This window comes from Capricornis sumatraensis, chromosome 1, assembly GCF_032405125.1.
Source record: "Capricornis sumatraensis isolate serow.1 chromosome 1, serow.2, whole genome shotgun sequence".
NCBI lineage: Eukaryota > Metazoa > Chordata > Mammalia > Artiodactyla > Bovidae > Capricornis > Capricornis sumatraensis.
This window is the reverse complement of record NC_091069.1, coordinates 108,872,369-109,016,547: the sequence shown is the minus strand read 5'-3', so window position 1 is coordinate 109,016,547 and position 144,179 is coordinate 108,872,369. Positions and strand designations below refer to the sequence as shown.

Sequence of the window (144,179 nt, the reverse complement as noted above, 5' to 3'; positions counted from 1 at the left end):
ACAGAGGACTCCACGGTGCAGATTGGGTGGAGGGGGGGGGTGTCCCTGTCGCAGTCTCAGCTTCCTACACCCACTCCCAAGGCTTGGCAGGTGCAGGCGGGGCTGCCAGAGGGAGCAGTGTATCCGTAGAGGGGCAATTGTTGAGAGAAATCAATTCACCCACCCTTCCCGTCCCCCATGTCCAAGCTCTCGGTTTGTGTCTAGCCACCAGTCAGACTAGACCTCGGCCCCCAAGGAAGGAGGGCCTGAATCCAGCCAGGCTCCGGGCGCTCCCCAGAGCCATCCGCCTAAACTTTGCACCCAGCCAGGAATCTGGGCCACCACGTGTGAGAGCCCAGCGCACTCCGACGCCGCGGAGGAGGCGCACACTGGAGCAGGACCACTCTGGGCAGATGGCTCCTTGCAGAAACTGGCCCTGGCGTGGCGAGGGGCCTGGGTGAGGGACTCAGACCAGCGGTTGGGCTTCGGAGTAGAGCGAGAAAGGAAGTTAGGCTCCCACGCTGAGGTCCAAGGACAACCTCCCCACCCCCGCCCCTACACACCAAGAGAGGAGGGCAGGGAGAAGGCGGTGCCCAAACAGATGGACACTGGGCAGTGACTCGGTTCTCGGGGCACTGATTTCTAGGACCCCCTTCCCAGCTGCATTAGGTTCTCTAGGACGCTGGTCCACAGCTCAGCTTCCCCATGCCCGCATGCGGCCCTGGAAGTGTCTCAGCGCTCAGCCTGGGCGCCCAGAGGCTTCCACTTCCGTCACCAGCTCCCAAGGTCTTCCAGATTCTCCCCCACCCTCTCCCCTCCCTAAAAATGGACTGATTTGAGGCTGAGGGTGCCTCCTCCATGGTCTCTGCCCTCCAGGGCACGGTCCTCCCTCCCCTCTCACTTGCTGGGCAGGAGACAGAGAAATGAGGAATCCCTGGTTTGATCCCGTGTTGGAGGGCACTTGGGAACCTCTGCAGGGGCGGGGGGTGGCGGGTGGGGGGAACGTGTTCCTTGCCTCCAGCGCCCATAAAGTTCAAACTGAATTCTGGCAACTGGAAGTGAGCCAAGGGGCAAAGCAAACCCTCACATCTAAAGGGCATCTCAATTGGAGAATGTGTTGCTGAGATCTCAGCAAGGATGGCTGGTTGAAGACTTAAGTACCAGGGATATGCATGCAGGCTGGGGCTGGGGCAACCCAGCAAGCGAGACCCATCCTCCTCCATCCCAGATGGGAAGGCAGGGGAAGGGAAGGAGCTCCCAGGCCAGGACATTGGATTTTAACAGCCCCCTAGACACTCTCAGTGCTGGAGAGCCATCTGTCTGCCTCCCTTTAGGATAGAACCCAGCTAACAACGAGTCTGAACTCCTTCTATCAAGTAAATACCTTGATGCTCCCTAGAAGTTCATTGAAGGCAAAAGATACCCGCCTTACAGGCCTTCCTCTCATTTTAAGTTCCTCTTTTAGCACAGACTTTGGGCCAAACCTGGGCCTCCACACAAGGGCCTCACAGTGCCGGTAAGACTCTTGGGGGTCTCTGACATCGGCCCTACACCCAAAGTCTCTTGACAGGCCCCCTAAGTCTCTGCACAGCTGAAAGGGAGGCCAGAATCAGGCCTGGCTGTTCTCAGGGTAAGTGGTTGCCACATTGAGTCCTACCCTGCCTGGGGAGAGGTGGCTGTGGAATAGTGGGGCCAGCATCCCATGGCTCAGTTTGGAGGGGGCAGGCACTGCAACCCCTGGGGCTAAACCCTCCAATCCTGGTCAGAGTAATGGGCCAGCAGGGCAGAGACGGGGCTCACCCCTCATCACTTCCTCCTACCTCAGGGGCTGCCTTTTTGCTACAGGGCCACACGCACTGTGCAGTAGCCAACAGTTGTGGCAGATCCGGGAGCCTGGAGGCATTGCCCAGCTGCACCCTGGAAGTTCAGGATGCCAATAATAGGCAGAAGAGGCTGGAAGGGGAGGCACCAACATTTACAGAAAGCTAGTCTATATAGGGCATCGCCCTGACAGCTTTGGTTGTAATTCATTCATTCAACTCTCCTGGTAACCCTTTGAGGATGGTGCTATTATTTATTATTATATTTGTTTAATTATTATTTTACAGGTGAGGAAATTAAGGCTCAGCGCGGGTAAATGGCTTGCTCAGGGGAAGACACAGTAAATGGAGGCAGTAACGTTTTGATCCGGGGGTCTGGCTCCAGATCCCACCTTGGGGAAGTCGCCCCATCCATACCCAGGCCTCCCTAGCCATCTCTCCTCCGCTCCAATCTAGTCTCTAGATTCTGACCTCTTGGGGAATCCTTGGAGCTCCCACACTGCTGCTCACCACCCCACCCCCACCCCAGGCCCCAGTCCCCAGCCCCCTTAGGTGACACTCCTAGCGCTCTCCCTGCGCGCCTGGACCCCATCTGGCCCCGATGCCCCCATCTGGGCAGCGGGCGGTGCCCAAAGGCTTTAGCAATTAGCCGGCTCGGGTGGGTGCGCGCGGCGCAGGCGGCCGCTAATGAGGCGGCCGGCGACGCTGAGATGGACTGGCGTTCGAGGCGGGACAGCTGCCGCCCCTCGCCGGCCCGCGGACTGCATCTCCTGCCTAGTGGCGAGGTCCACACCGCGCGCCGCAACAACTTGGAAAGGAATCGCAAACTGAAATGCCTGCAGGGGCCAGCAGGACACGCGCGCAGTCGGGACGCGGGCCGTCCGTGAAAACCGTCGGGGGCGCGCGAGCTGGGAGAGCGCAGTGTCTTCCCCAGGGACCTCGGGTCCCTCTTTATCACACGCTAAGGGCCCCCCCCCTCCCCGGACACCGGGGATGGGGTGTGTATGGCACGAATTGGCCAGCGGGTTTCCAGTCTACAACCCCTGAAAGTGATGCGGCTGATCAGGACGGCAAATTCGGGTCGTTGGCACCGCTGGGGTCCTCGGGCCTCGAAGCCTACGGGAACCGAGTTCCTGCGTGATCTCGTGCCGAGCTGTGCGCCGCGGCCCCTTGGCTTCCCAGATCGCGAGCAGGCGGAACGCAGCCGGCGGAGGCCCCGGCCTCGCAGGCACGCCCCTCCGCCCGCCCCCCCCCGGAGCCCCAGGGCGTCCCGCTCGGGCTCGGGTAGAAGCAGCTGCCTGACGCGGCGCGCGGCTTTCCTTTGGAGAGCTTTGAGTCCGGCGGCCGCAGGGCCTCTGAGTCCACTAGCTGTGGGAGGGATTGAGAGTACCCCTCTTCCATCCCGCCCCGAGAGAGAAACAAGCGGATTTCTCCAGAAGCGCCTAAGTTCATGTGGAGACCAAATAGCATCCCTGACCCCAGCCGGGGTCAGACACCCTGATCCGTGCTTACGCACAAGGACTCAGGCTCCCCAGCGCGCCTCCCGGGGAGGTGGGGGTGGAGGGTGTCAGGGACACTGGCGAGTCTGGAACCTCGAAGCCTTGGCCTTGGTCTGGAAGCCCTTGAGGCCCCGTGAGACAGCGATGGTTGGCCGGGGACAGCTCGGTTTATCTTCCCCTTCCTCGACTATCCTCGGGAGTCTGGGAATCTGTCCTCAACCTGGTCCTTCTAGGCCTTGTGGGCTGGCCCACTGCCCTTCCCTCTGGAACCCCCCAGTCCAAATCCGCTCTCTGAGCCCTCAGCGTTCCAGGCTAAAGTCTTGGATCTGCAGCAAGAGCCCGTGGAAGAATAGGACAATGAGCAATTGGCTCCCTCTTCATCCTCAGATCTTCTGGGCAGTAGAGGCTGGCCTTGCAGAGCAGAGCTGGAGTGGCCCCTCAGAAGCCCAGTGGGCACTCTCTGACCTCAGTTTCCTCACCTGTAGAATGGAGCCAGGTTGGGTGATCACCAAAGCTCTGTGGGAGGATGAGGCTCGGCTCTGGGTGCCCTGGTCCACGTCTGGCAGAGGTTCCCGGAGCCCCTGGCTGGGAGGGAGAGTGTGATGGGTGAAAACAGTTCCCCTTAGCGTCCTGTGTAGGCAGGGACCAGTGCTTCCCAGGTGGCAGCAGGAGACTCAAGCGATGCAGATTTGATGCCTGCATGGGGAAGATCTCCTGGAGGAGGAAATGGCAACCCACTCCAGTATCCTTGCCTGGAGAATCCCATGGACAGAGGAGCCTGGTGGGCTACAGTCTGTGGGGGTGGCCTAGAGTCGGACAGGATGGTGCCACCCGAGCACAGAAACACAAAGGGGCTGATGAAATTCACAGCCTCCACTGAAATGGGAGTGTAGACAGTTCTAGAAACAACTACTATTTGTCCTTGACTTTTTGGCTCCCCAGGTAGAAACTGGCTTAGATACCTTTGTATTTAGACTTCTATCTGGACCTGCCTGCTCGATGTAAATGAATGAATGTGGATGGTAAATGGAGGACTCAGGGGAGGGAGAGGTTCCCAGAGTGTGGGGGAAACACGAGTGTGAGAGGCCAGGAAATCATGCACGGATAGCTGCCACTGGGGCCCAGGGGCTGGAGGGCAACTTAGATTCTACCCAGACAGACCTCCCATGTGACAGACAGCCAGGCTATCAGACCTCCCAGCGTGCCTGTTTCTTTTTATGTAAACAGAATAGTTAATAGTAGCACCTCACAATTGTGTTAGTGTCAAGAATAAATGAAATGGCTTCCTGCCTGGTTCTAGCTGTGAATGGATGCCCTGAGCCCAGGCGTCCGGCCAGGGTGCCACTTCTGGACCCTCACTCATGAGCCTGGGCCCCCAGGCTGCAGCCACCAATATGTAGGTCATGTGGTGGGACAGGCAGGAGTGGGTGGGGGTTGGGGGGGTCTTGATCGAGCACCATGAAGACCATGTTTGGGCAGTTGGGTGTGGGGCTGTGGTATGCTGCCTTGGCCGGGCTCCACCAGCTGTGTGACCTGGAACGAGAGGCCTGGGCTTTTTGAACCTCAGCTTGCTTATCTGTAAAATGGGCGTGGTACTAATACCATTTCCACAGGGCGTCAGGATTGAAAGGGACAACTGGGCCCTGGGCCTGGCATACAGGGCAGGTCCAATAAGCAGAAGAGTCTACCCACCTGGTGGGGTGTCATCTCACTGAAACTTCTGGGAGGTCCTGTGAGGTAGGGTCCCTGTTACTCTGTCACATGACCTGCCCTGCAGCATCTGTAGGGAGCCTGTTTGACCCAGGACCCCAGGAGAGGCCCAGAAGTCCCCTGAGCGTGATATACAGAGTCCAGTCACCCCCGCCCTATGCAGGGCAAAGCGCCTTGCCTCACCTCTGCATGCCTCAGGGTGGCTGGTACAGGCCTGTTATGCAGACCTTGCATTGCCTAATTGCCTTGCACTGGAGCAGGCCCCACATGCTGCATAGAAAACAGAATGTGTGTGTGTGCTAAGTCACTTCAGGTTATGTCTGACTTTGTGTGACCCTATGGACTGGAGCCCAGCAGGCTTCTCTGTCCATGGGATTTCCCAGGCAAGAGTACTGCAGTCGGTTGCCACACCCTCCTCCAAGATCGAATCCATGTCTCTTGCGTCTCCTACACTGACAGGCAGGTTCTTTACCACTAGTATCACCTGGGATGCCCAGAAACCAGAATAGAGTCCTTGTAAGGGCAGGAGACCTGGGTTCGATCCCTGGGTCGGGAAGATGGGAAAGGCTACCCACTCCAGTATTCTGGCCTGGAGAATTCCATGGACTGTATGGTCCATGGGGTTACAAAGAGTGGGACACGACTGAGTCAATTTCACAAGGGCAGGAGCTAGGATCAGGGAGGACTAATTGAAGGGAAATTTACCTGTGAAGCTGAGGCCCCACCTTCGAAGTTCTCTGCCCCACCCCCCCACCCAGGGCCCGGCCTCTATCCATGCCCCTGGGATGTCCAGTGCAAGGGGTCAGCTGGACAGTGGAGGATCTTCCCTCTCTAGGATTGCAGCTGGGACCCACAGGGAGAGCTGTGGTGGCCCCTCTGGAGAGTGGGATGAAGAGCTCCCCATCACCCCACTTCTGAGCTCGCCCTGCTGTTCAAGCCGGTCCACCTAGTGAAGTCACACTAGGTCACTTCCTAGTGCAGCCCGGACGCTGGTAAAGGTTGCAGCAGAGGCAGGAAACTCAGAGAACTGTTGATCCAAAAAGCCTGGAAGACACCTCCATCCCCGGGCTTAGGCTGTCGGCCCCTCTCCTTCCCAGTCTCTCTTGCATCAGGCCCCTCCCACCCACAGGCAGATCTGCCGTCTTTACCTCACGTTTGGTGTTTAACTCAGTTCCTCTTACTCAGATACTTCTTTTTTTTTATTAAAAAAATTTTTATTGAGAGATAATTGATTTACAATGTATTAGTTCCAAATGTACAGCAAAGTGATTCAGTTATATATATATATATATATATATATATATATATTATTTTTTAGATGCTTTTCCATTGTAGCTTATCACAAGATATTGAGTTCCCTGGGCTACACAGCAGGTCCTTGTTGGTTTCAGTCACTTCTTTTTGTTTGTTTTAATTGAAGTGAAATTTCCATAACATGAAATGAGCCATTTTCAACTGAGCAATTCAGGGGCATTACAATGTTATACACTCACCACTTCTCTCCAGTGCCAAAACATTTTTTTTTTTTTTATCACCGCCAGAGTAAAATCGTTCTCTTTAACCACTTCCTTTCCCTCCAGCCTCTGGGTACCAGTAATCTGCTTTCTGTCTCTATGGAGTTACCCACTCAGGACATTTCATGTAAATGGAAACATGCAGTCGGTCACTTTTGCATCTGTTTTGTTTTTCCCGCAGCGTAATGATTTTGAGGTTTTTCCATCCTATTGCACATGCTTCACGCCTTTTCAAAGTTGAATAATATTCCACTGTGGGCTTCCCTGGTGGCTCAGCAGTAAAGAAACCGCCTGCCATTGCAGGAGACATGGGTTCAATCCCCGGGTTGGAAAGGTCCCCTGGAGAAGGAAATGGCAACCCACTCCAGCACTCTTGCCTGGAAAATCCCATGGATGGAGGAGCCTGGCAGGCTACAGGCTCCCTGGGGTTGCAAAGAGTTGGACACAACTGAGTGACTTCACTTTCACTCTTCTTTCTTTTTCATTCATCTGTTAATAGTCTCATTTACTATTGCACGTGACCTTCCATGGTGAAAAGAAGCCTGGGCTGGCAGTTAAAAGTCTAGAGCAGGCTGGGCGTCCTAAGGCAAGTTGCTTGACCTTTCTGGGCTTCAAGCTACTCATCTATTACATAACAGAAATTGAAAAGTTTGGCAAGGCCCATTCCAAGTTAAGGTCCTCTGTGACTTTCCACAGCTCTGACATTCTCCCTGCCAGTTGTAGAAAGAAGCCCCATGTCTTTCCTGCCAGCCACAACCCTGTGTCAAGGAACCCATGCAAAAGAAGCCCTGGGAATTGACAGGCACCCGCAGTGGATCAGGTCCCTCTAACAAGTCTGTACCTTTGGGTCTTAGAGAGGCCAAATCTTACTGAGAAGCCTGGCTGAAGTGGGCAGTGTTTCGTGAGTTATTCCCTTAGTAAACATCCAGCCAGACTCTCATCAGTTTACCTACTCAGGACATTTCGTACAAATGGAAATATGCAATATGTCACTTTTGCATCTGTTTGGCTTTTCACTTAGTGTAATGATTCTGAGGTTTATCCATCCCATTGCACGTGTCAATTCACCCAGTGCAAGTTGTCACTTGGTGATGAGACGGCCAGCTTACTTGTCGCATGTACAGGACCTCGTTGTGATATAGATGAGAGTCACATTTTAAGAAGTGGACATCGAACTAGATCATGAGGATCCAACATAAATCAGGGGAGTGTACAAACTGATATCCTGACTCCTGTAATCCCCATCTTTCATTCAACACACATTCACTACCCTTCACCCCATCTCCTGCTTTGGGTAAGTAGGAAATAGACGGAAACAAGAGTTAAGAAACATGGTCTTTCTTAGCATTTCAGAGCTTTGAGACCTACTTAATTGGAGTTGATTGATTCCAATTGGTTGGTCAACTGAGTTTTTCTAATTAGAACTGAACTTGGAGGAGCAGGGGGCTATAATGTAGGGGAGGTACCATTATCCAAGGATGTTCTACATTCTCTTGGGAATATGGAAGCTCTGTCAATTGAGATAGTAATATCACTTCCTTCCTTTTAATACCCCAGCCTTCCCTGGGCACTTTCAATCCCCTTACTTGGCTTACTTTTCTTTCCTTCTTGCTATATTTTAAAAAATTTCTTAGTTTTGTTGTTTATTGTCTGTCTTCCCCAGCACAACATAAGCTCCGCAAGGCCAGGATGCTTTCCATCCCGATCACTGATATAGAACAGTGCCCAGCACATGGTAAGAGGTCAATGAACAGTGGTTGAATGAATGAATGAGTGAATGCATGGAATGGATACACACGGAGGATTTTGGCCACCAAGCCCTTACCTAACTAGAGCAGAAACTTCACTGGGACTCCCACACAAGAAAACACCAGCAGAACCCGATGCTGTGAAGAGTGCATGGTTGAACTCTGCCGTCCCCAAAGTGTTTTTTAAAACATCAACCAAGTCCTGGAGGCTAGTCTTGCATTGGTCTTGGGATGAGAGGTAAATTAGGAGTTTCCTGAAGTAACCTATTAGTCAGGATCAACAAATAAAGCTGCTGCTGCTAAGTTGCTTCAGTCGTGTCCGACTCTTGCGACCCCATAGACGGCAGCCCACCAGGCTCCCCCGTCCCTGGGATTCTCTAGGCAAGAACACTGGAGTGGGTTGCCATTGCCTTCTCCAATGCATGAAAGTGAAAAGTCAAAGGGAAGTCGCTCAGTCGTGTCCGACTCTTCACGACCCCGTGGACTGCAGCCCACCAGGCTCCTCTGTCCATGGGATTTTCCAGGCAAGAATACCGGAGTGGGGTGCCATTGCCTTCTCCGACAAATAAAGCTATAACATCTTAAAAACTTACTAAAGCTGTAACACTTAACAAACTTACTAACACTGTACCATTCTCCACTTCTTCCTTGAGTCCCTTGGTTAGTTTTTGAGCATAATTAGGATCCAGACTGTGAGGCCTCAGCTGTGCTGTGCTCAGTGGCTCAGTGATGTCCGACTCTTTGTGACCCCACGGGCTGTAGCCTGCCAGGCTCCTCTGTCCACAGGCATTCTCCAGGCAAGGATACTGGAGCAGGTTGCCATTTCCTCCTCCAGGAGAACTTCCCAACCCAGGGATCGAATCCATTGCAACTGCATTGCAAGCAGATTCTTTACCAACTGAGCCACCAGGGAAGACCATGAATACTGGAGTGGGTAGCCTGTCCCTTCTCTAGGAAACCTTCCTGACCCAGGAGTCAAACCGGGGTCTCCTGCATTGCAGGCGGATTCTTAACCAGCCCTGAAGCCTCAGACTGACCTTTAAATTAAGTGGATTCATAGTTAGACAGTTGGTCCTAATCCTCTGGGAGACAAACTCCTTGGGTTAAAAAGAAGTAAAAAAAAAAAGCCAAAGATTGAGTTTGATGCATCTGTCCAATGGGAGCATATCTGAAAGAGGAAAAAGATTTCCTGGTACCTTAGCAGCTCCCGAAACCATCCACATCCAAGGGTGGGAGGGGTGGCCGCAGCTTTTCAATTCAGTCAGTGTAAACCTTCACATTACATGTCCCAAGGGGGGAAAACAAAACAAAACAAAACTTCTCAGTGGTTGTATTTATCCCGAATGCAAAAACCGTCCCCTTTGTTGAGGTCGGCTGAACCAACTCTCCCGGAGAACAATGTCCAGTCTGCTGGCGGGCCGTGTGCTAATGTGCTCATACATTACAGGCCGCAGCAGATGGCTGTGAGCGCACCCGGGCGGCGCCTGCCCGGGTCAGGACGCCGCACCCAGAGCCTGCTTCCCAGTTCTGTCCAGTTACAAAACACCGCTCCTCTTTGGAGAGATGATGGCTGTCCACGGGAGCCAAGCTGGGCCCCTTCTGCAATGCAGGGCTTGATGGGAGGGCAAAGGTGCAAAGGAATCATGGTTGGGGGGCGAGGTGTTGTTGGTTTGTGTGAACCATGTTTAGATTGGAAAAGTATTTTCGTACAATTGACAGAAGAAGGGAGACACATGCTGTATTGTTCCAACACATTAGCTCATGGGTACTACTCACATTTCTCATCTTATACAGCCAGGATTTGGCATTTGAGGTATAGTTCTAATTTTTCTCCCCTTCCCTCTGAGAAGTCTGTCTTCCCTCCTTCCCCACATCTCAGTGAACCACTGAAGAGAGAGAGTAACCTACTTTCTAAAACAAAAACAAAAGCCAGTTCAGTCGCTCATTCTTGTCCGACTCTTTGCAGCACACCAGGCCTTCCTGTCCATCAACAACTCCTGGAGCTTGCTCAAACCCATGTCCATTGAGTCAGTGATGCATCCAAGCATTCATCCTCTGTCATCCTCTTCTCCTCCTGCCTTCAATCTTTCCCAGGGTCTTTTCCAATGAGTCAGTTCTTTGCATCAGGTGGCCAAAGTATTGGAGCTTCAAATTCAGCAGACAAACCCAGCTTTCTTGCAACTGGGCTTCCCTGGCGGCTCAGATGGTGAAGAATCTGCCTGCAATACAGGAGACCTGGGTTCGACCCCTGGGTTGGGAAGACCCTCTGGAGAAGGGAATGGCAACCCACTCCAGTACTCTTGCCTGGAGAATTCCATGGCGAGAGGAGCCTGATGCGTTACAGTCCATGGGGTCGCAAAGAGTCAGACATGACTGAGCGACTAACACTTTCACTTTTCTTGCAACTACACAGAAGAGTCCAAAGAAATCCCTCTGGAAACAGCTAAGTGGGGTGCACCTGGCCTCCTCTAATTCCATACCTGCCTCTCTGTCATTGAGAAGGAAACCCACAGAAGCCACCACGCTCACTCTTTCCACCCTTACCTTGAAGTGAAGGCTTGAGCAGTTTGGGTCTTGAGGCTCTTGGTTTCCAGGAGAGGAGGCAGGACCCTCATTGACTGTTTTTGTCTCCCTACCCGTGGAGCCAGGCCAAGCGGTCCAGCCAGCACTGCCCTCTTCTCCTGCCCGTGTCCCCAGGGCTGGGCACCAGGACTCACCCTGGGCCAAGCCTCCCGAGATGAAGGCAGTACAGTGCTAAGTCGCTTCAGTCATGTTCAACTCTTTGCAACCCCATAGACTGTAGCCTGCCAAGCTCCTCTGTCCATGGGATTCTCCAGGCTAGAATACTGGAGTGGGTTGCCATTTCCTTCTCCAAGGGATCTTCCTGACCCAGGGATCGAACCCGCACCTCTTATGTCTCTGGCATGGGCAGGTGGGTTCTTTATCACTAAGCCACGTGGGAAGCCTGAAAGAAGCCCATGCGGGCAGTAGCTCAGATTCACCCCAGCTCTACACAGGGGGAGAGAAGCACCCACAGGCACAGAAAGAGCCAGAAAGTTCTCCAAACCGCTCTTCTCCGACTCTCTGAAAGAGACAGGCAGGCTTACCCTTGCTATTTGGTCTTCAGTCAGCCTAAGCTTCATGGTGTTCATGGGGGGAGACCCGGGGAGCTGGCAAGCACCCCAGCCTCTCCCCACCAGCTGCCGGTGGCGCTCAGCATTCCTCCTGCTACTGCCAATGTCTGGGAAAGTGTGTGTCTCTGGGAAGCCCTATAAAAATGCCCATTGCCTGGAGGAAAGACAGGGCAAGATGTGAGCAGAGGTCAGTCAGATGAACCTATTTGCAAGGCAGGAACGGAGACACAGACACGCGTGGAGGACACGGGAGGCGGGAAGGAGAGGGCGGGGCGTGTTGAGAGAGCAGCACTGCCGTACATACACGAGCACGCGTGACATGGACAGCCAGTGGGAGGCTGGCTCAGGGAGCTCAGCTCAGAGCTCTGTGATGACCTAGAGGGCTGGGATGGGGGGATACGGGAGGAGGTCCAAGAGGGAGGGGACACAGGTATGCATATAGCTGGTCCACTTCGTTGTACAGCAGAAACTAACGCGGCGTTTCAAAGCAACTATGCAAGTGTGCTAAGTCTTTGCTTTCCTGTTGTTTCTTTTCTCTCTTTCTTCTCACCATATTTAAAAATGTCCGTTTTCAAATTAACTTTTCACTTTGGAATGTGCTTTATGCCACAGAAACGTTGCCATGATATGCAAGTGAGAGAAGTGAAAGGGTTAGTCTCAGTTGTGTCCAGCTCTCTGCGACCCCACACGCTACTGTTGTCTACCAGGCTCCTCTGGCCATGGGATTCTCCAGGCAAGAATACTGGAGTGGGTTGCTATTTCCTTCTCCAGGGCATCTTCCCGATGCAGGGATCGAACCTGGGTCTCCTGCATTGCAGGAGGATTCTTTACCGACCGAGCCGCCTGGGAAGCCGCCATGATGTAGCACAGAGGACTCCCATATACCCTTCTGGCAGCTTCCCCTATAATATCTGACATAACCTTGGAGCATTTGGCACAACCACAAAATTAACACTGTTACCTCGATATTAGCTGAACTACAGATTCTGGTTCGATTTTACCAGTTTTTCCATTAGCATCTCTTGTTGATTCCAGAGAAGAGTGGAGGGTATACAATCTATGCTAACACATTGCATTGAGTTCGTCTTTATATTTAACAGTGTTGAACAAAGACTTGCTCAATGAAATTCTAGATATTGCTCCTATAGAACATGTGATACAAAAAATCCACTGTTGTGAAAAATGGACACAGAGAAAGCTAATGATCTCTGGATTAAGTTTTGGTGGAAGGAGATTTATGAGATTAAGGGGAAATCAGGTGAGCATGGTATGCTGGGAGGAAGTATTAGAATCACTGAGAGTGGAAAGGACCACATAATTAGAGCACGACAGATAACGATTCCCCTGAAAAAAAAAAAAGGTGCAAGGAAGAAGTGCCACAAGGACTGCTCAGAGCCGCGGAGGATCTGTTTGGCAAAGTGACGATAGACTCTCCCTCTTTTTTTAAAAAAAACAACTTCTTGTTTCATAGTGGAGTACAGTTGATTAACAATGTTGTGATGATTTAAGTGGTACAGCAAAGAGATTCAGTTATACATATACATGTATGATTCTTTTTCAAATTCTTTTCCCATTTAGGATACTACAGAGTATTGAGTGATGTTTCCTGTTCTATAACCTTGTTGGTTTCCCATTTTTTAAACTGGGATATCGTTGCAACCATGGGGTCACAGAGAGTCATACGTGGCTGAGCAACTGAACTGAATTGAACTGATGGCTGCTTTTGGGCCTCCACGGTGGCTCAGATGGTAAAGAATCTGCCTGCAGTGCGGGAGACCCAGGTTCCATCCCTGGGTCGGGAAGACCCCCTGGAGAAGGGAAGGGCATCCCATTCCAGTATTCTTGCCTGGAGATAGAGAAGCCTGGCGGGCTACAGTCCGTGGGGTCACAGAGAGTTGGACATGACTGGGTGACTAACACCCTGATAGTGGCTTTACCATGTTGTGTTGGTTTCTGCTGTATAACCAAGTGCAGCAGTCATATGTACACCTATGTTCCCTGCCCTTGGCCTTCCCTCACCCTTCTAGGTCATCACACAGCACCAGCCTGAGCCCCCTGTGCTATGCTGCCGTGTGTGCAAGCCAACCCCAGAGGATCTCCCTCCTAAAATCTTCTGAGCAGGAGTCTGATTTCCACTGTGACTTACGCTGCTGAGTGATGAAGAGTTTACCATGGGAAACGCGAGAGGAGAAAGCAGAGATAGGAGTTTATGTGCGGATGTGTCTAGATGCCACAGAAGAATCACGCCTATTTCAGAGCTGCCATCAAAGCCTCACTTCTGTAATTAGAGGGAGGCTGGTTGCTTTAACACCAAATCTGCGCCCTAAACACCCAGACCCCACTTTATCAGAATCACTGGATAAGGACCCTTTACTTAAAGGCACCACCAGCACACCTAGCTAAGTCATTGAGGAGTTCAGTGCGATTTCTGCTAGAAAATAAGGAACAAGCCCTGGATTTAGGCGCACGCAAGAGGGCACGCAGCTTAGGTCTCTCTGCACACCTCTCAAGCAGGCACCCACCTGTCCCCACCACGGCAGCATTAAACTAGCATTGCTGTGATTGTTTTAAAGGACATGAAACGATATCGGAGAAGAGGAGGGAGGTCAGGAGACGGAAAGACAAGGAAACATGATCCACTGGAAGCAGCCTTTCTCCATCTGGCGTATGGCGCTGCTCTGCCCCCAGCCCCCGCCCTCGATTCCTCCCCTCACCCCCAACACTCCCAACTCTCTCTCTGCCCTGCTCCATATGTAAGTTCCTAATTTGGAGTATTCATGCCTTTTTCTCTCTTCCTTTTTTGTTTTCTGAGACGGAAGAGTCTACTTAACAATGGGCAAGAAAAGCATGCCTCTTACCAGGAGAACGGATCAGGGCAGAGAGGTGCCAAGAACACATATCACTGGAGAAATTTAAGAAGCTGTGGAACAAACGTGACCCTTTAGGCTAGTGGAAATCACAAGGAATAAATGTACAGGAGATTTGCATGAAGGTGACTAAAATGAATAAACTCGAACACACCCCACTGGAAAGATCAAAGAGCAGATGCTAACTTAGCTGAACTGACAATAAGCAAAGCGGTGATTAGCTGCGCTGTGATGGCTCGCTGACCCAGCCGACACATCTGAGAGCGGTCCAGCTGAAGTCAGTAACCGTGGTGTCAGGGCGGCTTGGGAGACAAGGATCACCCAGTGAGGAGCACACCCTTCCAGGATGCAGCTAGAGGGAGAATGGGCTGTGCGACTGCACCAAGTCACGTTGTTCTACTGATGCATCACGGTAATTGAGGAGGTGGAGAAAGCAAGAACAGACCAGGGATCTGAAAGGTGGGGAAGACTTCAGGAAGGATGGGGCACTTAAACTGGCCCTGAAAGACGGATCCAACTTGAGCATGGGATTGGAGGACGTTAAAAGTTAGTCCACCCTTGGGTTTATTCTGCCAAGAGAACTCTGGCATCTTTCCAACTATGGAGGGAGAGGCATCAACTTGTAGTCATGAGTAAGACCTCCACCCTTGGGTCATGGCTCACAAACTAGGTGTAGAGCAAAACCAAGTGGGTGTTTTGTTTGTTCATTCTTAAAACATCCACCGTGGGCTTCCCCAGTGTCTAAGTAGTAAAGAATCTGCCTGCAATACCAGAGGGGCAAGTTCCATCCCTGAGTTAGGAAGATCCCATGGAGGCGGGCATGGTGACCCACTCCAGTACTCTTGCCTGAAGAATCCCATGGACAGAGGAGCCTGGTGGGCTACAGTCCATAGGGTGGCAAAGAGTCGGCTATGACTGAAATGACTTAGCATGCAAGCACGCAACATCCACAGCAGGCTTTGATCCCAAACCTACTGAGTCAGCATCCTTGGGGGCGAGGGCCAGGGATGTGTGTGTTTGTAATCATCAGGTGATTCTGACTCAGTGAGCTATTCCAATGAGCCCACCTCAAAGACAAGAAACTGAAGCCCAGACAAAGGAGGGAATTGGCCCACAGGACCCACAGAGTGAATTGCTTTGAGAGGTGAATTTCCTAGCATTCTCCTCTAGCCCTTCTGCCCTAATGCTGTGCTTGAAAACCCCACTACAGTGGCAAGCAAGTGTGATCCTAACATCTCCTGGGCCAGGTCCTGACTCCCCACTAGTTGCCAGAGGGTCTGTGTATTGAAGCTTCCGTACCTTGCAGTTGCTTCTTTGCTAACAACCCCCTGACCTGGAGGAAAAAGAAGCAGCTTCTTGAGCCACATTTGGAATTGGACCACTTGTCCCTAGAGAGCTGGAGGAGGGTAAAAACAAAATTTCTGATGTTTCTTTTTTTTTTTGCTTTGCCTTTGACCTCAATCTCAGATGCTGCCCCAGCTGCAGACACACCATCTCTGAGTAAGTAAGTGCACTCCCTGGCCCCTAAGCCCAAACCTCATTCCCTCCAGACTCATCCTGGACATTCCTTGCAAAGGCTTTTAGGCTTTTTTCTTATTAAAAAAAAAAAAAGATGTGAATGAGCATGCAAGTCCTGCTCTGTCTTAGACAAAACAAATAGGTTCATGTTCTTAAATAACCGTGCGTCTCCCCACTTCTCTCATAGTTTGCCATCTGACCCCCACTCCAGATTTCCTCCCAGATGTCTCTGAATCCCTAAGCCAGACCACTGTCAGGTTCTGTCCTCCTGCAACACTTCCTCCCCTGAGGCTTTGCAGCTCCTGCCAGCCCTGTCCGCCCTGTTGCTCAACCATCTTCCTCATCTAGCACCCTAGTGAGCAGCACTCAGATCAACCCTCAGCTCCTTTTAAACCACTCTGACGTTTTTGCTGGATGCCCCACCCTCCAGCTCAGTCCTCCCTGGGTTTTCCTCTTTTCCCAGCAGTCTTTTAGCTCTCCTTTCAAAGGTGGATCCTCCCAGGCCAGGCGTTTCTGGCCACCTGGCCCTGTGCACACCCCCGTACCTCCCCTCCTCATCCTCTGCACACTGCCCCGACACCCCATCAGCTTTGCTTTGAAGGATGCTCTCTGGCAGGGGGCTGAGGCCACTGGCATAAGTGGGGTTTAGGGATACATGATTTCATTTATTTTTTCCCCTCCTCGTTAATACTGAAAAGCCTTTTGGTGACTCATTTGTTCACCAAATATTTACGAAGCACCTGCTGTATATCAGGCACCAAACTAAGCTCTGGGATAGCTGAGAGATTGCAAAGACACTGTTCAATGTGAAGGCTTAGGGATTATTTAGCAATCAAATCCAGAGTTGCCTTTCCCTGGTCGTCCAGTGATTTAAGACTCTACTCTCACTGTAGGGGGCATGGGTTCAATTCCTGTTTGGCAAATAAAGATCCCACATGTGCTAGCAAAAAAAAAAAAAAAAAAAAGAAGAAGAAGAAATGGATCAAAGAGTCCAAGTGATTCAAAAGTCTTCCCCCCCTGCCCCCCACACACACCATTTTTTTTTTTTGGTAAATGGATAGTTATCAGGAGACAGCAAAAACATGTCACAAAATTTGTATGGGGCCCAGGGACTTGGTTGGGTCATACACAAGGTCTTAGTTACACAGCTTAGTGTGGTCCCATTCATTTAAGGACATTTATTAAGGGCCTCCTGAGTTTGACAATCTTTCCTTTTCAGATGCCCGCAACCATGGCTGTGGAGTTGTGGTTGCAGCTGTGGTTCAGTCGCTAGGTCCCATTCAACTCTTTGCAACCCCACAGACTGCAGCACGCCAGGCTTCCCTGTGCTTCACCATCTCCTGGAGTTTGCTCAGATTCAAGTCCACTGAGTCAGCGACGTCTCATCCTCTGCTGCCAGTTTCTCCTTTTGCCTTTGCTGAACAGGCGCAAAAATGTTCTGGCAATCAGTTGTACAACAATATATATATCATTAATGCCACTAAACTGTACACCTAAAAGTGGTTTAGATCTTATGTTTGGTATTTTTTTAGCACAATTTAAAAAGAAAGCCTGACAGATCTCTTGCAATATCCTGCCCCTGAGGAAAATCAGCCATTTCCCCATGGACAGTGGTTCATGGGCAGGACCAGATGGGACCATGGGCCTGCAGGAGAAACTCATGGTGGGTGTGGGGGCAGACCAGGGTCCAGGGATGAGGAGGCATCTTCATCTGTGTTGGGTTGTAGGGACACAGCAAATGAGGGACAGACAAGCCACAAGTCGCCACACCCCACCTGTTCCACCGGGCAGAACCCAACGGCAGCCAGGGCTCTCAACAACTGGACGAATGCTACTCAAGGCTTCTATTTCTCGTTTTTCTGGAGAAGGCAGGAATTTTCCATCTCTGCTTTCTCTCCAGAATTCTGGCCAGTTCATCAAATGCATAGTTCTTTACAGAGCTCATTCTCTGAACTGATAGAATCATGAATGAAAAAGGAAAGAAAAAAGCAGCTTTACACTTGGAAAGACAAAAGCACAAAAACGCCTTTAGAACCCAACTGCTAGTGTTGGAGGCCTGCTCTGCTCTTTAAACGGGCTTCCCAGGTGGCTCAGTGGTAAAGAATCCACCTGCCAATGCAGGAGACTCGAGTTCAATCCCTGGGTTGGTAGGGTCCCCTGGAGAAGGAAACGGCAACCCACTCCAGTACTCTTGCCTGGAGAATTCCATGGACAGAGGAGCCTGGCAGACTTCAATCCGTAGGGTCCATAAAAAAGTCGGACTGAATAACTGAGCATGCACGTTCTCTTCAAGTTCATCTGGCCAGGATGAACAGAATAAATTTGAAATCGGTTTTCACTCATTTCATCTTGATTGAGTGTCTCTGGGCTCATGGGCTGTATAAAATTTGGATTTAAGGTCACTTCTCTCCTTGTCCTCTTTTCCTCTCTTCCTGATAGAGGACAAAAAGGGTTCTTGGCAGGGCCAGTTTCATGGGTGTGGGACCCCTGCAGTCTGTCACCCAAGTTCCGATGCTCAGTAGAGCTCTGTGGTTGGTTTAATGTTCTGCTGTCACCCTCTAGAAATCCCTAGTGATTTTTAAATGAGAGAACCCATATTTTCATTTTGCACTGGGCCCTGCAACTTAGGCAGCCAGTCCTTCTCTTGATGAAAAACTCTTTGACGTGGTTTTCACAGTTTCTCATACTCCAGCCAAGCAACTTCGTGCAGTGTCCCCACTTCCATCAGAGTTCCTTCTTGGCCATGACCGTAGAAGGAAAGGTAATTTCTTAGGTCTGAAACCAAGATAAGGGGCTTCCTAGGTGGCTCAGCAATAAAGAGTCCACACGCCAATGCAGGAGACATGGGTTCCATCCCTGGGTTGGGAAGATCCCCTGGAGGAGGAAACAGCAACCCAGTCCAGTATTCTTGCCTGGAAAATCCCATGGACAGAGGAGCCTGGTGGGCTACAGTCCATGGGGTCACAAAGAGTCGGACACGACTAAACAGCAAAAACAAAACCAAGACAAGGGCTTTTTTCCCTGTTAAAAATTACAGTCCATTTTAAAGTAGCAACACAAGTCCTAAGCAGGGGATATAGGACTTCGGTTTGAGGTACTAAAATGATTTGACTTCAAAGAAAAGAAAATTTCCTTGTGGGTCCCACATATACTAAAGTAATGGAAGGGAAGACCAACTTAAGAAAAACATATTCACTCCTTTAGCTCAAAGATTTTGGCTTTCATGGAACACATGCAAACATTTCTGTTAATATTGAGCAAAATACAACTCCCACCCTTAAAGTCCTAACTTATTCATGAAAAACAATCATTGCAAGTTACACTGAACATTGTAATTAACCAACAAATATATACCAACAGCTTTCTACCGTGCCCCACCCCCAGCCCACGATCTTCTTCCCAGTTAAAATAGGAGTTAAAATATTTAAAAATAAATATTTAAATGGGATCTACACTATTCTTGTGAAAACGGCATTTGCTGTGTTTCTTTAAGGAGTGTGGGATCTAAATAAATTCTAATGTATGTCGAATATATTCATTACCGTGCCCTGAAAGCGAATTCCCATTTTGTGGTTCTCAGCAGAGAGTGACAGAGCCTTGTTTGTGACAGCCCCGGGGATAAGCAATCATTGTGTAGCTTAATTAGATATTCCCTGTGCTGGTGTGAGGGGCATATGTCTATTCACTGTAACAAACACTGAGAACGGCCGGGCGCTTCCAGGCTCCTGCTATATGCAGATAAAGGCAGCACAAGTGTGAGCTCTCCCAAGGACCCGCGGGCCCAGCCGGCCCCTGCTCGCCTGGCCCGCATTCACCGATTGGTTCCAGTTTATTAACAGCCTATGAACTTCTCATCGGCTCCCGGACCGGTCAGGACTGTCACCTGCAACTGCCAGACCCAGAGCCGCCTCTCTGCTCCTGGGAAACTGGGCGGGTCTGGGTGTGCCGTGCCAGACACACCGTGGTTTGCCGCACAATGAACGATGTGCAAACACCGTTCATTTTTCACGTCAAACGTGAAAAAGCAGATCCACCAGGAGGCAGTTCCAGCTGCAAAGGCCGCTCCACAGGGAACCAGCAAGTCTGAGCTCTCCTAGACTTGGCGAATTTTAAAGCAACTTAAGTGCTTACATAGAATTAAAAAGCAGAGACATTACTTTGCCGTCAAAGCTATGGCTTCTCCAGTAGTCAGGTATGGGTGTGAGAGTTCGACTGTAAATAAGGCTGAGTGCTGAAGAATTGATGCTTTTGAATTATGGTGTTGGAGAAGACTCTTGAGAGTCTCTTGGACTGCAAGGAGATCCAACCAGTCCATCCTAAAGGAAATCAGTCCTGAATATGCACTGGAAAGACTGATGCTGAAGCTGAAACTCCAATGCTTTGGCCATCTGATGCAAAGAGCTGACTCATTTGAAAAGACCCTGATGCTGGGAAGGGTTGAAGGCATGAGGAGAAGGGGACGACAGAGAATGAGATGGTTGGCTGGCATCATTGACTCAGTGGGCCTGAGTCTGAGCAGGCTCTAGGAGATGGTGAAGGACAGGGATGCCGGTAGGATACGACTGAACGATTAAACAACAATCACGTTTAAATATCACCACAAAATTGGACCTAGAGATGATCGTGCTAAGTGAAGAAAGTCAGGCTGAGAGAGACAAGTAGGACATGCTATCACTTAGATGTGGAGCCTAAAAAACATTGGAAGTGAACCTATTTATAAACTAGAAATAGACTCACTGATACAAAAAACAAACTTACTGTTAGCAAAGGGGAAACGGGAGGGTGAGGAATACATTAGGAGTCCTGGATTCACAGATATACACTGCTGCTGTGCTAAGTCGCTTCAGTCGTGTCCGACTCTGTGCGACCCCAGAGATGGCAGCCCACCAGGCTCCCCTGTCCCTGGAATTCTCTAGGCAAGAACACTGGAATGGGTTGCCATCTCCTTCTCCAATGCATGAAAGTGAAAAGTGAAAGTGAAGTCGCTCAGTCGTATCTGACTCTTAGCAACCCCATGGGCTGCAGCCCACCAGGCTCCTCCGTCCATGGGATTTTCTAGGCAAGAGTACTGGAGTAGGGTGCCATGTCCTTCTCCAATGCATGAAAGTGAAAGGTGAAAGTGAAGTTGCTCAGTCATGTCCAACCTTCAGCGACCCCATGGACTGCAGCCTACCAGGCTCCTCCATCCATGGGATTTTCCAGGCAAGAGTACTGGAGTGGGGTGCCATTGCCTCCTCCAAGATACACACTACAATATATTAAATGGATAAGCAATAAGGATCTACTATATATCAAAGGGAACGATGTTCAATAGCTTATAATAATCAATAATGGAAAAGAATATATATATCCTGAATGTATTATAATATGTAACTGAATCAGTTTGCTGTACACCTGATTAACACAATACTGTAAACCAACTATGGTTCCAAAAAATAAGAAAAAAGGTATATATCACTTCAAAGAAGAAATATATATATATCCCTTCAAACTAACGTGGCTAGGGGACAGTACTATGTGGAGGAAAGTCAGCCCATGTCTCACCTTCTCTTTGGAAAAGGTGGAAAAGGGCAATGAGGGACAGAGCCGGAATGTCCCTGGGTCCCCAGTGGCATTTGTCTCCTGTTTCCATCATGGGACACTGGGCCCTTATCCCCCTTCTCAGAACCAAGTCCAGTTTCTTTCAGCTGGAAAGCCATCTTACGCTGCACATCGGTTTCCTAGGGCTTCCAGACTGAAGTACCACAAACTGAGTGGCTTAAACAACTCAGAGAAATTTGCTTTCTCACAGACCTGGGGGCTGGAGGTCTGAGACCAAGGTGTCTGCAGGGTTCTGAGGCTGTGTGGGAGCATCTGATTGGAGACGGTCGTCTCCTCCCTGTATCTGCACATCGTCTTCCCTCTGTGTTTGTCTCTGAGTCCCCCTTCCTCTGAGGACACCGTCACATAGAACTGGGCCCATTGTAATGACCCTGTTTCAACATGATTACCTCTGTAAAATGCTTAAGAATCTGCTTGCAATGCAGGAGACCTTGGTTCCATCCCTGGGTGGGGAAGATCCCCTGGAGAAGGGAAGGACAGCCCACTCTGGTAACTTGCCAGGAGAGTTCCATGGACAGAGGAGCCTGATGGGCTATAGTCCGTGGGGTTGCAAAAGGCAGACACAACTGAGTGAAGCAGTGACAGGCCTCTGTAAAGGCCCTGTCTCCAGGTAAAGTCACATTCTGAGGTTCTGGGGGTTAGGACTTCCCGTTTACCTTTTTTTGGCAGATGCAGTTCAATTATAACACACAGTTTAAGGGACATAGCAATAAAGCACCATTTCCTCCAACCCCCACCTCCAGAATGATGAGATACTGGAGTTTACGGACACTGTGAAAATACAAAACTCTGATTTCCCTTCAGTTGTCAAAGAACAGCCACAATGGAGAGCTGACCAGGTAGGTGCCTGGCCAGGTATCCCCAATGACCGCTAGTGTGATTGTGAAATAAATCAGTTTCCAACAGAAAAGGGCACCCCTGTTTTCATTCCCTACTGTTCCATAGGGGCCAAAGTGCTGGAACCTGACTCTCTAAGAACATGGCAAATTCTATTTCGGAGTCAGAACTTGAAAAACCCTAATGAGGGAGTTGACCCCTACGTGAGTGGATCCCGGAGATGTGGTGGCCAGAGGTGACCCAGCCAGTGGTGGTAGAATGAAGTCTGCAGCCCGGGGCCTCAAAGGCCAGCCCAGTCCGCTCGTGAGGGGACAGTGTGGAGGGGCATCAACTCCTCCGGTGGCCCCACAGAGCAACGGCAGTGCGGCTTCATGCCAACCTTCAGTCTTCAGTTGAGCCCCCTGGGGCCTGGGGAGCACCGTCCTGGCCAATCTTGGCAGGACGATGACCCTCTTTGGGGAGAGGGTCTCGGGAGTCTCGGAGTCCCATCTGGATCTCTAAAGAAAGGAACATTATCAATGAGCCACAGGACACAAGGCTTCCAAAAACTAGACAGCTGCGGAATTAAGGTGCCAGGGGAGAGCTAACACCTCCATCAGCTGAGAGTTGAAGCTCTCACTCCAAGATTCTGCTGCTTTGCCGCTGTTTAGTTGCTAAGTCATGTCTGACTCTCTTGCGACCCCATGGACTGCAGCCCACCAGGCTCTGACTCTCTTGCGACCCCGTGGACTGCAGCCCGCCAGACTCCTCTATCCATGCAATTTCCCAGGCAAGGATACTGGAGTGGGTTGCCATTTCCTTCTTCAGAGGGTCTTCCCGACTCAGGGACTGAACCCACATCTTCTGCATTGCAGGTGGATTCTTTACCACTGAGCCCCCTGGGAAGCCAAGTTAATTCATAAGGAATAGCTGAGCTCTTAGAGTCAGGTATATCCTGGTTCAAATCCCAGCACCACCTACCTGTTGTATGCCTGGCACCCACTCCTTAACCTCAATTTCTTCTGGAAAATTCCTACCTCTCCAAGTCACCATGAAGATCAACACTGATCGTGTATATCCTGGATAACAAACTAACACAGAACCGACTTTGAAAAGGGTTCTTTTCATTTAGCTAGTGCTCTTGGACAGAGTGGGCAAGGTGGATGCAGGGATAGGACGTTGTTTTTACAGAAACTAGAATACAACTTTATTTTCATCTTATCCAGAATTCTTTCAGAGCGAGAGAGCTGTGTGGAAGGTATGTCTTCCCCAAGGTATCACTTCATTCCTCTCCTATAGGTTATAAACTGTCAGAATTTGTCAGCAAGAAAAATTTAAGAAGCCAGCTATAGTGACTCCAGTCAGCTCCTCAGCTTCATCAAACATCAAGAGCCGCTCTCCTAGGTCAGAGGAAAATAGATGGAATGTCAAGAGAAGAGTCTGTTTCTATGGAGAAGATTCTGGCAAATTAAATCATTGCTGAGACCACTCAGCAATGCTGAGTGAGATCACATTGCTGAGCAATCACTCAGCTGCTCAGTCATGTCTGACTCTTTGAGACCCCATGGACTGCAGCACGCCAGGTTTCTTGTCCTTCACTGTCTCCTGGAGCTTGCCCCAACTCATGTCCATTGAGTCAGTGATGCCATCCAACCATCCCCTTCTCCTGCCTTCAATCTTTCCCAGCATCAGGGTCTTTTCCAAACCATTAGCCTCAAAGAAAGCCCACTGTGTCACCAGGATCTGTGCTGCGTCTCAGTGAACTCGCATCTCTTTCAAGGAGGCAGGTCTTACCGAACGTTTCTGTTTCCCATAGCCGTCACCTCCATGAGGTCAGCAGGGTGGGTTACCATCGCTTCAATATGGCAGGGGAAGCAATCAAGGCTGACCGGGCCTAGAGAGTCCCAGGATTACAGGGCAGAGCCAAGGCCAAGACCAAGAATAGTCCTCCCCACTGTTCTAGACAAACACGGCAACCCACTCCAGTATTCTTGCCTGGACAGAGGAGCCTGGCGGGCTACAGTCCATGGGGTCACAAAGAGTCGGACACGACTGAAGCAACTTAGCACACATGCACTGTTCTAGATGGTTCCAGACTGTTCAACACTATTCCACACAGTTCTACAGTGTTACACATGGTCTGATTGTATCTTGGGACCCAAAGCAGGGAAACTTGAGTGACTATATCACTTGCTCACTATTTTCAAGCATACTCCAAATGTCTGAGAGATTTGTTGAGCCATTTTATCTTTGTTATTAATGAGGGTGACCTCCCTCTGACCATTTTAAACCTCATTAACGTCTCTGGATCTCTTAGACACAAGGAAACTGGGTGGTCCCCTGCATGAAGTTATTACCAAGTTATCCGAAGGTCCTCCATGTACTCATCTCCCAAATAATAACTTCCCAGCTTCTTATTTCCTCATTCGTCTCCAATAGCTATAGAGCCAAGTGCAAAGATTTATAGAAAAAAAACACAAGGAGCCTCATCCGTCATTAACGTCCTTCTGTGTGAGCGAGCTGATTAGAGATGTGTAAGGGAGAAAGGTCCCAAAGAGGTCACAGTGCAGCCCCTCATTTCACAGATGGAAAAACGGAGGCCCAGAGGGGCCATGGGCAGGATGGAGCTGGGGACAGCCTCTTCTCTTTGACTTTGGTGCCATTTCCAGAAGATGAGGTTCCTCCTGGGCTTCTTTCTATGAACAGGCCCAGGACACAGAGCCCCAGCTGCGTCCCCAGCGCTGGCAGATGCTGCTGGCAGAGTGAGTCTGCCCGTGGGCAGGACCAGCTGGGAGCAAGTCACTTCACGCCGCAGTTTCCCCACCTGAGAAAGGGGACATAATGACAGCATCGGCCAGGACCACCCTGGAGGCCCGGCAGTGGAGACTTCACTCTTCCAAAGCAGGGGGCGCAGGTTCAATCCCTGGTTGGGAAACTAAGATCCCGCATCCCACACGGCACGGCCGAAAAAAGTAAAAGTTAAAGAGCCAAAAACAAACCAAAAAACACTCACTGACCTCATAGGGCTATGGGATGAAATGAGGCTGTCTGAGTGAAAAGCTCAGAAGAGAGCCTGGTGGGCCACAACCACTCAGCAGACATGTTCAGTCACGCCCTCCACCCATTCACTTACATTAGATGATATTCTCAGATACTCTGGAATAATTCATAGCAAAGAGGGGAAGATTGTTTTCTCCCGGCTGATCCCTCCCCATCCATTCATGTCTGGGCAGCGGCCGCCATTACCCCCAGTGGTCCCGGCCACCCTGGGGGTCTGGCCCTGTTCCCCTGGGAAAGCGATGGTCCTGGCGGCTCCAGGAAAATGGGCTGTTCTGTGGGCCATCGGTGGCCAGACATGTCCGTGAAGACGGTGCTGTCCTTGGTGTCCTGAACAGCTTGCAGTCTGGCCAGCGGCCGCCTCCAGCCCTCTCCCCAGCTCCACGCCCCTGCCCCTTCCCTTTATGGATTTGAGGCAGGAGGTGGATGTGCCCCCAGCCCCAGTTTGAAGCAACTGGAGCTTCATTCCCTGAGACTGAAACTCCAAGACAAAAATAGCAGGACAATTAAGGGAGATGGCTGGGCCCCGCCCAGACCACAGATTTCTCACTATCAGAGTCCGTGACCACACGTGTGCAGAAAGACTCCTTGGAGGTCAAAGGGGGGTGATGCTAGGCTACCCACAGGCCTTTGTGGTAGGATCCATCTACGCTAAGAGATGCGTGTGCATCCATGGAAGGATCCTGAGATATACCAAATATGGACAATGAGTCAGGCAAGTCAAAATGATTGGCCAAAGGAAAACCGGAAGAAAAGTCCATTTTAAGTGATTTAAACTGCCATGAGGGCACAACTCGGGACTTGCTCTGATTCTGCCCATGGGTCTATCCACTCATATTGTACCCTTTTCCCCTTTAAATACTTTACTTTCTTCGCTACTTTCCGTCTTTATGGAAATTCTTTTCCGTAAAGCTGAGGGGCCGCACTTGTCACCGACCCCTTGTCTAGCGGCTAGGCTCTGATGCTTGCACTGCTGTGACTTGGCTTCAGTCTCTGGCTGGAAACCCAGGTCCTGCTCCAAGTCCCCACAGGCCGAGGCCACTGCAGATCGGACAAGGCCTCTGGAGACCAACACACTCCCAGGTCATTCTCTCCATGAGAGTGCCGCCTTTGGTAATTGTTTCCTCCACTGCAAGAACCATCCCTCCCCGAACTTTTTCCCCACCTTTTCAGGTGACCAACTGCCACAGGACTCATGACTGTGATTCTTTCCCAGGGATTCTAACAGGGTGAGAAAGGCAAGACGCAAAAAGTGTTATTCGTAGGTCTTTTATTTTGTGAGGTAAACAACGGCCCCCATGAATCACAGCACATTTGGTTCAGCTACACTGGTACACACAGGGGCCTATTAGAGCTCAGATTATTAGATAGGGGGCAGATTTGATTGTGATAGACATTAGGTAACTTAGAGAAAAGTGAACTGGAGCTCTGTCTACTGTCTTATCGGAGCTTCCTCGACGGCTCAGCGGGTAAAAGAGTCCCCTTGCAATGTAAGACACAGGAGATGCAGGTTCAGTCCCTGGCTCAGGAAGATCCCCTGGAGAAGGAAATGGCAACCCACTCCAGTATTCTTGCCTGGGAAATCCCATGGACAGAGGAGCCCGGTGGACTACAGTCCTTGGGGTTACAAAGAGTTGGACACGAATGAGCAACTAAGCAAGCAGAAACGCAAACGAGACTTACATTAGAAGGAAAAAAGAAAATGGAGTTAATCACATACAACTTGGGTTCCATGACATGGGGTCATCCTGGCGGCCTGGCAGTGAAGACCACCTTTCTTCTCCTTCCAGAACCCACCAGGACCCCTCAACACCTAAGGGAATGGGGGAGGTCGGCTGTCCTGCTGGCCTGTCCAAAGAAGCTTCTGGGTCCTAGTGCCCGGCCTAGGAGGCCACTTCCGCAAATGACTGATAACGGGCGGGGAAAGGCTTAAGCGGGGAATCCCACCAGGGTTGCGCTCCTACCCTGTGGTTTCCACAAGACAAGCACAACTGAATATGACACCAGGAGCCCAACGCTGACCTAGAAAAGTTTTATCAAACTCAAGCTGCAGGGCTGGGACCCCCTTTCCCTGCTGAGTGCAGCTGAGAGGCTGATTTTGTTGTTCAGTTGCTCAGTCGTGTCCGACTCTTTGCGACGCCATGGACTGCAGCACGCCAGGCCTCCCTGTCCATCACCAACTCCTGGAGTTTACCCAAACTCACGTCCATTGAATCAGTGATGCCATCCAACCATCTCATCCTCTGTCGCCCCCTTCTCCTCTTGAGGGAGCCTGACCCCACCGGGGCAAGAGCCCTGAAAGACTGTGGCTGCTTCTCTGAAGGCAGGTGGGGTGGTGTGAGGTTCCAGGCAGCAGAGCCAAGAAAGGAGGAGGCTACAGAAGCAGGCTTTGGGAGCCTGTGGGCTGGAGAGAGCAGAGAGGTCGCAGCTAATGTCCGTGGCTGTCTGGGACATAGCAGCCTGCAGCCACCCTCCCTTCCCTCAGCTTGGAAGGCTCCCTCTCCCTTGCTGTGCCTGCTCAATCAGAACTTCATCCTCGCTTAGTCACCTATTACCTCTCTTTCTTCTTTAGCATCAGAACCCTTAGCATCAGGTTTTATGAAGAGTCGCAATGGGCTGAGACATGTGAATTCATTCCCCAGTGCACGTGTGCTAAGTCGCTTTAGGCGTGACCCACTCTGTGTGACCTCAAGGACTGAAGACCCAGGCTCCTCTGTCCCTGGGATTCTCCAGGCAAGAATACTGCAGTGGGTTGCCATGCCCTCCTCCAGGGGATCTTCCCACCCAGGGATCAAACCCACATCTCTCAGGTCTCCTGCCTTGGCAAGCAGATTTTTTTTTTTTTACCACTAGTACCACCTGGGAAGCCCACATTCCCCAGTATTCCTTTTGAAAAAATTATGTTAGCGTATAATTGATTTACAATGTTGCGTTAGTTTCAGGTGTACAGCAAAGTGATCCAGTTAGACATGTATATTCTCTTTTTCAGATTCTTTTCTCATATAGATTGTCACAGAATATTGAATAGAGCTCCCTGAGTTATACAGTAGGTCCTTGTTGGTTATCTAACCTATATGTTGTAGCGGTGTGTGTATGTTTCCCCTTTGGGAACCGTAAGTTTGTTTTGTAAGTCTCTTTCTGTTTTGTAAATAAGTTCACCTGTACCATTGTTAAAATTAGGTTCAGCGTGTGAGTGCTTTTCCTTTGCCTCAGTTCACTTAGTGTGATCATCTCTAGGTCCATGCGTGTTGCTGCAAATGGCATTATCTCACCCTTTTTTTATGGCTGAGCAATATTTCATTGTATGTAGGAAGTGCATCTTCTTTACCCGTTCCTCTGTGGGTGGACACGTAGGCTGTTTCAGTGTCTTGGATACGAACATAGGGGTGCATGTATCTTTTCAAATTACGGTTTTTCTGTGGATACATGCCCAGGAGTGGGACTGCTGGATCATACGGTAGTTCTATTTTTAGTTTTTCAAGGATGCTCCATGCTGTTCTCCATAGTGGTGTACCAATTTACGTTCCCACCAGTAGTGTAAGAGGGGTCCCTCCCAGTGACCCTTGAAGCTAGATTCAGCCATGTGATTAATAAATATTGGTTAATAAGACCAAAGTGAAGGTATTAAGTGAGCCTTTAGAGAAAATTATGTAAAGGATGCTGGGAGGTTTTTTTTTTTTTTTTTAATCCTCTGTCATTCCTTGTTCCTACCACTTGGAATATAGGCCTAATGGCTGGAGCTCCAGCAGCCATCCTGAAAAGTGAGGTGATCTTGAGGGGAGAAGCCAAATATAAAATAGACCAAAAAGCTAGAGGACTTACCAGAGCAGCCCTGGTATCACCTGTCCTCAGATTTCCTTTACAAGAGAGGGGGGAAAATTACCTTGTTTCAGCTGCTGTTATCTTGTGTTTTCTTTTTTATGCAGAAATCCACATACCCTGACAAAAGAGATGAGAGCTCTTCTCACTGCATGTGGTCAGAGGTGGGGCAAGCCCATGGAAATATATTTCCTAGTTAGGAAATGCAGATAAGAGTTATGCACCAATAAGGGCTGGGGGGCTGTTTCAATTATATATTGGGGTAGAAAAACTACCTCCAAATGTAGTGGCTTGAAATCACCCTTTTATTATTTCTCAAGATCCTGAAAGTGAAAGTTGCTCAGTCATGTCTGACTCTTTGTGACCCCATGGATTATACAGTCCATGGAATTCTCCAGGCCAGAATACTGGAGTGGGTAGCTATTCCCTTCTCCAGGGGATCTTCTCAACCCCAGGATCGAACTCAGGTCTCCCACATTGCAGGCAGATTCTTTACCAGCTGAGCCACCAGGGAAGCCGCAAGATCCTGAGGGTTAGCCATTTGTTCTCAGCCACCCAGGAGCGCTGGCAATGGATACATACTGATGCCACCATCCAACCAAGGAAGGAAAATGCTCCCCGGGGGCAAAAGTGAACAAAAGCAGCTTGCAGCATGAAAGCAATTGCTCAACCCTGCTAACAGCCCAGGAGGAAGTCCAAAAGGAGAAATGGGAGGCTGTCTGGTGTCCGGCCTCTCAGTGGGACTTACTCAGGTCCAGCAGAGGAGAAGGGAAGGTTTGGCTGCTTTCACGACAGGCTGGAGTTGACCTCCCACAGAACTTGGCATCCAGTGCTAATTGGAGGCTGGCGGCAGATGGGCGCTGGCTGTCTGAGGCTGTGCAGTAACCCAGGAAACTGGGACGAGAGAGAATAGGGGTCAGTTACCAAATCCACTGAAGCTTCTCAGATGGTGCTAGTGGTAAAGAAACTGCCTGCCCATGCAGGAGATGTGGGTTTGATACCTGGGTTGGGAAAATCCCCTGGAGGAGGGCATGGCAATCCACTCCAGTATTCTTGCCTGGAGAATCCCATGGACAGAGGAGCCTGGTGGGCTATAGTCCACGGGGTCACAAAGAGTCAGACTTGACTGAAGTGACTTTGCACACATCCACCAAATCCACTGTGGATGTTAAGTTTCCTAAAGTCACAAAAGCATCTTAAGAAAGTCTCCAATTTGGGCAGCAAAACAGTCTGAAGGTGTTAAAGGAACATGATGGCTGGGATCCACTTATTCATTCATTCAGCAAGTACTTATCCAGGAGTTTACATGTTCCAGGCACCATCCTAGGCTGCGAGAACAAAATTATGTATAATATGATTTGGAATAGGAAGGGCTTCCCAGGCGGCGCAGTGGTAAAGCATCTGCCTGCCAATGCAGAGACGCTGGTTCCATCCCTGGGTTGGGAAGATCCCCTGGAGAAGGAGACAGCAACCTACGTCAGTAATTTTGCCTGGAAAAATCCCACGGACAGAGGAGCCTGATGGGATACAGTCCAGGGGGTCACAAAGAGGCAGACGCGATTCCAACAACGTGCATGTTGGAATAAGAAAGAAAACAAAGCTCAAGGGCAAAGGCATGATGGTCACCACGTATTTCCAGGGTCGGGGAAGGCAGCAGGGATAAGATGATGGGAGAAGAAATCGGCAGGAGGGTGAGCACCCAGAGGGTCTGCCAGGAAGAGGCTGCAGGAGAGGAAACCAGGGGGCAGTGGAGCCAAGGCGGGGACAGGGCTGGGTGTCGCAGTAAGGTCCACGGCGCCTGCAGGGCAGGGACGCTGGGCGTGCAGGAGAGGCAGGACCAAGAGTCAAGAGGCAGGCCTCTGTCTCCCGGGGGCCCTCCAGCACAGGCGCCAGACTTCAAAAGTGGCAGTTGGCTCCCCAAACACGAAAAATCCAAGGGCAGAATTGAGTGGAAACATTGGGCCCCTGGATTCCATCCTAAGTGTGTTGGAAAGCCTCCACGAGCTTTTGAGTGGGAAGGACCGACCTGACCTGCTTACATTCTCCTCACCAGGGCCGCGTGACATGTAGGATCTTAACTCCCCGGGTATCAAATCTGCACCTCCTGCGTCAGCAACACCTGCCAGGCTCCTCTGTCCATGGGTCTCTCCAGGCAAGAATACTGGAGCAAGTTACCACGCCCTTCTCCAAGGGAATCCTCCCGACCCAGGGATCAAACCCGTGGTCTGCATTGGCAGGTGAGTTCTGTAAGAAACGCCGCGGGAAGAAAGAGCCACCCCTATGGACCGTTGATCAGGGCCTTTATTGGGCGGTCGCTCTCGGGCAGAACTCCCGGGGGAGGGTGAGCAAGGAAGCGAGGGGGGTCTGTGAAGCAAAGGGAGTCTGAGAGGTATGAGGGGTGGGGAAGGGTTTTATAGCCGGGGCCGGGCTCCCATATAAGGAAGAAAATGTGGGCTCAGCAGTGATTGGTGTCCAAGGGCTCCGTGTCGGCTCCTGATTGGACGGCGAGGGTTCTGTGTCGGCTCCTGATTGGACGGCTTGGTTGTCGGCCCGCCTCCGGGGCTTGTCTGCGGCTTTCTGTCGGGACATGTCCCGACATGCCCGGGCATGCCCAGGCATGCCTCAACACGCCCGACCTTGCCCGACCTTTCAAGTTCTCTCTTATTAGTGCAATAAAATAAACAGAATTTTATTCCCTGGAAGTCCGGTTGGGGCAGGCATGGCATGTGCCTAGAAGATAGAGTGACCATTGGCAAAGATACACTCAGGTGAAGAGTGTATCAGAAGAGGGTGAATTCTGTTACTGGGATGGCGGGGGCGGGGGCGGGGGCGGGGGCGGGGGCAGGGGTGGGGGGGTGGGTTTGGGCAAACATGAGTAGGGTCTGGAGCTGGCTTTGTGCTGAGTGACTGTGTGTGATGGAGCGAGGAGCCAGACACAGGAAAGCAAGGGAGCAAAAATTAAAACCAGAAGTAGATGTTGCCCGCATAGCCTAATGGATGATGTGTCCCTTCGGGGTCGTTTGCTTCAGCTTTTTTGGTGGCTTAGGTGGTAAAGTTTCAGCCTGTGGAGTGGGAGACCTGGGTTTGATCCCTGGGTTGGGAAGACCCCCTGGAGAAGCACATGGCAACCCACTCTAGCATGCTTACCTGAAGAATCCCCATGGATGGAGGAGCCTGGCGGGCTGCAGTCCATGGGCTCGCAGAGCTGGACACGACTGAGCAACTGAACACACAGTAGATGTTACTGAGAAGTGGTTGGTAGAGGTCTGGGCTGTGTAGGATTGAGGCCGATGTGTGCGGTGCCAACTCAGGGGCCCTGAAGCCACAGTGGCGTGGTGGTCTGAAAGCAGGAGGCACGCAGGGGGTGACTGAGAGCAGTTGCACCCCAGAGGGCATGGCGAGGCCTCTCGAGCAGCAGCAAATCCCTTTGCCCCCTCTCTGCGACCCTAGCTCGGAGCAAGCGGACTGACAGTGCAGGAGATTAGAAGCCGGCAGGGGAGCAGCCAGCTGGCTCGGGCCACGCTGGGCACAGGAGATGGAACGAAGCTCCTGTCTCAATCCAGGCTGGCCCCTGCAACACTGCTTGCCTGCTACTCTCAGCACCCCAGGATTTTACACCTGAAGACCGCCAGCTGCCTCACTTCCTCCCTGGGACAAAGGGCCCAGGAGTGCAGCTTTATGGATGAGCGGGCAAGAACCTGAAAATGCAGGCGAGCCCCTGCTTTACAAAAGCAAGTGAAACCTTGCCCTGATGGCCCTCCATCGCTTTAAATGGATCCACCGTTAAATCGGGAGGAGTTAAACGAGCTAATAAATGGTCTCGCTGCTCTCCCTGAGTGTTATTAATGCAATATGATACTTCCTGTCTCCTCATTTGGACTCAAGCAGCTGCTATGTGCCAGGGAAATAAGGGGCATAAAAAGCGATGAAGGAGCATGAAACTGGCCCTGACCTTAGCCTCCAGGCAATGTGGGAAGCAGTGCCAGTTGCCACAGCTGCACCCCTTTCCTTCCCATTAGTGGGAGGAGATGACGGAGGCCAAGTCCACCCAGGGGAGATTCTAGAACATTCTGGCATTCCAGCGACTGGGAGCCTGGATGGGGTCCCATCCTGGTGACTAAGAACTCATCATTCCACACACTTCCTGGAAGGCTTTTCCCAGGAAGAACTGCTGGTCTCCTGGTCTCCATCCCGTCTGCATGCTCATCGAGGCAGGACTCACCAGGTGAAAGAAGTGGAGTCCCTCCCTGCCTGTCTTAGTCTGCGCTCTGCGCCCAAGTGAGACTAGATGGGCCTTCGCTCCTCTGGGCCTTGGTTTCCTCACCTGCAAAATGGGCAGATGCTCTCTCAACCTCACAGGAATACCGTAAGGCTCACAGGAGATGACAGATGTGAAAATAGTTAGCAAAAAAATAAGGGCAAGGGCTTCCCTCGTGGTCCAGTAATCAAGAATCCGCCTTGCAATACAGGGGACACGGGTTCAATCCCTGGTGTGGGAAGATCCCACATCAGCTCAGTTCGTTCGCTCAGTCATGTCCGACTCTCTGCGACCCCATGAACCACAGCACACCAGGCCTCCCTGTCCATCACCAACTCCCAGAGCTTGCTCAGACTCACGTCCATTGAGTCAGTGATGCTATCCAACCATCTCCTCCTTCTCCCACCCCGAATCTTTCCCAGCATCAGGGTCTTTTCCAATGAGTCCCACATGCCGTGGGGCAAACAAGCCTGTGGGCCACAACAAAAGAAGCCATCACAGTGAGACGCCTGCACACGGCAACCAGAGAGCCGCTCCCACTCGCTGCAACTAGAGAAAGCCCACGCTCGGCAAGGAGCACCCAACACAGCCAAAGCACTTTTTAAAATAAATTAAATTAAAAAAAATTTTTTTGAAAAGAGCAAGAGGGTCCATGGGCATGTCGCACAGCCATCCCGGTGGTGAGAACCGGCCGGGTGGCCGCCGCAGCAGGACATCTGCCTGCACACTTCAGCAGCTCGCTCTGTCCCCTCCACCACGCCCTGTGGGGCAACCCTGGGTTGTGACATCTCTGAAAACATGTTTTGGACTCGCTGACAGGCGAGAGGAAGGCAGCGTGCCGGTGTCTCAATCCTTCCATGAACTGCTTTTGAAGACGGAAGATAAGACAGCAGAGAGAGGGTGCGTATCACCATGGCTGTGGCTGGTGATTATCCCGCGCTGCCCCTCTTCCTGCCGCCCGCCGCCCTCTAGGCTTGTCTTTCCACCCTGCCCCCATTCTCCATTCCAGCTCCCAGGGCTGGCCCCCCACCCTCCTGTCCCTCTCAACCACTGGCCCTCTAGGTGCCCCTGCTTACCAAACTCTCCTCCAAGAGGCCTCAACCGTGAGCAACTGCTCCCTCTTTGAAACGCTTAAGCCCTGATTCTCAGACCAGCAGAATCAGTACCACCTGTGCACTGACTGCACTGAAGCATCTCAGCATCTCAGGCTCCACCGGCTCCCTGCTCCAGACTCTGTAAGTTAAGTTAGCTGCTCAGTCCTGTCCGACTCTTTGTGACCCCCTGGACTGTAGCCTGCCGGGCTCTTCTGTCCACGGAATTTTCCAGGCAAAAATACTAGAGTGCGTTGCCATTTCATTCGCCAGGGGAATCTTCCTGACCCAGGGATTGAACCCAGGCCTCCAGCATTGCAGGCAGATGCTTTACCTGGTGGCTCCGTGTGCTCTGAACCATAGCAGCTCCGATGCTTAGCATACCCCATAACCTGGCATGGCTAGTCAGGGGTTCAGATGTGTCTGCCCCGTGCCCTCAAGTAGATTAGAAGTTACGAAGGCAGTGAGCCCACTCGTTCATTCAAGTGTTTATTGAGCACCTAATAGGGAGGGGTCAGCCCTGCTCAAGGCGTGGGGTACAGAGAAGAACACCACTCCTGTGGAGCCTGCAAACTAGAGGGGGAGCAAACAGGCAATGTATGTTGTTCATGGGCAAGGACTTCCCTGGTTGGTGGTGCAGTGGTTAAGACTCTGCCTGCCAATGCAGGGGACATGGGTTTGATCCCTGATCCAGGAAGATCCCACTTGCCGAGGGTCAACCAAGCCTGCAAGGTGCCGCTACCGAGCCCGTGTGCCCAGAGCCCATACTCTGCAACCAGAGAAGCCACCACAATGAGAAGCCCTTGCATTGCAACTTGAGAGTAGCCCCTGCTTGCCACAACTAGAGAAAGCTCACATGCGGCAGTGAAGACCCAGAGCAACCAGAAATAAATAAATCAAAACTCCCTATCTGTGGTCCAGAGAAAGCATGCACCCACAGCACACACACATGGAACACCACCTCAGTCTGAATGAAAACCGTAAAGTCCTTCCATGGTACCTGGCATATGGCGAAAACTCAACAGTGTTAGCTACTGTTATCATTTTGCCTGTTGCATGCTAAGTTGCTTCAGTCGTGCCTGACTCTTTGCAACATCATGGACTCTAGCCCACCAGGCTTCTCTGTCCATGGGATGCTCCAGGCAAGAATGCTGGAGTGGGTTGCCATGTCCAGGGGATATTCCTGACCCGGGAATCAAACACGCATCTCCTAGTCTGCTGCATTGGCAGATGGGTTCTTTATCACTAGCGCCACCTGGGAAGCCCCCGTTATGATTTTACTAAGCAGCTACTATGTGCCAGACTCTGGGCAAGGCACCTTCCTCATATTTTCTCCTAACCTTTATAACAGCCCTAGGAAACAAACACTGTTATACCCATTTTACTGATGAGGAAACTGAGGCTCAAATAAGTCCTGCTGAGGCTACAGGCTAGCTGCTATCCACCAGCCAGGCACCAGGACTCTGTCAGACATAAACAGGCTGAGGCTTTGAGCAGAAAAGCCTTAGACTATTTCAGCGAGGGAGATTTGCATGCTCAACGCAGATGTCTTCACCGGAGTAAATATTTCCAGGTCAGAGCGCCTTTGGGAGAGGAAGGAGGTGGCCCCCCAGCTCCAGTCTCCTTAACTGCACCCTGGGAAGTCTGCACACTGCCTTTCTTTTTCCCCTCCTGGTGGTCTAATCTGGAGTCAGATCCAGCCGCTGGCTCTCGCAGATAGGGAAGGACTGCCAGCCAACGGGAAAACAACAGGTGAGCCTCCAAACAGTCCCCTTCTGTGCCTTGGGCAGGGTGTCTGCCCGGGCGACCGCAGGGCCCCGCTGACTTCTAGAACCTTCTGTCTCTGCAAGTGTTTTAGGAACTTGGCCTCAGCGCTTCAGTGACCCATATTTTATTACCTTTCAGGATTCTATAATTCATCATTCAGTCCCTTCTGAAAACCTAGAATGAGAGTTTAGCAGCTCAGAGCCCCGGCCTCTCTCCATTCTCTCCCCAAACACATCAGCTTGTTTGTTCCCTTTCATCCGGGCTCTTCCTGTCGCATTCTGCCCGTTCAATGGGGAAAGAGTGAAACCGGATGGCTGGACCCAGTGCGGGGAAATGACTTCAGAGCCACCTTTGTTTCCCTCATTCCTTTGAGCACACTTGGCCCCTGCGTCTCTATGAAAGGGCTTGTTTGAACCATTTGGAACATCTCGCGAGCGGGAGATGCTGTGGCCAGAATCGCTCACATCTTTTCAGGCTGCCTGAGACTGGGTGAAACTGCCAAATTTTTGCAACAAAACTAACCATGACATTGGACATTGTGTTATAAATTAGCCACAGCCTTCCAAGCAAATTGTCTCTTTTCATTGTGTCAGTGTAAGCCTTTGGAAGGTTTGGCTCCAGCTACTGACTTCGGGGAGACTCACAGAATATTTTTGTTCAGCCCCAAACCAGCCCTTCAGACACCAAGCTGCATGGGCTAATATACGTATCTTAGTTGACAGCTCTTCTTACCACACTTACTCAGGAGACTCCTGTTGGTTGTATTTCATTTCTCTGCCTTAAATTCGGTTAATGGGCTTCTCAGTTTTGATGTAGCAGGAACCATCTCCGTTTGTCTTTGAAACACAAAGATGTACTTCTTTTTTCCTAGGCTTTTCACAATGATTATTGGAAGTTTCTTTGAAGGAAGAGTTCTTTTCAGAACTCCAGCGAGAGTTATTAAAATGTGTTATTACGTTGCTCTAGGTGACATATAGAATTTCAGCATTCGGTACTCACAGAAGCAATGAAAATTTCTATTTCTGTTAAATCACTCTGTGTTTTTTTTAAAAAAGAAAACATCTACCCATCCACTTGAGTTCTGTCACCAACAGCCAGATCAAGTGTTTGCTATTAAAAGGAAATCTGAAAAAAAAAAAAGCTCAAATGCTATCTCATTTCTTTTCTTACTTTTTGTTTAACTTTTTTCCACAGAGAAGAGGGCAGGGGACACATTTGGACTTAAAAAATAATTTTGTAGTAAAGTTCATTAAAATTGAGTTGAGATGACATTTATCGGAAATAGAATAAACCTTCTTACAATGTGTGCGAAACACACCCGTTCCATTGATGATCCATTTTTACTGGAGTAGAGCTGATTTACACATTGTGTGAGCTTCTGCTGTATGGCACAGAGATTCAGCTATAGATCTACAATGTTTTAACCATACAGAGACCACGCACTGCTGCCTGCGCCCCTCCTCCCTGGAAGAGGGGACACTTGCGACCGTCCGTCACAGAGCGTTCAAGCAACATCGTATGTGTGGGCTTCCTGGTGGCTCAGTTGGTAAAGAATCTGCCTGCAATGCAGAAGACCAGGTCAGATCCCTGGGTGGGGAAGATCCCCTGGAGAAGGGAATGGTTCCAGTATTCTGGCCTGGGGAATCCCATGGACAGAGGAACCGGGCAGGCTACAGTCCATATGGTTGCAAAGAGTCAGACATGATTGAGCGATTAACACATGCACACACACACACACACACACACACACACACACACACATTAACAATGTCATCAGGTCATAACAACTGGATCAACTTGCACTCCCTTTTAAAACTGAACAAAATGCCTATTCTTTCTTATTTTCCCAGTAGGAATCTTTATTTAATCTGAACTGTTGCTAAGCGTGACTTAGAGTCTATTGAGATGATCTCCAGCTGAGAGGTATCCACACGTGTCCAGGGATCTCTGTTCTACCAAGAAAACCTGCCAAGTGTCAGCCGCCTCCGCCCCCCTCCATCCTCTCTCTCTGCTCCTCTCCTTGGTGCACCCGCCCCCCCCCCAACTTCTGCAGCTTCTTCCCTGTCTCTTGTGTTCCAGGTGGAGCTCTGCCTGGACGGGATGGGGAGGCTGATAACAGGGCGAACAGAGATGTGCTGGCCACAGCGTACATGTCAACACCTCTTGGGTAATGGAAGATTTCCAGAGAATTCTGCCCTTCTTAGGAGAAAGCGGCACTTTAAAAGTGAACCCTGGTCTCATTACAAGTCAAGCTCCAGCCAGTTTCAACAGCATGTTTCAGCAAAGATGACATTTTACACTTAGCTAGCCTTCTTCAAGAAGGCACTCTCTCCAGGGAAGTCAGGGGGACTTTGTAGCCTGTCTGTGCTTACAGAGGGGGTGGGTGGCACCACACACACATTGAGGCTTTGGGGCCCCATCATCTGCCACTGCAAAACTTTTAGCTTCTCTACCCAAAGCAAGGGTGGGAGGCAGGTTTAGGGGAACAGACAGGGGATGTTTTAAGTTTCTATGCAAGAAAAAGGAAGCCTGCCACACGTATCTCCTTGGGGTGAAAGGAGTCACTAACACACACACACACACACACACCCTTTAGGCAAAGACAAGAGTGGTTGTTATGGCGGATGTAAGTTGCTCCCCAAGCATGTCCTGAATGTGGGAGGCCACAGCAGCTGGCTCCCCTGGAGCCCGCCCACAGGGCTCCCGCCAAGGGCTACAATGGCCTGCTGGCCCTTGCCAGCTGCCACATTCTGCATGCCGCTGGAGGTCTGCTCCAGTAGAAGGGGCATCCAAGTGACCAGCTTCAACAAGCACCAAGTCCTGTGCCCATGCTAGGCCCACACGGCCACCCGGAGCCCTCTCCTAGGGCTCAGGTGAGAGCACTTTTATATAGACTGACCAGCAGGTCCTACTGATGGTGTCCCAGGCCAGAGAAGGGATCCCTCCTTCCTCAGGACAGAGGTCTGGGGAGGTTCAGGGCTCCAGCAGTCATGTACAGATGTGAGAGTTGGACCATAATGAAAGCTGAGGGCTGAAGAATCGATGCTTTCAAATTTGGGTGCTGGAGAAGACCCTTGAGAGTCCCTTGGACTGCAAGGAGATCCAACCAGTCCCTCCTAAAGGAAATCAACCCTGAATATTTATTGGAAGGGCTGATGCTGAAACGGAAGCTCCAATACTTTGGCCACCTGATGCAAAGAGCCGACTCACTGGAAAAGACCTGGATGCTGAGAAAGATTGAGGGCAGGAAGAGAAGGGGATGACAGAGGATGAGATGGTTGGATGGCATCACCAACTCGATGGACAAGAGTTTGAGCAAACTCTGGGAGATGATGAAGGACAGAGAAGCCTGGCATGCTGCGGTTCATGGGGTCATAGAGCCGGACACAACTTAGCAACTGACCAGAAAAGGGGGGCACTAAAGAGAACCATCAGGGACACCTCCAGGAAAGAGGGGCCCTTTGTGGGGAAGAACAATGTGTGTATTTCCATCTCTGATCCCTGGGCACCCCTGCCTGTGGAGGGGGATTTTTTAAGCCACTGTCCTAGGTTGAGCTTCCCAGGTGGCTTAGATGGTAAAACGTCTGCCTACAATGCAGGAGACCTGGGTTCGATCCCTGGGTTGGGAAGATCCCCTGGAGAAGGGCATGGCAACCCACTTCAGTATTCTTGCCTGGAAAATCCCATGGATGGAGGAGCCTGGCAGGCAAAGAGTTGGACATGACTGAGCGATTTCACTTTCACTTTCCTAGGCTGAGCTTCTGTCTTTCTCATCCACTTCCTCTTTCTGCTGGCAGGGGAAAGCCCCAGCGTCCACACCTAGGATGTGGGCAGAGGAGGAAGCCAGAGGGTCCTCAGCTACAGGACAGTGGGGTCCTCAGGGTGAGGGCAAGCTTTGCCAGAGGAGGCTGGTGTAGGTGGGATCCCAGGAGCCCTCTCTTCTAGGACATGCCCGAACCCATCAACTCCCCCATACTGGCTTGGCCCACGCTCTCTCCTCCATCCTTTCACCCCATCCCCAGCCCTCTTCATCGTGGCCCCCTCCCCAGCTTCCTGGAGGCCTGGTCCAGCTGGAGGGAATTCTGGAAGCTGGTCACCAATAGGGCAGCTCTGCCTGTCCTGTCTGAAGGTTAATCCTCAACCCCAGAAACTCATCACCCTCTGGGAGCCTTAGTTTCATCATTCACAGCAGGAATTTTAAAAATGCTCAGCTCCTAGGGTTCCCCTGAGAGTCAAATGCAAGTGTCTGTGAAAATGCTTTGAGAAACAGGATGCCTTAACACAAGGGCAAATGATTACACCCACACTTACCTGCTTGAAGCGTCTTGGTAGGATCCCCTAGCACACTTGAGGGACTTACTTAGGGAGAGAGGAAGAGGCCCCAGGAAGGATCTGAGTCCCCTGCAGAATTATATGGACAAGAAGGAGAGAGATCAAGGAAATCACCTTGAAAGTTTCAAGCAGGTCAATTCAGTTCAGTTCAGTCACTCAGTCATGTCCCACTCTTTGCGACCCCATGGACTGCAGCACGCCAGGCCTCCCTGTCCGTCACCAACTCCCGGAGTTTACTTTCAAGGTGATTCCCTTGATCTCTCTCCTTCTTGTCCATACAATTTTGCAGGGGACTCAGATCCTTCCTGAGGCCTCTTCCTCTCTCCCTGAGTCCCTCTAGTGTGATAGGGGATTCTACCAAGACCCTTGCCTCTCTGTGAAACCTAGGGGAAACTCTTGGATTAAAGCTCCATTGGGAGTTCGCACATTTCAAGGAGGAACCTGTGAGCTAGTGGAGATTTCAAACCAAATACTCAGACACCCCCAGGACACACTGTCATTGCAAAGCTCTGGGAGGATAAAGAAATGAATAAGTGGTTCCCACCCTCAAAACAATCACAAGTAAGTGCAGAGATGATAACCTCCACATAACACAATCTAGGCTACAGTGGAAAGCTGCCAATGGTTTGCCAAGAGTGATGAGGGGAAGAAGATGAGAAATCACCAAGACTTTGAGAAGAAAGTAAATTGGAGCTAAACCCAAGGCCTGGACAGGATGTTACAGCAAAACTGGAGGTCAGACTCTTGAGAGTCCCTTGTTCTGCAAGGAGATCCAACCAGTCAATCCTAAAGGAAATTAGTCCTGAACATTCACTGGAAGGACTGATGCTGGGGCTGAAGCTCCAATACGTTGGCCATCTGATATGAAGAACTGACTCACTGGAAAAGACCCTGATGCTGGGAAAGATTGAGGGCAGGAGGAGAAGGGGACAACAGAGGATGAGATGGTTGGATGGCATCACTGACCCAACAGACATTAGTTTGAGTAAGCTCTGGGAGCTGGGGGTGGACAGGGAAGCCTGGCGTGCTGCAGCCCATGGGACTGCAAAGAGTCGAACACAACTGAGCAACTGAACTGTACTGAACTGGAGGTCAGAAGCAAAGATCAAAGTGGGGTATTGGGACTGACACGCACACTGCTGATACTATGTATAAAATAGATAACTGATGGGAATATACTGTTTGGTGCAGGGCACTCTGCTCCGTGCACTGTTGTGACCTAAATGGGAGGGAAATCCAAAAGGGAGGGGATGTATGTGTGGCTGATTCATTTTGCTGTACAGTAGAAACTAACGTAACACTGTAGAGCAGCTATACTGTGAAAAAAATTAACAACAATAAAAAAGAAGCAAAAGGTCAGAGTGAGCCTACGGGGAGAATGTTAATGGAAGAAAACGGAACAAAACAGCCCTGAAATCAGCAAGCACCGCCAGTGGACCACGAGAGCTGAAATCAGTCCCTGCAATGATAGGTCCTCCAACAGCATCCTTCTTCTTACAGGAAAGGGGACCACGGTGGAGAAGCTCATTTTCTCGAAGTCAGTGTCAACATCAGTGCTGTCCAGGAGACCTCTCTGTGATGATGTCCAGGAGACCTCTCTGTGATGATGCAATGTTCTCTGTGCTGCCCAACAGATGGCCATTACGGCCACTGCTAAGCACTTGAGGCAACGCTAGTGCAGCCAAGCAACTAAATTCTAGCTTCACCTTAGTTTAGTAAATTAAATTGTAACAGGCACAGGTGCTAGCGGCTACCGTAGCGGATGGTGGAGGTTTCGATATCAAAAGGGACTCAGCCTGTGCTCTTCTCCCTTGTGACGATGACAAGCTGCAGCAGTGTGCCCCGGTGCTGGGGTAGAAAACACTCACAGCCACCAAGCGATGCTCTTCCATTTAGGGAAGGGAAAGGTTCAGTTCTACCCTGAACAGATACGAGTGTGTGGGTGAGTTGCTGTTTTGTTATTTTGGCTGGGTTTTTTTTTTTTTCTGATAAAAGGAAGATTTCTGTTTTTGTTTAACCAAGAGTCAAGTCACTGATAAAGTGAATACGTGTCCCTTTGGGGTAGGAAAGAAGCTCCTTAGTCCCTAAAGCCCTTTTAATCAGAAAGAGAAGAGAGAAAGAGGCTGGAAGTAAACATTTTAATGCTACTGGTCCTTGAGCCCAGAAATTTGGTTCTCAAAGCCTTGAAGAAAATCACATATTAATAACACACCTGTTTCAACCATTCTCATAGCAGCATTATTTGCAATGGCCAAAAATATGGAAGCAATGGAAATGTCCATCTACAGAGAACTGGATAAACAAAACATGGTATATACATACAATGGATTGTTACCCAGCCTTAAAAAGAAACGAAATCCTGACTCTAAAGCTGGGATGAACAGCGAAGACATTATACTACAGGAAACAAGCGTCATTAGACAATAAACACGGTGTGATCCTCTGTAGGAGGTACCTAGATTAGCCGGATTCATAGAGGAATAATGGTTGCCAGGAGCTGCAGGGAGGATGGGGGACTGCTTAGTAAATACAGAATTCCAGCTTTTGAAGACGAAGAGTTCTGCGGATTGGATGCACAGCAATGTGCCTGCACGCAACTGTACGCTTACATATGGTTAAGACGCTAAATTAGATGTTATGTGTATTTGACCACAATTGAAAACAAACCATTTTGTATCCTGAATATTCATTGGAAGGACTGGTGATGAAGCTGAAGCTCCAGTACTTTGGCCACCTGATGCAAAGACCCGACTCATTAGAAAAGCTCCTGAGGCTGGGAAAGATGGAAGGTCGGAGGAGAAGGGGACGACAGAGGACGAGATGGTGGGATGGCATCACTGACTCAACGGACATGAGTTTGAGCAAGCTCCGGGAGATGGTGATGGACAGGGAGGCCTGGCGTGCTGCCGTCCCCGGGGTCGCAAAGAGTCGGACACGACTGAGCTACTGAACAACAAACAACAATATGCATACGTATACAAAAAAAGCAGAGACAGAGAGCACAGGAGCTTTAGCCTCATCATACCAGCACCAGTCCTCCACGAGCCCCACTCCACCCGAAAAGGCGCGTCCCTGCCTCCCTCCATCCCGCGGTTGGGGCGGGGGGAGCGGGGTAGGGGGTGGAGTGTCGTGTGATTTTCCCTCTTGCGCTCACAATAATCTCCTTAAGCCGCGCCAGCGGTACCTCGGCGCCCGCCCCCGGGGAGCGGGCAGCCAATGAGCACGCGCCGGAGCCGCACCTCGCGCCCGCATTGGCTGCGCCCGGCGGCCCGCGACACCGCAGGTTCCCAAGCCGGGTTTAAAGCGGTCGCGCGAGGGCTCCTACCTCGCCATCCGCTCCCCGCGCGCAGGTCTGCGGGGCGGGGCGGCCTGCCGAAAGGCCCACCCCGGGGCGTTCCTGAAGGGCGCCTCGGCCGCCCCCATCGTTCCCCCAGATGTATTATGCGGTTTCCCAGGCGCGCGTAAACGCGGCCCCCGCGAGCATGCTGCGGCCGCCGAGGCCGGGAGACGTGCCGGTCGGGGCCTCCCTGTACGAGCTGGTGGGCTACCGGCAGCCGCCCTCCGCGTCCTCTTCTTCCTCCCCGACGGGGGCCGCGCTCCTCCCCAAGGCTGCGCGCGAGAAGCCGGAGGCGCCCGCCGACACGCCGGCCACGGGACCCGGGACGGGGGCGCACGCGGGCGGCGGGCCCCGGGCCGACGCCAAAGAGGAGCAGCAACAGCAGCTGCGGCGCAAGATCAACAGCAGAGAGCGGAAGCGGATGCACGACCTGAACCTGGCCATGGACGCGCTGCGCGAGGTCATCCTGCCCTACTCGGCGGCGCACTGCCAGGGCGCCCCGGGCCGCAAGCTCTCCAAGATCGCCACGCTGCTGCTAGCCCGCAACTACATCCTGCTGCTGGGCAGCTCTCTGCAGGAGCTGCGCCGCGCGCTTGGCGAGGGCGCAGGGCCCGCCGCGCCGCGCCTGCTGCTGGCCGGCCTGCCGCTGCTCGCTGCCGCGCCCGGCTCGGTGCTGCTGGCGCCCGGCGCCGTGGGGCCGCCAGACTCGCTGCGCCCGGCCAAGTACCTGTCTCTGGCGCTCGAGGAGCCGCCGTGCGGCCAGTTCGCGCTCCCCGGCGGCGGTCCGGGCGGCGGCGCAGGCGGCCCTGGCCTCTGCACCTGCGCCGTCTGCAAGTTCCCGCACCTGGTCCCGGCCGGCCTGGGCCTGGCCGCTGTGCCGGCGCAGTTCTCCAAGTGAGAGCCAGCTCGCCACCTCGGCCCGGCCTCCCGCCGCCCAAGCCGGGCAGAGCCAGGAGGGCACTTCGGACCTCCTCGCCCAGAGACAGGGACTGCTGGGCGTCCCCTTCCCCGCCCCCATCCCAGGGAAATTAAAGTGACCCGAGCGGATATTCGACGTAGCGTCAGGGCTCTTTGGGGTTCTGGGTGGCTTCCAGCTGCTTTGCGCTCACGTGCGCGCTCTCACCGTCGCCCCGCGCCTGTGTCTCACGGTTCCTGGAGTCGTGCGTTTCGCAAGGGCGATGCGGACTTTAGGGCGCCGGGCTAGCCCGAGTGCGGCGGTGGGCCTACACCTGCCGAACCAGGGAACCAAGGGGCTGCTCTCGGAGGGCGGAGGGCTAGGGGTAGACTTGGAGGTGTTTCCTTCTCCTCGGCCAGAGGTCACAGGCGCCCTTGTTCACCAGCAGCCAGTCCCGGGTAGAGGAGGCTGGCTGACCCTCGGGAAGCCAAGAAAGACCACGCTGTCAGTGCAGACGGCCTCGCGCATAGCAGACGGACAGACAGACCCTCGGCGGCCAGACGGTTGGCATCGCGGTACCGCGGGAGGGGCGGTGACAATTCCCAGGTCGATGAGTGTGCTGGATTGGAAAGCCCCCTTTCATACCCCATCTATGAGAGTGCAGTTTTTTGAGAATCGCAGAATCGGATGTTTTCTCGCGATGATGCGCTCTTAAATCTAAAATCTTCTGAGAAGGGCGGTTTGGACCTCGAGATTCCTCCTTTTGTCTCCCCTTCCCTCAGGGGTAGCGTAGGCAACATTTGAGCTTGCTTGAAAACAACCACCTTCCACACACACCCGCCCCCCGCCGTCCCGTCCCGCCCCGCAGACGGGCTTCCGGGCGTACTCAAAGAAAATAGGTAACAATGCGTTTCGCGGTTGCCGGCTTGGCAGAAGGCACGATCCCTAATTAACGTTCTGCCTCGTCAAATACGGAGGGGGACCAGGCACCCCGCTGCGGTGGCCACGGCAGGGGGTAGTGTCTTCTGCGCGGTCCCTTCGCGTTCGGGGGTCTTGGACCAGCGCGTAGAGCAGGTCTTCTGGCCGCTTCGCGATGGAAAAACTACACTGGTTTGTTACAGACGTTAGCAAATTACTTCATCCAAGATGACTTCATGATCTTTCAGCAGCTTGCTTTGGATTTTAAGGTTTCGGGGTTGTTGATAGTAGCCGAATTTAACTGGCATTTTATTATTTTTTTTTCCCCTCTAACTTTGTTTCCCTGCGCTGTGAAGAGTCAACAAAATAAACATGTAAGGGCCTTACATTTTTTGTCTGATTTGTTAATAAAAAAGTCCTGGTGCCCTGATGGATTGAGAACCTCAGGATGAAGGGTAATAAATAATTAAATGACTCAGGTCAAAAGGTTTAAACCTGACTTCCTGGTTTGTAAAAACTAATCCAATGAAATCAACTGTTGGTCAAGTTGAGAGGCATCTGAAAGGGCAGGCAGGTGAAGGGGTGGATGAGGAGAGAGGGAGGGATACCAGGAATCAGTTCTTAGCCAAACTTGGTGGGGTGGGTCTTTTCACATTACAACTTTGGCCTCTGAAAAATGGGTTATGAAATATATTTTTGATAAACTTACTTTACATCTCATCATCTTTCTCAGAAATCTACCATTTCTGTCTTAGTGGACAGAAACTCAAAGCTGTGAGCTTTCCCCCAATCATTTAAAATCAGGTTGGAGTCATCTCCTAGGAAATTGTGACCTTGGAAATCATTTTATTCTAACAGGTGAAGAAAGCTCTTCTTTCTGAAGATGTGATAAAGAAATTGGAATGTGAACTTGCTCACATGTATTATTTAACTATTCATAGTTACTAATGAAATCCAACCACATTTAAAGGTAGGGGGACTGTAGGGATGAAGTAATGTCCCCTTTAACCTGCAGTAAATTAAAGAAAGGCCAGAGAAGGCTATTTACTCAGTTTTATCCACACTGGCTAGTCTGAAGCATGTATACATTTAGGAAAAACAAGCATTTGCTTTGGGAACACAGATGGGGTTGGTGGGAGGGGGGGTGCCAGCAGGATGGAATTTTCTTCTCTACCATCCTTGATAAGTGTCTGTTTGCTCAGGGAGGATGGGCAGGAGAGGATGTGAGGGAAAGTCACTCTGTGGTTCCAGCCCATTTTGGGGAAGAATTTCTCATTCCTCCTGACTCTGCCATCAGAAAAGTCACAGGCTTCTATTATAACTAAATTTGAATTGTGACCTTCTGTGTATTTAATGGCTGTCTTTGCTTACTTTGCATCTTGACAATGGACAGAAAGAAAACGAACAACTAATCAAAACCAAATCAGGTCCCCCTCCCTAAAAAAATATTTTTAGGATATTAGAAATAAACAGTTCCTCCCATCATCCCAACTATATCACCTAGATGCCATCCTCACTTTCAGACCATCTCTAACAGAAGCAGAGAGCCACAGGGCAGAAAGGGGTATGTGGTCTCCCTCCTGTCTCTACTTATTCATTGCAGCTTTATAGGGAAAGATAAGAGAGATAACACTACATGTGATTTTTTATTTATCAGAAAATCAAACCCTATCATGGTTTCCAGAACCAAAGATTATGAGTGAATTTCACAAGGATAAGTAGGGCTGTTTTGAGTATCATCAAATTATTTATCTGCCTGCATGTAGCATCTTAGTGTGCCAAGGAAGATTAACAGACTCACTTTTAAAAGTTTATTTATTTTTTAATTGAATGATAATTCCTTTATGGAATTTTGTTGGTTGCTGCCAAACATCAACATGAATCAGCCACAGGTATACATGGGTCAATCCTAAAGGAAATTAGTCCTGAATATTCATTGGAAGGGCAAATGCTGAAGCTGAAGCTCCAATACTCTGGCCACCTGATGGGAAGAACTGACTCCTTAGAAAAGACCTTGATGCTGGGAAAGATTGAAGGCAGGAGGCGAAGGGGACAACAGAGGATTAGATGGTTGGATGGCATCAGAGACTCGATGGGCATGAGTTTGAGCAAGCTCCAGGAGTTGGTGATGGGCAGAGAGGCCTGGTGTGCTGCAGTCCATGGGATCACAAAGGGTTGGACACAACTGAGTGACTGAACTGAACTGATATGTCCCCTCCCTCTTGAATCTCATTTGCATCTCCCCCCCCTTCCCACCCCTCTAGGTTGATACCGAACCCCTGTTTGAGTTCCCTGAGTCATACAGCAAATCCCCATTGGCTATCTATTTTACATAAGATAAGTAAGTCTCCATACATCTCACCCGCTTCTTCCTGCCCACTCCCCCACCCCCATGTCCATAAGTCTGTTCTCCATGTCTGTGTCTCCATTGAGCAGGCTCACATTTTAAAGGAATTTGCATCCTGAAAAATAGCAGCAATGGGCATTCAGGAGTCCTGAGGAATGAAAGATAACTATATACAGTGCCCCAAATGCAAAGTTAGACCTCTGCAAAGTTAGACATGTGTCTATGAGAGGGCAGTGTATTCTGTAGGCACCATATTTAAGAATGGACATGTATGTTATAGAGCAAGGAGTTGCTTTTGGAGATCTGCAGGCAGGCTTTTAGCAGAAGGAACAAATTGAAGCTGGTCTTGGAAGGGCTTGGGAAAGCAAAGATCTTGTAAGACAGGCTCATTGAGAAAGGTTCACCAGGATTCAGAACCATGATAGAGAGGAACATGTGGCTTGATGCCCCCAAAAGGTTACTGCATCCAGTCAACCACCAACTTGTGATCCCAGTGATGAGAGTGAACAGGGCCCAAGGGGGAAAGACACAAGGCCCTGAGAAATTACGTTGTTCTATGTGCAGGAGCCCAGGTGAGCAATCAGTAAACAGAGGACACATTCAGTGCGCTGAGGGGTTTCCCCAACCCGTAGTGATGGGCTATTTACAGGTGTTCTCCTCGCAGGGAGACTGGTTATACCAGGCATGAAAATACAACCTTGTAAAATATATAACTTAGAAGGCAAGCGTTCCCATCAAGAAAGAGGCTCCACCCCAAGCATGGAAAGTATTTCACTTTACCAAAGTTCAGATTACCAACAACGGTGCTTCCATGATATGGGTCCAGTTAAGGGTCACCCATCGAGTCTTTGCTGACTTCCCAGGAGTGCAGGTGAGGCCAGGTCCAAGCTGGCGGTCAGTAGAGATTCTGCCTGCTAGCTGGACCTCTAAGCCATAAAGGAAACCAGCCAGAAGGAGGCTGCCACACAAGGATATGTTATGAACTTGCCAAGAACAAGGTGCTGATTAGGAAGAGCTTTTTCTCACCGTGTCACATAACACATCTATTGGGAAAATGCCTTTCTTCTAGGAGGCTTTTTTTCGCCACCTTGCTACCCCTCCCTTCTTCTGCACACTCACAAATATCAATAAGAAGATTAGCACCTTCCAGGATGTAGGCTCAAGAAGCCACAGACTGGAAAATGTCATGTTTCTCTAAAACACAGATTCGCTTTTATCAAGCAGATTTTCATTTCAGGGAAACACTGTTTCCAAGCAAAGTCCAGCTTCTCCTACCAAATACAGGATGTGAACACAAGAGTTAGCAAGTTAATTCTCAAGACCTAAACTGGCCTCTTTATCTATGAAAAGTGAGAGAAAGTAAAGTGAAGTCACTCAGTCATGTCCGACTCTTTGCCACCCCCATGGACTGTAGTCTATCATGTTCCTCCATCCACAGGATTTTCCAGGCAATAGTACTGGAGTGGGTTGCCATTTCCTTCTCCAGGGCATCTTCCTGACCCAGGGATTGAACCCGGATCTCTCTCATTGTAGACAGACGCTTTACCACCTGAGCAACCAGGGAAGTCCTTTATCTATGGGGATATTGCAAATGACTTCTTCAGGCAGTTTCCATTTTCTCCTTTTTTAAACTAACCCCAGCACAAAAGCTGAAATGCCTGATCTGAAGTCAAGCCAAGTTCTTTCTGCTCGTGTGGAACTGGCCCTGCAGTTAGAAAACTTTCCCTTAGGCCTCCAGCTGAGGGTGACAGGCCAGAACTCAGACTCTGAGATCGGGACAACCAAGACCTTAAATATTACAGGCTGCCTGAGGCCCGGGAGCAAGGCAACACCTGGGGTGAAAGCTCCTGGGCACTTGGCTTTCCTCGATGGCCACAGGGGACAGCGGGCCATTGAGCAGGGACAAAGGCCACAGGTCATCGCTGAGTCCCACAGAGTGCCAATGGGCAAGAGACATTCAGGGTTATCTGCCCACCTTCCTCCCTACTGAATAAGCTCACGAGACATGCCCAAGGCCACACAGGTGGCCAGAGGCGGGGATGCCAGGATCCAGTATCTGCTTTGCAGAGACAAAAGCTGAAGTCCCCTGGAAACAGGAGTCCTGGTGGGGAGTGAGTCCATCCTTCTTGCCCCTCTGGCCCCTCAGCCTCTCTGCTCAGCGCCCCCCTCTGCCCCTGCACACTGCATCCAGAAGGGACAGACACAGGGCCAGTGCTCTGCCGGGTGACCCGGCTGCACTTTTAGCCACCTGAACTTTCTCCGGCAGTCTCGCCTGGGAGCCCCGAGGGAAGCCAGGGATGGTAGCAGGGGGCAAAGCAAACCCTTCGAGAGATGCTCTGATGGTTACAGCTTTGTCATCAGGGCTTCAGAAAGCAGTGTTCAGAAGAGGAGGGGATAGACCCCGAACAGGGGCGGAGGGGAACGCGGGTATTAGAGGCTTCCACCTCCGTGTTTCCATGGCAACACGCGATGTTCTGATAATGATGGACCATGATTTTCTCAACAGCGTGGGCATCCTTTTGGCGGAATGTTTTTCCTGAGCATGGAGGTTTCTCCAGAAGGCTGCTCTGTAGTAAGTGCCGGCTGCCAGCAAAGCCCGGGGTGGAGGACAGGCAGGCGGACCCGGGTACCTGCGCGTGGAGCTCCAGCCAGAGGTAGGTGACGGAGCTGGGAGAACAAGTCTCCCCACAGGCCCCAGTAGTGGGATCCAGAAGGGGTATTGTGTCCCCAGAAGCTTCGGAGTAATGCGGGTAACTCCTTAGAGAATGCCGGAGTCGTCCAACCAGGAGACTCGAGAAGAACGAGATCAGATGAGAAAGCATCTGTGGGGAGAGTGAGAGAGAGAAAAGCCGCCTCACCTGGGGGCCGGCAGGCGTGAAAGCGGAGTAGCTCCTAGTGGGAATGGCAGAGCAGGGATGAAAGCCATCGTGGCGTTGACAAGAGCTCTGTGTGTTTGTGTGTGTGTGAGTCACTTGGTCATGTCTGACTCTTTGCAACCCCATGGACCCTGCCAGGCTCCTTTGTCCATGAGTATTCTCCACGCAAGAATACTGGAGGGGGTTGCCATGCCCTTCTCCAGGGGATCTTCCTGACCCAGGGATCAAACCCGGGTCTCCCACACTGAAAGGCGAATTCTTTACCTCTGAGCCAGCAGGAAGCTGAAAGAGCTAGTGTGGGGTTTATTGGGTGCCAAGCGTGTTCAACCCACTCCAGTCCTCCTGCCTGGACAATCCCATGGACCGAGGAGCCTGGTGGGCTGCAGTTCATGGGGTCACTAAGAGTTGGACACGACTGAGTGACTTCACTTTCACTTTTCACTTTCATGCATTGGAGAAGGAAATGGCAACCCACTCCAGTGTTCTTGCCTGGAGAATCCCAGGGACGGGGGAGCCTGGTGGGCTGCTGTCTATGGGGTCGCATAGAGTCGGACACGACTGAAGCGACTTAGCAGCAGCAGCAGCAGCAGCAGCAAGCAGTGTTCTAAGCGTTTTATGTAAGTGACTTCATTTTGTACATGCTGTATACTATTACCCCATTTTACAGCTGAGAAAACAGAAGCATGAAAAGGTAGGAGTTAAAGAGCCCATTAAGGAAAGTCGCCGAAGCAGACACTGAAAGATACGAGGCTTTGCCTGGGGGAGGGAGAGCCCTCTGATTTCCTTCCTGGTCTTCAGCTCTCAAGGTCGGCATTCTCACCCACCTCCCTCCCTCTGGGCACAGGTCTGGCTGTGGTTGCTACTCTGCTAAGGCGTCTAATCCATGCGATGTTGAGATTCCCAGCACACAGTGAAAATATGCTCCATTTAACTCCTCCTCTTTCTTGAGTTAGAAATGCCCTGAGATTAGTGTGGTTGTTTTGGGTATCTCACTTGTAGCTTTTATTTTTTAGTAGTAATGTTTTAATTGTAATAAAATCCACAGTTGAGACAAAGTCATCTTCTCTGTTAAAAATGTTTATATTTACGTTCTATAATGTTTATATTTTACAAAGGATTTTTTTTTTAATCGGAGGATAACTGCTTTACAACGTTGTGTTTGTTTCTGCTGTACAACAACGTGAATCAGCCCTAAGTGTACATTTGTCTCCCTCTTGAACCTCCCTCCTATCCCCACCCCATGCCTCCCCTCTAGGTCGTCACGGGGCACCAGGTTGAGCTCCCCATATGGCAACTTCCCACTAGTGAGGTTTTTGAGATTACAGCTGGGGCAGAAGGCAGACCTGACACAGCCTGCGCCTCTAAGACCTTAAGTGGCCCCGGTCCTAGCCAGTGCCAGTAGCGTCCAGGCAAAAATCAAAAGCAGGACAAAAGCTTTGAAGGTAGTGATCACTAATTCAGATCTTCAAATCCAGAGTTGAGCTGATGTATTAACAGAATCCATACGGAAAACTTTTCAATATGACGTGATAACGTTTTCTCGACCTCCCTTGCCATTCAAAGGGAATATTTGGTTGATGCTATTGCCATCATTTGGTTTCATTTGCTTGCTTGTCAGTTTTGTTACATCATTCCCTGTGCAGTCCTGGCTCTTCATAGTTTTGGCTTTTTTTTAAATTTTATCAGAGACAGTTATGGTCAGGAGGCAAAACCAACAATTTTCACATCACCAGTGGAGGGGAAAAAAATAAAACTGGACATCACAGCATCTCATTTAACAGACAACTTTGGAATTCACTCATGATTGTGTAATCCATGGTTCCAGGGGCCGTGAGCGTATCAGAAGATGCCCTTATGTATTTGATACTCACAAAGACCCAACGTGACATAGAGGGAGAGTTGGCGGCTCTGAAACACAAACCATCCCCCGGAAGTGTGTGAGGGAGGTATGTGCTGAAGGGGGCTGGTGGGGCGCGTGTCCCCCCCCGTGCCCGCGGGAGGGACAGAGACCAGCTGCTCCATCCCCGAGACCCATGCTGTGCTCCAATTACGTGCCAGCCTCCCTCCCGTCTTCTTTCTGCCCCAGTGCTCTTTTCCTCCTGCAGAGTCCATGCACGGCCCACTGGTCGTGGCTCACCATCAGTCACTCTACCCACTGGCCGCGTGACCTTGGAGAGGCTGCCTGGAGGCTTGGTACCTTGTTCTCTTCAAATCTAAGGCCTAAAACCAGGAGCCACCTCACTGGGGGTTCTGAGGCTGTGTGTCCACTGTTAGCACAGTGCCTATTGTAATGGTTGTTTTTCCTGATGCCACTCGCAGTTTCTTCCACGGGCTGGAAGTCCACTGTCAACGTGATTATTATACTGATGATGGTCGCTTCGGAAAGCAACGCCGTCCCCTCGGTCATTCTCATCTTCTCTTGCAAAATCACGACTAGGGCTCATGACCGGATTGGATGGTGCCAAGTAAAAATCCATCTTGAATGAGTAAAGCTGCCTTCTGCAATCTCCAGCTTCTTCTGGCACTAGCTCAAGCCCAAAGGTGGCTTTCCAGGGGCTTCTCCTAGGGAGCCCTCCACTGGGATCTGTCTTCCCAAGCTGGCTCTAGGATCCCAGCTATGACCCACTACGACTGTGGAGCCAAAAAATTTTTCCAAGGTAGAGAGGGCAGGGCTCTGGGATTCTCCTTCCCCTGCCGATCGACTGGCAGACAATGGGTTCTTCAGAAGCCACAACATTTCAGCTGTTTTGGCCACAATGGCCACAAGCTGAGTGGATGTCATTCTGTCCCAGGGTCGCGTCAGCTCAGGGCAGCTCCAAACAGTATCAACTGGTTTGTGGCGAGGGGCGTAAACACCAGGCTGCTTGAATGAAGTCACTGCCTGAGTCATCTCTGTGCATGGGAGCCAAAGGACACTCAGGCCGGCGGGGTTCCGGGAGGTGCTGGGTCTCCTCCCCCGAGAGTGAGCCCAGCACACTCAACCATCACGCCTCTGTTCACCCGGGGAGCGCCTTCCTGCTTGGTGCAGCTCTTATTTCTTATTTCTCAAATAGGGCTTGTAGTCCTCGAAGGGCGTGCGGCCCAGAGCTAGTTTCTGCCTGCGTTCAGGAGTCTGCCTCATCAGAAATACTTGTTAGGTGAGAAGGGAAGGAGGGAAGACAGGAAAGAAAGAAGGAAGGAAGGGAGAGAGGGAGAGAGAGAGGAAGGCGAGAGGGAAGGAACGGGGAAGGACTTACATTAAATTTTACATCATCATTATGTTTTGGTTCAGACTCATGAATTAAATGATCATCTTATACTGCTCAACGGGACACAGCCAGAAAAAAACCATTCTGGTGAATTAAGCTTGTCTCCCAATAAAATAGCTAAGACGCTTTTTGCTACTTGGATCTTAGGAGGAAAGAGGGCGCCAAGCAGCAAGGAGGGTCAGGACTAGGGTGAGGCCAGTGAGGCACTTCTTTGGATGCGCAATTTAATGGAGCCCCAAGAGCTTAGTCATTGCAATAACATTTTAATGCAATATTTAAAAAAAATCAAAATGAAGGCAAAAATCCATGGTAAGCAGAATAGCAGAAGTTTAAATACAGAGAGGACCGGTGCAGCTGATACGTTCCCAGACTCCACAGAGCAGTGTAGGTAAACCATCGCCCTCCACCCCCCGCCGGTTTGAAAGGGCCATTCTTGTGCCAGTCACAGCCACTGTCTCTGCGCGCCTCCCCACTGTCCCTGCTCTGGCCAGGTCGAGAAGGCTAGAGGAAAACACTTAGAGTGCTGAAGGTAGCTCCCTGCCCACAGATTCCAGGGGTATGCCAGGGGCATAAGAAGCAGCTCTGGGTAGCCTGACTAGCATCAGAATGTTCCAAACCAGCTCCCCTCTCCCGAGCTCTGTTACCTTGCACAGCTTTATATTCACAGGTAAACTCTTTAAGCCTTGATGTGCTCTCGTCTATGGCAATTTTTAAAAGAGGACTCTTCATTACTTTCTGAAATAAGCAAAGCAACTAGATGTACCCATGGTAAATAAATCAGACCATTTCAAAAAGCATACAGAAGAAAATAGAAATTCTCTATCATCTCACCGCTCTGAGAAAACCACTGCTAACAATCCCCCAGTATAAACAGTTACAAATGTTCATCTCTAAACATAGAGTCAGATATGCGAAACAGATCAGAGTTAAACGAGACAGACCTGTCTCGTAACCTGCTTTATTCCTTTAACAGTAGATCGCGGACAGCTTTCTATGCCAATAAATATGTTCCTATGTCACCATTTTAACCTGGATTCCACTACGTGCTGTTCTGTGATTTATCAAAGTAACTCCCTATATATGAATATTTCATTCTCCCCCTTGGTGTTTTACTACTGTAAGTCATACTGTAATGAACATCTTATGCATACATTTATGTGCCCTCTAACAGTTTCAGTTCAGTTCAGTTCAGCCGCTCAGTCGTGTCCGACTCTTTGCGACCCCATGAATCGCAGCACGCCAGGCCTCCCTGTCCATCACCAACTCCCAGAGTTCACTCAGACTTGTGTCCATTGAGTCCGTGATGCCATCCAGCCATCTCATCCTCAGTCGTCCCCTTCTCCTCCTGCCCCCAATCCCTCCCAGCATCAGAGTCTTTTCCAGTGAGTCAGCTCTTTGCATGAGGTGGCCAAAGTACTGGAGCTTCAGCTTTAGCATCATTCCTTCCAAAGAAATCCCAGGGTTGATCTCCTTTAGAATGGACTGGTTGGATCTCCTTGCAGTCCAAGGGACTCTCAAGAGTCTTCTCCAACACCACAGTTCAAAAGCATCAATTCTTTGGTGCTCAGCCTTCTTCACAGTCCAACTCTCACATCCATGCATGACCACAGGAAAAACCATAGCCTTGACTAGACGGACCTTAGTCGGCAAAGCAATGTCTCTGCTTTTGAATATACTATCTAGGTTGGTCATAACTTTTCTTCCAAGGAGTAAGTGTCTTTTAATTTCATGGCTGCAGTCACCATCTGCAGTGATTTTCTAACAGTTTATCCTAGGATAAATTTCTAGAGGTGAAGTCAGTCATATTGAAAGTTATCAAGGACTTCCCTAGTGGTCCAGCAGTTCAGGCTCTGCACTCCCCAAACAGGGGGCCCATAATTTGCTCCTTCTTCAAGAAACTAGACCCTCATGCTGCAACTAAGAGTTTGAATGCTGCAACTAAAAACAGAAGGTCCCACAAGCTGAAACTAAAGATCCTTCATGCAGCAACTAAGACCTAGTGCAGCTAAAAAAATAAAATAAGGTAAAATAAGAGAAGGCCTCCAAGAACCAGCCACAGGACAAAAGGATGTATTGTATGCAGCATGTATTTTATTTTGATACAGTAGTTTTTTTTTTTTTAAAGGGAGAGAAAGAAAGTTATCACATTGGTAACATTTTAATTGCATTTGACAAGTAGGTCCCTCCGGGAAGGTAGGACCAACATACACGCCCACCTTCACGTCCTGAGAAAGTGTGATCTCATAGCCTTGCACTCACTGGGTATTTTTCTTTTGAAACATGTTCGTGTGTCTCTTTGCATCTTATATCTTTTGGTGGTTAAACAAACAATACAAGATCATTATAACATTTCAAATATTATAAATTTATATAACATTAAAAAGGAAAGCTCTGGCCCTAAATCCTCCTATTACCACCCTATACCCTCAAATAACCTGACTGTACTTTTCCCAAAGTTTCTTTTTTTCCCCTTAAAAAAAAAAATTGAAGTGTACTTGGTTTACAATGTTGTGTTTAATTTTTGCTGAACAGCAAAGGGACTCAGTTATATATATATATATTCTTTTTCATAGTCTTTTCCATTATGGTTTATTACAGGATATTGAATATAGTTCCCTGTGCTATATACTAGGGTGTTGGTGTCTATCTGCCCTATATGTAATAGTTTGTACCTGCTAATCCCAAACTCCCAATCCAAAATTTCTTTTCAGTACCACCACAGAAAAAAATTTTTTCTTTCTTACAAAAATGGTTTATTATTCAGATTTTTTCAATTCAGATTCTTTTTTGCAACTGACTTTTTTCTTTCCGTGTTTTTGTGTATACTGTGACTTCTTTTCCTTGTCAGTGATCAGTAATTTATTTATTTACAAATAAATACAGGTCTCATTTTCAGTGGTTTCCAAGTGTTCCGCAGGCTGGACATGCTATAATTCATGGCCCCAGTCCTTGGGGATGAATGCTTTAGTTTTCAATATTTGAATGAATATCTTTGCTCATATATCTCTGCATGTGTGTAGGAACTTCCTAAGGTTATTCTTGGGAAAACATTTGTGCCAAAGGTCTTGCACATTTAAAGTGTCAATAACTGTTGTCAAATGACTCCTTCAAAGCTAACACTTCTGCTAACAATATCTGAGACTGCCTATCTCTATGAGATAGACAGGGTCTAGCCCTTCATTCGGCAGGTGTATTTTGCAGGTATATTTTCTGGAAAGAGGTGAGAACCAGTCTGGTAGAACCATGGGAACCCTTTGACCCCTTTGCTTACATGGGTGTCTTCACATGTCCTCTCTTCCCACCCCCTCCTATCTCAATCCATGCGTGCATACATTTTCAAGGTTATATTGATATTTTCAGCAATATTTATAGTTGATGCATAAGAAAGGTCCATATGAACTGACCCACTCTCTACCCAAATCAACCAATTCAAATGGCAAATACGTAACTCACGTTTGCGCAACCTTGGGATTTCTGATTTTCCACATCTGTCAGGGAAGATTATAAGTTATTCCTTGCAACTCACCACTGGGGGTGAGGACCATGCTATTCTTGAACTGCTCTAAGGCTGCATTGTTCAGTATGGCAGCCGCTGGACACATACAGCTACAGAGCTCTTGGAATGTGGTTAGCCTGAACTGAGATGTGCTGTGAGTGTAGGCTACACACTGAATCTGAAGACAGTATGAAGAAAAGAATGTAAACCATCTCTTTAATATTTTTAAATTTTGATTACTGCCGGAAGGATAATATTCTGGACACATCAGTTAAATAAAATACACTGCTAAAATTAATCTCGCCTGTTTTTCTTCTTTTAAAGTGGCCACTAGATTTCAAATTACATGTATCTGTGTGTGTAGCAGAGAAAGTGGAAAGTTTAAGATTAAAGTTTGAGTATTCAAAAATATAAAAAGTACCAGTTTAGGTCTGAGCATTAAAAGACAATGTTTAGTTTGAATGCAAGGAGATACTTGGAAACTGAAATTAATGAGCACAAGTTGTATGCTTGTGAGTTTTTCCTTTTTTCTGTTTTGTCAGCCATGAACCTCTTCCTTCCAAATAAATAAATAAAACACCTGCATTGGAGAAGGCAATGGCACCCCACTCCAGTGCTCTTGCCTGGAAAATACCATGGATGGAGGAGCCTGGTGGGCTGCCGTCCATGGAGTTGCACAGAGTTGGACACAACTGAGCAACTTCACTTTCACTTTCATGCATTGGAGAAGGAAATGGCACCCCACTCCAGTGCTCTTGCCTGGAGAATCCCATGGACAGAGGAGCCTGGAAGGCTGCAGTCCATGGGGTCTCACAGAGTCAGACACGACTGAGCGACTTAGCAGCAGCAGGGGCAGGTAGGAGAAGAAGAATTCAAAGGGTTCAATAATCTGCCGCCCGATGCAGCTGACAAGGTTTCAGTCCCTGGTCCAGAAAGATCTTATGTGCCATGGGGCAACTAAGCCCATGCACGCAACAACTGAAGCCAGGATGCCCTAGGGCCTGGGCCCCAACACAGGAGAAGCCGCCACAACGAGAAGCCTGGGCCCCAACACAAGAGGAGCCGCCACAACGAGAAGCCCGGGCCCCACAACTAGAGAGTAGCCCCCACTCACGGCAACCAGGAGAGGCAGCTGCAACGTCCCAGCACAACCAAAACCAAAGAAACTTGTGAAAAGGATAATAAAATAAAAGATGATAAAAATAAGCAGTTGTTAGCATTTAAGAATCAGAAAATTTTATGTACAAATCCAGAACTTGCATTCCCCTGGAAAGCCATACAGGAGCCCAGCTTCTGCAGGCCTAGAGAGTCGGAGCCACACAAGGATGATGGCTCTAAGCCACAGTCGCCACCGCTCCCTGCTGTCTGCCCCAGCTCCTCACCTGGTCTTCGAGGTCTTTCAGCTTCCACCCACAGTCTAAATGAGCCAGCCGACCAGTGCTGAGAAAGCCAATCCCTTCAAACTCTGTCTTCAAACAGCTGATGACATCATCCCCCTGTTGACAGGTAGATGAACAGGCAGCATTAGTTACATTAGCCAAGGTGATATTGACAGGTACCTAAAGCTCCGTCCTCGTTAACTTTCTGACTCGTTTCTGTGACACACTGTTTTGTTAAACTGTAAACTCAGGTTGGCTCTCCAACATTTAAGCTCTGCTTGAATTGTTTTAAAACACTCTTCCGTATTGAATCAAGTGCAGCAAGTCAACCTTGGATCTTAGTTACTGAGGTTTCCATGTCACAGTGACCTGGAATACACAGATTTCCCATGGCCTGCAGGAGAGGCAGGTTGGGGGTTTGGCTGAGAGAGAGAGACATAGAAATTATGGGTCCTCTCTTTTTTTTCATAAACCACACTTGACCTCCCTCAACCCTCTACACAGTGATCTCAGCTCCACGAAGAAGGGTAAGAATAGAAAGAAGCCTTTTCTGATTTGGGAGCCTGTATTCAAGGAATTGCCCTGGGAATACCTAAAACAGGTTTGGCTGACAATAGCTGAAATCCTCCCGGAGTGGGGTCAGGAGCCACCCTGCCTCATCGTAGGGTTGATAGATGATAAAAGAAGGAGAAAAGGGAGGGAAGGAGGCGGCAGCAAGGAAGTTTTAATCTTCATATTTCAGCTGTCTCCCTTTTTTTGAGGCTTTAGCACTTTTTTTTAACTGAGGTATAGTTTATGTTCCATATTATGTAAGTTACAAGTGTACAGTATAGTGATTTGCAATTTTAATGAAACTAATGGCACCCACTCCAGTGCTCCTGCCTGGAAAATCCCACGGACGGAGGAGCCTGGAAGGCTGCAGTCCATGGCGTCGCTGAGGGTCGGACACGACTGAGCGACTTCACTTTCACTTTTGTGCATTGGGGAAGGAAGTGGCAACCCACTCCAGTGTTCTTGCCTGGAGAATCCCAGGGACGGGGGAGCCGGGCGGGCTGCCGTCTATGGGGTCGCACAGAGTCGGACATGACTGAAGTGACCTAGCAGCAGCAGCATACTCCATTTACAGTTAGAAAAAATATTGGCCATATTCCCTGTGCTGTACAATGTGCCTTTGCAGCTTGTTTCATTTTTTATAAAGAGCCCTTTTGGAAATAATCTTTTTTATTTACTTAGTTTTGACTGTGCTGGGTCTTCGTTGCTGCTCAGACTTTTCTCTAGGTACGGTGGGCAGGGCTCCTCTCTAGCTGTGGTGCCGAGCTTCTCGCTGTGGTGGCTTCCCTTGCTGCAGAGAGTGGGCTCTAGGGTGTCCGGATTTTGTTGCTCTGAGGTGCCTGGGGTCCTCCCGAACCAGGGATGGAATCCGTGTCTCCTGCGCTGGCAGGCAGATTCTATACCGCTGGGAAGCCCCTGCAGATTATTTTATACCTAGCAGTTTAAGTGTCTTAATTCCCTGTCCCTATCTTGCCCCTGTCCCCTCCCCTCTCCACACCGGTAAGCACTAGTTCGTTCTCCATATCTGTGACTCTATTTCTCTTTTTGTTATCGTCACTAGTGTGTTGTATTTTTTAGACTCTACCTCCAAGTGATGTCACAGAATATTTGTCTTTCTCCACCTGACTTACTGAACTTAGCATAATGCCCGCCAAGTCTACCCATGCCAGCTATGTCTCTCTTTTTTCACAATATTGTGAAGCAATTTCATCTCAGTTAAAAATAAATAAGGGCTTCCCTGGTAGCTCAGCTGGTAAAGAATCCTCCTGCAACGCAGGAGACCCTGGTTCAATTCCTGGGTTGGGAAGATTCCCTGGAGAAGGGAACAGCTATCCACTCCAGTGTTCTGGCCTGGAGAATTCCATGGACTGTATTTTCAATTTAAGTTTTTGTATTTGTAATTAAATTTTTCAATTAAAAATAAATAAGTTTGGAGGAAAAAAAAAAACTCTCTTTTAATATGAGAGCCCAATACTGCTTTTCTATCTCACTTGACAGGTAAGATTTACAAGACCTGAAAACAAATTGCTTTAGTTTGTGTGTACAAAAGTTGGTTTTGGGGTGGAGCATTTGTGTGAAAAATACTTGGGCTTTGAAACCCAACTGACCTCAAACCTCTGACTTGGTTTACAACACTCACCATTGGCCTGTTGGCCCTTGCAGTATCCCCAGATAGATACACACTCGTTTATCCTGGAGCCTGATTGCCTCGCTCCTGGCAGCTGTGGGCCCCCCAACCCCACACAGCTCCTCCCCCCAACACAGCTCTTCCCCCGACACACACACAGCTCACCCTAGGGCTGCCGGTACCTTCCTGATTTCATCTCAGGCTACCACGTGGGGTTCCTGTCTTGCATCTCCTCGGAGACTCCTAAGTTCCCTGTGGGCCCAGGGATGGCTGCTTTAGGGAAGCAAGTATTATTTATATCATATAAACAGACTAGATCACGCAATGTCACTTCAGTGATACAAACAGGCTCATGATAGACTCAAAATAATCTTCCAACTCAGTAGAAAGGAAATGTTCCCTCGGGGTGTTCTTTAAGACTGTGTTGGGTGAAATATGTGGGTAAACACACACACCTAGCCGGTAGTTTATCCATCTTCCATAGAAAGCTTGGGAGCCCCTCCAAAAGCCAAATATTCTGCCCAATACACGCGTTGCATTCTGTTGAGAGCTTTTCACGAACATTTCTCAGGCTGATGAGCCAAAGCCCTCCATGGCAGAGTCCCCCAAACACAGTAATTTTCACCTCCTTGGTGCACTTTCCCCCTCTTTCAGTCTCTCCTTCAGCTCCCATCCTGGCCAGCCCCGCCTTCCCTCCCTCACACCCGCCCACACTTTGGGGTCTCCCGCCTCTGCCATTCCCCTCCTCTGTCCTGTCAGCCTCAGTGTCCCTGTCATCCACCCTCTGTCACAGGCCTCCAAGCCCTTCAAGATGCAACTACAATGCTCTTTCACCTTCACACTTCTCTTCATCACTCAGCACCCTCCTCCTCTTCTGTGATTCCTGCCACGCTGGAGTCAGATCTAACTTCACCTCCCCTCCTCCAATGTGCATCCTGGATGCTTGTGAAAGGGAGAAAGTGGGAAAGAAGTTGGGATGACAGAGCAGAAGGGAAGCTCGTAGAGTCAAGGACCGACCTGCAATCCTAATCGAGCTCTGTGATTGCCTGTTCACAGAGAAACCAAATTACTCTGAAATTAAATGATGCCCCAGATTTCTAAAGAATCTCTATCAGGGAATTTTCCTGTTGGATGCATTACTGAAAGCTCCTCTGGCTGCCAAATTTAAGCTCTGAAATAAAGAAATGATGGTAGGATGTTGCTTAGGAATTCCAAGGGCTACAAAATGCAGAAGGGCGTTCACGCTTCCAACACAGGACAGGCCAGTTCACGGGGCCACGTGGGCACCCAAGGTGCTCTTCTCCGTGTTTTATGACCTTATCATTCATTGTTCTGCTTTCCTGGCCCTCGTTTTCATTTCCTCCTGTTAGAACCGTCACTGTTTGGTTTCTCTCCTCCAGAAATTAAAGGTATTAGCTGGAGATCTCAGGGACTTTGCAGCATTCAGTCAATGTAAAATCAACACCAAGTATAGAGCATGGTGGATGCAAAATGTGCGTTTTATTTAACAAGCAAATTTTATTTCTAATTGACATGCTGTTAGGACAAGTCTATAGGGCACTGAGATATTTTTAGCTTCTTTTTTCTATTATCCTGCACAGTTTTTTTTTTAAATGTCTGCTTTTAAAACTGATAAAGGCTTCCAGAGTTTAAAAAAAAATCACACATTTAATCCCATAGCTTATTTAGTGTAAAATAAACTAAAAATAAAACAACAGCTCCCACTAAGAGAACAATGCTGTCATCACTCATAGATAATTCAGATGTATCAATTATAATAAGTTCACAGCAGCAGCAAGCTCAAAAGGCTAGTGGAATTGAGAGCCCAGAAACACAGCAGCAAGATCTTCAGTGCTGAGTCCCAGTTCTGGGTGAGAAATAGAACAGTTTGGTGTTAGTTATAACTGCTTGTATCTCATTTATAGTTTTGAACATGTTGTCGCTAGAGCTATAGGGGTTTTGATCTACCAAATGACAATTGGTGATGCCTCCTTTTTTTTTCTCTTCATTTTTATTTTGATCCCCCTTTCCAACCAAGTTCTGGGAGGCTCCTCGGGTGCCAGTGTCCCTGTTCAAACTGCGACATGTGTACACAACGATCTCCTGGTGTGGAAGCTCCTGGGTAGCTGCGTGGTTGACTAAACAGAAACATCTAATCAGGGGATCACCAAAGCCATGGTGAAGGACTGGTCTTTTCTTCTGAGAATCACATTACCACCATGGTTCCCTGTAGCTCTTGTAAATCACCACTCAGGAAAGGTATAAATGAGTAACCTTGATCTAACCCATTAATTTTACCTTTGAAGATTTTTTTCTGAGGAAATAATAAGGCATGTTACTTAGTTGTACCCTTTACAATTCACATCCGACTCTCTGCAACCCCATGGACTGTATCCCGCCAGGCTCCTCTGCCCATGGAATTCTCCAGGCAAGAATCCTGGAGTGGGTAGCCATTCCCTTCTCCAGGGCATCTTCTCAACCCAGGGATTGAACCCAGGTCTCCTGCATTGCAAGCGAATTCTTTACTGTCTGAGCCACCAGGGAAGCCCCTTATAATAATATAATATAAACACGTTATATACAGCGCGTGTACTTAGTTGCTCAGTCGTGTCCAACTCTTTGCAACATTATGGACTGCAGTCTGCCAGGCTCCTCTGAACATGGGATTTCCCAGGCAGGAATACTGGAATAAGTTGCCATTTCTTCTTCCACAGCATCTTCCTGACCCAGGGATAGAACCTGAGTCTCCTGCACTGGCAGGTGGATTCTTTACCCTCTGAGCCCCCAGGAAAACCCCTGTCACGTTAATAAATATGCTCACATGTCATCAAATATTGCTGTAAAAATGTCATATTTTAAAGATGGAACTAAGTTAACAAGCGTGGCTATCAAATGAAAGGAATAATGGCTACCCACTAAAGTATTCTTGTCTGGAAAATCCCATAGACAGAGGGGCCTAGCGAGCCCGATGGGGTTCATGGGGTCACAAAGAGTTGGACATAAATGAGTGACTAAGCACACACACATTTAAATGACAGACCAAGCAGGTTAAAAAACTGAATGCTCCTAAAAAATGGTATTTTTCTAAATGACATGTGTTTCTTGGTTGTGAAAAGTGTGCCACTGTTACCTAAAATGTTAACAACCAGAGAAACAAGCTGAGGGATAAACAGACTGAGAAGTGCTCCACTATCTTTGCAACTTCTCTCTAAATCTAAAATTATTCCAAAATTTAAAATGTCTGATAAGAGAGCTTCTTAGTAACTTTACGGCACACCTTTCTCAGTGCTTCAATGATTTAGCATTTAAAATAATAAAATCCTTTAAAAATTAAAAAAGTCATGTGTTTGCATTTTATGTAGATGATGAGTCTATTCATATGTAAGTTACAGAGGAGAAATATACCTAGAAAACATACCAAAATGATAACCTCAGCTACATCTGTGGGATTTGCGTTGGTTAGTTTTCCTGAATTTTTAAGATTTTTCTGTAATGAATGTGATACTTTTCGATGATAATTTATATAACTATACACATCATAGTTATAGAATGCATAAAATAAAATCACTTTTATGAGGTTTCTGCATAATCAGAAAAAAAAAAATGAAATAGGCATGTGGATTGCCCAAGAGCCCTGGAAGCAGCAGGCATGCTGAAATTGAACACAGCTGGGTGAAACTTATTCGCCGATCCAGACAGTGAAGTGTGTGCCGCAGCTACTGTTCAAACTCTAGGTAATCTACGTGGTTAATACAAATTAGACACAAGTAGCTGATAATACTTTTGGAACCACAAAGTTAACTTGGTAATGATAGTATTCCTAAATTAGCACAATGAAAAGCTTAGCAACTATATTGCCCATCTATCTAATGAATGGGTGGCGGAAAGAAAAGCCTCTTTTCTTTCTAAAGCTCAACACTAAAATTAGCCGTATCTGTTACCTTAGTTGCAAAAAGGAAAGACAGAAGGCTGTTCATTCAACTGGTATTTTGCTCTCAGAGATCTAAACTCGAGCAATTCATGGGACAGATAAGGCAGGGAGCCTGTAGACTCACCCTCAAAAGCAAAATTTTTGGAGAAAATAATTTCCAGCTTTCAAGCAATGAATGGTACCTCTCTGGGGTCTAATGATTTTTCCCAGAGAAACAAGGAGACAAACAGAAAACCGATGAAGTAACAGCTTGGCAACATTGCAATTGGTCCTGCAATGGTCGTGAAAATGTAAATAGCAAAAGACGGCAGTAAGAAGACCCCAGACTTCACCTAGAAACAAAACATTCAGCCTGTTGTTTTTTACTGCAGGATTTTGAGTGGAAAAGTAGTCCCAACTTGTCAATCACCTAAGTTGCTGGGGCTAATAGATTCTGGTGTTTAGGGGGGGTCAACACAGAATTTAATTTAACATCTCACAATACGCCCACATGCCCAGAAAATGTGGACAGCTTGATGGGGTTCACTGAGCCAAAGAAGCAAGACCCAAACAGTGCATTAATGTATAGGGGAAGAATGGTTGCAATCAGCCCCTTGTGAATTGGACAGAGGGCTTGGAGATGAAGCAATTATGAGCCGTCGAGGATTAATAGTAAAGTGTGAATACCAAGCTGTATATGTTAGGGGCAGAATATGTTGCCTATAGAAAACAACAAAGGACGTTCCTTACTATTAAGTGAGATTAAACGTAATGGCCTGATTTAATCACAAAGGCAGAATTAAATTCAGATGGCAACTTCAAAGTGGACACAGGAACACAGGCCACTGCTTACATTTACATATAGCTGGCATAGCTTGGCCTGTCATACAATAGGATAAAGTTTCTTTGGCCACTTAAACAATTTTCTATTCTTCACTTTTTTTGTGAACACTCACTGTATTTATTCCATGATTGCATTTAGTTAATAAGAAGGAGCTAAGAGTTCTATTTATTTGTGGATGCTATAATTTTTAATTCTTTCAAATTATGGGGGGAAAAAACTGCAAAAGGTCAACAGAACAGAGTGGCTATAATCAGACTGACAACAAGACGAAGAAGCAGCAGCAAAGACAAAACAAAATTTAAAAAAATAGACAGTCTCTAATAGAGTGATCCAGTGTCTTAACTTTTTTCTCTGCCTTCGACTTAGAATTCATCATCTGAGATCCAGACTTAGCTCGTGGGAAATGAAGTTTTCCCAACTCAGGTCCAGGTTTGCGTTACCATCATGGAATCCAAGGGAGTTCTTTTTCTTTTTCATTTTAAAATTTGCTTGGTTTTTCTTCTCTTTTCAAAGATTTTTTTAATTCTGTGTTTAGATTTGTTGGAGTATAGTAGACCTACAATGTTGTGTTAGTTTCGGGCATACAGTACAGTGAGTCAGTTATATCTATCCACTCTTTATAAGATTCTTTTCCCATATAGACCATTACAGTGTATTGAGAAGAGTTCCCTGTGCTATAGAGTATGTCCCTATTAGTTTTCTATTTTATATACAGTGCTGTGTATCTATCAATCGCAATCTCTCATTTATCCCTCCTCCTCTCTTATCCCCTAGTAACCATAAGTTTGTTTTCTACATCTGTGACCCTATTTCTGTTTTGTAGATAGGTTTGTTTGTACCCTTTTTAAAACTTTTACATATAAGCGATAGCATGTATTTGTCAGTCTCATTTCTTTCACTCAGAATGACAGTCTCTAGGTCCGTTCATGTTTAAGTGAGTTATTTTTCAGTACAGACTCCTTCCTTCTTTCTTCTTTGCTACTGAAGGCTAGCTTCCTTCTGCACACCCATGTTCATGAGAGTTCTCTTAAGTAGTTTGGGAGATATAATTCTGTCTCAGGGTTTAGAGGAGTTGAGGCCCTAATTGTTAGTGGGTCCCTGGGAAATTGCAAGCACCCATGACTTTAATTTAAACGTTAAGTACTGTGTTCTATTTATTTATTTGTGGCTATGCTGAGTCTTCGTCGCTGGGCTCAGTGTTTGCCCGGTTGTGGCGAGCGAGGGCATCACTCTTCCTTGCGGTTCACGGGCTTCTCGTTGCAGTGGTTTCTCTTGTTGCTGAGCTCGGGCTTGAGGCCTGAGGGCTCAGCAGTTTTGGTGTGCGGGCTTAGTTGCTCCGCAGCATGTGGGATCTTTCTGGACCAGGGATGGAACACATGTCCCCTGCATTGGCAGGCAGATTTTGAACCACTGGACCACCAGGCAAGTCCAAGTACAGTGCTTTAAAGCCACGATTGCCTTTATGCAATGCTCAAGTAGATCAAAAGCTTTTGAGTCCATAACAGTGTCATGTAAATTTTATCAATATATGTCATCTATAATTATCATTTTATCTATATGTGTAAAATAGTTGCATATATAATTTTATATACCTATATAAAATAATTGTAATTTGTGATTACATGTATTATAATGATCATATTATATTATACATTAAATAATGTATACTTACATATTTATAAATGATGAATGATCCTACCCTTTGAGCCAGCAATCTTCCCTCAAAGAATTTATTCTAAAATGGCATAGCCTAAGGACTAAAAGATTTAGGTATGAGGGCATTCATCACAAAGCAAATTGGAATGGACCATAATGCCCATCCTTAGGAATGAGATTAAAAAATGTTGCTACGCATTTATAGTACAATTCCTTGCAGACATTTTAATAATCTGAATCTGAAATGATTTGCAATAATGACCTGGAGCTTTAGTTGATTAGATAAATAAACACATAAATTAGAGGAAGATGTCATAACATATTGCAGGTTGTAAAATTTCTGTATAGTATGAGTTTAAGTACGTCTAACTGCATGTGTCTATTAGAGAAATGTTTAGGAAAACATGAATGGTGTTTCTATCTGAGGGGGGTGGATTTTGTTTGAGTTTTACTCTTTTTGGTATTTAATAATTTTTTATAAACATTTAAAAAATATATTTCTTTATTTGGCTGCATTGGGTCTTCGTTGTAGCACACAGGATCTTCTGTTCTGTGGGTTTCTCTCCAGTCCAGGCACCTCGGCTTAGCTGCCCCAGAGCAGATGGAATCTTAGTTCCAGGACCAGGGCTGGAGCCTGCCTCCCCTGCACTGGAAGGCAGATGCTTAGCCACCGGACCGCCAGGGAAGTCTCTATGGATTTATTTCCAACAATTAAGAATTACTTTTACACTCAGAAAAAGAAATTTATTTTTGAGAAGGAATTATGTTTTTGAGAGGATTTGGTAAACATCTGGAAGTGATTTTAAGGACAGAAGATGAGATTTTCTGTCTTTGAAAATGAAGTCGATCAGTCGTGTCTGACTCTTTGTGACCCCGTGGACTGTAGCCTACCAGGCTCCTCTGTCTATGGGATTTTCCAGGCAAGAGTACTGGAGTGGGGTACCATTGCCTTCTCCAGAGAATCTTCCCAACTCAGGGATCGAACTCAGGTCTCCCGCATTGTAGGCAGACGCTTTTCCCGTCTGAGCCACCAGGGAAGTCCTTTCTGCCTTTAAAATGGACAAAATATCACCCCTTATTTTGGTTTTGGAGAATTTATCTTCCTCTTTTCATTGCCCCTTCATGTTGACAGAGATTTTCTGAGTTTGACTCACCCTCCTTGGAAAGAATAGGTTGATTGTCTGGAGTGTGTCACAATCTGATTTCAATCTGGCGAGATTTAAGGAGAAGGCAGGGAGAGGACAAGTCCCCGAGGAAGAGGCAGGGGAAGGATGAGGTCCGCCCTTAGAGAAAGCAAGCTCAGAACCACACAGGCTGTCTTCGGAGCAACACACGATGAACGCATATAAATGAATCAGTGCTCCGAAGCTGGGCAAACCCCAGTGACTGAGCCCCGGAAGCTTGTCCAACCGCACGTGTGACTGAGAAAATGTCCCATAGTCTTCTCAGCTTTGCACCACTTTCCTCTGACCCTTCAACCAAGCTCTGTTCCAGCCAATTGCAAGACCCTCACTCTGCTTAGAAGAGTGAGGGAAATAAACAAGGTGGGAATGAGGAAAATGCACTTTGGGTTTCTAAGGGTTGCTTGCGACTGACATAGCTTCTTTACCAGAAATGGGAGCAGATCCTAATCCATCTTCCTCCCTACGTGTGTGCTTCCTCAAGCACTTCTGGGCTAAGGGTCCTCTGACTAATGGTACGGTTGGACTAAGCTGGATGGGGGCACCAGTGAATGTCAACTCATAAAGTTCCAGCATCACCGCTCACCGGGGAACTTCCTCTGCCCATTCTCAAACACAGAGGGTCAAGTCAAACTGAAAAATAGTTGGCAAATCCAGGCAAACTTGCAAGATTATTAAGACAGGATGAGGCAAGGAAAACATGGCATCTCTCCCTCAATGGCTCAGGTGGTATGACAGCAAACCCTTTTCTCTGCTCTTTTTGAAGTCAGAGTAAGTTAGTGAAGTCACTCAGTCATGTCCGACTCTTTGCGACCCCGTGGACTGTAGTCTACCAGGCTTCTCAATCCATGGGATTCTCCAGGCAAGAATACTGGAGTGGGTTACCATTTCCTTCTCCAGGGGATCTTCCTGACCCACCCACCCCCGGGTGTCCAGAAAAGCAACTGCTGCATTTCCAGACGGAATAGAAGTAGAGAAAATTTCTAGTCTTTAGACACACAGAATATAGATGAGCATTAAAAACAACAACATTGTTTCTTTTTGACTACAGAAAAATACTTTGTTGTTGTGATTCAGTTGCGAAATCGGGTCAGATTTTTGCAATCTCGCGGACTGCAGCTTGCCAGGGTTCCCTGTTTTTCATTATCTCCTGGAGTTTGCTCAAACACATGTCCATTGAGTCGCTGATGCCATCCAACCATCTCATCCTCTGTCACCCTCTTCTCCTGCCCTCAGTCATTCCCAGCATCAGGGTCTTTTCCAATGAGTCAGCTCTTCACATCAGGTGGCCAGAGGATTAGAGCTTCAGCTTTGGCATCAGTCCTTCCAAAGAATATTCAGGGTTGATTTCCTTTAGGATGGACTGGTTTGATCTCCTTGCAGTCCAAGGGACTCTCAAGAGTCTTTTCCAGCACCACAGATGGAAAGCATCAATTCTTTGATGCTCAGTCTTCTTTATGGACATCTCACATCTGTATATGACTGTCTAGGTTTGTCATAGCTTTCCTTCCAAAGAGCAAGCATCTTTTAATTTCATGGTAGCAGTCACCATCCTCAGTGATTGTGGAGCTCAGGGAAATAAAATCTGTCACTACTTCCACTTTTTCCTCTTCTATTTGCCATGAAGTGATGGTACAAAAATTGCAGGTTTATCTTAAAAGGAAAGAAATGCTGAGATAGCAAGAAAATACACGGCATGTGTGATTCCACTTCCCCGAGATAGCCACTGTTAATCTCAAAATGTTTCCTTCTGGTTGCTTTCCTATGTATATACAGTTAGAAGACATACTTTCACCTTTTGCAAAACTAGAATCATATCATTTCATTTTCTTTCTTTTAATAGGCTTTGAAGCTTAAGGAAATATGGTGCGTTGAGAAATTCTGGTAACAGCAAGAGTAGTAATATGGTTAGTAACCGTGTTGCATCTGTACTTTGTACAGCCTGGGTTATACACAGGACTCTTCTCCAGGGAACTGGAGGTATTTTTAACTTACTCTCCTAATGGACCTGGAGATAAGGAAAAATACACAGCTGAGATGGTCTAAAGAGAAGGGATCACTTCTCGGAGGTGCACAGTCAAGTCATAACCAGGAGGAGACCTGAGTTCCCACTACGTTGTTGGGGACTAGTCACCTGCGGAAATCTGGTGTTCCTCTGGCCACGGGCAGGTAATACCCAACACACACACACACACACACACACACACATACACACACTCACACAGTCACACTCTCACACACACACAGAGTCACATTCACACACACACACTCACACAGTCACACACACACACAGAGTCACACACACACTCACACACTCACACAGCCACACTCACACACACACTCACACACACACTCACAGTCACACTCACACACACACACAGTCACACACACTCACACACTCACACAGTCACACACACACTCACTCACACAGTCACACTCACACTCACACATACACACACACTCACACAGTCACACTCACACACACTGACACACACACTGACACATACACACACTCACACAGTCACACTCACACACACTCACACACACACATACACACACACTCACACACACACACTCACACAGTTACACTCACACACACTGACACACACACACAGTTACACACACACTCACACAGTCACACACACTCACACAGTCACACTCACACACACAGTCTCACACACACACACACACACACTCACACTCACACACACATACACACACACAAGGACAGCAGTCACCCCAGAGGTTGGAGGGAGGGGACCACTGTCTTGGCCTCCCCCAAGGTTGGGTGACAGCTCCTGCAGGCTTGTTGCCCCCCTGGGCCCAGGGTCGGCTGACAGTTGTCACGGCATCAACTGTGCCTTCAGAGGACAAGCAGGGAGACCAATGACTTCGCACAAAGGCCTGAAGTGCTCGTGTGAAAGGTCAGTGAGGCCCGTCATCTGGGCCCTGGAGGGGACTGAGAAGGCGGTGACCGTGACAACCACAGGCCAGGGGCAGGATCTCCACCTCGGCCTATGGCCTGGGGGAGGAGTCGGAGAGCCTTGGGAGTGAGGGCAGCCCATAGGGTGCGGGGCCCCCGCCAGATCCTCAGGTCTCAGAGACCCTGCTGGCATCTCTTCACTCATTCCCCAGCTGGGCAGGTGGCAGGGTGGCCTGCAAGGCAGCAGGAAGCAAAACGATCAGCCCTAGGGACACTCAAAGCTCTGACATGAGGCCCCGTCCTTCCTCCTGGGGGGTGGGGTGGACAGAACCTGGGGAATCAGGGTATTCTTTGGGGAACCTCATGAAACAGCTTCCCTCATGACTCAGACAGTAAAGAACCCATCTGCAATGCAGGAGACCTGGGTTCGATCCCTGGGTTGGGAAGATCCCCTGGAGAAGGGAATGGCTACCCACTCCAGGATTCTTCCCTGGGGAATTCCACGGACAGAGGAGCCTGGCAGGTTACAGTTCATAGGGTTGCAAAGCGTCAGACACAACTGGGTGACTAACACTCATTTACACAAAACACAGTTTCATGAAACCTCGAACTATTAATATTAATAATTAATTAATACTGTTAATATTCAGTGTCAAATTCACTACATTTTAATGCCACATTTGAGTATATAAATGAGGCAAAGAATTTTAAAAAAACCGAAGTTGGAAACATAAAACGGTACAAGGAGAAAAGGCTGCTTATTTACCCAATCATCTCAGTGGGTTGGGGACAAGGACCACTGTCTGCCATTTCCCCTATGACACTACAGTGTACCTCACCTCACTGAAAGCTGGAGCTCTTTCCTTTCACAAACCTAGGCTTTTCCTGTCTTTCTCCATCTCCGGATGGAACCACCACCACCCACCTGGCTACACAAGCAGCAATATTCCTTCAGTCAATCTGGAACAAATTCAAAGTGATCTTTTTGTTGCACTAAAGTTTCATTAGCCTTTCCTTTGTTTTTGAAGGGTAGAAAGAATGCAGTTTGTATCTCAAGGCTTAAGAAAATTTCAGAGCTAACTGCATAGGATACGATTTGAATTTTTAACCAAATCCTTTGCATTTTCATGATAAGAATTCTGTAAGAGCCATTATCTAAGGACCTATCTTGCTTTCCCATGGTGACCCAGGATTTATGACATTTCTTGGATGTTGATTTCACAGGAGGAGATAATTTATGGAAAACCCTTAAATCATCATCAGCCCCAGATTGCCTTGTCATCCTTTCAGGGTACCACCAACTGACCATTATAATTTCTGCAAATATTAAATCATAATTACTGAATTTAAAAAATAAATTTTTTGAGGTAGAAAATGACAGAGATACATGAAATAGCATTCCTACAGAAGAATAAAGTAAGAAATTTGTAGCATGCCCCTTCTGAGGTCGCAAGGGTTTTACGTAACCCCCTGCTGGCTTCACTGTTGAGTAAACTGAGGCCTGAAGTCACATATAAAGGTTCACAGCCATTAACAATAAAGCAGTTGAGAGATCCAGGGAGCCAAACTCTTTTGCCAGAACATCAGACCCACCAGCCGCTGCATATAAAGCTAGGCTAAACCAGCAAAAGTCAAGTGAATGCAGGACTGGACTCCAAGGATGGCCTTATTTCAAGTGATAAAGGTGGTCTATCATTATCATTTGACCAATATTGATCACAGGCCTACGATGGCTCTAGAACCACAACAAGGAATAACACATGCTCCGTGTCTCATGGAGCTGACATCTTAGCAGGTGAGACAGACACTAAGCAACTAGCTAGACAGCTTTTACTGGATGTCTATGTGATAACTGCCAAGACAGTAAGCACACATAACAGGGAGATTTCACATGGTTTGCGACCATACTTCGCTCCTCCGTCCATGAGATTTTCCAGGCAAAAGTACTGGAGTGGGTTGCCATTTCCTTCTCCAGAGGATCTTCCTGACCCAGGGATCGAACCCAGGTCTCCCACACTGTAGGCAGACGCTATACCATCTGAGACACCAGGGAAGTTCTCACCAGGGAAGTTGGTTAGCTCAATTTTATTTTAGTAAATGGTTGCCCAGCTTAGATGAGTCACTAGTCAAACATTATTCCATCTGTGACAACAAGGATGGAACTTGAGGGCATTATGCTAAGTGGAATCAATCAGAGAAAGACACATACCTTACAACCTCACTTATAGGTGGACTCTAAAAATAAAAACAAACAACAGAACTCACAGATACAGAGAAAAGGTCGGTAGCTGCAGACATTGGGGGAAGGCGTGGGCAAAGTGGGTAAGGGTGGTCAAAAGGTACAAAGTTCTAGTTATAAAATAATTAAGTCCTGGGGATGCAATGTATAGCATGTGGACTATAGTTAATAGTAAATACTGTATTGCATCCTTGAAAGTTGCTGAGACAGTAGATCTTAAAAGTTCTCGTCACAAGGAAAACAATATGTAACTGTGTGGTAATGGATGTTAATTAGACTTATTGTAATCATGTTGTAATATATGTAGATATCAAATCATTATGTTCTACACCTGAAACTAATACATCAATTATATCTCAATTTAAAAATTATTCTATTTTATTTACTCCCTGCCACTCTCCCCCAGTAAGTAACCTTTTTTCTTCTCCTTCTCATCTTCAAATCTGTATGTGTAAGTCTGAAAAAGTAAGAGTGTTAGTCACCGAGTTGTGTCCTACTCTTTGCAACCCCCACAGACTGAGGCCTGCCAGGCTCCTCTGTCCATGGGATTCTCCAGACAAGAGTACTGGAGTAGGTTGCCATGCCCTTCTCCAGGGTAAGTCTGAGGTCAAGTCCATTTTTCAGGCTCTCACTGTTGAGCAGCTGAGACCCTAAGTGTCAGGCAGGGCTGACAGAGAACTGAGTCCGTGGGCCTCAGGATCAGCGGGGCTTCGAAAACCCAGACACCCAGGCCAGTGAAACCAGCCTCTCTGCGAGGTGGGACCCTGGCATCAGTTTTTGTTGTTATATGTGTAGAAGGTGATTCCACTGTGCAGCCCAGTTTGAGACGCTGTGAACCAAGAGTCTCAACTGTAGGAGTCTGTCCTTCCCCTAACTAGGAGGAAAAATCAGTAGCAACGACAATGCCCTGAAAGCATTCAGGACTTTCTGTTAGCTAAAGACAAAACAAATACAAGGACCGATAAGCCGCAACCAAAGTCTCTCCCAGGCTCAGCAATTCTTCACTTGCGCTGACGGCACTGGCTGGCGTGAGGGTGGGGGGCGTGTCCAGATAACACATAAGCTGGTCTCAGGCAGGTCCCTACCCCTGCCCAGGCTCCAGGCCATCCGCGAGGCCCCTCGGGCCGCCGATGGTCACTTAGAATTGGGGGAGACGTGGGCTTTGCACATATCAGCCGGCGGCTTGCAGCCCTCTGCACAGAGCTGGGTTCCCGGGGAGCCCTGGTCCCCGCGCCCTGGCGGCCACCACGCACGTTGTCATTCGGGCATCTGCGCATCCTGGCTCCCTGGACATCTGGCCAAGCGGCGCCTCCCTCCGCCTCCTTCCTCCGCCCCGCCGCCCCTCCCCTCCCCACCCTTCTCTTGTTTGGGGCGGTAAGGTCAGGAGTGTTCAACAATTCGACGTGGGAAGTCTCCCCGAGGAAGTGCCGGGTCATAAATTTCATCCAACAAGAGGTCCGATCAAGCTCAGACATTAGGAAACCTCCCAGACACTAATCACCAGCGCAGCCCCTGTGCTCAGCTCCAGACTCCAGGGCACAGAGGGGCTGGACTGCGGGGGCCCTCGAGCTGATGCGGGTCCATGGGCGCAGGGCCGGATCGTGTGTGTATGTGTGTGTGTCCCTCTGCCTCTGGCCGCCTTTTAGAGCCTTTCTTTCCACACATGTGGAAACTGTCCTGACATGGGAGAGGTGTGTTAAACCCTATGGGGATGGTTCAGACAATGAGTTCAGGACAAGAAACATTTTGAATGAGAGTAATGATGTGTGGTGTGTTACATATCTTGCCATCTGAATGCGCTGACCCAGCTAAAACAGACAGCCTCAGGTTAAGGACAACTTCTGGTCCCTGCCCTGGCTGTGTGACGCTGGGCTGGTCACTTTCCGTCTCATATCTCTGTTCCTAGCTGTGAAGGGAATGAGTTGGAGGGCGGGATGGGAGATCGCTGGGTCCCCTTGGCGATCTAAGAGCCTCGGGGTCTTTGTTGCCCCTCCTCTGTGCAGCAAGGAACAGTCAGATCACCTTCAGCCTCTGCCCTGCTGTCCTTTGATCGAGGAAACCCCTGCCAGGGGACTGGCGCTCTGGCTTAGCTGGAAAGCCCTGGGGTGTCCTGGGGAGTTTGGAGAGTCACTCCTGGCACTTCTGTTGAGCCCCTCATGCAGGTACTCCAGTCCACGAAGCAGTCCTCCAACCCTGCAGGCATCTGAAGACCCACAGGGCAATCATAACAATTGCACTGATGCACCAGGCACAGTCCTAACCCATCAGGTAAGTTAACTCAAGCTTTACAACAGCCCCAGAGGCAGATTCTATTATTAGCCTACTTTACAGATGAGTAAACTGAGGTGCCTGAACTCTGAGGCGGGGAGTAGAAAGAACTGTTGTCTCAAAAGATTTTTATGATCTGGCAAAACACCGTTTTGAAGTCAAATTTTTTTAAACGTTGAATTATTCCAAGTTTGTGGGGAACATTAATATATGCTTAGAAAAAAATTAACACACTGAAATATTTACAGGATTTAAATATGGGTGATGGAATTGTGGATAATTTACAGGGAATTATGGTTCAGCAAAATGAGGTCACTTTCTCGGTTCTCATAGCCAGCAAAGTGCTGGAGTAAAGTCTCAAACCCAAGTCTACTTGCCCATAACGTCTACTCAAATAGTTGCCGATTGCTTCTTAAATTGGAAAACCATGTGTTAAAAAAAAAAAAAAACCCACACAAATATGGTACCCTAAAATCAGACTGCAGCAAAGAGGCAGGGAGGGGACTTGAACCCCTGTAACCAGCCCCAGAGGCCATGCTCTAAGCGGTGTAAGACAGCAGACTTGGGCCCTCTGAAGAGACAGCACCTCCTGGTCTGGGGACTGAGTGAGATGTATGAGGATCCCGAGAGCAGGAAGCCAGCACAGGGAGGCAGGCAGGGCGAGGCCCTGGCCCTGCAGGAGAGGGTGTGTCCTTGGAGCACGATGCCCGCTCCAAGCTCTTGGGCCCAGATTTTCCATCAGGCCCCAGAAGAACCATTGTGGGGCAGCACAGAGACCCCTGGGCTTTCCCAGGTGGCGCTCGTGGTAAAGGGCCTGCCTGCCAATGCAGGAGCTATGAGACGCAGGTTCGATCCCTGAATCGGGATCCTGCAGAGACTCATCCCAACCCACGGGCTGAAGCAGGGTCTCCTACATTGGCAGGCGGGTTCTTTAGCATCTGAGCCACCACGGAAGCCCTGTTTAGATCTTAGAGCACCCCAATGAGAACTGTGGCTTATGTTCTGGAATCTTTAAAAGAATAAGCCATTCTTGCCATGGGTGTTGAGTTTTGAAGGCTTTTGCTTAAAACATCTGTATTCTGAAGACAAAATAATTGTTTTGTGATGAGCTCTCTGGATAATTGTCAGATATTAATAGAAACTCCTTTCTTCACTGGTGTTCTCTGCTTTTCTTGACCGGCATAATTTTGCATGTGTTTCAACCAGTCAGGAGGAAATTTCTGCACGGGAAGCAGTTTTCATTTTTCGTGGAATGCCATGCTCAAGAGAGAAACCGTGTTAAAGTCAGAAGAAGCAGCCACACTGGCCTGTCGTCCTGTGCCCTGTACGCCTGTAATGAGCGCATGCTTGTGGCTGCTACTGCCTTACACATGGGCTGTATTAATTAGTCTTACACCAAACTTCTGCCCATTCCCCTGTCTTCTGTCTGCCCAGTCTTTCAGTAAGGTGCTGGTAAGGTTCTGCCCTGCTTATCTTGCAAAAGTTGGTGTGGATTTCTTCCAAGTGGGAGAGCAAACAAAAGCTGCCTCTACAGCCTTCTGATAATTCAGCCCCATTTGAATCTTTAATTGGAAACATCTCCACACCAAAAGAACACTTGGAGTAGATAGCAAGCACAAATCTCTTTCTCTCTTTTCTATTTTTTTTTTTTTTGGCTCCACAACGCTGTGGCACATGAGATCCTAGTTTCCCCAACTAGGGATTGAACCAGTGCCCCCTGCATTGGAAAGGGCAGAGTCTTAACCACTGGAATGCCAGGGAAGTCCCATAAATGCCTCTTAATCACACAGTTCCTTGTCTCACACAGGAGGCACAGAAACTTAAGACCACCAGTTGTCCCCACAGAAAACCACTGGGGAGTCAGCTCATGTATTAGGGCCCATTTGACTCTGATGTCATACTGGGAGGCCTCCACTCTTTAAACACTCATGTCTCAGCTTCCCTGCAAAATTGGGACCTAGAAGTTGCCCTGAGCCTTGATTCCCCTCCTAGAATGTGAGATAATGTAATTCTAATGAGGGGATGTGTTCTGCCTAGAATCATGCTATACTATACGATGCTGTACTTGCTACACACACAGAAAGAGAGGGAAAGGAAGAATAATTGTGTATAAAAATGCCACCATCTCATGGCCCCAACACTAAACTGGTGCTGGTCCAGTTTCTCCCCAAAAGAATGGTGATGCTTCTGAATTCACTCCAGCTGCCCCGAAAGCCCTCTGCCTTTCTGTGACTGCAGGAGGCTCGGATGGGGTGGGGAGAGGGCTGGGGTGGGGAGAAGTGCTGTGCCTTAAGCTTCATCCTGGCTGCACATAAAGGAAGCAAAATCAAAACCCAAGCTTGGAGAGAAAAAAAACTCCTAAATTTAATTGGCCAGGAAACAGGATTCCTGGGGCCTCTGCTTTCTCAGCTTCCAGGGAAGGATTTAGGCAGGGGCACTTCCCCGCCTTCGGCATAAAAAAAAAGATTAAATTCGGGTTTGGTCTGGACACAAATTGCATGCCGGGCATACAGTTACTTTGCATATTGCATGTGCTTTCAGGGAGAGGGAGGAGGAGGGAAGGAGGGCAGGATATTGAGGAGGGGGCAAAATCTAAAAACAACTTGCTGTTTTCATATGGTGGGCGAAACTGTTTTGTCTCCTTAACTGTGCAGAATGTCAGCGGTGGGCACTGTGTCGTGACAAGACTTTTTTTCTTTTTTTTTAAATTAAGCTAAACTCACACCAGAGCTGTAGCTGCCCCGAGGTATTACAGCTTTAATTGTGTTCAGTATGATCTGCCGGACAATATGTCTTGATCAATCTGAATGGCCATCCAGTGCGCGGTTCCCCTTGGCACGGCTGCAAAACCAGCTTCGCTTTAGTGAACCGGTTCAGGAATGTGGGTTAATTCGGCCGACCCTTTTTACCCCCACAGCTCTGTTTTTGTGAGGTTGGCAGAAACTGACACGTTTTCTTTTGCTTAATTAAGTTGTTCAGTAGAAGGCTGGTCAAACAGTTGCGTCTACGTGGGGAGTCCGAAGATACACAGAAAGCTGTGGGCGTCTCCAACATGAAAAGGGGGATTCTGTTATTGTTTGGGTGTAGACGGGTCATTTTTTCAAAGTTACTGCTGCCTGAGTGACCACAGCCCTGCACACAGTCCTGAAAAGACATTAAAGCTGGTTCAATACGACTATCTTGGGTTCTAAAGTTTATTTTTAAAGGAGGGAGAAAGCAAGGGAGAAACGAAATGGTCTTATTTAGGTGGCATTTTATTTCTTTCTGGTCTTTAAAAAAAAAAAAAGCCAGGGCAGGGGGGCGGGGGGTGCAAACAGCAGGTTCATTTAAATAAGAGATGCCTGTACATTATGAGTTACAGCTGGTGTGATGAAATTCTCTTTCCACTTAAAACAACACTGGTACCCAGGGAACTTGCCTTGGAGCTAAGGAGTGGGATCCTATCACCCGTCCGCCAGGCACTGGGGCTGAGAAAATCCATCCACAGCGTCTCAGCCCATGACATTCTGGCTTTCCTTCCCTGCTGATGTTATGGCAACCACAGACACAATCAGTTTCACAGGTGTTCAAAGCAGCTGCAAACTTCATGCGCCCAGTGTGTGCGTGCTTAGTCGGGTCCAACTCTTTGCGACCCCATAGACTATAGCCCACCAGGCTCCTCTGTCCATGGGATTCTCCAGGCAAGAATACTGGAGTGGGTTGCCATTTCCTCCTCCAGGGGATCTTCCCGACCCAGGGATCGAACCTGCGTCTCTTGCATCTCTTTCATTGGCAGGCAGGTTCTTTACCATGAGCCTCCTGGGAAGCACACTTGATGGGAGGCCTCCCTATCACATCTCCATCCCTTCTTGAAGCTTCCTATCTTTCCAGTTTAAATTACCTTCATGTGCACATGCCCCTGGACTCTATGAATATTATTTGGTTCCACCAAGAGTTTTCCTTATTGGACTTCCCTCATGGTCCAGTGGTTAAGACTCTGATTCCACTGCAGGGGGCTTGGGTTTGATTCCCTGGTCAGAGAACTAAGATCCCATATGCTGTGCAGTGTAACCACAAAATAAGTAAAATTAAATTAAGATTATACTATCCCATCCCCAAAGGAGTTTTCCTTATTGTGCGTACTGTGTGAAACAACTGAAAGGAGTGTGTGTGCTAAGCCACTAGAGTCGTGTCCGATTCTTTGCGACCCTATGTCCTATAGCCAGCCAGGCTCCTCTGTCCATATACTCCAATATTCCAGGCAAGGATACTGGAGTGGGTTGCCATCCCATCCTCCAGATCCAGGGATTGAACCCACATCTCTTAGTCTCCTGCGTTGGCAGGTGGATTCTTCACCACTAGTGCCGCTTGGGAAGCTGGGCTTCCGGGTCCTATCGTCAATGATGGTTTGACCCTGAGTGAGTTCTCATACATGCTTTTGTGCCTCAGTTTGTCCACAGCAGCAAATGTCCAATGCCAGGTACTTCGCAGGCACCCAATATACCTTTCTGAGCTAGCTTGCCCTCTCTCCCTCGGCAATAAGTCAGCGTCTGGAAAACCACTGTTCCCACAAGCCCTTGTCACCATTGTGCTGCTATCAATTCCAGGATGTTTCCCAGTTATGCAGCCCTGGCTCTAGGCAGCCTGTCAGCCCCTTGGTTATACATCGGGGTTCTGACTGGGGTGCTCAACAGATATTGGCCCACACTGGTCTCAGGGCAGGGAACTCATGTCTGCTTTAAGAGCCATGCAATCCAGTTTTCTACCAGGTCCCCAAACAGCAGCTTTTGGGAAGTCCAGTTAAATGCTTCTTCCTTCCAGAGAGGGAAAAGCCTGGATGGGCAAAACCTTAACAGTCTTTACTTTGACTTTTTACTTCTCTTTATACAGGAAAGAATGGGCAAAGATTTGATTGAAGTAGCAAGAATGTCAAAATGATTCTTTAGGGGGGAAAACATCCACTTTGGACTCTAAATTACTTGGGTCAGCAATCTACACTGACATCAGTCATTTTGTTCATTACGAGCACTGCCCACTCACTCCCCAGACCCTGCCTGGGTTGGTTGTGGGCCTATATACAGGACATCGTGGGTCCTGTATTTGGGTCGTGCATGTTCAGGTGCTCTTGATATATGTCAAGGTCTGGTCCTTCTAACCTGCAAGTGGAGAGGGTAGGGGCTTTAGAAGTCCTAGTTTGTGCAACCACTCCCCAAATGACCTGTTCTTTCGAGGACAAAGCCCAGTTGCACACACACACACACACACACACACACACACACACACAATGAAAAATGTTTTCCCCTGTTCTGGTAGGGAATGCTTAAGGACCACATAGAGTACTGGTGTGCAGTGTCCCTGCCTGACCCCTCGGTCCTGGGACCCAGGGTTTGTCCCCCAGTCCTCAGTTGCAAGGGCCCTGCTGGGTGGGTCACTTTCCTTACCTTCAAAAAAGGCCAAATTGAAAAGCTCCGTAGCCCACCCCCCCTACACACACAACAACAACTTTTCATTAGTTGACGGACTGGTCCCAGCAGCCCTTCCAGAGAGTGGTTGTCAGAGCCAGCGGAGGCCCAGGCAGATGGGGCTGAGCCGGCCGGGCAGCCAGTGGACGTGGGAGCCGGCCCGCCTGGCAGCCTTCCCACAGTCTGGAGGTGGTTTGTGCGGCTGGCAGTTTGGTTCCCACTCGAGGTGGCGGGCCTTCTCCCCCTTTCCAATGCCCTGACAGGCCGGGCAGATCTTTTTTTTTCTTTCCTCCTGCTTTTGAAAATCCAGGACACACTACCCGCTCGAGTCTCCAAGTTCCAGCTGCTTAAAGAGAGCTGCCCAGCCACCAACACCGTGTCCTTCCACACCCAGGGAGACAGAAGGCCTTCCTCCCGGCCGGCGAGCCCACAAGCATGCGGGATGCTGCCTCGCCGGTCGGCAGACAGAGGGGAGGACTCGCAAGGGCTTGGCCGGGAGCCATCCCGGATTCCTGGCACTCACAGTTCCACATGGAGCGCTCTGCGCTCTTCAGGACAAAGAGGAGCCGTTTCTTATCACGCCCCGCGTTCTGCTGACAAACGGCATAATCAACTGACAGAAAGCGACGGAGCAGCCGCGTTTCCAAACCACCCCCCCCCCACCCCTCCCAGTTACGGAGGGGCCCGGGTCCGGGCGGGGATGGTCACTTTCTGCAGGTGTTCGGCCAGTGTCCCCTCATTAGCATGCATTTGCATTGACTGTCAAACAGTTGGCTGACAGAAAGTCTGAGGAGGTCTGGACACAGCCCAAACCTGTCAGGGGCTTTCTCCTTTGCCAGTCAAGGTTGGCTTGTGCTGCAATTAGAGCAGGAAACGAATACTTCTGACACTGCAATACACCCAGCCACAGCTGGGCGAAGTTCAGCCCGAGTGTGCTTCGTTTAGACGGATAAGATGCAGGCTGGCAGGAAAAGGGGAGAGAGACGGTGGGGGGTGGGGGTTGAGTGGTGTAGGTGGGAGGTAGTGATCCACGCTCAGAAAGCCATGCTCTTGATGCTGTCTTCACAAGGACAGAAAGAGGCTGCGACCATCCCGTGTCGCTGGGCTGGGCTGTTTGTTGTTGTTTGGAGCAAGTGAGCCGATTTCCCGCTGCGGTGTGAGGTCAAGTCCACGTGTGAAAGGCGCTTACCGGACACTCCACCTTCTATCCTCAGCCATCAGGCTGCACGGAGGAACTAAATTCCGAAGCTGTACTTCCGCGACGAGCTCTCTCCCCACCCCAGTCAGGCTCCACTGTGTCGTCTGAGGCTGACAAATAGGTGGCGGGGCTTCGGAGGGGGTGAGGGCGTTTGAGACCCGGCACAGGCACAGGCATCGTGTTGTTTCCCCACCTCGCTGCAGCCCGAGGATTACAGATCATATTAGCATACGGATTGCGGTGGGAAAGAAAGCAAACTCAGGGCCTGGGCTGCTGTAAAGGAGTTGCTGGGGGCGGGGCAGGGCAGGAAGAAAGCCCTCGGAAAGTGGTGGTGGCGCTGGTGGTTTTTAAGAACTCAGGGGATTTATATTTGGGGAGGCCTGCATCCCTCTGACATGTTTCACAGATTCTTTAAGCGAGACCTAACAATTTATTAAATACTTCATCTCTCAACAGTGGTGGGCACTAGAGTTTCATGAGCCGGAGACAATAGATTCTGTTTATTCGCCAACAATACAGACACTGTTTAGCTCTGGACTGCAAGTGGCTGAGCCATCTGGCTCATATCTCCACAGTAAAACATTGTCTGCGACACAAAAAATGACTACATCCCCAGGACAAACTAGTGTGACCTCTAAATAAAGCCTTCCTCTGAAGCTATGATATCACACAGCCCAGGGGACACCAGCACAATTGAATCTGGTCACCAAAAGCCCAAGTGAGATAGGACTATGTAAATGGAATTTTATAGGAGACTTTTTGTCCTCCGTGGCAAACCACCCAGATCCATCCACAGCACTGAAACATCTTTTTCATTCACCCCTGGGACAACAGTGTGGTTCTGTGTGGGGATTGGCAGCCCTCTTTCTCCAGCCGGACCCAGGAAGTACACGTTCGTGGCCAGGGGCAGCACCTGCAGCTGCGGCTTCCAGCAACATTTCGCTGATGGAGTCCCCACCTGCACCAGGCTTTTCTCTGATATTTCGGAAACAAGCAGTCCTTTTTCCTCCCTGCCAGAGAGAAGGTCCAAGTTTGCCAGCTTCTTCACAAACAGCCGAACAAGTCACTCGCAGCATTACACCACCTGAATGCCCGCTTCACTGGGCAAACAAGCACGTGCGCGCGCGCGCACACACACACACACACACACACACACACACACACACACACACACACACTCATTCCCCCATCACCCCATCCAAGAAAGCGGCCATTTCAATGGAAGAAGTGTCACTCTCCGGAAAAGACCCAATTCACTCTCCACAACCAAGGCATTTGTGTAGCCTCTGGGTGGGAAAATTTCACGACAGAAATTGAGACACGATGAAAAACAGACCAAAAGCTGGCCTGGCTTAAGCATTCCACCTGTTCCAACCCCGGCTGGTTTGGTTTGACTTTTTTTTTTTTTTCAAGAAAGAAACCCTGATTTATTTCTGGGCACAAAACTTTTGTACATGGAATGGCTCACAAGATAAGATCTCTAAATGTTTTCCAAATGCGAGGCATCATTAAATCATTTTGCAGGCAGACTCACCTAGGGGATGGCGCACATCGCCCAGCGATGAAACACCACATCTGGGAATAAAGGGAGGAGGGTTGAAGTCATTTCAGATGGACATTTCCCAACCGTGCCGTCATGGGCAAATCGCTTAATCTCTTGGTGCCTCTCCTCATCTGTAAGAAGAGATGACATTCTCTTCTGCACAGGAGTTACACTTGGGAAATGTGCCACACATGCTTAACATAACATCTAGCAGATAGTAAGGATTTACTTACTAAATGAAAGTTATGACAATAATGGTAACAGATAATGGTAACATTGCTTCTCTGACTCCTGGCTAGTTTCAGTAGGAAAATGGGTTCCAGGGAACCAATCACCCATTTAAATGCATAATGACCCTTGATAATAGTAATGACTATTTATTGTCATAATGACATTTGTTATCATTATCATTTAGCATGCCGTTTAGTCGCTCAGTCGTCTCCAACTCTTTGCAACCCCATGGATGATAGCCTACCAGGCACCTCTGTCCATGGGATTCTCCAGGCAAGAATACTGGAGTGTGTTGCCATTTCCTTCTCCAAGGGATCTTCCCAACCCAGGGATCAAACCCAGGTCTCCTGCACTAGCAGGCAGGTTCTTTCCCACTAAGCCACCTGGGACATAAACCCAAGTAATTTGGCAAAGTTTGACTGTCTACTGTCCTACTAGTTGGTTTGTCCTGCACCTGTTTCTGGATAGAACTTTCTTCATGCATCATTAATCTGGCCATAATTTTATATTAAATCATTCTTGTGAAAATCACATTCTAAAATATAATGAGAAACCATACGCACAATTGCCACGTTAGGTGTAGAGTCTTTGCTACCAGCATGGTATCGTAAAATGGCCCTATTTACTTTTGTCTTACTTCTAATCAATCCCAAGATTTCAAGTGATTGCAAAAAATTTTAGAGTAATCCTTACACTTGTGACAGGTTGATTTCTAGAAATGAAGTCATTTGGTTGAGATGATTGCTGATCTCTCTCACAGCCAGTTACCTGAAAGGATGCAATCCAGACTCAGAGCCTAGGTAAAAAATCTTCATAAAAAATGACCACAAATTCCATATTTAACCAACTATAGTGTGAGCCTTGGACCCTTTGGTAACAGGGGGACATAGCTATATATTTTTTTACTTTTATTTTATATTGGAATATAGCCACGTAACAACGTTGTGACAGTTTTAGGTGAATAGCAAAAGGATTCAGCCATACATATACATGGATCCATTCTCCCCCAAACTCTCCTCCCATCCACGTTGCCATAAACCGTTGAGCAGAGTTCCCTGTACTATTCAGTACGTCCTTGTTGGTTATGCATTTTAAATGTAGCAGTGAGTACCTGTCGATCCCAGGCTCCCTAACTATGAATACATGTATACAGGTATGACTGAGTCCTTTGCTGTTCACCTGAAACTATCACAACATCGCTAATCAGCTATACTTCCATGTAAAATAAGAAGCTAAAAACAATATGTTTCCCAGTAGCAATCCCCTGTCAAGGTGCTGATACCCCTTGTCATGGGGTACATCAACGTCATAAAGGGGAAGGGAAGGGGCACTTGGCCAACTAAACTTCTTGGATGCCCACTGGGAGAGGGGTCAACACCAAAGACTGAGGGAGTTACCACCAGAGAGGAAAAAATAATTCCTTTCCCTAAGGGACTTACTGGGCAGAGTAAGTCTGTGGCTAAAAAAAAAAAAAAATGTAACATGAACAATGATTTGACTCAAACAAGGAGTAGGGTTTTAATTGTTTGTGGTTGTTTATTACTGATTCTGTTGACAACAGCACAGATCATGGAAAGTAATTCTAAAGAGTCCAGACTCTGGGGTCAGCATATGGTCAACTCTGCCGTTTACTAGCTGTGGGGTTTTGGTAAGCTACTTACCCAGTATCCCTGGGCCTCAATTTCCTTCTCTGTAAAATGGGAATAACTTTATTATCTATCCCACAACATTAATGGAAAGCACTTCATGCAAAACCTAGTATCTATCAAGTACAAGGTGGCGTCTAAAGCTGATGCTGTGAAAGTGCTGCACTCAATATGCCAGCAAGTTTGGAAAACTCAGCAGTGGCCAAAGGACTGGAAAAGGTCAGTTTTCATTCCAATCCCAAAGAAAGGCAATGCCAAAGAATGCTCAAACTACCACACAATTGCACTCATCTCACACACTAGCAAAGAAATGCTCAAAATTCTCCAAGCCAGGATTAAACAGTACCTGAACCGTGGAATTCCAGATGTTCAAGCTGAATTTAGAAGAGGGAGAAGAACCAGAGATCAAATTGCCAACATCCGCTGGATCATCAAAAAAGCAAGAAAGTTGCAGAAAAACATCTATTTCTGCCTTATTGACTATGCCAAAGCCTTTGTGTAGATCACAATGAACTGTGGAAAATTCATCAAGAGATGGGAATACCAGACCACCTTACCTGTCTCCTGAGAAATCTGTATGCAGGTCAAGAAGCAACAGTTAGAACTGGACATGGAACAACAGACTGGTTCCAAATTGGGAAAGGAGCATGTCAAGGCTGTATATTGCCACCCTGTTTATTTAGCTTATATGCAGATTACATTGTGAGAAATGCTGGACTGGATGAAGCACAAGCTGGAGTCAAGATTGCTGGGAGAAATATCAATAGATGATATCAACAGATGACACCACCCTTATGGCAGAAAGTGAAGAAGAACTAAAGGGCCTCTTGATGAAAGTAAAATAGGAGAGTGGAAAAGTTGGCTTAAAGCTCAACATTCAGAACACTAAGATCATGGCATCTGGTCCCATCACTTCATGGGAAATATATGGGGAAACAATGGAAACAGTGAGAGACTTTATTTTGGGTTGGGGGGCTCCAAAATCACTGCAGATGGTGACTGCAGCCATGAAATTAAAAGAAGCTTGCTCCTTGGAAGAAAAGTTATAACCAACCTAGACAGCATATTAAAAAGCAGAGACATTACTTTGCCAACAAAGGTCCTTCTAGTCAAAGCTATGGTTTTTCCAGTAGTTATGTATGGATGTGAGAGTTGGACTATAAGGAAAGCTGACCGCAGAAGAACTGATGCTTTTGAACTGTAGTGTTGGAGAAGACTCTTGAGAGTCCCTTGGACTGCAAGGAGTTCCAACCAGTCCATCCTAAAGGAGATCAGTCCTGGGTGTTCATTGGAAGGACTGATATTGAAGCTGAAACTCCAATACTTTGGCCACCTGATGCAAAGAACTGACTCATTGGAAAAGACCCTGATGCTAGGAAAGATTGAGGGCAGGAGGAGAAAGGGACAACAGAGGATGAGATGGCTGGATGGCATCACCGACTCAATGGACATGAGTGTGAGTAAGCTCCAGGAGCTGGTGACGGACAGTGAAGCCTGGCGTGCTGCAGCCCATGGGGTCACAAAGAGTCAGACATGACTGAGCGACTGAACTGACTGAGGTGGCTTTTCTGGTAGCTCAGCAGTAAAGAATCCACCTTCGATGTAGGAGACCCGGGTTCGATCCCTAGGTTGGGAAGATCCTCTGGAGAAGGAAAAGGCAACGCACTCCAGTATTCTTGCCTGGAGAATCCCATGGACAGAGGAGCCTGGTGGGCTACAGTCCATAGGATCATACAGAGTCAGACACAACTGAGTGACTATCGCTTTCATTTTTCTTTCACTTTTATTATCATTATAACTATTTTGGTTATCTGTCATCCACTCCCCTTCACACACCGGGACAATGTGATATAGTCTCTGATTCTGAGGATGTCCTGAACCACCGTTAGATCGACGTGGGCTTTGAGTCACCCCACCAACAAAAGAACTCGTGCTTCACCAGCCCCAGGCTGGTCTGCATCCCGAATCTGCATTTTCAAGGCAGCAGATTGGGGTGGGAGGGTCCGGACCTGAAGCAAAGGCAGGCTCACTTGTAAATATCCAGACCAAAACAGGCAGCTGTTTAACCCAGATGTCATTCGATCTGCAGAAAAAGGAAAAAAAAAAAACACACCTCCCCTGCCTACAGCCAGGCTCCCAGGTGACCGCGACCCATGGGATAGTTTCTCCTGCAAAGGACACAGGATTTCCAACTCAGGAGCTGTTTGTGGCAAAGCTGGAGCTGGTCTTGGTGATCAGACACTCTGGCAGCTGCCCCCTCCTCCCCAGTCTTCCAGGCGTGAATCCTAAAATGACTCTCACAGCTATCCTTCTGGAAGAGAAACTCAGGTCACCTGGAAAAGGGGACTCAGGGCCTGGAGACACTGAGACACAGACACAGGAGACTTCGGGCCTCAGGTAGCCACCCTTCCTTCCCCTCACGGTGTTTCTACATCTTTCTGGAAACCCACTCCATTCTCCTGCCTTCATCCCTCCAACTTACACATGACCTCCGCAGGCCACCCAGTCTCTGAACCTCAAATTCCACCTGCCCTTTGTGCTACTTCATCTGATTTCACTTGACTAATTCACTCTTCCAATTACAATTCCCACGAGATCAATTAAAGGGTACCACTCATGTTTCAAAAGCTGGAAAAACTAGTCAGACACTATGGGCCCTAATCAGGTCAGGTGGTGTAGACAATGGCCCTTTACGCCTATTAGCGGGTTATGAGTGGACAGGCAGTGACTGACATCTCCCGTAAGCAATCAAAGTGAGGCAAGAGACTCTGCTCCCTTCTCATTGGTCAGCACAACATCTAGAGGCCCTGAACGGACTAGCTGCTATTCTTACATTAGTAGATGCTGGGGGCCCAGGAGGCAGGTAGAAACCTTCACTGTCTTTTCTGTGACTAAAATGCAATTGTATTTTTCTGTGATCTAGACCTTTTCCCCATAACTAATTTCTTATCAGATGGAACTTATCACGACTTCCCTGGTGGCTCAGACGGTAAAGCGTCTGCCTACAACGGCAGAGACCCGGGTTTGATCCCTGGAGTGGAAAGATCCTCTGGAGAAGTCAGTGGCAACCCACTCCGGTATTCTTGCCCGGAAAACCCCTTGGATGGAGGAGCGTGGCCCAGCATCAGGGTCTTTTCCAGTGAGTCAGTTCTTCGCATCAGGTGGCCAAAGTATTGGAGTTTCAGCTTCAGCATCAGTCCTTCCAATGAATATTCAGGACTGATTTCCTTTAGGGTTCACTGATTGGATCTCCTTGCAGTCCAAGAGACTCTCAAGAGTCTTCTCCAACACCACAGTTCAAAAGCATCAATTCTTCAGCGCTCAGCTTTATGTATACCAATGCTTTATGTACAGCTGTTCACCTTACAAGCTGTTTTCATATATGTTTATTTGTTTGAGTCATAGCCGAAGTAAAGCATACCTTATTATTTGCATTCTGTAGAAGCCAATGTAGCTCAGAGAGACCGAGGGATTAGCCTAAGGTCACAGAGCAAGAAAATGATATGGAATTAGAATCCAAATTTTCAGACTCTTCCTTACATATTCTTGAACATTTTGTGGGATAGTCCAAAAAATATTTCTTTTTTTCTAAATTTTTTTTAAAAAATATTTATTTGTTTATTTATTTGGCTGTACCGGGTCTCAGTTTTGCAGCACACTAAGATCTTTAGTTGCGACCTGCAAGCTCTTACTTGTGGCTTGTGGAACCTAGTTCCCCGACCAGAGATCCAATCCAGGCCTCCCTGTACTGGGGAGTGTGAAGTCTTAGCCACTGGACCAAGAGAAAAATTCCCACTAAATATTTCCTAAATGAACTAGATCTCACTTTTTCCCTCCCTCTGTTTTCCATTTTGGAAGTCTTTTTACCTTAAGGGTCAAGATCAAGTAAAAAAAAAAAAACTAACTGAAAATTTCTTTAATAAATGAGAAAAATGGAGAACAGGTATAAGGATTTACCAGTGAAACAGTAGCCCATTAGCTGAGACTGTCAGGCAGAGTAAAGTGTCCCACAGAAATTGCCCTTGTTGAAGGATGCCTAGTCATGACCGTGCAGTGGGGGGGGGGGGGGGGGGCAGGGTCATAGGTCTCAGCACCCTGGGAACCCTGTCCTGCCTCCTCTCCAGGCTGTGGGCTCCCCTCTTGTGCCCCATTTCCTAGTGGAAGACATCTGCCCCTCTCTGACCTCTGAGCCGAGGTGGTGACCCAAGCTATAGGTGGTCAAGATGCTTCAGACATTGTCCTCCTCCACGGACAACAAAACAGAGTCGAAACACTCAGACATCTCATGTGTGGTGACCTCAGTGGGAGTCTGTGCCCGCATTCTTGCATTCAGCCACATTTTTATGGCTGTGAAACTCATCACTGGGTGGCAGCTTGCCAAAAAATGAGCAGGATGGGGCCAACCTTGCCATGTAAACAAAGGCATGGGTGTATGTGTGCCTGCTGTCACTTCAGTCGTGTCTGACTCTTCACGACCCCATGGACTGTAGCCTGCTAGGCTCCTCTGTCCGTGGGATTCTCCAGGCAAGAATACTGGAGTGGGTTGCCATGCCCTCCTCCAGGGGATCTTCCCGACCCAAGGATCTCTTAAGTCTCCTCCATCAGCAGGAGGGTTCTTTACCACTAGCGCCACCTGGGAAGTCCAAAGGCATGTCGATGGGCCTGCATTTCTGAAATGTGGTAAGAGGAAAAGAGATTTTCTTACTCAGAATAACCCTGAAGCCATTCAAGGCAAACGACTTGCCGGTGGACAGACAGCTAACTGCTGGCAAGGGCTGGGCCAGACAGAACCTGGGTCTCTGGAGACTGGAACAAACCCCAGAGCCCAGTTGGAGCCAACGCCAAATGGTTCACTCTCCCTAAAGCAATGCAGAGCAGAGCTGAGATGCAGAAATTGTCAGAGGGTCCTCCTCTCACCTTTCCAAGACTGCTCACTATCACTCAGAGTCCTTCTTGCTATTTTTCTTTTGATTAAAGTACAGTTGATTTACAATGTTGTGTTAGTTTCTGTGGTGCCGCAAAGTGACTCAGACATTACATATATATTTATGTACATTATTTTTTATATTCTTTTCCTTTATGGTTTTTCTCAGGCCATCTCAAGCCACAGTTCCCTGTATTCTACAGTAGGACCTTCTTGCTTATCCATTCTATGTGGAATACTTTCATCTTCTAAAATCAAACTCCCAATCCATCCCTCCTCCCAGCAGAATCCTTTTTGGAACTCCTGAAGCCTGGGCCCCCACAGGGAAAACACCTGCAGAGTGGGTAAACAAATGAATGCCCACTAACCATCCCCAAAACAATGAAATCAAGCCATGGTGTCAGGGCTGGCCGGGGGCTTAAAAACGTGTGCATGAGAATTCATCCTGAACCCACATGTGTTGAATCAGGAGACTGTTATATGTCCCACGCCCCTTAGTTAAGGGTGGAGAATAGTGGGTGTTCCCTGTGGGTAAAGACCTTGCCCGGGGGAAGCAGATAAACCTCTTTCAAAAGTGAAAGTGTTTGTTGCTCAGTGTGTCCAACTCTGTGACCCCATGGACCGTAGCCTGCCAGGCTCCTCTGTCCATGGAATTCTTCAGGCAAAAAATACTGGAGTGGGTAGCCATTCCCTTCTCCAAGGAATCTTCCTGACCCAGGGATTGATTTTGGGTCTCCTGCATTATGGGCAGATTCTTTACTCTCTGAGCCACCAGAGAAGCCCAGACCTCTTTCAGGGCATCAGGAGTTCTGGAACGTGCCTCTGTATGCAGCAGTGATCACTAGTCACCGCAAAAGATTGAGAGTCCCTGGCCAAAACTGTAACTGGGATGGCGTGATTTTCTGCAGAAACACAGCAGAGAGACAGAATACCCTTTTCTTCCTAGGAGCCTGCAGGGGCTCCCGTCTTTAAGGGCTGCCTGTTTGGGACAGGCCTTCTACATATAAAAATGTCAGGTGACAGGGGCTGGGTGGAGGGCAGGGAGGGGCTGGAAGGGGACACCCATACACGACAGACCTTTGTACCCCCAGTGGACCAGGGTGCACCGTTTATAGGTAGGGGGCCTCTCTTCTCCTGACTTGCCCCAGGGAGGGCAGAACAATGCCTCCTTGCTTTGGTGGCAGATAAGTGTCCGTGGTTGGGAATGGCAGAGATCTGTGCCACAGACCACAAAGCCACCCAGCCTTGGTCCTGTGATCACAAGAGCCTGCTGCACCCCGTTTCCAAAGACCCACACACCCCCGAGACCAAAGGGGGCTCCCACGGTCTTAGCAAGCGAAGAATGCTGAAACAGGGATAAGCTGTCTCCATGCTATAGATTCACTTTCCACCCAGAAGCACAACGCACGAACAGCTCCACTCTCCACGGAATAATGGCAGGGTTTGCATAAAAACATTCTTTCACCACGGGCTTCAGTATGGGCTGGTGTTGGGGCCGAGAGTCAGTTGTCTTATGCAGCAGGTTGGCTTTCTGGGGCCAGATCTACAAGCAGCCTTGTTCAGAGAGCACCCGAAGTCTAAGCTTGAAGTCTGGAAGAAGTGGGCCCAGGAGACACCTCTCCAGGCCCTCTATCTACTGGGTCAGGTGTTTCCTCTGTTAACAGGTATGTTCAAGTTCCCCAGGTCTGGTTTTGGGATGCAGGAAGCAGGAATAAGCTGGATGTCTACACCATATGAACATTTGTTGAAAGCCACTTGCTGGATGCTTTGGCATCTCCAGTCATAACCCAAGTCTGAGGAGCCTCCATTTTCATTTCCAGTGTAAGCATGTGGCACCCACCTTACCTGGCCTCGAGGTCGCTCTGTCCTCCCGTTTCTGGTTCAGTTCCTGGGAGGAGACTGAACTGCACACCCCAGGCCACTGGGATCCCGTTGGAGTCTCCTTGCTGCCCCACACCCACCCCATCTGGAAATTACTAAGTCCTTACGGACTTTGCCCTTTATTCATCCACAAAGAATGTAAGAATCCGTTTTTTAAGACCTGAATAGAAGCTCCCTCGTCACCATATCAGGGCGGCTGTTCCACGCCAACTCAGTAATTGCCCTGTTTCTAGTGCCTTTCTTCCCTTCCACCAAAACCAACTTAAGCTGATTACCGCCATCTCAAACAACCTCACTGGGCTCTAGATATATCCATTTAATATGGCCAGGACAAGCAGCCAACTGCTGTTTTCAAAAGACGATCTGACAGATTCTATTCACTTTCAAAGTAGCTCTCCACGGCTGGAATAATTATCTTTCATTTCCCCCATTCTGACACCTTTCAATGATGTGTTGACATCTGAAGAGTTATGGGCAATCTTAGAAGAGGCAGCTGGACTTTCTACCCCCAAAGACACAAATACAGAAAGGATTCCCATACAGCATCTGAAATAACTCTGTTCTTTGCAAATGGATATCCCAATCTGCATGTTAATAGGAGCACATTTATCTTCAAATATAACCTCAGACCGAGAAAGGGGGACGGTAAGCATTTAACCGGTTCACTGCCAGCTCAAGAGAAAACTCACCTTTCTCTCAAAACCTGGCTTCCCTCACTTGACTGATAAAAACAAAACAAAACAAACAAAAACTGTGCCAGTATCCTGAGTTTTCAAACAGCTGATGTTTGGTGCTGTCCTGTGCTGAGAAGACCAAGCAAATGGCAAGAGGCCTCCTCTGTTTTATCTGCTGCCAACGGGGTTTTAAGTGAGCATCACTGGCGTAATAATTTGCAATTCTATAGGCCTTTCTGGAGGGCGTCTCTAAGTGCTTTCCCAGTGAACACAGGCCTCAGGGCCGCTGGAAGGAACTGGCTAGGAGGATGAGCCTCCTGCCTTGGGTCAGAAACCCAGCACACTCTCTTTCAAACCTGGACTAGATGAGGTCAGGGGAATTTTTAAAAGGTATCTATTTTGGGCTTCCCTAGTGGCTCAGAGGGTAAATGGATCTGTCTGCAATCCTGGAGACCTAGGTTCGATCCCTGGGTTGGGAAGATCCCGTGGAGAAGGAAATGCCAACTCACTGCAATATCCTTGACTGGGGAATTACACGGACAGAGTCGGACATGACTGAGCAACCAGTACAACATAATATATATTTTCCAATCACAAGAATAGACGCCATCACAAGCAGGATGCATACATGATGCCGATAACTTTGGATCTTTTTCTCTCTCTTCTTGGCTTTAACTCTCTCCCCATTTGAAAACTTCACTGGGCAATTCCAGTAGTCTGTCTGGCTGAGTGCTGGGTAGATTTCAGCCTATGGGACTAGTGCTCTGAGTGCAAAAAAAGGGGGGGGGGGATGGGATTTGCCTGCCATAGTTCTCCAAGATAAATAAACAAAAGAACAATAGAAACAGTAAAAAGAACAAGTAGGCTGCAGTTTTCAGCCTGGAGCAGTCACAGCCCGGAGCTTGTCCGCAGTGGTCTGGAGCCCTCCAGGTCGACAGGGACCTAGAGGTGTCAGGACCAGGAGAGGGGTGGCTAGGGAGGACTTGGCAAAGAAGCCGGCCCTGGGGACTGGTCTCTCTTCAGGGAGCACACAGCAGTGAGACTGCTGAAGTTGAAGCCACTTATTTGAGTTTTTCGGCTCCAGGAATATCGCCCCCACCCCCAAAGAGGGAAGCCTCAAAGGACCTGAAAACACAAATATCTGCTGGTCACTTCTTTTGCCCAGCTTCCAGCCACAGTCTCTCAATCAACAGCGCCCCTTGCTGGCCAGTGGTTTGTAAAGTCACATGGCTCTGTGTGTGTGTGTGTGTGTGTGTGTGTGTGTGTGTGTGTGCGCGCGCGCGCGCGCACTCAGTCGTGTCCGATTCTTTGTGACCCCATGGACTGTATCCCACCAGGCTCCTCTATAATGTCAACCTGGAAATTGACATATTTGTTTCAACTCTGCATATAGAATTTGGAGCACAGGAGGAATAGCAGCTCTTGAAATCCCAGTTCAAGACTCCTAACGTCACCTATCCCTCTGTCTCAAACCCTGGTCTCAGGAAAGTCAAGTTTATCTGTGGGAGTTTTATCATCAGGGGAGCTGCTTCTCCCCAGAGACCGATAACCACAAACACAGTGTGTGTGACTGTGGCAGATCCAGGAGTCAAGAAGCCTTCAACATCAAACATCCTGGTGGGAGAATCTGATGCCTGCAAGCAGGGTGAATTTTAATCCTAAGTGGTTGAAGTCAGAGAAAGTGAAAGTTACTCAGTCTGTGTCCAACTCTTTGCCACCCTGTGGACTATACAGTCCATGGAATTCCCCAGTCCTGGAGTGGGTAGCCGTTCCCTTCTCCAGGGGGATCTTCCCAACCCAGGGATTGAACCCAGGTCTCCCGCATTGCAAGCGGATTCTTTACCAGCTGAGTCACAAGGGAAGTCAGAGGGCAGTCATTAAAAACCAAAGAGGGGCTGGCACCTTGTGAAGTTCTCCAAAGAAACCCTCGCGATTAAAGGTATATGAGCCAAATGCAGTGGGTCAGCGGATCACAGGAGAGCAATGGAGCCTGGCAGGGCAGCAGCTGGTGGCAGGGGCAGGGGCGTGGGAAGCTGGCCTGGGTTATTTTGGGTAAGAGGGTTGGCACACAGGGAGACAGAGAGGTGGAAGGAGTTAATTTTGGCTGATGAACTTTATTTTGCTTTCTTGCTTGTAAGGATTCGATCCCCCTCGGTAATTCAAAGTTTGTTAAGGATCCTGGAATCCCTGGAGGACCACTTCAAACCAAATAAAGAGGTCACAATCCTTGTGCAGATGGAGAAGGGTGTCCAATGCGGTGACTTCAGGTTCTTAGGTTTTTAGCAAACAGAGTTATTTGGGGGAAGTTGCTCCTCATATTTAGGGGACTATTGTGTGTTTGGCAGGAGAAGGCAATGGCCTCCCACTCCAGTACTCTTGCCTGGAAAATCTCATGGACAGAGGAGCCTTGTAGGCTGCAGTGTACTAGGAGTCGGACACGACTGAGAGACTTCACTTTCCCTTTTCACTTTCATGCATTGGAGAAGGAAATGGCAACCCACTCCAGTGTTCTTGCCTGGAGAATCCCAGGGATGGGGGAGCCTGGTGGGCTGCCGTCTCTGGGGTCGCACAGAGTCGGACACGACTGAAGCGACTTAGCGGCAGCAGCAGCAGTGTGTGTTTGGCGAGCCCATGTCCCTGACCTTCCAGTAGGCTGCAGCCCCATCCTTCCCACAAAGCCCACTCTTGGTCTTCACCGTCACCCCCAGGAGCTCCCTTTGGTTCCCTGCTACTGGTCTTCTGGATGTCCCACCCAGGCCTCATTCATGTCCTGGTACTTGCTGTTCTTTGCATCATAAGAATTAGTTTAGCAGCCTTTAGAACTGCTTCACCAGGTCCCGAAGATAAGAGAGCTTTACAGTCCTGAAGTCCATTCTCCACATCCATTAGAAGGGCTATTAATATTATCCAAAAGACAAGGACTTCCTTGGTGGTCCAATGGTTAAGAATCTGCTTTCCAATGCAGGGGACATGGGTGAGATCCCTGGTCAGGGAAGTAAGATCCCACCTGCCTTGGGGCAACTGGGCCCTCACACACCACAACTACAGAGCTTGTGCCTCAAGTAGAGAGCCCATGCACTCCAGAGCAACCAGAGAGAAGTCTTGGTGCTACAAGGAAGAGCCCGCAGAGCAACGTAAGACCTGGCTCAGCTAAAAGAGATAGACAGACGTTTTTTATTTTGAAAACTAACAAGTGTTGGCAAGGATGTGGAGAAACTGGAATCCTTGTGCACTGTTGGTGCAAAAGGAAAAACAGTCAGTGGCTTCTCAAAAAACTAAAAATGGGATCACCATATGGTCTGGGAATTATACTTGTGGGTCTATACTGAAAACAGGGTTTCAAAGATATATTTGTACACCATGTTACATGTAATAGCATCATTCACAATAGCCAAAAGGTGGAGGTAACCCAAAGGTCCATCAACAGATGAATGGATAAATAAAATGTGGTCTGCCCACACAGTAGAATATTATTCAGCCCTGAAAAGGAAGAGAATTCTGACACAGGCTACATGTGAACCTCGAGGAAATTATTGCTGTTGAGTCACTCGGTCATGTCTGACTCTTTGTGACCCCATGGACTACAGCATGCCAGTCTTGCTGGTCATTCACCACCTCCCAGAGCTTTCTCAAACTCCCATCTATGGAGTCTGTGATTCCACCCAACCATCTTGTCCTCTGTCATCCCCTTCTCTTCCTGCCTTCAATCTTTTCCAACATCAGGGTCTTTTTCAGTGAGTTAGCTGTTCTCCAGCAGCTGCACTATCAGTCCTTCCAATGCATATCCCAGACTGATTTCCTTTAGAATGGACTGGTTGGATCTCCTTGCCATCCAAGGGACTCTCAAGAGTCTTCTTCCACACCACAATTCAAAAGCATCAGTTCTTTGGCGCTCAGCTTTCTTTATGGTCCGCTTGTCACATCTGTACATAACTACTGGAAAAACCATAGCTTTGACTATACAGACCTTTGCTAAGTGAAATAAGCAGACACGAAAGGACCAACATAGTGTGATTCCACCAATACAGGGTACCTTAGTAGAGTCAGATTCATAGAGACAACAAGTGGGATGGTAGCTGTCAGGGCTGGAGGGAGAAGAGAATGGGGCATTCTTGTTTAATAGGTGCAGAATTTTATATATATATATATATAAAGTGTTCCATGGATGGATGGTGTGATGGCTGCAAAGAACATGGATGTACTTAGTGCCAGTAAACTATACCATGAAAAATGGTTAAGGGACTTCCTTGGTGGTCCACTGCTTAAGACGTGGAGCTTCTGTGCAGTGGGCATGGATTCCATCCCTGATCAGGGAAGTAGGGTCCTATAAGCTGCATAGTATGGCCAAAAAATAGTAAAAAAAAAAAAAAAGTGTCAAGATGGTAAAGGGTATATTATGTATTTTACCACAATTTGTTAGAAAACAAAAACTTTGTCTCTTCACCAGTAGGGTAGGGAGGAGGTGGTTCTTAAAATTAAATGAAATAATTATACATCAAACACCAAGTATGAGTTTTTGGTACATCACAGGTGCTCAGACGATAAAGAATGTGCCTGCAATGTGGGAAGCCTGGGTTCGATCCCTGGGTTGGGAAGATCCCCTGGAGGAGGACATGGCAATTCACTCCAGTATTCTTGCCTGGAGAATCCCCATGGACAGAGGAGCCTGGCGGGCTACAGTCCACGGGGTTGCAAAGAGTCAGACATGATTGAGTGGCTAAGCACACAGCACAGGTGCTTAACAAACGGTAACTGTCCTGATGGTTTTACAAGATGCTTAGGAAATCTTGTATAAATCAATAGGTCCATTAGGAGATATATTTTGTTCTCCTTCAAGAAAAGCCTTCTGAATTTTGCATGTTGGGAAATTGAGTAGAGGGATGGGGATGCTGAGGGTTTGGCCAGACTTTTGTTGCAGAGGTAAATCGGCGGCTGCGGACTGACCCCACTGCAAGGGTCCCTCCCGCCACCTGCAGAGCCGGTCCACTAGAGTCATTTCCCTGGCCAAAGCTCCGTCTCCAGCAGGCCCCTCCAAGAAGGACATATGTTAACCTAGAGGGAGAACCCATTAGCACCCTAATCCCCATTAGCAAGGAGTGTGTGGCTGGATTATCTGGCTGTCACCTGGCAGAAAGCAGAATCCTGCAGAGAAGGACGCCCGTCAGGCATATTGTGATGGGGGAGCCGAGGAGGAAAGGCCAGGAGAGCGGCATGTGGTCCAGAGGCGACGACCAGATGGAGACCACGGTCAGCTCCCAGGTCCAGAGGAAAAGCCCAAGCTTCTCTCCAAACCAGCTGCTCCAGCGCCATCCACGGTCAGCACATCGCAGCTTACAGTACGTGCCGTCTTGTTGATGCTTCCAATAACTTTTCAAGGCAGGTACGGTTAGCTCCATTTTACAGACAGGAGTTATTCATTGGAAGGACTGATGCTGAAGCTGAAACTCCAATACTTTGGCAACATGCTGCGAAGAACTGACTCATTAGAAAAGACCCTGATGCTGGGAAAGACTGAAGGTGGGAGGAATTTTTCGAGCAGTCCCATGCAGTTTCTCCAATAGGCACCTGGGGGCCAGCCCCCTCTCCCCTCATTTCACAGTTTCCAGGCTGCAGCTGCCCACCAACACCTGCCCCAGGGCTTTCGGGTGGACCTTCTCCTTGAGATGGAGCAGGTCTCAGCACGGCATTAGGTTGGGAGACACTTGGGTCTCAGTGAACTGCAGTGCAGACCATCAGAAAACTGCATTTGTCTCCTGCAAGGTTTTATTAAAAGAAAGTGCTATTTATTTTGCTGACTTTAGCTTTCACCTGATCATTATTTTGTTTTGTACATTCTTCTTATTTTAATATGTATATATTATTTATAACTTACATAGGTGCTTATGTATCATACTATAATAATATTCATATATTAAATATTATATTTTAGAAGATTTCTTTTGGTTTTTTTAAATTGAAGTATAGTTGATGTAGAATGTTGTGTTAACTGCTGCTATACAGCAAAGTGATTCAGTTATACATATATATATACACAAAGATATATATATACATTCTTTTTTAATAGTCTTTTCCATTTTGGTTTATCTTGGGATATTGAACATAGTTTTCTGTGCTGTACAGTAGAACCCTGTTTATCCATTCCACATTTAAAAGCCTACATCTGCCAACCCCAACCCCCCACTCCATCCCTCTCCCAAGCCCCTCCTCCTTAGGAAGCATCAGTTCCCAACTCCTAAAGCATAGAATAATGAGCAATCAAAGTTATTATTAGTTGCTATGTAAAGTTTTATTTTACCCCTCAACCACCCAGAACAATTTTTTTTTAATTTTTGGATATATGATATTTTCGTGTGCCATACACCAAACAAAATTAAATGTCTTAAATACTTATGTAGAATATGAGAACTTCGCAAATCTTGAGGCACCAGGGGTATCTCATATCCTAGTTTTACAGAACTGTGAATTCATGGCATCGTATGAAAGGCCCTCAGCTGTCACCTTAAGGTTTTGGTCAATTGTAATCCCAACTCAGCACTGTAGCCCATTGAATTGCTTTGGAGATGGACTACTTTAGTTTCGTTATTATATCCATAAACCAGCCTACCAGTGGGAAAAGGGGAGGAGTCACCACCATTTATTATCTGTGTGTGTGTGTGTGTGTACATACACACAAAGATGATTCCTCCCTTCCAAAGGAAAAGAACTAGCAAATTCATGTGACTTTAAAGCATCTCTCAGAGAGAAGCGAGTCAGGTGAGAAGGATGCTGGCTTAGACAGAGGCAGGTGGGTACAACATTGTCCAGGAGCTGAGCCAGGACCCCAGTGCCCAAGTACCCACGCCTTTGCTTCTCAGCTACCGTTCAGGCAAGGAGACTGTATCAGTTCACTGTGACAAAATGACCCTTTGAGAATGTTTTGCTTCCCCCAAATCACACTAACATCATCTTAAGAACAAAGGCCTGTAAACTTGAAATTTAAGGATGCTATTTTTTCCATGGCTAGCTCATTTCTCAAATGAGTTAGCCTGAAAAACAGAAGCTGTTGCTGGCAAGGGGCTGAAAACATGTGCTTGGCACGCATTTATCAGCAACATGAGTCTGTGACCGAGGTTTGCACTGCACTCAGGACTTCTTGCCACGCGCCCCAGGTCTGCACGTGTTCCTGTTCCACAGGAACATCTGTGGAGCCTCATTTTATCTCCGTCTGCACCTCATTACTGTGTGGTAGCTTGTTTCTAGCATAACAAGGAGGCCCGTGGTGTCTGTGTGGAACTTGCTCCTTAGAGAATGAGAAATCTCCAACCGGGAAAGAAGAGATTCTTGTTAAGCCCTTGAAATAGGCTGAAATGTGAATCTGTGTCCCCTTCCACACGTGCCTAATTGCCCATAAATGTCATTAAGTTGAGAAATGTTTTCCACCAAATTAACTTTGACTCATGATGTCTAATTAGCAGGAGAAGCTGGAAGATAACAACTTATCAGTCACTGTTTAAGAAAACCTGTTTCAACGGGTGACTTCTGGCTAACAGCAACGTGAAACCAGGTATTGTAGCTGTCAAAATCATGGGCGAGCCCAGCAATTAAGCGCAACTGGTGTCAAGAATTTCCCAAGTCCCTCGCAGATATTTAAAAATCGTGGTGAGCATGGTCTTCCTAGGAATCTGTCAGGCACCCAAACGAGGAGGTTGAAGAGGAGTAGAAAGAAAGAAGACCTCAGCGGTGAACCTCTTTGGCAAAAACGCAGGGGGCAGTGCCTTTAAAAGGATTGACTCAGTTCTTAGTCTTTCTCAAAATTTTGGTGGAAAAATCCCACTGGAGATTTACAGTAAAAAGTGCACACGTAGTGCTCTTACTGCTTGAAAAACGCCTGGTAAGTCCTAGATCCCTGGCATCGCAGAAGAGAAAGCTGGGTTAAGAGAGATAAGGTGGCCCGTTCACATTAACCGGACTAAGTGTCAGAAGCCAGCAACGAGGCGAATTCTCTATCACTAACACACGTGCTCTTCACACCAGGCTCAGTGGGAAAGTCAACCCTGAAGGAAGGGACATGTCTTCTGCCAGCACAGAAGTACGCTGAAGGCCTCAATGAGTTCTAAGACTCCTCTTTACTCCTGGTGGCTGTCAGAGCACCTGGCACTTAGTAGGTTTTCAATTAACATTTGTTGATTGGCTGACTGATGAATGGATGAATGAGTTCTGGTCTCCTGAGGGCATAATTTGAGAAGCGTTATCAGAAAGTGTTTCATATACCACATCTTTTCTAGCTGCTGGAAAGGAAACAGACGGGGAACCTCGGAAATGCTGGGGTTGCTTAAGCCTGAGGGAGCCAAGTAGGCAGCCTGCGAGGGAGAGAACAACGGTGCCCCATGTCTTTCATTCATTTTGCGGATTTTTTTTTTCACTCATCACACAAATATCCATCGACATCATGGGTGAGGCAGTTGCCCAGATGGACACACACTCTGGCCTCACAGAGCTTAGTGATGGATGTTGCTGTTCAGTCGCTAAGTCTTGGTGACTCTATGAACTGTGGCACACCAGGCTTCCTCGTCCTTCACTGTCTCCCAAAGTGTGCTCACACTCATGTCCATTGAGTTGATGTATAGAGACAAATAGTCACATTAAAGGACGAGCAAAGGGTTCTGATGGAAGAGTGAGGGTCTGTAACAGAAACACCAGTGAAATCTACACTGAAGAAGATGTCGGAAGGCTTCCTGGAGGAGGTGTCCTGGGCGCAGGCCTGGCTGAGAACCCAGTTAAGTGCAAAGCATGAGCAGCACCAGCTTCACATCCTACCCCATCCCAGTGTTGTCCTAGTGAAAAAGATACTTCTTGCAGAAAGATTGGGAGGGAGGTCCAGCACCTCTGCGGGCTTCCTTGGTGGCTCAGATGTTAAAGAATCTGCCCACAGTATGGAAGACCTGGGTTCGATCCCTGGTTGGGAAGATCCCTTGGAGGAGGGCATGGCAACCAACTCCAGGATTCTTGCCTGGAGAATTGGGCTAGAGTCCATGGGGTTGCAAAGAGTTGGACACGACTGAGTGACTAAACATGGATGCTAGCGCCTCTGCAGACACCTCATGGGCTGAACAAGGCAAACCTGACATGCAGACCCATCAGGCACACGTGGTGGGAGGGAGGTGGAATACTGACCTTCTCTCCCCACCCCCAGGGGCAGCTGTCCTTAGTGGACACTTTGAAAGGACCAAGCCTTGGTCTAGAAGAGTTGGGAGAGGGACTGGAGGTGGCGAGGACGCAGGCCAGCAGATCCAGCTGGCAGAGGCTTTGGTCCCGTGGGTGTCCGGAGCCGGGAGGCCTCCCAGTTAGATGGGTATTCTAGCGCTCCGGGGACTGGAGAGGTGGCTTGTGCAGCTGGCCTGCACTGGCTCAAGCTGTATCTCTTCACAACTCTGTTCTGTGATGCTTTCTTGCAGGTTCAACAACTGTGGGAGTATTTATACCACAGAAATTAGTAAATGCTTAAAATCAGGGCTTTCTCCACCCCACTGCAGAGAGCTAGATGTTAAATCTTTATACCACACACCACTGGCTGAAAGGAGCTTTTATCTTGGAGGGTCTTAGATGTTGAGTTTTAGACTAATCAAGTCAGGGTTCAGAGGGCAAGAGAAGAGAGTTAACAAAGAACCTAGGGTGGAGAGAAGAAGGCAAAGCTAAGGGCCGACCGGGCATTTGGCTGGAAATCCCCCTGGGCTCGATCGTTAAGGAGCCTGGAGGTACGGACATAAGGATGTAAGGGGTTGGAGGCTCAGTCATGTCCAACTCTTCGTGACCCTGTGGACTGTAGCCTGCCGGGCTCCTCTTGTTCATAGAATTCTCCAGGCAAGATTACTGGAGTGGGTTGCCATGCCCACCTCCAAGAGATCTTCCTGGCCCAGGAATCAAACTCATGTCTCCTTCAGTAGAGGTGGATTTCTTTACCTGCTGAGCCACCTGGGAAGCCCAGTTCTCAGAGCATTGTCTGTAAATTGTGTGTGGATGGCTGGGTCCTGTCACTGTTCATTTGAAACTGTCACAACGTTGTTAATCAGCTGTACCCCAGTACAAAATAAAAAGTTTTAAAAATAACAATAAATTAAATTAAATGCCCCTCACCAGGCAGGTGAGAAAGGGATCTGCTTCTCCATTCTTTGGCCACTGAATAAAATTTGTGCTGATTCGATCACAGCTTCTTTGGCCACTGAATAAAATTTGTGCTGATTCGATCATAGCTTCTAACTCATCACTCAAATCTGAACCAAGAAAGAACCCCTGCCCTGCCAAGGAACTCTAGGCCAGACTAGAGCCTGAGCAGGGTTCATACGATTTAATTGGGTAATGGATTTTAATTCCCTGTGGAGCTTCTGGAGGAGCAAAGACATGTTTGACCGAAAGTGGTTTTGGATCTCGGTCTTGCCCAAAAAAGAAAGGATGAGAGAGAGGCATCCAGGAAGGAAGGGAGGAAGGGAGGAAGGAAGGAAATAAACAAGATGTATGCCATCTAATCTCACCGCTCTACCGACACCGGTGTTTCTGGACTGTCCCGAAAGAACCTGGAGACTAGGGGCAGGATACTCAGGACAACAAATAAGTTTATAGGGGTTCCCTGCTGGCTCAGTGATCAAGAACCCACCTGCCAATGTGGGGGACACAGGTCAGTCCCTGGTCCGGGAAGACCCCATGCGCCGCAGAGCGCCTAAGCCTGTGAGCCACAGCTATCGAGCCTGTGCCCTAGCGCCCGTGTTTCATAGCCGGTCGGAGAACCCTAGAGCCGGTGCTCCGCAGCAAGAGACGCCTGGGTACCACGACTGAAAGACGCCCCTGCCCGCCCCCAACCAGAGACAAGCCCGCAAGAACAAGAGCAGGTAAACAGGTCATTAAACAAATAGGCAAACGTGTGCCACAGAATTAAATAGAGCATCTCCGCTCATCCAAGGCACAGAGCTACAAACAGGTAAAGATAAAACCAGCTGGATGCGTAAAACTTGGCAACGTCCCCCTTTCGAAAGGAGGAGACTCCTCTTTCTAACATACGTTGTTACATCGACAACGTTAGAGAAAGGACAGAGGTGTTCAGTGATGCACTCCCTGGGTCGAAACGACCATAGGAGAGGAGGGTGGGACGGCCCCCGGGGGTCTTGGTTTGCCCCTTTGTCTCTGCGCTCCACAGCCTGGCACATGTGGTTCATAATGTTATCCAAACGCCGTCACACGTGTGGACAAAGTGGCACCCACAGCCCCAGCGGCGGTCCCTGTCTTACATTTAAGGCATCAGGCTGTCTTCAGCACCATTTTGGTGCTACAGGAGAAGAAAGAAGGGAGGGATAATAAATAATCAGCTTTAAGCACAGCTCTAACCCACATGCTGGAATATGGGTTTATGATTAGGGAACCATGCACACACAAAGGCCCCTCTGGAGACCCCCTGGAGCAGGACCTGCGGTCCAGGGAAAACGCATGTATAATCGGTGCCCTCCTACCCACAGCAGCAGAAGCGTGAGAGAACTGATTTATTTCAAGTTCTTCAAACCCTGGGGAGAGTCACACTCCAGGGCCAGTCTCAAATCTTCCCAGCAAGCCATTTCAGGTGAGGGATTGAAGCAAAGCAAGGAGCCCAGAATTCTACCAGAGATACCTCCCTTGCTAACACTGGGTGCGTTCTTAACGTTTTGGTCTCCTTTCTAATTCATAACCGTTCTCACAGGGAGCCAGACAGATCTCCACCCCGTATCTGCTCAGATGACGAATCCACACAAAGCCCCCGAAGATTTGCAATGGAAATGGCAACCAGCCCTTAAGTACAGAGCCCAACGTGACCCTTGCCGTGGTTATTGCGGAGTCTGATTTGGAATTCAAATTCCACTCGAGACAATCGTCCTTTATTACATGTCTGACATCATTACCTTGCCTGCTGGCCTGCCACGTCCCATGTACCACTTATCCTGAGGGACAGCCTCATGCTTCACTTGTACACACCAAGGAGATGAACTGACCCAGGCGGGGGCCACTTGGAAAGATCAAAGGAGTGAAACCAAGTCCCACCCATGCTACCCCCTCCAGGCCATCCCACGGCCCGGATGGGTCAGGGTTCTCTCTGAGGCACGACACCCTTCCAGAACGGCTGTTTCTGTGGCCCAGCCAAGGTACCTGTTGACCGGCCTCTCCCCCTCTCCATTGCAAATCCTCTGTTGCTGTCACTGACACATGCCTCCTGGCTCATCTGGGTGGCCCAGCCTCATTAGGAAGGGATTTGGGGCCTGTTAGTTAATTGAGGCCCGTTCCCACCACCTGCCACTCGCAGGCCTCATCTGCACACTAACAGCTCCTAATTGTCATCATACGGCAGGGTCCCTGCAACAACTTGAGAACAGACCCCGAGCAGCGCACGCAGCCTCCGCGCTGGGCTGGGAGCACGGCAACGATTTATCAAGGGGCCAGATGTTTGCAGAGGAAAGGCACCTTGTACCCACAGCGCTGGGGATACTTGCTGTTCAGCACACTCTCCGCTGTGATCAGTGTGGCAATGATCTTCTGGGGAAGACTTCATGTTGGGCGAATAAGAGGCATCGTGTGGACCAAGAGCGGACAACAAGAGGGCTGAGATGCTCGCCTAGCACGTCATTTAGAAGCAGCGCCGCTCATGCAGCACTGCGCCTGTGAGTTTGATCAGCTTCTATTCAGAGACCAAGAAATGTTTAGGGTGTCACAGCGCCCAGCCTCCAAAGAGTTTTGAGCAGGCAGGAAAAAAATGCAGAGGTGAATACCAAAACGTGATCAGCCCCTTAGGGATGGAGAAGGAAGGTGGGGAGGAGTCATACGACACAAAAGGAGGTCAAGCACACAGGTGTGCAAATGGGAGAGAGAGATGGGAAACAGCATCTAGCTGCAGAGTCCGGCCGGACTTCGCTGTAGGTATAGGAGATGGGGGCGACAGAGGATGAGATGGTTGGATGGCATCACCAACTCACTGGACATGAGTTTGAGCAAGGCTCTGGGAGATAATGAAGGACAGGGAAGCCTGGCGTGCTGCGGTCCATGGGGTTGCAAAGAGTCAAGCATGAATGAGCAACCGAATAACAGCAAGAACATAGGATATATCACTAGTGAGTCAGACACGACTGAGCAACTGGGCAGCAACAAGAACACAGGGTATATGCTAATGAGAGATGGAAGCAAATTCTAAGACATATGATGTGAGGACTACATCTTTCTAGGGAGAAAGTGAGGAAGAAAAGAAATACGGAAGGTTCCATCATTATGGGAAATTACAGGATTTAGGAGTTCAGGAATCCACCTCCGTAAGGAATCAGTCTGGGTTTAACAGAAATCAGACGATGGCAAGTAAAATGATTAGGATCTGTGTTTGCTTGCTTGCTTATTTTCTAACTGTAAGTGCAACCCCAAGGCACTTTCCTGGGCTTTGGGGGCCTGAGGTGCCTAGGATGCCCCATCACTAGGGTATTTGTTGGGTCCCTCCACCCACAAGTGGGAAGTATTCTTTGCCTAGAGATTTCTGAGTCATTTCTGACTTATTAGTCCCTCCGTGATGGATAAGAGATGGAAAGGAAGTAAGAAATGAACCCCAAGAGGGGCACATCACTAAGAGAGAAAGGAGATGAGAAAATCCAAACACCAAAGCTTGACTGTGGAAGGAAAGTTAGTAAGACACATGACTTTTCACCACCAGACTCAGCCCACAGGTTTGTCTGATACAAAGGTTCGTCTGAGCCCCACTGCAGTCTCACCTCCTTAGCCCCAACTCCAGGCTTTCAGAAACAAATAGAAAGTATAAACCTGCCCTGGCAGTGTGGGTTTTTTTTTTTTTTTACTTAGCCAAGTCCTGGAAACCTTCATAATAAGGAAGAGAGAAAGAGAGGGAAACTGAGTTAATCCAAGATGGGAAAAGGCCTGGTATTTCAAGTCACTCCCAGCAGAGATTTCAGAATTCTTGGCAGCCAACGCCGAATGGAGTCCATTCCCTCCAATTGCCCCCAAGCATCGGGGTGAGAGCAGTTATATTAATTAAACACCCCAGAGACCTGCCAGAACAGGTCTGCCTTTTTGCCAGAACACTGTGGGTTCCTCACAAATACACCTGTTCTTTTAGTTTCCTTCTCGAATAGATCAAGTGATTCTTAGAAAATCTGATATCCCTGGCTTCCTTTGTAAGTTTCCATAAAGAACACTTCTAGTCTCCCCCAGAGCCCACATTTACATCCCAGAAGTAAAGCCTTAACACGCCCTCCTGGTAGGATGAGTTGAGAAAGTGGCGTTGACATCCGCACACTGTCAAGTGTAAAAATAGTTAGTGGGAAGTTGCTATGGAACACAGGACGCCCAACCTGGAGCTGTGCGATGACCTGGCAGGTGGGGTGGGAGTGGGGAGGGAGGCTCTCGGGGGAGGGGAAACAGAGAATTACGCCGGATTCCTGTTGTTGTAGGGCAGAAACCAGCATGACGCAAAGCAATCATCCTCCAATGAAAACCAGTCGGTAAAATAAAATGCCCTCCGAGGTAACTCGCTAAGTGCCCGGTCTACACTGCATTCTGCCCAGGACAACGCCAAAGCCAGGCACCTCCTCCCCCAATTCGCATCTTTGTGGGCTTGCTGCTGGCGCTCTGGAGCCCCGCCTCCAGCGTCCCTCTCTAGATGTCACTCACTGCTTTTCCCTGCTCGCCTCCTCCAGCCTGCGAACCCGAGGGGCCCAGTCTATGCGGCTTCTGAGAGCTGGCAGATTTCAGAGGAAAAAAAAAAACCGCCGGAGAAAGAGAGAATGGCAGGTTGACACTGCACTGTCACTGTGAAAGCGGGCCCTGCGCCTGACCCGGGCTTGGACACCGGCGCCTTGTGCCCAGTCACAGCTGAGGCTGCATCTGTCACGGTTCAGGGACCCGCCGCTCCATGCTGGGGGACCAGATGCCTCTGTTTATACGCCCTCCTCCCAGCCTTCTGCCCGACGGCAGCAAGACAGGGCCGCTAGCCATCACTGGACTTCACCTGTCTCCGCGATCTCGTCTTTCAGCGTATCCTTTCCTCCACCCTGGCTCTCTCCACACACCCCTCCAATGACCAGAAGGGGTGTTTCTCTTTTGAAACTTTGATTCTGTAGAATAAAGCAGAGCAGCAAAGCCTAAGCAGGAAACTTCAATTCCTGCCCTACCCCAGGCAGCCTGCTAGTCCGAAGATACAGCCAGCGCCCCCCGTTCTGTTGTGCCATCGACTTCTGCCTTTAAGTTTCCCCAGGGTTGAGTGAGATGACCACGCTGAAGGACCAACTTGAAAAACCCACACTTAACCTTGTGGAGTCAAAGTGACCTAGCTGGTGGGAAGTCGGAGTCTGGGAGAACGAGAGAGTTGTTTGAAGCGGGCAGTCAGTCAGCTGTCATTTCTCAAAGGCTCTCAGAATGGTTTGGTTTTAGTATTTTAAGCAGGCTTCCCTGGTGGCTCGGTTGGTAAAGAATCCGCCTGCAAGGCAGGAGACCCAAGTTCCATCCCTGGGTCAGGAAGATTCCCTGGAGGAGGACATGGCAACCCGCTCCAGGATTCTTGCCTGGAATAGCCCATGGACAGAGGAGCCTCGAGGGCTACAGTCACTGACTCCAATGCTGCCTACCCCGCAGCCCCGGGGAGCCAGGCTGGAGCCCCTAACTCTCCACCTCGTGGAGCACGAACAGAGAAGAACCAGCCCTGTTTTTCTGTTGTTCAGTTGCTCAGTCGTGTCCGACTCTTTGTGACCCCATGGACTGTAGCATGCCAGGCTCCTCTGTCCTCCACTGTCTCCCAGAGTTTGCTCAAACTCATGTCCATGGAGTCAGTGATGCCATCCAACCATCCTATCCTCTGTCACCCCCTTCTCCTCCCACCTTCAATCTTTCCCATCAGGGTCTATTCCAATGAGCTGGCTCTTCACATCAGGTGGCCAAGCAATTGGAGCTTCAGCATCAGTCCTTCCAATGAATATTCAGGGCTGATTTCCTTTAGGATGGACTGGAAATAATCCCTGGCTCCCCCAAAATACCACCTGTCAGGTCAGAGAGGAAGAGAGCTGGGTTTTCACTGACAGCGCCCTCTGATGCCCAAATGGATGGCGGTCCCTCACGCGTCAATGGTTGTCTTTGCTAAAGACACACACCCTCATCACAGGACCTGCAAGTCTCCCCCTTGGTCACATTATTACTATTGGAAATGCCTGGGACTTACTTCCTCCTCTCACTTCCCCTCCCCCCAAAGACCCTTTCCATCACCCTCTAACCTCCATACTGGACCCTTGGTCTTTCTAACACTGAACTTGAGAATGAGTTTTTGCCAATAAATGGTGGTATGTTCCGAGCACTAGAGTTTAACCACATTACAGGTTACAGTTACATGCAGAGTACATCATGAGAAATGCTGGACTGGATGAAGAACAAGCTGGAATCAACATTGCCAGGAGAAATATCAATAACCTCAGATACGCAGATGACACTACTCTTATGGCAGAAAGTGAAGAGGAACTAAAGAGCCTCTTGAGGAAAGTAAAAGAGGAGAGTGAAAAAGTTGGCTTAAAGCTCAACATTCAGGAAACTAAGATCATGGCATCCAGTCCCATCACTTCATGGCAAATAAATGGGAAAACAGTAGAAACAGTGACTTTGTTTTTGGGGGGCTCAAAAATCACTGCAGATGGTGATTGCAGCCATGAAGTTAAAAGACGCTTACTCCTTGGAAGGAAAGTTATGGCAAACCTAGACAGCATATTAAAAAGCAGAGACATTACTTTGCCAACAAAGGTCCATCTAGTCAAGGCCATGGTTTTTCCAGTGGTCATGTATGGATGTGAGAGTTGCACTATAAAGAAGGCTGACTGCCGAAGAATTGATGCTTTTGAACTGTGGTGTTGAAGAAGACTCTTGGGAGTTCCTTGGACTGCAAGGAGATCCAACCAGCCCATCCTAAAGGAGATCAGTCCTGAATGTTCATTGGAAGGACTGATGCTAAAGCTGAAACTCCAATATTTTGGCCACATGATGCTAAGAGCCGACTCATTTGCAAAGACCCTGATGCTGGCAAAGATTGAGGACAGGAGGAGAAGGGGACGACAGAGGATGGGATGGTTGGGTGGCATCACCAACTCAATGGATATGGGTTTGGGTAGACTCTGGGAGTTGGTGATGGACAGGGAGGTCTGGCGTGCTGCGGTTCATGGGGTCACAAAGAGTCGGACACGACTGAGCGACTGAACTGAACTGGACTGAAAGGAAGTGTAAAATTCTTAGATTTTTAGACATGCAGTGAGTGAAGTGAGTGAAGTTGCTTACTGGCGTCCAAGTATTTGCGACCCCATGGACTGTAGCCTACCATGTTCCTCCATCCATGGGATTTTCCAGGCAAGAGTACTGGAGTGGGTTGCCATTTCCTTCTCCAGAGGATCTTCCCAACCCAGGGGTCGAACCCGGGTCTCCCGCATTGCAGGCAGACGCTTTGCCGTCTGTGCCACCAGGGAAGTCATGCAGCAGAACCATATGTTTTTACTAACTCAAAGTGGACCCTTCTGACCATCAGTTGTCTCCGATGACTTACTTGTCATACACATAGGTACTTGCATAAGAAAATGAGTGCAATGGTACTGAGGGGGTCCCTGTGACATGCAATCCTTGAATCAGACTTCCACAAGATACCACTCCATGCCCAAGGACCTGGCACAGGGAAGGTGCTCCCTGAATGCTTGTTGGTTGCATGAATGAATGGATGCATTTCTAGCTGCTCTGCTAGAACTAGGTAAATCTAGTGTTTTTAATGGAAAAGATACGGAGTAAATGATTGAACAAACTTGAGCTGTTTAATCTACCAGTAAAGACTTCATATCATGGCAAGTCCTGTTTTCTTATACAGACTCAGTGTAAGAAAAGAAAAACAGTTGTGGGAAAGGAAAAAAAGAAAGATAATGGAAAGAGTCAATTTCTTAAAGATCCCATTGACTCTAGTTCTCCCTAGATTTCCAACATATTTTTCTCAGATGTCACTTTCCAAGCTCAACTTTAACCTAAAAAATTTCAGCTAAAATTAATCCGCATGGTTTAACAGGATTCATTCATGTAGCACAAAAGACGGAGAAGGCGATGCCACCCCACTCCAGTATTCTTGCCTGGAAACTCCCATGGATGGAGGAGCCTGGTGGGCTGCAATCCATGGGGTCGCGAAGAGTCGGACAAAACTGAGTGACTTCACTTTCACTTTTCACTTTCATGCATTGGAGAAGGAAATGGCAACCCACTCCAGAATTCTTGCCTGGAGAATCCTAGGGACAGGGGAGCCTTGTAGGCTGCCGTCTATGGGGTCACACAGAGTCGGACACGACTGAAGTGACTTAGCAGCAGCAGTAGCAGTAGCAGCAGCACAAAAGAGTGCTTTTGATAGTATGATATTACCTGTACCAGGGCCCCACTGCTCAGAAACCATAACACACACTTTTCCTTTTGAAAATAGTTTAGCAGCTGAGCCATAGCTCCTTGAACATGCTTCACTCGTAGTGACTCCAAAACAAGACACGAACATTGACCAATATTCCCATGACAACACAAGAAGGCCTGAAAATCTGTGGGAAATACCCACCCCTGGGCTTCACGGTGGATTTATTTTTAAGAATCTTGTTCTTTCTAGACTTTCTCTAATCAGTACGTTGCCCTACCCACTCCTTCCAAAACAAAAATAAAATCAAAAACAAACAACCCAGAAGGTATCATGAGTTATGTTTTCCCTCCTCTCTCTCCACTTCTATCTCTGTCTCCTATCAAAGGCAGAGATGTTGGTCTTGAGTGTTGATTAACTGACCCTCTGCCTATAATTCAACATCAAGGACACCTCCCACACTTTTGGGATAGACTGAAATATGAAGAGAGTTTTGATCTAAAGAGCAAGAAAACCAGCCTACCAAGAAAACTATCTTACCCTAGACATAATTCCAGCCTGCTCTCACTACAAAGACTTTCAGACAAGAAAGAAAAATGTGTATCTTAAATGTAATCCATACTTAGGCAAACATCTGATAAAATGTGTTCATTTGCGGTATAACATAAAAGGCACAGACATGCAGCTGTGCGTGAGTCAGAAAGTGGTTGGTACTGCATACTCTTCATTCACAGGTGATGAGAATGAGCTCCATCAAGACAGTGCCACCTTCTTGAAGTTCCAGGGGCAAAGGACTATTTTCTACCAGCCACACCTCTAAGCATTCCTCGAATATTAGAAAGTCAGAAAGTGAAAATGAAAGCTGCTCAGTCATCTCCAACTCTTTGCAACCCCATGGACTATACAGTCCATGGAATTCTCCAGGCCAGAATACTGGAGTGGGTAGCCATTCTTTTCTCCAGGGGATCTTCCCAACCCAGGGCTCAAACCCAGGTCTCCCACATTGCAGGTGGATTCTTTACCAGCTGAGCCATCAGGGAAGCCCAAGAATACTGGAGTGGGTAGCCTATCCCTTCTTCGTCGGATCTTCCTGACCCAGAAATCGAACCAGGGTCTCCTGCATTGCAGGCGGATTCTTTACCAGCTGAGCTACTAGGGAAGCCCATATTAGAAAGTCAGCTTTATGCTAAAAGAAAAAATTCCTTTTCTCTCCTAAGAACATTTCCCCTGTTGACAAAGTTTTAGATAAGTATGTACTTGAAAGACCATCTCTTTGGGGATTTATTATAAATTAACAACTTGCAAAACTTTTTCTCCCACTTCTCCCAACCCCCACCTCAGCCTTAATAAGAACAGCTTACATCTTTGTGAATCTCCTGTGGTGCTAAGCCCCCTTCCCACGCTAGGGTGTGGTGGCTCAGTGGTAAAGAATCTGCCAGCCAATGTGTAAGACCCAAGTTCGATCCCTGGGTTGGGAAGATTCCCTGGAGAAGGGAATGGCAACCCACTCCAGTGTGCATCCCACTCTAATTCTCATGGTAACTACAATACGTGGAATATTATTCTTACTTCTACAGATGAGGAAACAAAGGCAAAAACAGCTGAGCAACTTGCCCCAAAGTAGTGAACAAGTGGTAAAATAAGGATTTTCATCTGTTCTATCTTATTCCAAACTCCCCGAAAGACACTAACTCCACATGTGTTAGTGCCAAAGAGAGTCAGCGATGTATGAAGGAGAAAGAAAAATACTAATTTTTAAGTGTCTGCTATCATGTCCCTTCTTTAGAAATGAACTAGGCCACCTCTTAAGGAGAGTCCTTAAAAGCTATGGCATTACTCTTCTATTTACATCCTGACCAACAGACCAGAAATCAGTCTCATGACCTCCTGCATCCACGCTTGCTCAGTGGCTCATTCGTATCCAGCTCTTTGTCACACAGTGGAGGTAGCCCACCAGGCTCCTCTGTCCATGGGATTCTCCAGGCAAGAATACTGGAGTGGGTTGCCTTTGCCTCCTCTGTGGGATCTTCCCAAACCAGGGACTGAACCCGTGTCTCATGTCTCCTGCATTGGCAGGTGGGTTCTTTACCATTAGCATCACCTGGCAAGCCCCATTAATCAGCTATACTTCAATACAAAATAAAAAGTTTAATAATGAAAAAATTAAATGAAATGTCTGGGCGTGTTATAGCTCAGCCCTATCCAAATCACACCATCTGGCTCATCACAGCCAATCACAACACAGTGAGTCTAGCCTCTTGTTTCCCACTCTCCGGAATCAGGGAAAGTTCAATGACAAGTGCCTAAACAGAGCAGCAGATCTATCTGGAATGGCCCTTCCCAGCCTTGGCTTTATAAAACCCAGAGCATCTCCAAATTTCTCAAACAGCATAATAAAATCAGGGAAATATTTTCATAAGAAAGTTACATCCATGTTGCTCAAATTGAAAAACGTGTGTGTATCTTATATAGCTCTTTTAGAAATGGCTGAAGGTGGTGGGAACTTCCCTGGTGATTCAATGGTAAAGACTCTGCTACCAGAGCAGGAGAGAGGTCCAGTTCCTGGTCTGAGAAGATCTCACATGCCTTGGAGCAACCAAGCCCATGTGTCACAACTCCTGAGACCGTGCTCTAGAGCCAGTGAGCCGCACCTACTGAAGCCCGAGTGCCTACAGCCCTGGCTCTGCAACAAGAGAAGCCACCACAGTGAGAAGCCCGCGCGCCGCAACTAGAGAGGGGCCCCCGCGCGCCGCGACTAGAGAGGGGCCCCGCGCACCGCGACTGGAGAGGGGCCCCTGCGTGCCGTGACTGGACAGGGGCCCCCGCGCGCCACCAGGACTAGAGAGGGGCCTGAGCAGCAACAAAGTCCCAGCAGATCCAAAACAGAGTAAACAAACAAATAAATAAAGTTATTTTTAAAAACAAAATAAGGGTCATCTTTACCATCTTTCTAAATTCCACATATATGCTTTAATATACTGTATTGGTGTTTTTCTTTCTGACTTACTTCACTCTGTATAATAGGCTCCAGTTTCATCCACCTCATTAGTACTGATTCAAATGCATTCTTTTTATTTATTTTTTTTTAATTTTTATTTTTACTTTACAATTCTGTATTGGTTTTGCCATACATTGATATGAATCCACCACGGGTGTACATGCATTCCCAAACATGAACACCCCTCCCACCTCCCTCCCCATAACACCTCTCTGGGTCATCCCCGTGTACCAGCCCCAAGCATGCTGTATCCTGCATCGGACATAGACTGGCGATTCGATTACACAGAGTGAAGTAAGCCAGAAAGAAAAACACCAATACAATATACTAACACATATATATGGAATTTAGACAAATGCATTCTTTTTAATAGCCGAGTAATACTCCATTGTGTATATGTACCACAGCTTTCTTATCCATTCATCTGCTGATGGACATCTAGGTTGTTTCCATGTCCTGGCTATTATAAACAGTGCTGCGATGAACATTGGGGTACTCGTGTCTCTTTCAATTCTGGTTTCCTTGGTATGTATGCCCAGCAGTGGGGTTGCTGGGTCATAAGGCAGTTCTATTTCCAGTTTTTTAAGGAATCTCCACACTGTTCTCCATAGCGGCCGAACTGGTTTGCATTCCCACCAACAGTGTAAGAGGGTTCCCTTTTCTCCACACCCTCTCCAGCATTTATTATTTGTAGACTTTCTGATGGCAGCCATTCTGAGCAGCCTATGATTGTACCTCACTGTGGTTTTGATTTGCATTTCTCGGATAAAGAGTGATGTTCTGTGGGAGAAGGCGAGGGTGGGATGATTTGAGAGAATAGCCTTGAACATGTGAAATAGATCGCCAGTCCAGGTTTGATGCATGAGACAGGGCGTTCAGGGCTGGTGCACTGGGATGACCCAGATGGATGGGATGAGGAGGGAGGTGGGAGGGGGGGTCCAGGATGGGGAACACATGTACACTTGTGACTGATTCATGTCAATGTACGGCAAAAACCACTACAATATTATAAAGTAGTTAGCCTCCAGTTAAAATAAATTAATCAAATAAAAAAATGAAATAAGGGGAAATATCACCTATTAAACCTTTGCATTCAAAATTTCTGGTGGCTATTTTGATTTTGATTTTTGTGAGTTTTGATTCAATCACCACCTTTATTTTGCCTATAGCACCGAAGAGAACTTACTGAAGCCAGGAGGCAGTCTTAAAGAGCCATATTTGCTAAAATCGTTGCTCTGCAAAGATGGTAAAATCAGGGGCGACTAGAAGCCACCACTGAGCTGGCCAGAGGTGCTTCAGTGGCCTTGCTCTTTGCAGGATCAGTGATTCTCGACAGCCTTGACTCACCGGGTTCTGATGATGGTGGCAGTCACGATGGTAGGCACAGTGGGGATCTCCTTATTGTTTAAATACTCTTATGTCTGAAAAGCACTTCTAACACCTGGAGGGGTCTGTTCTGTTTTCTTCTGAGGTCTTTTTGCCATGCCTTGCAGCTTTCGGGATCTTACTTCCCCAACCAGGGATTGAACCCAGGCCCTCAGCCGTAAAAGCACAGAGTCCTAACCACTGGACTGCCAGGAAATTCCCCATTTGGAGGTTTTACATCCAATACACTTTCATCAAAGTGACAGAATTTTTATTTGCTTCCATTTCTTTCAGGGTCAGGTAGACTTAGCTAAAATCAGGCAGAATTCACTAAGACAATGTTACTATTGCCGGAAACGGTATTGAAAAGTGGCTGTGATTCCTGGGTCTCCTCTGATAGAAAAGAATAAGAAGCGGGAAGTTCAAATGCATTGACGAGATAACATCAGAACAGTCTCAAAAACAAACAAAAAAACGATGGCTCAAAGGCATCAGGTTGTTGAATCAAACATAATAAATCCAGAGGGATTTATTGCTGCCCTCCCATGTTGAGAAACATGAAGAAAAACCTCCATGATTTCAGGGATCTTAAAGTAAAACCAGCCTTTTTCTTGGGCTCTTCTTAACCAACCATGGGGATTTCAACAATGAAGACGCATTCCCTGAATAGATGAACTGTCATAGACTAAAAAAAAACCACAACAAACAGAGTCCATATATTTCTTCATCTCTTTCCACTTACTTAATTTGAGTTACTAAAATAAATGAGATAAAATACTTTCAAACAGCGGAAAGAATTCACATTTTGTCCATTTCTGGTCCCCCCGCCACCCATACCCCTGCCACGAGTTTGAGGTCGAAATAAGACTCGGTTTTTGCATCGTTACTTGGAGCCCATAAGACATCTGTGGTCACTCCAGCTCATTCTGACAGCATCGGAAGGAACTGCTGCGAATCTTACAGAAGTCACCGCTCTGTGACAAAGGTCACGGCTCCCCGCACCACCTGCCTCCCACTCCCACCAGAAGCCATCATCACTGACTAAACCGAACCCTGCCAATTCGGCCGCAGCCCGAATGCTGAGTCCGCTCTGAAAGCACTGCCAAGACGGCTCTCTGCTTGGGTCACGTCAGGTCGCAGTATCCACGGGTGGACAAAATGCAGGAGAAATTTTACGGGCCTCTTGGGACACATCGGATCGGTGCGGAACAAGCTCTGCTCGAAAAGGCGCAGTTGGCGTCAAGTTCTTCCACAAACTCCTCAGCATATGGAAACTTCCCCGAGATTCCTCTCACCTCCTCAGCAGCCGTAGCCCCCATCATTCCTCTGCCAGGGCAGACAGCACACCCGTGCTCTTTCAGCTTCACGCCTCAGATGGAACAAAGGAAATTTCACATGTGGGTCGCTCTCCTTTGTTTAAAAACCACAAGAGCTCTTCAGGAAAAAGAGGGTGGGTGTCAGGGGTGGGGAGCGCGATGGAGAAGCTTTTCCAGAAACGGTTATCTTCACCAAATGCCTGTCAGCCTCCAGCAAGTAGGAATTAATTTTGAGGAAGGATATACATAAGAAACCACCTGTCAATGCAGGGGGCACAGGAGACACGGCTTTGGTCCCTGGGGCAGGAAGATCCCTTGGAGAAGGGAATGGCAACCCACTCCAGGATTCTTGCCTGGAGAACCCCACGGACAGAGAAGCCTGGGCGCTACAGTCCATGGCGTTGCAAAGAGTTGGACACGACTGAGCAACTGAACAGGAACGCACATACAATAAACTGGATCATTTCATCCCCTTGGTGACACTGATGTTGTGGGAAGACAGCAAAGTGTCTGAACTCTGCCTTCGAAGGCAGACCTTGAAGGAGCTTGTCAGAACCCGGACAGCCCTGAACATCCTGCAAAGAGATTTAGACCTGATCCTTTGTGTGCCGGGAACCGCTGTAGAGCTCCAAGCAAAGAAGCAAACAGTTCTCGGTTTTGTCTGAGTCTTGGACATTGCAACATGACTCCTGGAAACTAGAATGGCTTCTCCACACCCAGGGGGATCGCTTGATGGAGACTCTAGTATGGAATCAGAATTTACTTTTTAACTGTGGCAAACACACACACACACACAACACAAAATCAACCATCTTAATCATTTTTAATTGTACAGTTCAGTAGTGTTAAGTACTCATGTGGAAACCAGGAATTCTTAACCCTAGTTAGTCCCAGTTCTGTTATTCTGCTGCAACTTGGGTCTGTTCTCTGAACCTCAGTTTACTCATCAGTGAAATGGGAAGAGGTATTTCTTAAGCACCCATCCAAGTATAATTGAGCAAGTAATTTTAAGTGATACCTGAAGAAACATTATTTACAGTTTAGGCCTTAAAAGGCACTTGACATATTTTCAGATGAACAATGATTCCTAGCTCCTTACTTTCAAAATGAAAAGCTCCAGCTCCTTAAGAACAGTTCAAGGACATGGGGCTTTCACCAACAGACTGATCAGCATGGGAACTTTCTGTTTTTAAAACAATGTTTTGATTCAGGGTGTAACATAATATATATTTTCACACCCAATATCAAATATGCATGTATTGGAATATATATTATATATATTGGAATACATATTGTATCTAATATAAAATGTTCCAATATTTATACTATATATAAACTTATACATACAGGCTTTCCAGGTGGCGCTTTTGGTAAAGAATAGGCCTGACAATGCAGGAGACATAAGAAATGCGGGTTCAGTCCCTGGGTTGGAACGATCCCCCGGGGAAGGGAATGGCAACCACTCCAGTATTCTTGCCTTGAGAATCCCGTGGACAGAGGAGCCTGGCAGGCCACAGTCCATGGGGTTGCAAAGAGGGTATGACTGAAGCGACTTAGCACACCAACACACAGATTACACGTATACATATATAAGTTCCAAGAGGGCTACGAGAGCATCCACTGTCCCACAGGCTCTTCTGTGGCCCATGACCACTCTGACAGTCCTTCCATTGAGCGGTGGTGTCTACTCTCTTTGAATCTAGACAGGCTTGTAACTCACATGTAGCCAAGAGAATGTGTCAGACATGATATTGTGTGACTTTTCAGGCTAAATCATAAAGGGAGATGGAGCTTCCACCTTGTTCACTGGACCACTTGTGTAGAGCTCCAAGCCCCTACACTTTCAAAAGGGCCCACGAGGCAGCCAGGCTGTAAGCAAGCCCAAACGATCCGGCCCAGAAAGGCCTCCTGGAGAAGCAAGTGGGAGTACACTAAGAGAGAGAAAGTCAGCTCTCTGACCACCATCTGACTGCAGCCACATGAAAGTGAAAGCGAAAGTTGCCCAGTCGTGTCTGACTCCTTGTGACCCCATGGACTCTGGAGTGGGTAGCCTTTCCCTTCTCCAGGGGATCGTCCCAACCCAGGGATCGAACCCAGGTCTCCCGCATTGCAGGCAGATTCTTTACCAGCTGAGCCACAAGGGAAGCCCAAGAATATTGGAGTGGGTAGCCTATCCCTTCTCCAGCGGATCTTCCCAACCCAGGAATCAAACCAGGGTCTCCTATACTGCAGGCAGATTCTTTACCAACTGAGCTACCAGGGAAGCCAAATGAAAGACCCCCAACAAAACTACTCAGCTGAGCCTTTCCTGAATCTGTGACCCACAGAAACTGTGAGAGACGATAAAAGGACTGCTGTTTAACCCAAAATGGTAGTTGTTTCAGAGGTTGAGTCTGCCTTGCCGTGCAGGGAACATGGGGTTGATCCCTGGTCAGGGAGCTAAGGTTCCACGTGCCACAGAGGAAGCAAGCCTGTGAGCCACAGCTAGAAGGTCTGTGCACCACAACGAAGACTCCATATGGTGCAGCTAGGACCCAACGCCACCAGATAAATAAATTTAAAAAATTTTTTAAGAAGTAGACTACTAGGGTTTGGGGTGGTAGGCTGCACACCAATGGTAACCAGGATAAGTGGCAAGGTGACATCTGAGATATCTGATCTGATAACTGATACCTGAGGCTCAGGGGGCGCTTCCCTAAAGAGCCACCAGCACCCTGGCACACCCTCCACACCACTCAGCACATAGGCCTTGTTTCCAGTCACTTACACTAGTCCCTGCTTCTCAAGAGTCAGCAGCTTACCCGCTCTTCCCCAGCCTACCTCCGCCCCAGAGCTTGAAGTCATGGGTCACAGGCCTCAGTGTGTGTAACAGGCACCTGCAAATACCTCTGTCCCTCGCTGCCTCTACCCAGATTCTTTGCTTGCTTGTTTTTGGGTTAGGAGGTGCGTTTTGTTTTTGTTTTTGTTTTGCCGCACCATGCAGCATGTGGGATCTTCCCCAGTCAGGGATTGAACCTGGGACCCCTGCATTGGGAGCGTGGAGTCTTAACCACTGGGCCACAGGGGAAGTACTCCACCTAGATTCTGACTGAGCAGGCTCTAATGGGAGCTAGGTATTTCTGATTGCAGGTGGAGAGACTGGTCCTAGGAAGACCAGAAGGCAGGATGACAGGGACCGCTTTTCTCGAATCTAAGCCTCAAATTCAATCTTCCCTGGTGGCTCAGAAGGTAAAGAATCTGCCTGCAATGCAGGAGACCCAGTTTCAATCCCTGGGTGGAGAAGATCCCCTGGAGAAAGAAATGGCAACCCACTCCAATATTCTTGCCTGGGGAATCCCACGGACATAGGAGCCTGGCGGGCTACAGTCCATGAAGTCACAAAGAGTCGGACACGACTGACCGAGTGGCTAACAAGCCTCAAATACCTGTTACAAGGAGCTGTGTTGAGGTTGAAAGCTCCCTTCCCCCTCACCAAAGGGATCTTTTTCTGGATTAATTCTGAAGCTACAAGTTTTAGGTCCCCCAGGAGAGGGTTTTCTCTAAAAGATTTGTTGGCTGGAGACTCCTCTCTGGTGTCAGCCTGGCAGAGACATGAAAACCCAAAGCTGGGAGCTTTCAACGGCTCTCCCAGGACATCTGGGGTATCTTCGGCTGAAAGCTAGTGAAACGGGGTCACCAACTGTTCTGTTGGCCTGCTCCGGGTGGACCCGTCCCCTTCCTGACCCTCTATGCGCAGCCCTTCCCCGCTGGCCACTGTGCAGTGGGAGGCAGCCTGTCCTCCCAGGACCGTGGTGCCCAGTGGCACCTACCCCTTCCTTACTGCTTGACCAACACATCTGCTCTGCTCTGTGGTTCACATTCCATCCAAAACCGGAGGCTCCCATTCTCAGAAAGCTTCACTGCTCAGGCTTCCGTGTTATCTCTAATACGCTGACATTGTTTTTTTGACAAAGTGTTCAGTGGCTCAGTGTAAACGTTTAAAATGTCTTATCCTTTAGGGACTTCCCTGGAGGTCCAGTGGTTAAGATTTTGCCTTCCAATGCAGAGGGTCAGAAAGTTTGATCCCTGGTCAGGGAGATAAGATCCCACAGATTTCACAGCCAAAAAAAAAAAATCAAATATAAAACAGAAACAATATTGTAACAAATTCAATGAAGACTTTAAAAAATAAATTAAGTAACTGGTACTTCAAAGAAGTCTCTTTCAGCATGTCTTGTTTTAGTTCCCTAATATGTCAGGAGCTTCAGAAAATAAAAGTAGCCCAGGCTTGCTCAAGCTCTGATTCTGAGATGTTTTGTAATTGCATATCTATTTGTCTTATACACATTCTTCCATTTTCTTGGGATAGTTTGGTCCTGCCTCCACCATCAAGACTTCAGCTTGCTGAAGATAAGGCCCAGGGTTCCTTTTCTTCTGTGCAGTGAGTGCTCAGAAGTGTCTGGCTCTTTGCAACCCTCTGAACTGCAGCCCGCCAGGCTCCTCTGTCTATGGAATATTTGCAGCAAGTGTGGGTTGCCATTTCCTCCTACAGCAGATATTCCTGACTGAGGGGTGACTCCTGAGTCTCCTGTGTCTCCTGCATGGAAGGCGGATTCTTTACCACTGAGCCACCAAGGTAGCCCTCTTTTCCCGTATCCCCGTCCGAACCGTCTGCTCACATTGCCCACAGAGCTGGTGACATATGACGTACGCCATAGTGTGGTCTTCTTTCCTAACTAGCTGTGGGGCCTCGCTGAGCATCAGGGTCCCTGCGTGTGAAACTGGGGTGATAATACGACCTAGCTGGCAGGGTTGTGGGGGTGATTAAATACGATTCTACAGTCAACACACGTAACACGATCCTGAACACATAGAAGGTATCCAGTGAATTGCAGGTGCTTGGGGTTGAATTGTACCCCCTAAAAAAGATGTGTTGAGTGCTTCCAAGGTGGCCCACTGTTTGGAGGTCTGCCTGCCATTGTGGGGAACACAGGTTCAATCTCTGCTCCAGGAGGATCCCACATGCCACAGGGCAACTAAGCCCATCACCTCAGCTCCTGAAGCCCTCGTGCCCTGTAGCCCAAGCTCTACAACAGAGAAGGGAAGTCACTGCAATGAGAAGCCACTAGCCACAAGGAAGAGTAGCCCCCACTCACCACAGCTAGAGAAAGCCATCACACAGCAACAAAGACCCAGCACAGCCAAAAACAAATAAATAAGTCTTAAATAAAAGAGACATGTTGAAATCCAAACCTTGGCCCTCTAAATGTGACCTTATTTGGAAATGGGGTCCTTGCCGATGCCATCGAGTTAAGATGGGAGTGACAACACCAAACTGGAGTAAGGTGGGCCCTAAATCTAATGCCAGGTGTCCTCAGAAAGAACAAGGAAATTTGGGAAAGTGATTGGGACTCCACACTTCTCACTGTGGAGGGCACAGGTTCAGTCCCTGGTCAAGGAAGTAAGATCCTGCATATCATGCAGAGCATAGCCAAAAGTAAAAAGGAAATTTGGAGACACACAGTGTCCACTACTAACAAACCTAGTTGAGGTGATGGAATTCCAGCTGAGCTATTTAAAATCCTAAAAGATGATGCTGTGAAAGTGCTGCACTCAATATGTCAGCAAATTTGGAAAACTCAGCAGTGGCCATAGGACTGGAAAAGGTCAGTTTTCATTCCAATCCCAAAGAAAGGCAATGCAAAAGAATGCTCAAACTACCATATAGTTGTAATCATTTTACACCCCAGCAAGATAATGCTCAAAATCCTTCAAGCTAGGCTTCAGCAGTATGTGAACTGAGAACTTTCAGATGTATAAATTGGGTTCAGAAAAGGCAGAAGAACAAGAGATCAAATTGCCAACATTAACTGGATCATAGAAAAAGGGAATTCCAGAAAAATATCTACTTCTGCTTCATTGGCTATGGTAAATCCTTTAAGCGCTGCTAAGTCGCCGACCCTGTGCGACCCCATAGACAGCAGCCCACCAGGCTCCCCCGTCCCTGGGATTCTCCAGGCAAGAACACTGGAGTGGGGTGCCATTGCCTTCTCCGCCTTTAACTGTGTGGATCACAAAAAAACTGTGGAAAATTCTTAAAGAGATAGGAATACCAGACCACCTTACCTGTTTCCTGAGAAACCTGTATATAAGTCAAGAAGCAGCAGTTAGAACTGGACGTGGAACAACGGACTGATTCCAAACTGGGAAAGGAGTACGGAAAGGCTGTATGTTGTCGCCCTGTTCATTTAACTTATATGCAGAGTACATCTGAGAAAGGCTGAGCTAGATGGATCACAAGCTGGAATCAAGATTGCCAGGAGAAATATCAACAACCTCAGATATGCAGATAGTACAAATCTAATGACATGACAGAAAGTGAAGAGGAACTAACGAGCCTCTTGATGAGGGTGAAAGAGGAGAATGAAAAAATTAGCTTGAAACTCAGCTTTCAAAAACTAAGATCATGGTATTCAGTCCCATCACTTCATGGCAAATAGATGGGGAAACAATGAAAACAGTGACAGACTTTATTTTCTTAGGCTCCAAAATCACTGTGGATGATGACTGCAGCCATGAAATTAAAAGATTCTTGCCTCTTGGAAGAAAAGCTATGACAAACCTAAATAGTGTATTAAAAAGCAGAGAATATCACTTTGCCAGAAAGGTGCATATAGTCAAAACTATGGCTTTTCCAGTAGTCATGTATGGATGTGAGAGTTGGACCATAAAGAAGGCTGAGTGCCAAATAATTAATGCGTTCAAATTGTGGTGTTGGAGAAGACTTGAGAGTCCCTTGGACTGCAGGGAGATCAAACCAGTCAATCCTAAAGGAAATCAACCTTGAATATTCATTGGAGGGACTGATGCTAAAGTTGAAGCTCCAATACTTTAGCCACCTAATGCAAACAGCCAACTCATTAAAAGAGATCCTGATGCTGGGAAAGATTGAAGACAAACGGAGAAGGGGGTGGCAGTGAATGAGATGGTGAGATAGCATCAGTAACTCAATGGACATGAATTTAAGCAAACTCCAGGAGATAGTGGAGGACAGAGGGACCTGGGGGGCTGCAGTCCATGAGTCTGGCAAGACTTAGTGATTGAACAACAACGGAGACTTTACCCATCTTGTTTCCACTGCATGGAACACCTTTTCCCTTCATGTCCAACAATGCAAACCCTGCCATCCTCTGAGCACATCTCAAATAACACCCCCTCTTCCAGGAAGGCCTCCCCAATTCCCCCCGCCAGAATTCATCTCTTCTTCCTCTGTACTGTGAAGGCACTTACTTGGTTTGTTATTGTCATTCTATTCTATCTTGCTATCACAGCCATCTCCCTGCATGGTGCATGGCTTTTCTCCTCTCTAGGGAGTAAAGGCAAGATCATCATCTCCACAATAGCCACTAGGGTGTGGTGGACACAGCGACTGTCCCAAGGCTCACATTCTTTTCCCTCTTTCTCATCTCTGAACTAGGAAAGTGTCTTACATTGGATAGTGTATCACAATATAACTAGAAGTATTCTCCTTAGTGCTTCTTAGAATAACAGCATGCCTTACAGCCAGTGATGTCTTTTGTTGTTAGCCTCTCGACGTGTTTAAGTCTAGCGTAACCCCATGAACTGTAGCCCTCCCAGGCTCCTCTGTCCATGGGATTTTCCAGGCAAGAATACTGGAGTGGGTTCCCATTTCCTTCTCCAGGGGATCTTCCCAATCCAGAGATCAAACCCACGTCTCCTGCGTGGGAGGTGGAGTGATGTCTTAGGTTCCTTTAAATCCAGTAGAAGGTGTTGAACCAGTATTTGCTATAGTGGATGAGTTTAAGTCACTTGAAGTGGGAGAGAGAATCTAGCCCTCTGTCTGGGTTAGAGCACATTTCAGGGCAATGTGGGCTCCCCCAGGCCCTCTACTTACTTTGCTTCCCACTTGAATGGTGATGATGGGGGAGCCTGGAAAGTCTTCACATGTTCTAAACCCACCTGGGAAGGGACTCTCTTGAAGGCATTTTCTCACTGGCAAAATCCCTGTTGTCACCAGCAGCAGTCTCCATCATGGACTTCTTGGTGATTCCTCCTTCTGTTTCCCAACCCCTGCTTCCTGGAGTGTCCCCCAAATAAAGCACCCACACCCAAACCCTTGTCTCAGGCTCTGCATTGGGAGAGTGCAATTAAGAGGCCAGGATCACCATGCACCACCTTCATGGGGGCTATGCCTGCACTTGGCAAAGAAGGGCAGTGGCGCCAGGGTCTGTGGGCAGTGCAGGAGCGTCCAGCAATCACGGTGGGCACCGCCTCTCCCATGTCTCCCTGTCATCCTGCTCCGTACTTGTTCCAACCCCTCCTGCAGGCAGGTAGAGAGCCAGATTTACCCAGACCATGACAACTGATTTGGGGCCCCCTGACAAGGCACTTCCCAGGTGGTCCTAGCGGTAAAGAACCTGTCTGCCAACGCAGGAGACATAAGAGACATGGGTTCAGTCTTAGAGTTGGGAAGACCACCTGGAATAGGAAATGGTAACCCATTCTAATATTCTTGCCTGGAGAATCCCATTGACAGAGGACCCTGTGGCCATAGGGTCGCCAAAAGTCAGACATGACTGAAGTGACTTGGCACGCATGCTTAGCACACGACGGGCACTTAGAGAGGGACCTAGGGAGAGCAGGGTAGGGGATGGGAGTTCCGCCTGCTCTGGGAGACAGAGGGGTTCGGGGATTGGAGGGGCACGTTGTCCTGGGAGCAGATGGGGCTCCCTGTGCACCAGCGTTCACTGACCAGCTCAGTTGCTGAGGTCCTGGGTCCAAGCATGTCGCCTGCAGCCCCGGTGGGGGTGCTCAGCACACATGGCCACACGTGGAAGGGAGCCCACCAACCCCGGGTCCAGCTTCAAGACCTCAGGCCCGGGAGAAGGCGGGAACAGGAACAGATCATGACCGCACTCCCCAGGCCAGGGAGCGGCAGCTTCCAAGACAGATCTGGTCTTCTTCAGCAGAGACAGGAGGGGAGGGACGCGGCAGCGGGGAGGGTAAGGGGGCCCTGTCCTAAGGGGGCTGTGCCCCCACCCCCCTGTGCTAGGCCCACCGCACCCGGGTGACGAAAGTGGGACCCTCAGAGCTCCAGAGAGACTCTGCATGTGTGTGTGTGTGTGCATGTGTGTGCGTGTGTGAGATAGGCATTTGACAGCTATTCAGTCACTTCATCTCCAAACCCAGGCAGCGGCTGGCACCTGCCACCACTTGGGGAGGCCCTTGGAGACTTGGTCACTCTGAGAGCCCTGCTGGTATCTGCCCTCCTCCTCCTCCTCCCAACCTTCCATGTTCCCTGTCTTCCTCTTCACCCTTTTCCAAGAATAGAACTCACATTAGGTGTTTCTGCTACCAAACCAGAAGCGATGCGTGTGCCGTTTGTGGACGAAGCTGGAGAGAAACAGTGCAAGCCTTTTCACTCAAGCTGCACATGTCAAGCTGCATCTCTGGTCTGTTTGTGATCAAATGGGCTGTAAGTTGTGTATCGCTGATTAATTAATGAGCCACACGCGACATTTTACTGGGATCAAGGTGCATTTCTAAAGTGTGTAAGCAAGAGACAGAAATATCTCCCAGACACAAAAATGATCCATACACACCTCTGCCAGAAAAGCATTTCAAGGTCTTTGCATCCAGGCTGATTTCCCAGAGCTGGCCATTCTGCCTTCAAGTCCCCAGTACCTAACCCAGTCCTGGCTCACAGTAGGATTAGTCAGAATTTGTTGGATAAATAAATCGGCCTTCAAAATATAGTCCCAGGATATACACAGAGAATAGCTAATATACCCACTTTTATTGAATAGGAAAGCATGTCCCAAGTAGCAAGTCACTAGTGACAAAATAAAGCTGGAGTTAGCACCAGCCCACAAACTAGGAGTGTGGATCCTTGCTGGAGCTGGCTGATGGATACCTAGGATTGATAAAAACCATTCTCTCTACTTTGGGCATTACATTTTTAAAATATGGTTTAAAAAAGTAAAAATATGTTTGAATTCTTCCACAGTGAATTTTTTCTTGATCCATATCCTAGGAAAAATTTAGTTGAAACAAAGTAGATATTTTAGGGAATGTGACACATACGACTCACAAGGTTGGTATCACACCCTTTTTCAACAGGGATGCTGACCCACATCTCCCCTCTGTCCAAAGAAGCGTGAAGCTCATAGCACGTGCATTCAAGGATGCTCTTTGGTACTAACTTGATGCCCCTGCAAATGCGAACTCTAAGCCACCAAATATGAGCAATGATAAATTATTACTTCGTGACTTCTTCAATGGCAACCGATTAAAAAGAAAAAAAAAATAGCAAAGAATCCTAAAGAACGTGTTTTGGCTTGTGGCTCAGCACTGCGGGAAATCATTAAACCCTTTGAAAGCGAAAGTGGCTAAGTTATGTCCAACTCTTTGCGACCCCTTGGTCCATGGAATTCTCCAGGCCAGAATACTAAAGTGGGTAGCCTTTCCCTTCTCTAGGGGATCTTCCCAACCCAGGGATTGAACCCAGGTCTCCCACATTGCAGGTGGGTTCTTTACCAGCTGAGCCACAAGGGAAGCCCAAGAATACTGGAGTGGGTAGCCTATCCCTTCTCCAGCGGATCTTCCCAACCCAGGAATAGAACCAAGGTCTCCTGCATTGCAGTCGGATTGTTTACCAAATGAGCTACCAGGGAAGCCCTATTAAACCCTTTAGGAAAACCGATTTTAGAAACAAATCTAGCAGGAGACACACACCACCAATTTCTAGCAAAGTTCCATTACTTCAAGAAGTCTTGCACAAAAATGTGAAGCAAGGACAGTGAACATGAATGCTCTGTCTTCTGACGGTGCTGGTTTGGTGTCTGCGTTTGTGTTTATCGGGTGCTTTCAGTTTTGACCATTTGTAAAGGGTTTTATGGAGAAGGCAATGGCACCCCACTCCAGTACTCTTGCCTGGAAAATTCCATGGACAGAGGAGCCTGGTAGGCTGCAGTCCATGGGGTCGCTGAGGGTCGGACACGACTGAGCGACTTCACTTTCACTCTTCACTTTCATGCATTGGAGAAGGAAATGGCAACCCACTCCAGTGTTCCTGCCTGGAGAATCCCAGGGCCTGTGGAGCCTGGTGGGCTGCCGTCTCTGGGGTCGCACAGAGTCGGGCACGGCTGAAGCGACTGAGCAGCAGCAGAGAACTCTGCCAACCCCAGGGCCTGTGGAGCCTGGTGGGCTGCCGTCCATGGGGTCGCACAGAGTTGGGCACGGCTGAAGTGACTTAGCAGTAGCAGCATAAAGGGTTTTATTCTATATCTTTTCCATGCAGTTGTTTTCAGCTCTTGAAAACAATTTTAAAGTACCTGGAAATTTAAACCTCGATCATAATTTGAAAAGACAATTAAGTATCACACTGCTGTATTTAAAATGGACAACCCACAAGGACCTACTGCACAGCACAAGGAACTCTGCTCAATGTTTTGCGGCAGTCTGGATGGGATGGGGGTTTGGGGGTGAATGGACACATGCATGTAAATGACGGAGTCCCTTTGCTGTCCCCCTGAAACTATCACAACACTGTTAATCAGCTCTACTCTAATGCAGAATAAAAAGTTACATAAGAAAAGACAAGTACCTAAATATTGACTATGTAAATATTCAAATAAGTGCCATTCATATGAACAGTAAAATAAGTCAGCGTGCTTGGGCATTTTAATGGGCTCCCACATGCTCTCTGAATGATTCAAACTGTCTTGTTAGACAGACAGATCACAGGCAGATTTCCAAAAGGGAACACACTGCAAAGTCACAAAACTCTTCTTAACCCTGTGATTTGAACAAGCAGAATCATTTCACAAATGCTGAGACTGTATTTCCAAATGCATTCCAGAATGACCTTGGAAATTCAGTGCAATTAATATATTATGTTTGGAGTTTGGGGGAAAGACTTAAAGATAGTTACCAGGGGCTGGGGGTAAGGGGATGGGGGAGATAAGAGAGATGTTATTTAATAATACAAATGTGAGAAAATTCCCCAATGGTCCAGTGGTTAGGGGGCTTCTCTGCTGGTTCAGATGGCAAAGAATCCACCTGAAATGCAGGAGACCCAGGTTTCATCCCTGGGTTGGGAAGAGTCCCTGGAGAAGGGAATGGCTACCCTCTCTAGGGATCTTCCCTGTAGCTCAGACGGTAAAGAATCTGTTCAAAATGCAGGAGACCCAGGTTCGATCCCTGGGTCGGGAAGATCTTCTGGAAAAGGGAATGGCAATCCACTCCAGTGTTCTTGCCTGGAGAATTCCTTGGACAAAGGAGTCTTGTGGGCTACCGTCCTTGGGGTCACAAAGAGTCAGACACAACTGAATGACTGACACTTTCACTTTTTTTTTTTTTCACTTTCCAGTGGTTAGGCAGAGAAGGCAATGGCACCCCACTCCAGTACTCTTGCCTGGAAAATCCCATGGACGGAGGAACCTGGTAGGCTGCAGTCCATGGGGTCGCGAAGAGTCAGACATGGCTGAGCAACTTCACTTTCACTTTTCACTTTCATGCATTGGAGAAGGAAATGGCAACCCACTCCAGTGTTCTTGCCTGGAGAATCCCAGGGACGGGGGAGCCTGGTGGGCTGCTGTCTCTGGGGTCGCACAGAGTCGGACACAACTGAAGTGACTTAGCAGCAGCAGCAGCAGCAATGGTTAGGACTTGGCACTTTCACTGGAGGAGCCCCGGGTTGAATCCCTGGTAGGGTAACTAAGAACCCACAAGCCTCCTAGAGTGGCCGAAAAAAAAGAATAAAAATAATACAAATTTGCAACTAGTATATAAGTAAGTCCTGGAGATCTAATGCACAGTATGATGATTATAGATAACAATGTTAATTGTTCAGTCATATCTGACAACAAATATTTTATTAGAAACATCAAATTTGATCAGAGACTATCTTAAATATTCTCACCACAAAAAAAAGAAATAACTAGGTGATATCATAGAGGTGTCAACTAACACTACAATGGCAATCATATTGCAATATATAATTGTATCAAATCAACATGTTACACAACCAAAACTTACACAATGTCACATGTCAAATATGTTTCAATTAAGAAAGAAAAAAATTGCACATTAATTTTTTTTTTATCACTGAGACAGAAGCTGTGTGAGAAAGAGAGCTCAACTCCAAAGACTGGACCTAAAATTACAATTTGTTCTCAGTCGCCACCACATTAAATGTATCCATATACACACTTCTCAAATAAACACTCAAATTGAATGACTGTGAAGGAGCGCTCCATGGACCAACCAAACATCAGCCTTATCAAAAGCAGTTGATTTGTCTGTAGAGTTAAAGCCAGAGCTCTCCGTGGAAAGTTCCACCACAGGCTGGAACAAACTGGGCCATTTTGGTAAAAATTGTTGCTGTTCAGTCGCTCAGTCATGTCCGACTCTTTGCGACGCCATGGACTGCAGCACGCCAGGCCTCCCTGTCCATCACCATCTCCCAGAGTTTGCTCACACTCACGTCCATTGAGTCAGTGATGCCATCCAACCATCTCATCCTCTGTCGTCCCCTTCTCCTCCCGCCTTCAATTTGGTAAAAAATAAAAAGTGATAAAGCCACCTGGGAACGATCAAACAGGCTGTGACTTTGCAGGACTAGCAGATGGTCGCCCAAAGGTCACTGCAACCTTTCCCATCTCAGTGAGTGGCAGCTGTGACTTAGGCCAAAACCTGGGAGGCATCTTCCTCTCTCTCTCTAACCCTGCATCCAATCTGTCGGCAAATCCTAAACTTGAAAGCATCTCTCTCTCCTTTGGCACCAGACCGCCTCCATCGTGGGTCGCGTGCACGCTCCCTGGAAAGGCCTGTCCCCCGTCACAGAGTCCCCACCTGGCTGAAGCTGACGCCTGAGGACATGAAGGAGCAGACCTGCAAAGTGGTCGAGAAGAGCCCGACTCCCTCACGAATCGGGGTGGTCCTCAGAGACTCGAATTCTCTTACACAGTACATTCTGTGACAGGCAGCAAAATCTTGAGAATTCTCAAGTCCAAAGGACTTGCTCCTGACTTTCCTGAGGATCTCTACCATTTAATGAAGAAAGCTGTTGCTGTGTGAAAGCATCCTGAGAGGAAAAGAAAGGATAAAGATGCTCAATTGCATCTGATTCTGATTGAGAGCCGTATTCACTCGTGGGCTGGATATTACAAGACCAAACAAGTCCTTCCCCTCAACCGGAAATACGAGTCATCTGCAGCTTTTGGCTTGATTGCATAAACTTGTCTAGTGTGCTCGAGCAGTAAAACTAGAAAGAAGGAGGCTTCCCAGGTGGCTCAGTGGTAAAGAACTTCCTGCCAATGCAAGAGACACGGATTCGATCTCTGGGCCAGAAGATGCCTCAGAGCTACTAAGCCCAAGCACTACCACTACTGAGCCCACACGCCACAAGCCTGAACACCCTAGAGTGTACGCCCCACGACAAAAGCAGCCCCCACAGCGAGGAGCCTTCACACCGCACCTGGACTGTGACCACCCCCAGCAGCACCTCGAGAAGAGTCTGCACAGTGACAAAGACCCAGCACAGCCATAAATACAATTATTTTTTAAAGGACTTGGAAAAAAAAAAGAAACAGAGTATAACCAGAATACGACCACTTCTCACACCTCCATCCGGGCCACCACTGTGTGGTGTCTGGATTCTTCCCGAAGCCTCCCCCTGGTCTCCTGGCCCCTTCTTATCTATGATATCAGGGATTATTTGTGAGAGAAGATTAATAAGTGAACAAATGATCATGAAAGCAAAATAAGAGCTGAAGAGGAATATTCCAAGAATCTTTCCAGGCCCCCTCCCCACGTCCTCCTCTCCCCATGGGGGAGAAAAAAGGTGATTTGGGAGAAGAAGGAACTGTAATCTTGGGGAAGATTGGATTAACAGTAAACAATAAATGTAGATACTCACTGAGATCTTCTATGTCCCAAGCACCATGAGAATAGCTTTCCCTGCCTCTGCTTGCTTCTTGAAACCAACCCTAGGAGGTACTCAGGTCTCCTTTTGTGAGTGTGCAAATTTAGTTTTTGGTAACTCTTCTGACACCAACTGCAATACAGTTCTGCCACGACTAGCCAGTTACCTCCCCACCCCTGCCCGCTGCACCCCAAGTTAAAGTCTGGGTTCTCCACAGGACAGCCCTTCCCTCACACTCTGGCCACACTCCTGGGAGGGTCCCAGGCCATCCACACTTCTGATGACTGGCTACAAATTCAGAGCTTCTCACAACCCCTCGGGTTTAGTAATTCCCCAGGAGGACTCACAGGACTCAGGACGGTCCTCTACTTACCATCACTGTTCTATTATAAAAGAGCCAGGCCAGGTCCAGCCGAGTGAACGCTCACATAGGCAAAGGTCTGAGAAGCCCGAGTGCAGAGCTTCCGTGGTCCTCCCTGTGGTCCTCCCTGTGGACTCAGGCATGCCACCCTCCTGGAACATCAACGAGATCGCCAGCTGCCAAGCTCCATCTGGCCTCAAAGTCCAGAGTTTTTCACCAGAATCTCATTACGTCAGCCTGATCGACTGACTCATTGCCCACGTGGGCAATCAATCTTCTAGAATCTGGAGCACGAAGCCAAGCCCCTGTCCTCGTCCAGCCCAGAGCCCTTTCTCTTAATGCCCATCTGGATTCAGCCAGCGGGGAAGAGGGGTAGAGGACCCTTTTTTTCTCAGGGACCACAAATATTCATGCACTCTCTTCTCCAATTATCCTTTCCCTACAGCCTCGAGCATCCTTTTCTAATTCAGAAGGAAGGAGCCCGGGTTCTTACATCATTATCCCTCTCCTAGATCTGAGAACTTCAGCTGCATCAGTTCCCTTCCTCACCAAGGATTGGCTTTTGAAACCCAAAGGCCTGTTTTTAACCAGACATCACAGTAGGAAGTTCCTGAGAGCCTCTTTGTACCATGGAATCTCCCCCGGAGGAGCAGGACCTGCTTCTGATGCAGAGAGAGACCTAGAGGACGAGAGCCACATGAGGTGGTTCCACATTCTCCCCAGGCTTCAAATGATAATGGGGCTTAGGTCGAAAGGAAAGGCAGGAGCGGAGCTGAGGCCAGATGTGGCTCAAATGATAAAGAACCCGCCTGCAGTAAAGGAGGCCTGGGTTGCATCCCTGGGTCGGGAAGACCACCTGGAGAAAGAAATGGCCCCCCCATTCCCATATTCTTGCCTGGCGCATTCCATGGACAGAGGAACACTGTCGGCTGCAGTCCATGGGGTCCCAAAGAGTCGGACATGACTGAGTGACCCCCCGCCACACACACACACTCTTCCCAGGTCAGTGTGATCCACTCCAGTTTTCCTGTGAACTTCTCTTTACACTGACTGCTGCTAAAAAGTACTTACCTCTCTTTTGTTGTTGCTGCTATTCAGCTGCTAAGTCACGCCTGACTCTTTGTGACCCTGTGAACTGTAGCTCGCCAGGCTCCCCTGCCCTCCACTATCTCCTGGAGTTTGCTCAGATTCATGTTCATTGAGTCAGTGATGCCATCCAACCATCTCATCCTCTGTCTTTGCCTTCTCCTCCCCCTTTTCCCAGCATCAGGGTCTTTTCAAATGAGTCAGCTCTTCGCATCAGGTGGTCAAAGCATTGGAGTTTTGGCTTCAGCATCAATCCTTCCAATGAACACCCAGGACTTATCTCCTTTAGGATGGACTGGTTGGATCTCCTTGCAGTCCAAGGGACTCGCAAGAGTCTTCTCCAACACCACAGTTCAAAAGCATCAATTCTTCGGTGCTCAGCTTTCTCTATAGTCCAACTCTCACATCCATACATGACCACTGGAAAAACCATAGCCTTGACTAGACGGACATTTGTTGGCAAAGTAATGTCTCTTCTTTTAATATGCTGTCTAGGCTGGTCATAACTTTCCTGCCAAGGAATAAACATCTTTTAATTTCATGGCTACAGTCACCATCTGCAGTGATTTTGGAGCCCAAAAAATAAAGTCTGACACTGTCTCCACTGTTTCCCCATCTATTTCCTCTCTTTAAAGATTAATTTTTTTAACTTTTTAATTTTGTATTGGGGTATAGCTGATTAACATACAGTGTTGGGTATTAATAGTTTCCGGGGAACAGTGAAGGGCCTGAGCCATATATATACAGGTATCCATTCTCCCCAGACTCCTCTCCCATCCAGACTGCCGCACAACACTGAGCAGAGTTCCCTGTGCTGTATAGCTGGTCCTTGTTCATTATGCAGTTTAAATACAGCAGTGTGTACATGTCCATCCCAAACTCCCTAACTTCGCCTTCCCCCCGCCCCACTGCCCCCTCAGCCTTCTCCTCTTCAGGCAACCATAAGCTAATTCGTGAAACCTGTGAGTCTGTTTCTGTTTGTAAAGACTAGTATTTTATATACTTTACATTTTCCAAAGTACTTTCTCCTACCTTGCCTTTGTGAGGTAGCAACTAACTGGCCATCTTCAATGAGAAAATGTGCTCGGGGTCTCAAGCGGCACGTGGAAATGAGCTGAGTTGCAAAAAGCTGCCAGCCACATCGTGCACTGGCTGAGTGATCAACTCAGTAACTTGCTGAATTGACAGATAATGTATGGAAGTGTTCATCTCCCTGTAGATTCACTAGAGTTCCGTTCCCGTCTTTTCACTGCAGTTAATTTTCTCTAAATCCGCTGGCCCAGCACAGCTGTATGTTGGCCCTTCTGCTTCGCGTTTCTGGGTCAAGCACTTGCCCATCACGTTTTTGCATATGAACGCATGAGTTCGGCCCTGTGTATGAGTTTCTCTGTCCTCTCTGTGTGCAGACATACGTCCTGCCCCTAGTGTGTCTCTGCCTTTGGTGGAGAAGCCAAAATCTGTTCAGTCCCAGACTGAGGAATCTATTTCCCAGTTTCTGCAAAGGGTTTTCCTGTGAATTAATTTTCTGCCAGCTGAACTGGAGCCCCACCCACTAACCAGCAGAACCAGGAGAACTTGAAGGCAAAATGCCACGCTGTTTGGTGCGGAGGGTGGGGGATAAATTAGGAGTTTGGAATTAACATATACAGACTACTCTATATGAAACAGATAGTCAACAAGGACCTACTATATAACATGGGGAACTCTACTCAATACTCTGTAATGACCTATATGGGAAATGAACCTGAAAAAGAATGGATATATGTATATGCATAATTGAATGACTTTGCTATATACCTAAAACGAACATGATATTGTAAATCAACTATATTCCAAGACAAAATGAAAATTAAATTTCAGAAGAAGAAAAAAAAAGTGCTATGCTGCGGTCCTCTGACCCTGTCGCCTCTGTTGAGCTTACATGATGTGAGCCCCCAGCTATGCATCGGGGCACTCATTTAACCTACATGCTCTGGCCTGTGTGGCCTCCGTAGGCCTTCTGGAACCTCCGACTCAGCCTTGCGCATCACCCCAGGCAGGCCTGCTCTGAGCCTTCCTGCGTTTGCGCTCCATCTCCCAGCACCACCAGACAAGCCACTGGGTGCCTGATAACGGCCCTGCCCTGATGATGAATAATGGTGACATATGGCGATGGGGATGGTCACAACTGGGAGAAGCGAATGGAGTTATGCAGGGGGATGTGAAGCTAAACAGCAAGGCCTCCTGATGCTGAAATTCACATACCTGTTGACTCCTCCCTAGGGTGGGGTGGAAAAACTCCTCCCAGGAGATAGCCCATCTCCCTATGTCTATAGCAGAGTATTTTGGAAAGAGTTTCCCAAAAGTGTGCTTCCAGACCCAGGGTGGCTATACACCCCTTTAAAAAAAAAAAAAAAACAAACCTGCTTCTAATAGCGATTCATCAGAAATCTATAGGAATGAGAGGGCCGTCACTATAGTGCATTTAAGATGGCCATCCTCTCTTCCTGTGCCTCCACGGAGAGGTGGAGTCTATTTCAGCCTCTCCCATTGACTCTGAGCTGGTCTTAAGAGCGGCATTGACCAATAATACAAGGCGGGAGTTACCTGGCACCCATTCCGGGTCCTTTGCTCTCGCTGCTCATCTGCTGTGTCAAGGCGGAGTCCTGGATGGTGAGGCTGTGTAGAGAGAGGCCTGGGGGATGAGTGAGTATTTTGGACATTTCAGCCTCAACTGAATGTAGCCACGTATATGATCTGATCTGATACTGCCTAGAACAGAGCAGCCTGCTAAGTCCCGTGTCAGCTCTTAAACCATAGAACCCTGAGAACTAGTATGTTGTTATTGTTTTAAGCCAGCCACTGAATTTTGGAGTGATGTGCTACACAGAAATACGTCACATGTTCTTATTCTACTGGAGACAACAGGACACTGAAAGAATCCATTGCAAACTCTGCAGAATCAGTGCCTCTAGAGGAACTCCATGAAAAAGCCCTTCCAGTCAGGCCTGGTCCATCTAAGGGACAGATGTGAAGAGCAGTGCAGTCAGAGGAACCTTGGTTCTGGTTAAACTAATGGCCCCTCGGACTCCTAGCCAGGCCCAAGCATTCCCCAGGCATGCACTCAAATATTTATGGTGGCTGGCACATGATATGGATGAATGGAATGGGTGGAGTGTTTGCAAATCAATTACACAGGAATGAGTATTCTTCACTTCCAAAAGGACCAGTGTCTCCTCCCATTTTTCCTGAAAGAGACAGCCTTCTCTGGGCATTCTGTTGTCACTTCTGCTAACGGCGTGCATGCTCAGTCACTGAGTTGTGTCCAACTCTTTGCAACCTCTTGGACTGCAACCTGCCAGGCTCCTCTGTCCATGGGGTTTCCCAGGCAAGAGTACTGGAGTGGGTTACCGTTTTCTCCTCCAGGGGATCTTCCTGACCCAAGGATCGAACCCGTGTCTCCTGCACTGCAAGCAGATTCTTTACTACTGAGCCACCTGGGAGACCCGAATTCTGCTGGAGTCATAGGTAAAAGAGAAACAGTCTCTACCATCAGACAAACAACAGTTCAAGGGCAACTACAAGTGACAAATGACCCCGGCTTCAGGCTCAGGGAGGTAATAGGGTGGTGGTGTAGTGGATACTGTGGCATGCTGCCCAGACGCCCTGCAGGATGGACACACTGCTCGGACTGTGGACGCTGGTGGCGCCCTGCAAAGTCATTCTCTGGGAACTGTCCTCAGCTGAAAACTGCCATTTTGCCCAAGGTCACGCCCCTTCCTGGGGACAGCCCATGTCCAAGGATGGTCAAAGTGGGATATAAAGTTCTGCCTCCATTCTCTTGAGACAGGACAGCCCTGAGAGACCATCTTACCTCTGGGACGGGCCGAGACCTTGGTTGTGACTGATTCACCTCACTGTTCTTCAGTTTCTCCATCCAATCCTTCCTCCTTCCTGCCATTACCAGTAATGATCCCAAGTTGTTGTTATTTGTTTGTGACCCCATGGACGGTAGCCCACCAGGTTCTTCTGTCTGTGGGATTTCCCAGGCAAGAATACTGGAGGGTTGCCATTACCCTCTCCAGTGGATCTTCCTGAACCAGTGATCAAACTTGTGTCTCTTGCATTGGCATGGGGATTCTTTACCACTGTGCCACATGGGACACGCACGTTCCTGAGACCACTCTCCAAAATAATCCTGACTACAAATCCCCCTCTAAGTCGGTTACCCAGGGAGTCCCACTGAAGACAGGTGGGGACTAGAATGACCAGAAGCGGGCAGCTTTCAACGACTTCAGCCATTCTTCCCTGTAAAAAGAGGTTCCAAATATATTTGAGAAACAAATATAGACAAGATTAAGCGAACACCTTTAAGACTTTTCAGAGTCTTTCACATTAATATACTTTTAAAGTTTCTAAGGAGATTTCCTGTTTCATGGTAAGCAAAATTAATTGATCAGTTCAGTTCAACTCATTCATTTAGTCATGTCCAAATTTTTGCAACCCCATGGACTGCCCCATGCCAGGCCTCCCTGTCCATCACCAACTCCCAGAGGCTACTCAAACTCAGCGTCCATTGAGTCAGTGATGCCATCCAACCATCTCATCCTCTGTCTTTCCCTTCTCCTCTGGCCTTCAAACTTTCCCAGCATCAGGGCCTTTTCCAATAAGTCAGCTGTTCACATCAGGTGGCCAAAGTATTGGAGTTTCAGCTTCAGCATCAGTCCTTCCAATGAACAGTAAGGACTGGTTTCCATTAGGATGGACTGGTTGGATCTCCTTTCAGTCCGAGAGACTCTCAAGAGTCTTCTCCAACACCACAGTTCAAAAGGATCAATTCTTTAGTGCTCGGTTTTCTCCATGGTCCACCTCTCACGTTCATACATGACCACTGGAAAAACCATAGCCTTGACTAGACAGACCTTTGTTGGCAAAGTAATGTCTCTGCTTTTTAATATGCTGTCTAGGTTGATCATAACTTTCCTTCTAAGAAGTAAGCATCTTTTAATTTCATGGCTGCAGTCACCATCTGCACAGATTTAGGAGCCCAAGAAAATAAAGTCTGTCACTGTTTCCATTGTTTCCCCATCTATTTGCTATGAAGTGATGGGACCAGGTGCCATGACCTTCATTTTTTTAAATGTTGAGCTTTAAGCCAACTTTTTCACTCTTCTCTTTCACTTTCATCAAGAGGTTCCTCTTTACTTTCTGCCATAAGGGTGATATCATCTGCGTATCTGAGGTTACTGATATTTCTCCCGGCAATCTTGATTCCAGCTTGTGCTTCATCCAGCCTGGCATTCCACATGATGTACTCTGGATATAAGGTAAATAAGCAGGGTGACAATATACAACCTTGATGTACTCCTTTCCCAATTTGGAACCAGTCTGTTGTTCCATGTCCAGTTCTAACTGTTGCTTCTTGACCTGCATACGCATTTCTCAGGAGACAGGTAAAGTGGTCTGGTATTCCTATCTCTTTAAGAATTTTCCACAGTTTGTTGTGATGTACACAGTCAAAGGCTTTGGTGTAGTCAATGAAGCAGAAGTAGATGTTTTTCTGGAACTCTCTTACTTTTCTGATGATCCAGCGGATGTTGGCAATTTGATCTCTGGTTCCTCTGCCTTTTCTAAATCCAGTTTGAACATCTGGAAGTTCATGGTTCACGTATTGTTAAAGCCTGGCTTGCAGAATTTTGAGCATTACTTTACTAGCGTGTGAGATGAGTGCAATTGTGCAGTAGCTGGGCATTCTTTGGCATTGCCTTTCTTTGGGATTGGAATGAAAACTGACCTTTTCCAGTCCTGTGGCCACTGCTGAGTTTTCCAAACTTGCTGGCATATTGAGTGCAGCACTTTCACAGCATCATCTTTCAGGATTTGAAATAGCTTAGCTGAAATTCCATCACCTCCACTGGCTTTGTTCGTAGTGATGCTTCCTAAGACCCATTTGACTTTGCATTCCAGGATGTCTGGCTCTAGGTGAGTGATCATACCACTGTGGTTATCTGGGTCATGAAAATGTTTTTTGTATAGTTCTTCTGTGTATTCTCGCCACTTATTAATATCTTCTGCTTCTGTTAGGTACATACCATTTTTGTCCTTTATTGTGCCCATCTTTGTATGAAATGTTCTCCTGCTATCTCTAATCTTCTTGAAGAGATCTCTAGTCTTTCCTATTCTATTGTTTTCCTCTATTTCTTTGCAGTGATCACTGAGGAAGTCTTTCTTATTTCTCCTTGCTATTCTTTGAAACTCTGCATTCAAATGGGTATATATTTCCTTTTCTCTGTGGCCTTTCCCTTCTCTTCTTTTCTGAGCTATTTGTAAGGCCTCCTCAGACAACCATCTTGCCTTTTTGCATTTCTTTTTTCTTGGGCATGGTCTTGATCCCTGTCTCCTGTACAATGTCATGAACCTCAGTCCATAGTTCATCAGGCACTCTATCTATCAGATCTAATCCCTTAAATCTATTTGTCACTTCCACTGTATAATCATAAGGGATTTGATTTAGGTCATACCCAAATGGTCTGGTGGTTTTCCCTTCTTTCTTCAATTTAAGTCTGAATTTGGCAATAAGGAGTTCATGATCTGACCCACAGTCAGTTCCTGGTTTTGTTTTTGCTGACTGTATGGAGCTTCTCCATTTTTGGCTGCAAAAAATATAACTAATCTGATTTCAGTATTGACCATCTGGTGATGTCCACGTGTAGAGTCTTCTCTTGTGTTGCTGGAAGAGGGTGTTTGCTATGACTAGTGCACTCTCTTGGCAAAACTCTGTTAGTCTTTGCCTTGCTTCATTCTGTACTCCAAGGCCATAAATGCCTGTTATTCCAGGTAAGGACATCTTTTTTGGGTGTTAGTTCTAGAAAGTCTTGCAAGTCTTCATAGAACTGTTCAATTTTAGCTTCTTCAGCTTTACTGGTTGGAGCATAGACTTGGTTTACTGTGATATTGTATGGTTTGCCTTGGAAACGGAGAGACATTATTCTGTCATTTCTGAGATTGCACCCAAGTACTGCATTTTGGCGGAGAAGGCAATGTCACCCCACTCCAGTACTCTTGCCTGGAAAATCCCATGGACGGAGGAGCCTGGTGGGCTGCCATCTATGGGGTCACACAGAGTCAGACACGACTGAGCGACTTCACTTTCACTTTTCACTTTCATGCATTGGAGAAGGAAATGGCAACCCACTGCAGTGTTCTTGCCTGGAGAATCCCAGGGACAGGGGAGCCTGGTGGGCTGCCGTCTGTGGGGTCGCACAGAGTTGGACACAATAGAAGCGACTTAGCAGCAGCAACTTCATTTGGACTCTTCTGTTGACCATGATGGCTACTCCATTTCTTCGAAGGATTCTTGCCCACAGTAGTAGATAAAATGGTCATCTGAATTAAATTCACCCATTCAAGTCGATTTTAGTTCACTGATTCCTAAAATGTCAACGTTGACTCTTGCCATCTTCTGCTTGACCACTTCTAATTTACCTTGATTCATGGACATAACATTCCAGGTTCCTATGCAATATTGCTCTTTATAGCATCAGACTTTACTTCTATCACCAGTCATGTCCACAGCTGGGCATTGTTTTTGCTTTGGCTCTGTATCTTTATGCTTTATTTCCACACTTTTCTCCAGTAGCATATTGGGCACCTACCAACCTGAGGAGATCATCTTTCAGTGTCATATATTTTTGCCTTTTCATACTGTTCATGGGGTTCTCAAGGCAGGAATACTGAAGTGGTTTGCCATTCCTTTCTCCAGCGGACCACGTTTTGTCAGAACTCTCCACCATGACCTGTCCGTCTTGGGTGGCCCTACACAGCATGACTCATAGGTTCATTGAATTAGACAAGGCTGTGGTCCACCTAATCAGTTTGATTAGTTTTCTGTGACTGTGGTTTTCATTCTGTCCACCCTCTGACAGAATAAGGTTTATGGAAGCTTCCTGATGGGAGAAATTGACTGTGGGGGAAACTGGGTCTTGTTCTGATGGGTGGGGCCATACTCAGTTCAGTTCAGTTCATTTCAGTTCAGTCGCTCTGTCGTGTCTGACTCTTTGCGACCCCATGAATCGCAGCACGCCAGGCCTCCCTGTCCATCACCAACTCTCGGAGTTCACTCAGACTCACATCCATAGAGTCTGTGATGCCATCCAGCCACCTCATCCTCTGTCGTCCCCTTCTCCTCCTGGCCCCAATCCCTCCCAGCATCAGTCTTTTCCAATGAGTCAACTCTTCGCATGAGGTGGCCAAAGTATTGGAGCTTCAGCTTTAGCATCATTCCTTCCAAAGAAATCCCAGGGCTGATCTCCTTCAGAATGGACTGGTTGGATCTCCTTGCAGTCCAAGGGACTCAAAAGAGTCTTCTCTAACACCACAGTGAAAAAGCATCAATTCTTCAGCACTCAGCCTTCTTCACAGTCCAACTCTCACATCCATACATGACTATTGGAAAAACCATAGCCTTGACTAGACGGACCTTAGTTGGCAAAGTAATGTCTCTGCTTTTCAATATGCTATCTAGGTTGGTCATAACTTTTCTTCCAAGGAGTAAGCGTCTTTTAATTTCATGGCTGCAGTCACCATCGGCAGTGATTTTGCAGTCCAAAAATAAAGTCTGACACTGTTTCCACTGTTTCCCCATCTATTTTCCATGGAGTGATGGGACCAGATGCCATAATCTTCGTTTTCTGAATGTTGAGCTTTAAGCCAACTTTTTCACTCTCCTCTTTCACTTTCATCAAGAGGCTTTTTAGTTCCTCTTCACTTTCTGCCATAAGGGTGGTGTCATCTGCATATCTGAGGTTATTGATATTTCTCACAGCAGTCTTGATTCCAGCTTGTGTTTCTTCCAGTCCAGCATTTCTCATGATGTGCTCTGCATATAAGTTAAATAAGCAGGGTGACAATATACAGCCTTGACGTACTCCTTTTCCTATTTGGAACCAGTCTGTTGTTCCATGTCCAGTTCTAACTGTTGCTTCCTGACCTGCATACAGATTTCTCAAGAGGCAGGTCAGGTGGTCTGGTATTCCCATCTCTCTCAGAATTTTCCAGTTTATTGTGATCCACACAGTCAAAGGATTTGGCATAGTCAATAAAGCAGAAGTAGATGGTTTTCTGGAACTCTCTTGCTTTTTTGATGATCCAGTGGATGTTGGCAATTTGATCTCTGGTTCCTCTGCCTTTTCTAAAACCAGCTTGAGCATCTGGAAGTTCATGGTTCACGTATTGCTGAAGCCTGGCTTGGGGAATTTTGAGCATTACTTTACTATCATGTGAGATGAGTGCAATTGTGCAGTAGTTTGGGCATTCTTTGGCATTGCCTTTCTTTGGAATTGGAATGAAAACTGACCTTTTCCAGTCCTGTGGCCACTGCTGAGTTTTCAAAATTTGCTGTCATATTGAGTGCAGCACTTTCACAGCATCATCTTTCAGGATTTGAAACAGCTCCACTGGAATTCCATCACCTCCACTAGCTTTGTTCGTAGTGATGCTTTCTAAGGCCCACTTGACTTCACATTCCAGGATGTCTGGCTCTAGATGAGTGATCACACCATCGTGATTATCCGGGTCATGAAGATCTTTTTTGTACAGTTCTTCTGTGTATTCTTGCCACCTCTTCTTAATATCTTCTGCTTCTGTGAGGTCCATACCATTTCTGTCCTTTATTGAGCCCATCTTTGCATGAAATGTTCCCTTGGTATCTCTAATTTCTTTACTCTAATTTTTTGTTGATGGTCAGGGTTGTGTTCCCTCCCTGTTGTTTGAGCAACAGCAACAATTGATTAATTAATTGATATGCTCATTAATTGATGAGAGAGCCTCTCTTTTATGCATATCATCACTGAACCAGGCCTTGCAAGGTTTCAAGAGATGTAACAAATCTAGAAGTTTATGTGAAATCTTGTGATAGTTAAATGCCAACTTGTTTTTTCATTATCTCATTTGCAATCTCTGAATTCAACTCTCTACACCAAAGACCATAAGACATAATTA

General features: G+C 48.1%; 1 protein-coding gene and 1 pseudogene across 1 annotated transcript; both read left to right on the top strand.

Moving 5' to 3' along the window:
• The first annotated feature begins 43,964 nt into the window (after positions 1-43,964).
• OLIG1 (oligodendrocyte transcription factor 1) lies at positions 43,965-44,765 on the top strand. Its single transcript, XM_068973291.1, has one exon. The coding sequence runs from the start codon at positions 43,965-43,967 to the stop codon at positions 44,763-44,765; it is 801 nt and encodes a 266-aa protein (XP_068829392.1).
• Positions 44,766-45,045: 280 nt separating this feature from the next.
• LOC138075680 (uncharacterized) lies at positions 45,046-132,066 on the top strand (annotated as a pseudogene).
• The last annotated feature ends 12,113 nt before the right edge of the window (positions 132,067-144,179 follow it).

Bases quoted from the DNA above. Each gene is read 5' to 3' on its own strand.
- OLIG1 (XM_068973291.1), top strand. From the start codon at position 43,965: ATGTATTATGCGGTTTCCCAGGCGCGCGTAAACGCGGCCCCCGCGAGC.